Here is a 123,503-nt window from a genome sequence, read left to right as displayed (position 1 = left end):
AATGGGACATAGTTTTCCCCTAGAGCTGTTGCGAGGCTAAGAGGAGCTAACAGTGCCTGGTCTCCAAAGGGCATTGGGGCGTTGGCTACTGCTAAGAATTTATTGTGTACCCACTATGTGCTCGATACTGAGCGCTTTCTGTATTTTGCCAAATGTAACCCCTGTCCCTATTCTGCACAATGAAGGGCATCCCCATTCTGTAAGTCAGCCTGATAAAGGTCATGTGCACAGCAGGTGGTTGTGGTACAGAGTCTCAGTGGCTGCTACCTCTGGTACCAGTTCATTTAATGAGGCGTCCCATGCATGACTAGGCTACCATGTTGCACCATGACCCAACCCTGACAGGCCAGCAAGAGGGAGCACTAGGTAGCGCCTGGTGACCTGGCGGCATTCCTAGCTGTTTTGGGGTGGGTGTGACCCTCACTGCTCCTGCTCCAAGGCCAAGGCCGTCCCTCTGGGCTTTGGGGGTGTATGTGAGTAGTGGTGGCTGGCAGAGGGCCAATCTTCATGCACACGTAAGAGCTTTAAAAATACCAGCAGTTGTATGCATCTTTCCTGTCTGCTGCAATACTTTATGTCTTAATTTCTGAAGTCTTCACAACTCGGTATGCCAACAGGGGGTATGCATTCATGTATGTTTATAACCTTGGATGTAGGTGAGAGCTGATGCTCATAGCCTCTCTGAGAGAGGTTTGTGCGTAAAGCCTGGCTCTGAGAGCCTTTAGGGTCCCATCTCTGCAAACATTCCTTCATCCCACGTCTTTAAACCCTTCAACAGACACACAGAAAAGAGACGTTCTGACCAACTAGGACCCAGCCCAGTCCTGTCTCAGGAAACCAGGAGCCCCACGGATTGTTAAGACCATGGCTCCCTATCATTTTATATGGTTTTCAAAGGTCATTACCCTTGCCCTGGCTGGTGTGGCACAGTGGATTGGCGCATCATCCCATACACGAAAATGTTGCAGGTTGGATCCCCAGTCAGGGCACATACCCAGGCTGTGGGTTCGATCCCCAGTTGGGGTGTGTCCAGGAGGCAAACTGATTCATGTTTCTCTCACATTGATGGTTCTCTCCCTCTCTCTCCCCATCCCTTCCCCTTTCTCTAATATCAATGAGCATGTCCTCGGGTGAAGATTAAAAATAAGTAAATAATAAGTAAATGAGACCACTGCCCTCAGTTCTGCAGCACCTGGGGCAGGAATCGATGTGGAAGGCAAGCATTAGTCTGCAGATGGGCCTGGCCCTCATCGCGGGCGTGTCTGTGGCCCTCAGCCCCTCTGCACCCGGAGTGTGTCCCCTGTACAATAGGAGGAGGGCGATTGCAGGCCCTTCCCAGTTGTGTTGACCAATGACCACAGAGAAAAACTGCAAAGTACCACCGATGCTTTTAAGATGCTTAAAACAAACTTAAACCGCAGTGGCTGAAAGAGGAAACTGCTGATTACTTTCATGGCCGTCTGCCTGCACTCCTGAAAGTTCTGGACACAGGCTTACAATTCCAAATGTTTTCTGTCTTCCACTGCAAGTTCTCTAAATTCAGTCAGTGGGAAATGGCCTATGTTTTCATGCACTGTCCTCGCCCCCCACAAGGTGGCGCTGCTTCCCAACGAGCAATTCCTTTCCGCTAGAACCTTTCCATAAGAATCTTTCCCAGCGGCTCAAATTGGAGCTGCCAGAGGGAAGAAAACAATGAAGAATCACCCCACCCTACGCGCCCCCCCGCCCGCCCCCCGGATCTCAAGCTGCAAAACCGGATCCTGGGATTAAGAGGGCCAGTGTCAGAAACCTGCAGTCACTGCGGAAGAGTTGTGGCTACAGGGAGGGTCTTTGATGTCCCTGCTGTGATATGCCCCTTTCCAGATCGGGAAAGAGGAAGCCTAAAGCCCCCGTGCTTGCAAGGGGGAGAGATACTCGCAGGGTTCCGGTGACGCGTCTGCAGGGCTCACGATTTTCAAGTGGGCTGATGTGAGGTCGACCGACCGTAAGAATCCGATGTGCTGGGGCCTCTCCTTGCTGCCCTCCGGCCACGGTCCTGTGAAGGGTCTATGGCGCTGCCGGTTAAAAAAAAACAAAAAACAAAAAAACAAAAACAAAAAAAACCAAAAAAGCAAGATGCAAAAGACAAAAAAAACCCCAAACACGCCCTCTGCCTGAGCTCACACCTGCCTCTCCACCCTCGACCCCACAGCCCTTCATTCTCATAATAGCTCCCGCGCAAAGAAGGAAGGAGCAAAGATGCAGTTTGCATGTTTGAAGTCAGGGCACCCTCTGACTTCACCCCTCCCCCCCACCTCAGCCCCTTCCTCTTGAAAAGAAACGGCCGTTTTGGTGGGGTGGGCACAGCGGAGGAGGTCAGCGCTGTTTCTTATTTGAGATGAAACATGGGAGGGTTCTGGGGCTGAACCCCTCTCCCCTGGCCTCCATCTGGTGTCACCGCCTCGGCCTCAGGAAGCTTTTGTGATCAGTGTGGAGAATTGCAAAGAGGTGTCTTCCAAGTTCAAATGGATGGTGCTCATTAGGTACTAGATGCTACCTGTTTTAAAAAAAATTATTTTACAGGGTGCTTTCATGCTTTTGGAAGGAGCTCAGAAAAATTTAATTGTTAACACTGACGTAACAAATAAATAAATAAATGTATTCGAGTCTGCCTTGTAATGAACTTACTCTATTTTGGTTCTAAAAATTCAGGACTGTGGGACTGAGCTCATGTATTGAGAGCCCATCGCTGCCGTTCATTGGGAACCTCTCCAGCTAGACAGTTTTTGAGGACCAGGGATGTCTGATGTCTTGTTAGTGGAGAGAGCTGAAGTAATGACACGAGACATAGTGGAGAACTGCTTGCTGCCTTCACCCAGACCCAATCCTCTTCCACGCACTCCTGTCTTAAACCAGAACCACCATCTGTTCGCCAAAATTGAATTCCGCTGACATTTGAGTGCCTTCCTGGGGTTTTTTCAGGCATTATGTCGGACCTTTCCCATTCATTATTTCATTCACTCTCCACAGCCATGATTTCAAACCAGCCACCGGTTTTTATGCCCATGGAAAACGAGGCTCAGAGGGCCAAGTTGCCTTCCACTTGCCTCTCCCACCCCCTTGCCTTCCCCACTGCCTCACCCTAACCTGCCTCTGCACCTCCAGGCGTCAAGCTCAGCCACTCAACGGTTTCCTCAAAAACCACGATCAACACACTTGGCTTCTGTTTAAAACTTGGTAACTTCCAATTTTTCATTCATTCAACCCCCAAATCTCCAGTCCAAGTCCGTTCTGTTGAATCACAAAATCTTGTAACTCTTTCAAAATGGCTCCCTTGACTACAGCTGCCCTTGTCTCCTGCTCCTCCCTCCTGTCACTTGGTCTGTGCCTCTGACACCCTTCCTCCCCAGCATGCAGTCCCCTTCCCAAAAGAGGTCGCCCGAAACCCACCCAGACCGGAAGGCTCTGCACACTCACCTCCTCCGCGGAGCCACACACAAACACATCCAGGCCACACTGTGCTCCCCTTGCCAACCTTCCACGGTGCTGTTGCTGCGCCATTTCAGGAGGCTGTCAGGAGATGGACTGAGGGACTAGTGTGCAGCTGGTGGGAGCGCAAGACTCTTGGCAAGGGGTAGGGCCAATCTCGCTATATTTACATTTATATGCCCGCCCCCCATGCAATGGAATATTGTCAAGTTAGTAAAAATGGCTGAACTGCGGGAAAGTAATGCCAGATGTATCTTTTTGACCCTGATAGAAAGCATATTTCTTATGGCTTATTTTCATCTTGGTGGTGGCGAATATTAAAATGTATTTGAGAGAATGGTATTTTTAACTTATTGCAAATTAAATTCCTGCTAGTTAACTCAGGATGGCATAAATAAATAGTAAGATAACCTGACTTGCACAGAAGGCCAGGTCCCGGATATTTCTCCTATAAAGCTGAAGCGTATCTGAGGGAGAAAGATGTAAAATGTGCAAAGAATAAAATTTAGAGTAGCTCTTGGTGTGGTGGGGAAGCAGGATAAAGGGAGGGGCGAGGACCCAGGTGATGACCCCGGAGACCGGCGCGCCAGCTCAGAGGGGCCCACACGCAGGCCGTGCTCAGGGGCACACTTGCTGGCTAAAGCGGAAAGCCCGTGCGCTGGAAGCCACCGACCCCACTGCCCGCTGGGTGCAAAGGGGTTTCCGTTAGACGGCTCCAGACAGGCACCCAGTGCCCCGGGAGCTGGGGGACACCCCGAGGGTCCGGGCTGAGTGACAAGACATTAGTCATTGCCAGAGGACGTGACTGATGTATGGATACCTGGGAAGTGCCACCCCATCATCTCTTAGAAATTAATGACTGTATAAAAACTGCCTTGAGAAGGGATAGAAGACATGGCCAATGAAATAAAGATACTCAGTACTGTGCTGGGAGAGCTGCTGGGAAAACAAAATCGTATTACTAAATTGGAGAAAGCAAGTTAAGTCCTGCACACTTTCAGGGAGAAAGGCCTAAACCGGTGACACAGCTCCAGTGTGACAAGGACTCTGTCCTGGCTACCACGGCAGCACACAGTCGGCTATAGAGTCAAGCTGCTTGGGGGAAACTGAGGAACATCCAGAGGGGAAATAATGTTGGGATTCAGCGCCTACATTGCAGGGACATAGTGGGTTGGTACTCTAAAAAGAAAAAATATATATATGATGTATAATATCATCCTATCTTTCACTTTTATAAAATTTGTAATAAAGCACAATTCTTAGGTTTTTTATTTTTTTATTGCTGTTAATTCAAGGAAAAAATGTTGCATAAAATCCAATCTTTTCTAGAAATATAAGTGGCCTTTCCAGTACATAACATTTCAAATATCAAAGTATATGGTAAACATACAAATAAGGAGAAGGTAGCACACCTCCTATGTACAGTACAGTATTTTAAATCATAAAATAAGCTCCATAAAGTACAACTGGCAAGTGATTCACAATGCGGTCCATACGTGGCTTTATCAAAACTCTCACTTGAACAACTCAACTGCAGCTTAACAATTCATTTAATAATGTGGTCCAAAAATACCCAGATCAAATAAAATATAATTAATCAAAATAATTTTTTACTCAAATTTTTTTTCTTTTTAAATTAAAGCTTTCCTCTACCCCTTCCTACCCACCCTTTCCCCGTCAACTCCCACCCCTGAAAGAAAGTTTCAGAATGTACATTGGTGCTATAAATAGAAATGCTACCTAGGAAGCATTACACGAAGCTTCTTTTTTCTTCAAGTTTTTCCTTTTGTCTCGCCACCTGTTGGGCTTCTGAACCAAGACCAAACGTCGAGGCGCCTCGGCTGCGCACCAAGCTTGCTGCGCGCGAAGAAACCTTTCGCTGACGCCCTGGCCCTGCAGCGTGGGAACAGAGCCCACCCAACCCCCACCGCTGCGCCCACAACGGCACGGCGGGCTGCGGAGGGGGCGCCGGCAGGGGTGCCCGGTGCTGGTGACCGCAGCAGCCCGAAGAACATGCCCAGCCTCCCCGATAACCTCAGTGCACTTTAGGAAATCAAAAATTACCCGGAAGCAATTTAGTACATAGATTGGCTTTAAAAAAAACTTTTTTTTTTTTTTTTTAAACAGCAGCATTAAACTTAGTGACATGACACGGACATGATTAATACCATCTTACACTCGGCACTCAGTCTTTCACATTATCATCAAGCAGAGTGGTACACGGTTAAAAAAGTGACTTCGCTACGAGAGACAGGTTAGGGAACAGATACCTGACTTCTGTAGAAAAGCAGAGCTCCTGTGCAGGTTGCAACAGACCACACACATCTTCACCACAACATAACACTGTAACAGGCGGTACGGGACAGGAGGCGGCCTGGCGCGGGCAGCGTCCCTGCGCGCCACGCGATGGTGGACTGCGAGTAAAAATGGCGACTGACCGCCGTGACCCATACAGACACACAGAACAACACTCACGCTGCTTTGTTCACTTTATGTCTCTCGGGAGCAACAGGCTAGAAAAGTATGATGAATTAAAAAAGTTCTTTGTACGAAAAAGCTCTCGGTCCACTGCAGACATCATGTTTTTTCAGTTTTATATGGTTTTACTTCTTCCACTTACTTAAATTTTTATTTGGACAACAAGCGCTGCATATATGTATGTACGTGATGCTGTTTATTACATATATACACACTATCTGGGGACTCTTGACTTCTCCCTTGCGACGAAGGTGGAACGATTTACTCTCAGTGTATGTGCAGAGCAGTCTACGGCAGTGGGGACCAACGCACGGGCCGCCCTCGCTGCGATGGACCGCTGGGACATGGGAGGGTGGCAGGGAGGAAGTGCACTTTAGGGTGAAGTGAGAAAAGCTGGGGAAGAAGCAAAGTATCTTTTTTTTTTTTTTTCAAAACCATACGACTGTCACCAGTGTAGTAAAAAACAAAAAGGTCAAATACACAGTTTTAAAGATTCAGTAAACATTGCACACAGCAAGTATTCAGTGTAAAAAAAAAAAAAACAAAAACCACCACACATCCATTTTCCTTTTGATAGTTTGGATGTTTAAATTACACATATCATACAGACAAGCCTGTTGTTGAACCAGGAGACCAGAGGCTCAAAAGCAATGCATTCTTTTTTGTTTTGGACATCAGTACAGGACAAATGAAAAACCCCAACTGCATAGAAGTCTCAGAAATTTGTAGACAAAGAAACATGAACAAAATACCTTTCCTTTCCTCCCCTCCACGCCCCACCATGACTCCCCACACTTCAGTGTATTAGGTAGGCAAGCTTTACTCGCTTCAGTCTGCAGAGTCCAACGTATCACTAGAAGGGGGGAGGGGAGGTGCGTATCTCAGTCTGTAAGTGCCTAAAATGGGAAAGATAGAACTGCTAAGTCACTGCTTACAACGAAACGCATCACAAACCCCTACAAGATACCAAATGGGCATGCTCGTCAGGGGGCATCTCTTTCCACACTACCACAATTCCAAGGTGGTTAACAGAATTTTTTAAAAGTAATCTGAAGTTTGTGCCCTAAGTTCAACCTAAAGCTATCAAACTCCAGCTTTTAAAAAAAATGCCAAGTTGCCCTGACTGGTGTGGCTCAGTGGACTGAGCACCCCCCCTGTGAACTGAAAGGCTGCCAGTTCGATTCCCGGTCAAGGCACATGCCTGAGTTGCAGGCCAGGTCCCCAGGTGAGAGTGTGCGATAGGCAACCAAATGTTTCCCTCCCTCTTTATCTCCCTCCCTTCCCCTCTCTCTTTAAATAAAATAAATAAATAAATAAATAAAACTTTTAAAATGCCAGGTAAATACTCCCCGATTTAAGACTATTTTTGGGTGCTATTTGGCAAAAATGACAAGAGCCAAATACAAGTGAAAGATAACAGTGTGAGGCATATGCGGATTTTGTATCTTACTCATACTTATTTAAGAACATTTTCTGGTTTTTTGGTGGTAGTAATAACCAACTTAGTTCAAATTCCCTTACTACCAAACCAGTGCTTAAAATATTTTGTTCCTTAAAATGCAACAGCATTTAATTTAAAACCCCTGCTGGGCAGGAAAAGCGCGTGGGGGGCACACTGGGCCCCCGGCAATGCACAGATATTTTAAGTAACTAAAATCTTACATGTCAGATGACTGCCTTAACTTCCTAGTTTTTCAATATCTAAAAAATTTGCTTACTTTATGAAAGAGGATTGTAGCTTTCTAAAAAAGTGCTGCAAGCCAGAGATTTGACATTCTCTAATGCCAATTCCCATTCTATTCCTTAAAAAGTGCCCTTCTGGTTTCCTCCTTGCTCGGAGACCGAGCCCCTCGGACTGCCTGGCGCCGGGGCCCGGGTCTACACTAGGCTCTGCTGTCCGGAAGAACCACATCCTTAAACGCACACACCACGACCTCCTGCTACGACTGAGTCCTCGCCACCACCACGGCAAGGGACACGGCCCACTAAAAGCAAGGCCTCTGCGAGCCCTCGTGATTACCTTGTGCACCGGCCTCCCCGGAGGACTGCTTACACTCCTGCGCAAAGTGCCCGCTGACACCGCAGTTGTAACACGAAACGCTCCCGTTCTTCTTGGGCCCGGAGCCGCTCGTGTTGGCAACTACACTGGGAGCGGCATAGACGGCATAGTATCTCCCAAATCCGGTCACCTGCTGCAGGCCGTAGCTGGCTTGGCTGCCCATGACTGGGTCGTGCACCAGTCCGTTTGCATACGGAGTCGGAGGCAGAAAGAAAGGAAGCTGGTTTCCGTTGCTCTGATGTGCCTGGTTGAGGTAGCTGCCATTGCAGATGGACGGCAGAGGGAAGAGTGGCGGGACTCGGTACATGGGCACAGGGTTAGGGTAATAGTAACTACTTAGCTGGAGGTTTCCGTTGGTCCCACAGCCGCACCTCCGCCCACAAGAACCGCACGGCCCCGAGCCCATCTGCTGCGGCGGCAGCACCGCCCCGCTGGCACTCGTGTTTCCCACAGCACTGATGTAAGACGTGCTGTCGCTCTGCGCCGTGCTGTGCGTCAGCGCGGGGCTCGGGCTGGGGGCGGGGCCTGGCGTGTGGGTGGGGACCGCGGGGGCGCCCGAGGACTGCACGGGGGTGAGGCAGGCGGCGCCCACGGACGCAGCCGACGTGGCCGCCGTGCTGAGCGCGCCGGAGCTGGGGCTGGGCAACACGCCGGCCGCAAGGGGAGAGCCTGGCAAGGTGTAGGGAGCTGGTGGCTGTGCGGCTGAGAGGCCAGCTGCTGAGAGAACTACGTTCACATTGGTAGGCTGAGGGACTGTCCCTGGGTTTCCCTCCATTTGAGGCACCATTTGATTGAGTCCGACCACTTGGGAAGCAGGTTTGGTGATGGGGTCCGTGGCAGCACCAGGAGAGCCCGGAAAGCCACCTGGGTTGTGGACAGGAATAAAGGCAGTGTTTGGTGATCCGACGCCCAGACTGCCGGCCGGCTGCGGGGGGACGGGCGGCGAGCAGCTCTCGGAGGGCCCCTGCGGCGGCGGCAACTTCAGCCTCGGGATGTGTGGAAGGAACGTTGACGGAAGAGGTAAAGGGGCAGCCAGCAGTTCCAGCGGCTTTTCTGACTCTCCAGTCGCGGCCGCCGGCCCTAGGATCCCGACAGGGGCCGCGCCGGACTCCCTCAGCGCAGACAGAGCGACAGGGCTGGGAACGAGCATGCCTATTGCTTTGCCGTCTCCCGGTTTGGGGGGAGGAACGACAACTTCCGACTTCTGCGCGTTGTGCATGACACAGTGTAAAGTCGGCATAAAAGAAATATGCTGATACTTGGGCGCGTCTGAGGGGTCTTCCAAAAGGCTCCCGCCGTCGTTTCCTAAGGAAGCGATTTCTACCGGAGGCGGGACAGCAACAGTCTGCGTCACAGAACCGTAGCTTGTAAACCTCGTTGCTGACGGAGTCCCCGAATCTTCAGAGTTGCTGTCTGTGTCTGAGGGAAACAAACGGAAATGGATGTGAACACCAGTGTGACCTCCCGTCTCTCTCGCTCTAAGTAAATAAAGTTTATCTAAAATAAACCCTGAAGTCTGGGACCGGAGGAAATGCGTCCTCTCAGCTTCCTAACTGCCAAGCTGACCTCCTTGGAATTTTTGGCGCGCTACAGATTTTATTTTAAAAATATAGAAATTCTGGAAAAGGCAAAATCATGAAGGAAAAAAAAAAAAAAAAGGTGGCCAGGAGCAGGAGGTGGGGGAGCACGGGGACTGTCAGGCAGTGAAAGCCGTCTGTGTGACGTTACAATGAAAGATCACGTCGTGACACATTTGTCCGAAGCCACTGAAAGTCGGCCGCCAGGAGGGAACCCTCAGGTAAGCCACAGACTTGGGGCGCTAACCGCGTATCCATGCAGGCTCATCCTTGATTAAAAAAAAAAAAGTGCCATTCTAGTGAATTACGTTGAAAATGGGAGATGTCGTACCTGTGTGGAAAATCCCTATACTTTTCTTAACTTTATTGTAAACCTAAAACTGCTAAAAAAAAAAAAAAAGTCTTTAATTTAAAAAATCAATGGCAAGAAAAGCAACAAAACGTTAATTGGAGACAATGAAACACAATACAAAATACAGAGATTTATTTAATATCTTATTCCTGCGAAAAGGATCAGATATTTTTAACTTTAATCGATTTCAGGCAATTCACTTATTTTCTGCACTGCCAAACCCGAGGTCTCTTTGTTGCATATAAATGATACAATTTAAAGGAGCTCAACTCAGGGTGTATTTAACTGAAGTATCTAGAGGTGGGAAATGGAAGAGGGCTTTTCCAGAATAACGTAAGTATTCTTACACCCCAGTATTTGGGGGCAAGAGGGGAGAACGTAAAGCGTCCAACACAGTCAGCAAGCAGGCGGCCACGCTCTTGCGCCCTCCAGCGGCAGCGGGAGGAGGCAGGCGGCCCCCGTTTGGTTTTATTACTGCAACCTCCTTACACGCGCGGGCATGAGGAAACAGCCTCAACTCAGACTTCCCTTGCATTTCCTGACTTTTGGTATAAAAGAGACAAAAGAAAAACCTAACTCACAACATTTGAATATCAAGAACTCAGATACTGCGGTAATATGTACAGAGAGCATGCAGTTAGCCATAGTGCCTATTTTACCATCTCTGCTCTTAACTATAAGCAGAACTGCAAAATATACTTAAATGTTTATATTTATTAGGGTAATAACTAGTTATATTCAGCTAAGATGTAAAAAAAAATTTTTAAAAAGAACACTGAAAACAAATCATACAAGTCTTTCTGGACAAAGGTTAAACAGAACCTACTCAGCAATAGACTGTCAACAGTATTATTAATTCAACTATTGTAATTTATATTTGAGAGAAGAGATTCAATTTATGAGTAAATGATTCTAGCATAAACTCCCCTTAATGAGGTTTTTATTGCTAAACTTTACAAAACAAAAAGTATCCAAAAACTAATAACTTATTTACAGTATTATATCTGTATCTGTACCATAATTATGAGCACAGAGTTAAAGATAAACATTTGGTCAATTAAATTTCTATATGAGCTGTGCACAATCTCCTTTTTTTTTCCCCCAAATTATAAAAGAATATTTGAAAAGTTACAGATAGTAGGAGTTGCCGTGTTGGGCTATGTGGACTCAGGAAACAAGCTACAGAAGCAGAAGGGCCCTTGGAGCTCAGGAGAAAGAAGGGCAAAGGCAAGGCACAGGGGTGGAGGAAGGGAAGAGGACAGCACAACCCTGTGTTCTTCTAAGGGGGAGCGCACCTAAATAAATTTTCCTAAGCTGGCAAATGGCCCCATGATTTTCAACAGTCCCGAATGGTTTTCTGGGCATTGTAAGGACTCATCTAGCTACTCAAAGACAGGTTTTGTCCTCTTTTTTTGATGTTGACTTTGAGAAGTGTAAAGCCTCAAAAAAAAACACACCCCATTACGACCAGTAAGAACAATAACAACAGCGACATGCTTTTCAAAGCAACCTCTTCATGCACTCAAAATCAAAGCTTTTTTTTTCTTTTTTCTTTTTGGAATCACAGTGGATATTTACCCCTTGTTGGTTTTAGACAGTCCCAAAGGAGTCTTCATTCAGAGAAGGCTCATTTAGCTACTGATAACTGCGCATATCTGAAAAATGACGCATTCCTCCATATGCCCACCTTAGCCTACCAACGACATGAAAGGACGCTATGAACTAACAGAAGTGTACAGATGTACTATGCAGATCAGAAAGGCAGCGTTGCCACAGACTGGTCGAATCAGGGGTGGAGTCACTGCATGCAACATTCGATATGACTTGAAAATAACTGCAAAAGTAAAGAGTGGCTTTACCTGTATATGACACAGCAGCACAACTGCCGCTGTTCCTAAGACATGACCTGACACCGGGATACAGGAGCTAAGATCGCAGAGAGCTGTGGATTGCCCAGGAAGAAGCCACGTGTGGCTGACATGCTGTGGTCTGAGGATCTCTCTAGCTCCTCAGGCAAGCCCAGAGAAGTCATCTAACACTGCCCACAGCATGGGACACCTTATAACCAAAAGGTTACCAGCCAGTTGTTGTTGTCAGGCATAAAAAATGACATCCCCATTCAACTTACGTATTTTTGGGATCACACTTCTGGAATAGAAGAGTAAGGACTTCTGACACTCCACTCTTTAAAAGCAGTAAGAATCCTGGGAAAAACTATCAAAATCAAAATTCTCATACCTGCGGAAATTAACTAAAGACTCGCAGCAGTCTGAGGAGTGTTTATTCAAGAAAAATACCTGAATCTCTTAAGAACTGCAGGTACCTTTGCCTGCATTTTACCTTGCCTAATTCTATTTCATTTTCTCCAGCTCTGAAGTAGCCTTGTAAACTTCCAGTCTTACAGCCACAATAGCTAAGAAAGACAGCAGCCTAAACAGCCATTAGAAGAAGCATAGGTTTGGAGCTCTACAGAACCCATCCCCAAAGAACTGTCACTATTTGACTGGCAACTGAGTTCACTCTTTCAGGGCCCTTTACCCACAGGGCATTGCTCCCAATCAATCAGCAGCAACTATTTAACAACTTGGTGGCCTGGGGCAGCATTACCAGTTAGGACCAACCAGAGGAAAAAACTTAAAGGAAAAACTGGAGAATGAGATGTTCACTAGGAGTTTTGAAAAGCTTCAACACATTCCTGGGAATCTAGAAGGCCACACTCACATCTTGGCCTGTTTGCATACCCAGGAAAGACCTGAGAAGATCCTAAACTCTTGCTTCTGGCCGACTCAGAGCCTCTGTTTACAGAGGAATTGGAGATGTAATACATACAAAAAACAAAAAGGCAGATGTAAATTCTAACATCAACAATCACAGCAAATTTAAGTAGATTAAACACTCCAGTCAGGTGACAGAGATTGACAGAATGACTAAAAAACCATAATCCAACTATATGCTCTCTGTTAAGAGACACACCTTAGATTCAAAGACACAAACAGGTTTAAAGTAAAAGGATGGAAAAAGAGGTGCCCTGGCAAACTCTTCCCCAAAAGAGAACTAGAGTGGCTATGTTACTATCAGATAAAAATTAGAATAAAAGTTGTTACAAGACATGAAGGATATATTATAATGATAAAAGGGTCAATCCATAAGGAAGACATAAAAAATTATAAATATATGTGCATCTAAATGTTCAGTCTTTCTACACTAACTCCATTTTGTTACGACTGTCTCCTATTTAATTTCATAAGCAGTGACTTTTTTTTTTTTAAATCAACACTGCTAGGACCTGCTAAGTCAATGGTCTATACATTCTTTATACCAATTAAATTAAAAATCAGTAACAATGTTCATAAGAACATAAAATGACTTATGTTTGACTGATTTTAAGAGACAACACATATTTTCCTCCACTACCCCCATGTTCCCTCCAAAGAGCAAACCTCTGTCTTTTTCTTCTTCGCTTTCAAAACTCTCTCTTCCATCATGTCGTGGACTAGAGGGAGAACTGTAACTCTCTGAAGATGTTTCTCCACATGTGTCATGTCCAGATCCAATGTCCAAATTCGCATCTAAAAATAATAATTCTATTTTTAAAAATAACGTTGAGTAGTTAAAGTGAAATCTGACTTAAATCATTAGAAATTAGTTACAGCTGTAATTTTTTTTTCAGTTTTCCTGCAATCACCTAAAAAGCTGGTCCCACAGCTTTTTAATAATGAAAAATTCATTATTAAATCACTTTTAATTGAAAATAATTTATAAATACATTCTTAAAAGAACAAAGGCAGAAGGAAAAAAATCAACCTTACTGACTTGAAAAAATCAGAGTTAAAGTTCTTCGTAGGGTCTGTCCAATAACAGCATATTGGGCCACTTTCAAAGTCTAAATATTTTAACTTCTCAGAACCTGTTGGAATTCATTCTTTAAAAGTCCTGAAGAGTAGAACTCAACTGCCAAAAAGTTCCTCTTCAGTTAAAATTACGATACCTGAGTATTCAAAAAGAGTCAAGTCCTGCCTAGTGGACTGAGTAGCTCTTTGAGTTCTGCCCAGAAGCCAAGGTGATATAGAGGTGGGGATTAATTAGCTATATCTGTTCTGAGCACAAGCAAGATTATTGGTGTAACTAGCACTGGACATTCCTGTACTGGTCCTAATTTAGGGTACTGTCTGTCCTATTCATTTCTGTAAATCCAGTGGCCTGCAGAGTGTCTACCTTGCAGCAAGCATTCAGCCTGCTTAGTGTATACTTTGGTGTATAAAACCCCATACAAGGGAGTCCAGAGGGATCTTCAGAACTACAGATGAGTGAGTTGTTTCTATTGCCAGTTGGCAAACCAAACAGAGGTTTTAATTATTAATCACTCGGACAAAATATGTGTTAGAGAAAAGGTGCGGTTTGTGATGGCCAAGTTCGCTGACTAATCTGTGTCTTTCGAAGAGGGTAAATTTGTAACTGGTAAGATTGTTAAGATGACGTAGCCTAGCCCAGCAACTCAAATGGTGGGTGAATGCTAAATAACAATAAAGTCATGAACTGTTGCTAATTAATTTTGAGTAACAAAATGCAAAACCAGCAAGGGAAAATTGTGTAAAATGTCATAAGGCTGTAAGTGGCTGAGAAGTTATTTGGGCAAATAATAATTTTACAGGAAAGTAACCTGGTGTATACTTGTACACCATGATAGGATTTGAAGTTTTCAGTCACAATGACCCAGGGATGCGCATCAACATGAATGGCTATCTGGAGACAATCTAATGTGCCACAGTGGCCCAACCCTGGTATTCAACTGCCAAAAAGTTCTTCTTTAGTTAAAATTACGATACCTGAGTATTCAAAAAGAGTCAACTGCGCTAATGAGAATGAAATCTAAATATAAGACTGTGGCACATATGGATATTCTGCATATAAATATTTCAACAGGCATATAACAAAGCAAACCATTTAAGGATAAAGAGAAGCGAAGATTCAGTATGATAGTTCTCAAACCAGAAAGGATAGACTAGGAGGGGCTTGTGGGGTCAGATAAGCTGAGAGCTCCTCACCAAAATTCAGACAGAGAAACTACCGTGGAGTCTTTGAAACTTCAAAGGTTAAGTTACAGAATATGTTCTTTTTTAAAGCAGCTATTTCTCAAAATGACACAATTCAAAAAATTATTTTCTTTAGATTATATACTAGTAAGCATCCAAATCACCAAATTATCATATATTAATTTGCAGCTTTCAAAGAATTAAATACAGAAATCTAAATCTATACTAAATATAATGCTCTCTTTTTGATCATCCAGAGGGTGCTTTGGAATTGTGTAGAGTCCTTGGAATTGTTATGAGAAATGATATAATATCCCAAAGTGATGGTGTGAAGGTGAGGATATGCCAAAGGATATTCCACAAATTGCCCATTTAAATAAACATGAACTTTATTATTTGTTATTGTGTCTCACAGGGTAAAAGGTCATGCAAGAAGACAAAAAGCAAAAACTTACAGTAGTCACTATTCTAACAATAAAAATCCTGGTTATTAGCATTTATGAACAAACAGAAATTAGTTAAGACTTCACTGGTTAGGTACATCAGAACCACAATTAAAGAAAAGCAGGAGACCTTTAAATCACTACAATCTTCTAAAAGAGACTGAGAGGTCAACCACCGCACTCCCCCAAACTTCCTGGGGCCGCAACCAGCAACAGAAGAGCAGGGTGGAGGAAACACGGGTGATGCACTGCAACAGACTTCTGAACAATGCCACCATGGGAAACCCTACACCGCCTTGGTAGAGAGAGTTAAGGCTTGAGGTTTTAAAGCAAGTACACTGCAAAGAATAGACCATGAACAGCACTGAGAACTTTTGGGGAGGCAGCAACATGGAGGGAGACAGTAAGTGATTATTTTATCCCTTTTTGTACCTTTAGAATTTTGAACTACATGAATGTATTATTACTCAAAATGAAAGTTAAATTTTTACATTAAAAATAAGTAATACTTATCTTAAACCAGACTGAGCTATTTAAAGATCTGAACAAACAAATCAGGAGGACCCAATATTTTCAGTTTAAATATGATTTCTACATTTTATAGTAAGTGTGACTGTTCCATAAAAAAAGAAATCTTAAATTGATCTTGAGTTTACTAAATGCTAAAGGTAATTCCTTGATGCCTTAATATATTTAAAGAGAAATTAATAAATGAGTTTTTCGTAAGATGCAGTCAACAAACATCTGAGCTACGTTTGACATCGAGACAAGTTATACAAAGTATATTTCATTTATAGTCATACTCTGTAAGTATAAATATATATCAGTCAGAGATATATATACAAGATAAAATAGACAAAATAAGGTGTATCTTTTTCTTTTTAATCCTCACCCAAGAACAGTGTCTTCAGAGAGAGAAAGAAGAGAGAGAAACACATTCATTAGTTGCCTTCTTGTACGTGCTGGACTGGGGATCGTATACATCCAGGATTGAGGACTGAGCACTAAGCCTGCAACCTAGGTATGTGCCCTGACTGGGAATTGAACCCGCAACCTTTCAGTTACGGGGCAATGCTCCAAACAACTAAGCCACACTGGCCAGAGCCAGAATAAGGTTTATCTTAATCAAGCATCCTCAGCTCATATTATACTTCCATAATATTTGAAAATAAAGAGGAATTGAAGCTTGCCATATTACTAATAAGTTCTTAATAAACTTTACGGCATGTTTTCTTCTAACTTAGAATGGTGAAAAGGAACTAAATAATTGAGCAACTATGTGCTCAGTACTAGCTAACTAGCTAAATGCTTTTCATATGCTGTCACATTTCAATTTTTATAACCTGGTGAGGTAGGTATTATTCCTATTTTACAAATGAGAAAACTAACGCTTCAGAGAGGCCACACCCTTAAGAAACTGGTGGAGTGCAAGATTCAAACCCGTATCTGTCTGAGACCAAAGTCCATGCATTTCTCCTCTGAAAATAGGAAGCTGAAAAGGGAAGAAGTGTTACAAACTTATCTGGTGAGCAGCGGTTCCCAAATCATGTGAGGGACAAGAGACAGAGTGATTATGTGAGGACTGGCAATGCAAGGGTGGGCAAAAGTAGGTTTACAACTGTGAGTACGCCAAACACAAAGAGCTTATTCTTGTAAAATTATTTATTAATTATTTCCATACAAACTCTGGAAGCCTCCTTTTGACCACCCCTGTATCTGACAGGAATTTCGGCTGGAGAATGCCCTGATTTATTTAGCATGTGCTTTAGGAGACAATATGGTGGCAGTGTAGAAAACGAACTTGGAGGAGGAAAGAACAGAGACAAGAGACCCCGCAGAAGCTATTTCTAATCACACACTGGCAGAAACCTTTAGTCTTATTTTAGTTCTTTCCTCCTCTAGCTGCCATCACCACAGAAAACATCGAAGTGTTACAATATACTCATAAACAACATGTTTTTTTCCCCTATGTCATTCCCCCCCAAAGACAGCTCAGTTAATTCATTCAATGGGTTGGCCAGTGATCTTAAGAGTCAAAATTAACCACATTTCCTTTATTGATATTCAATCTTTCTAAACAAATGTCAATTAAAAAACATTCCATTAAAAAATATTCTGGTTATGTCACATCACAATTTAATGTAGTAACATTTGAATAAAATCTAAATTTTAAATCCTCATTTGCAGGATCAGTCAACAAATGTGTTAGGTACACAAGTGAACAAAACATCCTCCTTAAGGTCTGTGGGGGCCTGTAACCATTTTTATCTTTACTATTAACAGCAAAGGTTGACGTAACACAGGAAAGTTATCAATGAACCAGCAGAAGGGACATTCCTCAGCCAAATGAACTCAAAACCTTTCACCTAAAAATAAAGGGGCCTTAAAATAATGGCGGGTAAACAGAAACCACACAAACCTAGCACAAGAACCTGAGGGTCTGGATTCCCCTAAAGTCCCATAAAACTCCAGAGGACAGCCATTAAATACCAAAGAGTCAACAAGATTCTATCTATACGAATGGGTCCCAGGTTCCACGAGGGTGGGGAAGACCTTCCGGGTCCCCTGGAGCGGGGGACCGGCTTGCGAAGGACGCAAGTGAGGAGACAGCCGGCACCAGAGGGAAGGAGAGCTGGGTCAGCACAACTGTGGCAAAGGAATGCGCCTCCATGGCTGCACTGCATTTCCTAAATGGACTCCATCACTACTTCAGAATGGTTTAATTCTGAAATCGCTGTTCATACCAATGCAGGATAAAAATATATCAGGATTTGACAAAACAGCTCAACACCTTCTATAAAAGCCATCATATGAAACACATTTAGGTGATGGGTATTTGGAACAAAAGCAAACATTCTTACCTTTCACAGAGCCACCCTGGGCATGCTGAGGAGTGGAGAGTCTAATACCATTTATTCTACTATTCAATCTGTTGTCAGTTTTCTTAACTTTCTCCCTAAACCAAAAGCATACACATTACCAACATTTTTTATAAGGTTCTCTGGAGAATACATTATGTACAATAGTATTACTGAAATTCCCCTCAAAACTTTTTATAATTAAAAAAAGGTTTTTAAGAAGGTGTAATCTAAAAGCAAGATTTAGTGTACAGTTCTGAGACTTTTGCCCCTCCAAACTGAACACAGTATTTGACAGTAGCTTTATTTTTATCATTTTGCACATGTTGATTATTTTGAACTACAAAGTAAAGCCTGGAAGTAAAAATATAAAGAAAACTGATGGGGAAATACTATTTACTATTTATAAAACATGAACTAAACATGCCCATAATCAAATGCTATATGTTGTCCTTTCTTCCCAACTTCTATTACAGGGGACGTTAAATTGAACCTACTTTTCTACATGTGGCTTTCCTTTCTTCTTATTTATTGAAGATAAACTTCGTTTATCAGGTGAATGCTAGTGGAAAGAATAAAAAGATATCAAACAGACTAAAGCTAAACTTCACTCCTGTAGGTACCCTCTTATTCTGATATCAACATTGAAACAAGATACATCCTCAGTTATTATAAATCCTAATAAATTTTGATTCCCAACCTATTTTTGAAGTTACCTGACTGAACCACTGAAATTTTTATATTCCTTGATAAATACTTAATATATAACAATCATGAGAAAAACATCTATTTAGTATTTGCTTTTAAAATGGACCTGTATTCTTTTTTTTTTTTTTTTTTTTTACCACAAAATAAAACACAATCAAGTAACTGGCATTTGTTATAGGTGCACTAGTATTTTCTTGAAGTTCAGGTTGATAAAATTGCAATGTACAATTTTTTCAGCTCTAACTAGAAAAACTGCACAGGCACTGAACTGGAAGTAGAAAAAGTATAAACAATGTATTTTAAAAATAGGTCATTAAATATGTATGGCTAAGATAACAAATAATTTCTCAAAATATTCTTTAATGCCTTAGGCCATAAAAACACATTCCTGTAAAGGTTAACATTTGGATCTGAGTGTTGTTGAGAACTAGAATCAGGCTAACACATCTCTCTTCTGGAGAGAACAGGGCTCCCTCCACAGCTGCAACAGCAGGCACTACCTCTTGTGCCTGGGGTGCCAAATGACTGACACGCACGCATGGGCACTGGACTCCCGCATCATGCCAACCCCTGAAGAAGCACATCTGTCCTAGTTAACCCCTGGGAGGCCCAGGAAGCTGGCCCAGCGACTTGTGCAGGAAGATCAGTTTCAATATTCACAACACTAGTATCAATATAGGGATACAAATGTGAATAATTCTTTCAAAAATAAAAATATTGGCATAATAATTAAATGCATCCCTAGTTAGAATCAACATTTTAACCATCATATTAAAGTGTACTACCTTTTTTGAGCAATAAAAGTAATCTAAATAAACTTTTTCAGGTCTCAGAAGAGCTGAGATCCCGTAAACCAATTAAATTTAGAGTCTAACACGTAAACATCCCTTCAGTTCTTCTTACCAGATGTACCATCTGACATAATGCTGCTCACAGAACACGACTCCTACTGAGGCCCAGCGCTTTACCAGCCTGGCATGCAGACAGAATGAAGCCCCCAGATACCTGGTCAGCTAAGGCCACACAGTGCTCCGGGGGCGGGATGGCGGCGCAGCTCTGCTTCCTCCAGTCCACGACGCCATTCTGCTCGGAATACTGCACGGAGAGTCCGTCCAGTGGAGAACAACTTGTACCGATAGTGCTACCAAAAGGAAGGTTTACACAGGTATGAACACCTGTCCTTGGTACTCTAACCTACTATGTCAAACAATGAGGAGCTGTAGCAACCCTTGCTTTAGTATATTATTTTACAGAATACACCAAAGGAAAGGAGGAAAAGAATAGACTATGAGAATGAACTGGTATACAGCTATCTTATTAACTTAATAACTAACCCCTACCTCTAGGGAGGTGCACATTCTGTCTTTAGACTGTGCAATGGTCACCCTGCAGCACTTAGAGCTAGGGTTGCCCCCATCTTGAAGGAACCACTAAGGCATGGGAAGGGACAGGATAACGTGATTGAAAAACAGACAACAGACTTGGAAAGAAACTAGAGAATAAAGTTACTGTGCATGGATTTTGAAATAATAGTGCTTCGCATGATCAATGACTACAAGGTTGAGAATTTTGGAAGAATACTGGAAAACATAAAACAACCAAATTTAAGTCCTAGAACTGCAGAATGAAATGAGATTAAGAACTCAGTGGACAGAAACAGATGAAAACAATCAGTGAAGAGGAAACACGGTCAGAAGAAAACAGACTAGAGCACTGAGAGAAAAAATATATGGGAAATGCAGAATAAAGAAAAAGTTTAAGAGACGTGAGACATGGTGGAAAGTCTAACACAAGCACTCTGGGCCTTGGAAGAGGAGGCAAGAGAACAGGGCAGAAGTAATGTCTGCAGAGATCATGGCTTGGACTTTTTTTAACACCAAAAGGTGTCAAGCTTCAGACTCAAGAAGCAGAATTCATTCAAAGAAAGCTACAAACATACTGTAGGAAAACTACTGGAAACTAGATAATGAGAAAATGTTAAATAGAACTAAGAATCTGAAAAAGCACATTAACTTCCAAAGAGTGACCAAAAGACTGAACCAACGGATGCTGGCTGTCTTAAGTTTGAGCTCCCTCTACAAGCAGAATCTGGAATGTCACAACAGATTTGGGAGGTAATCCCAGGAAGCAGGGGCAAGGAATGGGGTGAATGAAATAGGACATGAGGAAAACCAACATGAGGGTCCATCACTGAGGGTGCCACTACAAGCAACAGAGGCCCAGACTGGCTGCAGCCTCCCCAAGCTTCCTACCCAAAGGGCAGGGAGTGGGAATTCCCTATCAGTTGAGGGCTGACCTCCAGGCAGACTCACTTGCACTTTCCAACTGTGCTTGGTGAGGGCCAGGCAGGCCCGACAGAATCAGCAGAGGCCCTGGGGCACAGAGTGGAAATTCTTGGGACAGTAGTAATGTGAAGGAGACAGAAATTACATAAGTGACTTTATGTGGTTTGTAACAGAAATCAGAGCTAGGCTGACAGGAAATGATGCAAGGGACCAAAGGCTTATATTGGAAGACAGTGAAACTAAAGGTGTACCTTGAGGATCCTGTGGGTTAGGATCCAGATCACAGCCATAAGGCAATTATCACAATAAAGCAGGTCACACAAATTGTTTGGTTTCCCAGTGCATATAAAAAGTATGTTCACACTATACTGTAATCTATTAAGTGTGCAATAGCATTATATCTAAAAACACAATGTACATACCTTAATTAAAACATACTTTATTGCTAAAAAATACTAACCACCATCTGAGCCTTAAGCAAGTTGCAATATTTTTGCTGGAAGGGGGTCCTACCTTCAATTTGTAAAATACACCGTACCTGTGAAATGTAATGAACTGAGGTAGGCCTGCATAGTTTCAAAGCACTAAGAGAAAGTAACTGCCAACCCAGAATCTTATACCAAGCAAAAATGTCAAAAAAAATAAATGTCCTCCAAAAAATGAGGGCAAAGTAAGTTTTTTTACAGATAAAAACAAAGTAAGCTCATCAATGGCAGATATGATTACAGGAAATAGTCAAGGGTTCTTCAGAGAGATGGAAAACAGTCATAGATACATACCCAGACACACATGAAGGAATAAAGAACAATGGAATGGTCAATGCTAAATTAATGAAAAAAGGTCTCATGAGATTTAAAATATAGATAAAACACATGACAGCTATAGTTTGTAAGCTGGGTGGTGATACATTAGTGACCAAAGATCCTCACTTGGTAAATGGTACAAGCACAATTAATATCACACCTTATTAAGTCACAGATGTACAATGTCATATCCAGGGTAACCACTGGAATAACTGAAAGACACTATGTAACTATCAAAATTATATAAAAGACAGAATAAAAACCACCCAAAAGCAGGAAAGAGAAAAGAAAGCACAGGAAACCTACAACAAATGGCAAGCAAATGGTAAAATGGTAGAATAACAACCAACTATTTATCAGCAATGAAAGTAAATGAGACACTGAATTAAAATGCACTGGCATCTCTCCTTTCAGGAATGAAATACCTACTTCACAGTAGGACTTTTCCCGGTGTGTTTCTTATGGATTACAGTGTGCTGTAACACATCTAGAGCAGAGAAAAAACAATTTATTATACCAAATGCTTCTGCAAAAATCCAAAAGGATCATGCAATTAATTTATGTGACCATAACAGTGTTTTTCACACAAAATTCCTTAAAGCATCAATTTTTCAAAAGAGACAATGATTGAATTTCCTTAAATATCCTCTCAAATGTGTTCACCTAATAGTTAATCAATTTTGTCCAAAACTTTAACAGTTAACTATGAGCATGCCACTGCAAAACTACACCATCCAATTTCAGGCTTTAAAAAAAAATTTTTTTTAAATGAAGTGTCTCAAATATTAAAAATACACATCGATCAGTACAACAAACACCCATGCGTACCCACCTCCCCGATATCTCTATATGTCTCTTTTTATTAAGAAACAAAATAGCACAAAAGCAGCCAAGGGCCCTCTACCAGCCCGTTTAACTCCCTCTCTCTCCTGAGGTTAACTCATTGAAGTATTCTAGTGCCCATTTTTACTTTAACTACACACATATGTATTCACAAACACATACAGTGGTGTTGTCTATTTGAACATATTATAATTATTTTGAATGACACCTAGAGTGCCTACGAATAAGCCACAATTTACTTATTTAACAGTCAAAGCATTTGGGTTGACGTCCATGTATTGGCTGTTACACCAAAGGGGCCTTGAGAACCTCAGCCCCTGATCCCTGACACAGGGACAATTTTCCTAGAAGCAGAACTTTTGGCAGTAGCATAAAATTAATTACCTCCAACTTCACCACAGTGTCAAATTTCTGTCCAAAATACTTGTGCCAATTTAAATCCCTGTCAGCAATAGATGAGAATTCCCATTACTTCATATCTTTGATGTCGGACAGAAAATGTTTTGCCAAACTGAAGAGTGTAAAATGATACCTTTTTGCATGTATATATGTAGGTATGTATGTGTTTTACTTATTTTTCTATTGACTTTATTGGCTGACCTTTATTAATAAAACTATATAGATTTCAGGGGTATAATTCTATAGTATATCTGTATATTGCAGTGTGTAGTCACCATACCTAACTCTTTTTAATTTGCATTTTTCCAGACTACTCATGAGATTGAACACTGTGTAATGGCTTTTCAAGTTTCTTCTTCTATGAATTGTCTATCTTTTGCAAATATTGCCAATCAGGCTGATTTTCTCCTTGACCTTTAGAAGAATCTTTCTATAGCCTGGATGTCATCTTTATCTGTAAATACCTTGCCATTATCTTCTAATCCTATGATTTCTTGTCACATGTTACGTTCTAATTTAGAGTAGAAAGAGCTCCACTATGGTCATGCTTTGCCTTGTCAAGAAAGCCTTCTTGTCCCAGATTAACATTTAAAAATTTAAGTTTTGTATTTTACATATTGCATTAAGTTATGTTACATATAATTTGTCATTCACATGAAATTTCTGTGCATGATGTAAGTAGGGATCTAATTATGTATTTTTCAGTTGGAAAGCCAGCCAACACCATTCACTGAATAGTCTCTTCTTTCCCCTCTTGCTTGTGATGCCACCTGTCACATTCCCAGTTGCCATATGTCTGTTTCTTGGCTCCTTAATCTGCTGATGGTCTGTTTGCCTATCCCTGTTGCAACATCAGGCAGAATGACCTATTCCAATGAATCAACATTTACCTTCTTCTTGACTTGAAGCTTCTGAGCTGTCTTCTTTCAAGTGTTCTAATATCTTGGAAGTCTTCAGAGAGGACTGTAAGTTATCTGTGGAAAGTATTCAGTTCCGTTAATTTTTTGGAAAATTATTATAGAAAGATGCAAAAAACAAATACAATGATTATTTTCCTCCTAGGGAAGATGAGAGCAGAGAGTCAGTAGCACAGGACATTTCTATTAGATAGAACCTTTAAGAAAGCAAGATGACATAGGACAAAACCCTGTGCTGGGAGAGGGGTCCTGATTTGTGAAGCCAGGTCTCCCCATTAAAACCACAGGACTGGAGCAAGTTACTTCACATCTGTCAGCTCGCCCTACCCACTCTGTGCTTCTCAAACACTGCAGTGTGGTAAGGCTTTTTAAAATTGCTAATCTGTTGCGGGCCATTACTTTTATGAAAAACACAACAATAATGTTGTGGCAATGTCAAATCGCTACCAAAGACTCGGGGTCTACTCTCAGCCTCCCTTTTTCTACTCCAGACCCGTGACAAGCACTCCGTGGACCAGCACAACCCACAGAACACACCGTGACAGCAGTGGATCACTTCTCCATTTAAATACGAGCCGGCGGGATGCCAGCGTTTCACATTTTAAGTCATTTAGGAGTTTAACATTCGTTTTCTCAGTTGTCAGGATGTGGAATGTTGCTCTCTATCCCACAGGAGAAAAAGGTGGAGCTGTTACTTTTCAAAAGAGCAAATGCAAATGAACTTGGACAACATGTTCTCTGGTAAAACCACTCAGACACCCTGACCAGATTTTCCATGATTTCAAAACATGTACTTTTTTTAATACATTATTTTCACAACAATTTGAGACAAAATCTACCAGCTTACTTAGCATTCATTGCTCACGTAATTTAAATACTGCCAAGCTCTCAAGGTGCATTTTCTGTTGTTTGTGTACATACTACTCACTTGGGTGAGGTTTCCCGGGCAGCCTATTGAAATCTGAGTCAAAAGTCTGACTTTGTGCTCTAGTGCCTTTTTAGAACTAAACAGCCATGATTTATAGGGAGTCAATAAAAAGTACTTAAACTTGGTTTAAGCAGAAAGCGCTGATTGTTAAATCTATATACAGCTCTAGAATGACCAAGATTCTTTTAAAAAAGCTATAGCCACTATTCAGACATAAATTGAACCATGTAGTTGTTCATCTTGTTTTAGTCTACTAGTCATGAAGAGTCATTAATTCTAATTGCTACTTAGCTGTTTAAAATACTTAAGTCATATAGATACACACACACACAAATGATTCAAAAACTGTAAAAGTTAACCCATATGTTATAATATCTAATCATATATTTTTACCTCCTTCTCTCCCATCTAAAATTGAGAAAATATATATTTTCTTTCTCCATTAAATACAGGAAAACAGGACTTTCTTGAAAGCAGAAGGAAAGATTTTTAAAAAAACAAAAAACAAAAAACTTAGCCACTTGCCATAATGGCTGTGCTTAAAACTAGCAGAAATCACCCTAAAGCGAACATCAATGTTACTGGCAAAATACTTGTTTAAAAAGGCAGCTGATATAAATGTGTATAAAACTAAACACAATGCAGACTGATGAATGCTGAAACATAAGGGCAAAATCAAACTACAGGATCATAAGAAAAAACTAGAAAATCTTCATGAGGTGAAATTTCAGTTGGGTCTTAAAACAGGTGTGATTTTAACAGGCTGTGACAAGAGGAAGGACTTTAATTTCGGGTGCAAAATGAGCCAAGACACGGGGACAGGACAAGGCAGGGTGTACAGAGTGCCCATCCCACCTTCCGGCAGCCAGAGCACGGGAGACGAGCCTGTCACGGGAGACGAGCAGGTCAAGGAGGCTCCAGGCAGGGCTTGAATTTCACACCAAACCGTGTTTAAATAGGTGATCAACAAATTGACCCCTGGCATAATCCCGGGATACAATAAAGCACAGTGAGAATTAGACCATGAGAGAAGCCAGGCTTTGCATAGCCTCTACGTGAAAAAAAATAAAGGCCTCACTGCCAACAATGGGACTGGTCAGGAAGGGGTGAAACAGAAGGCGTCTTTTGTCTGGCGTGGCTTGGCCTTTAAATGATTGCATAGGAGGAGGAAAAATGAATAAGGCCAAGGTTTGCAGCCTGGGCATTCACTATGGGAACAGAGGACCCAGGAGGAAAGGCAGGTCATGGAGTGTGTCATACGCCATGCAGCCAGCACTGCTGCACTTTTGCCACCTGTCCACGAGGTCTGTCACGGAACCTGGCCATCCTGCATGCCCATGAGTTTGAGAGGCTTAGCCCTTGCCCTGGAATCGTCCTGTTTTGTGACATTAGCTTTTATACATTATTTTCTGTAGAAATGCAGTGTAAAATTCACTTAAAACTACAAATGTTTCTTAATGGCATGCCTCTATTCCTTGACTTCAACGACCACCCCACACAAGATGGCATGGTAAAGCAAGAAACGCGGGCAGGAGAAGCAGCAGGGACAGAGGGGCAGGAGGCTTACTCAGGCTGTGTCGGGGGTCCGAGGACAGGGACTGAAAAAAGGTGTGCACTTTCTGACTCTGCAGGAAAGCCTGTGATGAAGTTGAAAATAGCTGCCTGCACATAAAAAGAAAAGAGGCTTGTTAATTCAAGTAACATAAATACACAAGAGTCTCAGTTTAGACTGTAAAGCAAACTTAAGTGGCAGTTTAATTCAGGTATAGAAAAATAAATTGTTTTCCTAAGGAAAAGAATATTATTTTCTAATTTATTTCCCATAGGAGGAACTGAAAAAAAGTTAACAAAACATTTGCAAGAATCTAATAAACAAGCTTATTTTTAATTTTACATAATCTAATGGTAAGGTTTTAATTCTGGCAAAAAATGTATGCTATTTCAGCCTTTGTCCAAGTGGCCCAGCCTCTCTGCTCAGAAAAGGAAGTGCAACCTCTGTACTCTTCTTTGTAGTAGTGACTTTTCATCATTTGGTAGTATGGAGAAACTCTGAACATAGGAGGTTGGGAAGTTTGAGATGCTGAAGAGTCCTGGAAGGTATAGAGTGTAATGGTCAGGTTAGTTACAAGTATTACTACATCCTAAAGCAGGACTAAGTGGCGATTCACTTCAATGCGCATTATACCATGATTCTAAGCTCTTATCTTTGAAAACAAACTTTCCTATAATTAAAAGATTCCAACTGGAGGCCTTCCCTACAAAAACGGGCATACTTACTGTACAGTCTGACGGAAAGCTTACTCATGGATCTAAACACCAGCTCACCACTTAGCTGAACCACCCTACACAAGCCTTTCAGCTTCAATTTCCTCATAGGGATACTGCTAGTTCTTCAAGGTTAAGACACTCAAAAAGTATAGGTACATTAAACTGTCATTCTGCTGCTCGACATACAAATCCCTTCCATTACTTCTGAATACTTTAAATGCTCACTTAAAATTTTAATTCTTAATTTCTCCCCAAACTTTTGACCTATCATTCAGATTAATCATAAAATCATTAAATCCTATACCAAGATATTACCCTCTGGGCCAAAGCTACCTTATACATAAAGCAAAACTGCTTCTTGGTACTCAAATATGGAGATAAATGTTCAATAGGAAGACAAAAAAAGGAAATGAACAAATGGAAGAAAAATTGAGATATTAAGTAAGGAGCTAATCTGAATTTCCAGGTCTGAATACACTATCTAAAACTGGGGATTAGAATCCAAAGGCAGTAATGGAACCTATTATCCAGTTACATTTACAAACCAGTCGGTCACAAGGACAAGCAGGCACACCTTCAATTCAAGGCCCAAGAAACAGCCCAGATCCCACCTACAACTCCACATGCCCACTGCCAATCCACTACAGGAACCACGCCTGAGACATGGCCTCGGGCTTGCAGTCAGTTACAGACTGAAGTCCAGTTCATTAACTCACGGCCAAAACATAGCAATTATACCCACATTAAAAAGTCAAAGTGGCCACAAACTACTTAATAAATTAAATAAGGAAAACAGTATCACATTTTGACATGACTGATCATCTAACCCCTAATGCATGTTCCAGTGCCACGTTCTCCTTTTCCCAATTACAGAGTATTTGGAACTGAATGCAACGTGTCCTTCCTGTCCCAACTCATCTCTACTCCACTTACAGACTCATTTCCTATTTCCCACTCGCACTGTCCCCCCTGCTTTACAATTGCTATTTTTTCTTAAGTGATAAATGATAATACAAATCTAAAATTCACAAACTGAGAAGGAAGTGTCCTCACAACCTATCAATGGTGTTGTGAGCACAGGCTAGACAGACAAATGAATTAAAAAAATGATTCTAAAGATTTTTTGAAAATGGCCATATTTTTTAAAAAATTTTAATATAATTTCAGGGAATAAGAGCTTTCCCAAGCAGAACAGAAAACCCCGAAATCATAAAAGACTGAAAAGAAAATCCCACTGTAATACATACATAAAATTTTAAACTGTCTGCATGTTCAAGAAATGACAAGCAGGGCTCTTTTCTTTAACATAACAAATAACTCTTACAAATCACTAAGACCAATAAAAAAAGTGGAAAGGACTGAAAAAGGCATTCACAGCAGATTTTTGTAAACAGCCTCTCAAATAGATTACAGTAAGACAGTCTTCCTTTTTCAGACTGGCAAAGAGGATAAATGGAGAGTATTTTATGTTTGCTGAGGTGTGGACACACAAATACAAGGCTTACTGGGGTATAAAGTGTTGCTACCACCTTAGAAGTAATTTGGAAATACTGTAAATTAAAAAATGCATAATTTTGACTGAACAATTCTAGATATATTTCTTATAGATATATGTATCAAATGTGTTATGAAACATTAATGCAGACATTCACTGTAATAGTATTTGCAATAGTTTTAAAGTATTTAGAAACAACCAAAAGGCTGTAAAATAGACTAATTCAGTAGCTACTAAAAATGGAATACTAGGTAGCAAATAAAAACCAAGGCAGCAATCTTATACGCTTACCGACCTGTTACCATGTCCAATATGTACATTTAATGAAAGGAGTAAATGTCAGAAAAGTGTATGGGATAATTCAGTTTGCACAGTAAATACAAATACACAATTTCAAGGGTGCATACATGCACAGAAAAATTTCTGAACAGTTACATGAGATTTTTAATGAAAGCTACTTCCAGTGACTAGATCTGGAAACAGGGACATTGGACTTTTCACACTACGCCTCCCTGTGCATTCTTCACAAACAGCTTAAACAACACCTTTACAGTGGAAAGTCTAGCTTAACGTACACCCGCACCATGATGATCACTGTGGAGACCCCTAAAAGCCGCAACAGGGATCAGCAGACCTCTTAACTGCAGTCTTGGCCAAGAGCCTAATTTCTGAAAGCGGCTCCTTGTGGAAATATTTTCTCCTTTTGAAAACTTCAAACTTACAGAAAAGCTACAAATACAGTAAAAAGGATTTCCCCACCCGAACCATATAGCTAATCTCTGATGCCCCAACACCTGGTAAGACATCAGTATCTCCAACAAAGACACTGTCTTACAATCAGTATCAGGACATGAACATGGAAAAATGACGACCTCCTCACCCTTGGACCCCAAGTAAGATCTGCAAGTCCCTGAAGTCTCCTTGTCCCACACACACCCAGTTCAGATCCTGTATCTTCAATTCCGATCAGATACTCCAGGGTTCATGCTGGAGGAGGAGGTTTTCTCCTTCTCCGTACTGTGGCTCCCTTCTCCAACAAAAAGAAAACTGGTTCTCACTATTAAGCCACTTACTAATTAGGCCGATCCCCCTGCAGCAATGTCCCTCCCACTGTCACTGCTGCTCCCTCCCAACCTCTGTGCAGAGCCCTCCTGGTCCCACCCAGGCTCCCATGCCCTGCTGGGGCCACCTCCATGGCTCTGCCCTTGGAGCCGCTTGAGCAAGACCTCCCACCTGCACCCCTGTGAGCTCCTCAGGCTCCTGTCTGTAGTCCCTCAGGGCGCACCCCCGGGCCTACACGGCAGCCTACTGCGCCCTGTCCCGCTGAATGGCTTTAGGACTCAACTCCTCAGGAGGGACAAGGAAAAGAGGACAGGGGTTGATGGTGGCTCTGTTAGTCCTTATATCAAAATTAACTCTAGAGGGCTCAGAGATTTAAATGCAAGGAAGAAAACATGAAACTTCTCATCTGCGTATGAGAAAACTTTGCAAGCACCACATAATACCTAGACACCATTAAAAACTGAAACTGAGTGCTCAAAAATCAAATTTCTGTGTGATGTAAAAAAGAAAATACACTATAATCAAAGTGAAGGCAAATCTCAAATTCAGAAAAATGAGTCACACAAAGAACCCGGGCACTGGCATTACAGGGCTGGACCAACGCAGGTGAGTGTATTTCCTAAAGCACATGTGCAACAACTTTTAAAATAACTGCTTAAGCTGAAGAACAAACACCGGAGAACATGGAAGAGTATTTTAAACAGTACCAGGAGTAGGAAAAGCCAGATCCACCAGCTATTAATAAACTATAAAGCTCTAATAATTAAAACGTGACAATGGAACAAGAATGACAGACCAACGGAATGATAAGCCCAGGCATGTTATATGCCTAAGAATGTGGGATGAAGAATCATACAGGAAATCAACAATTTAGGAAGGAATCAATCCATCATTTGGAATGAGAAATAAACGGAGATCCATATGCTTTCTTAATACCTGCACCTGAACTGCTCGAATGATTTTAAACAATCACACAACGGACTGACAGCACTGTGATTTATGCATCTCCGGTCTCAACTGGACGCCAAACCCTGTTTAGCCACCTGGTTTCCTGGAACAAGGTTGCTCTCCACAGCCCCACACTAATATTCCAAATCCCTTCAACACTCCAACATTCGATCCCCATCCTCAATCCACCCCTTCTTTTCTTTCTTTTTTTTTTTCAACCCACCCCTTCTTAAGCATCTCTCTTACTTTAGGAAAAAAAAATACAAGCCATTAGGCAAGAGATTCCCTCAACTTTCCATCAGGGAACAAGCATATTTACCTATGTCCACACCCATCCTGCCTGTGGAGGGACCCTGTACCCCCCCACCCCCCGCCAACTGCATCTCTTCCTGCCTCTCCAGGCACCTGGGATGCTTTGGGAGCTAACCCTACACAGGGTTTGTGCCTCCCCCACCCCGCCCTGCTGACAGCACATGCAACACTCATCTCACCTGCACCGTCTTTTCCAATAACCCTTCACCTTCACAAGGGCAAAGCCCTGACCTTAACCGCCTGGGAACCTCAACCACCACCTCTGTGCCCGCACTCCCACTGTGTGGACCCATGGGTGCCCAGGGGAGCAGGCGATCAGGAACTGTTATTTCCTTTCTCCTTCCCGCCCATGGGCCTAATCTTACTTGATAACTGAAAACAAAACAAAGCAACACAAACACATCTCCAAAGTTGAGCTCTTGGACAAGGGTCTCTTTCAATAAATGTTTCACTGGCTGGTACGTGGGTATGTTTCACTGAATATCTGCACACTTTAGAAGCAATCATTTCTGATTTGAGAGAGGTGAAGCATACAATGAGAAAAGAGTTAGTTTGGTCATACTGTGAGAGCCCACGCCTAAGTAACACAAAGATAAAAAGTCCACCAGAGAGAATGTCTCTGGGCTCGGCCTCGCAAGGCCTCCGGACAGCCAGCGGTCAGTCTGGGGCAGCGCCAGGGCAGTGTCCGGTGACGAGTACCTTAGGATGGGCTCAAGATCAGGGTGTCGCCGCTCCTCCCGCTTCAGCGAACCCTGATTCAGGGCTCTCAGGATGGTCTTGTCAAAAGTCTCTGAAGACAACTCCTTGGGAAGCTGGGGAAGGAAGAGCATAGGGTCAGTGTTAGGGTCTCACTGGCCAGTAAGTGGGTATGACACAAACCACAGGCCTCAGAGGCAGACAGACGCCTCCTGCTCAGTCACTGGCCTCCCCAAATCCGGCCCCGGCAGCTCCGTTTCTCATCTGCACACGCAGGGCCCCGCAGGGACGCGGCACAGGCAGGCCCGCGGGGGAAACACCGTCGCCGCCCACCCCGGACCCCTGGGGCGTCCCAGGGAGCCGGGCCACCTGGCAGCACAGCACACTTCTGGGACGGCCTGCGTGGCCCTCGCCCTCGAGCTCCCACACGCCAGCCGAAGTGACGCCCACACCAAGGTTCTTCAGTTCGGGGGAGCACTCTGCGCAGCGCAGTGTCATTTTTACCCTCAAACAGCATTCTGAAAAGTGTGACCTCTGCCTGGACAGCTATGGCTTTTACGCATCCTTTCCCACTGCATCAGGCAACCTCAGATTACCAGCGCCAGACATGACACAAAGAGCTGGGTGTGAAAACGGAGTGAAAACTCTTACTCTAACCTACATTTTAAAATAAAATAATCTAAATGAAGGTTTAGTAACATTTTCCTCAATGTGATGGAGGCACCCTCAGAGAGATGTACAAGAGACCACCAAAAAACCATCATTTGGCCAAGAAAATTTTAAAATTAAAAACAAAATTTTAAGTCATCCTATTTAGTAACCAGTTACTTTTTAAAATTCTTAATATAATAATTCTATATAAAACTAACTTTCCAAGTCTTTCAAGAATTCAGGGTTTTACATTTGACTCTTAATTACTAGTCTTTGCAACTAACTCCTAAATTACTGCCAATTTCACTAAAATTAAGAGAAGAACCATTAACACAGTATCTAAGGAGCCCCAGGAATATAACCACCTATACAAATGGCTGAAGCAAATGGCTGATGTACATATTGATCTTTAATTGGAGAGTCAGAATTTTGAGTCAGCAATTCAGAAATGGAAAATTCACCCAAAGTAGCAGAAAGCAGTACTGATTTTAGGCACAGTGAGACTGTGGAATCAAGGTGTTCCGAGGGAATGAAACTCCTGGTCCTCTCATCAGCCTGTTGAGGTGGAAGGCTCTGCTGGCACCGCACACCCCTGGGGTCCTCCGATCACTAACAGGAAGAATCACCTTCCAAATCTACACATTTTCCATAGAAATGACTACTCATTTCAGTGTTTACATTCTGATATTACTGTTTTGGTAGACTTAGGACACCAGACAGAGAATGCCCACATTAAGCACGATATCTCCTGAACATCTGCACCCAGCCCAAGGAAACCAGCCTGGTGGGGGAGTCTGTTCCCACTACCCAGTTGCTGAAGGCTCTTCTAAACCCAGGAGGGCGGGAGGACCTCAATTCCCACCTGCCCGATGACTGTTCCGGTGACTGGGCAGAGTGTGGATGTGTCGTCAGATATTTGACTTATTTTCGAGTGCGTTTTATCTTTAATTTCCAGAGACCCTTTCCAGTACTAAGGGAAGGCATATTTGCTGAAGAGAGAGCTTTCCATCATGTCTCTTCTATCCCAGTCACTGTTTCGGATTTCCTTGCCTCTAGGTCGTGGTCCCAGCACCCCCAGCCTCCCGTCCCTGGCGCCCCAGCTCAGCCGCAGCACAGGCTCAGGCCTGGCCACCGCAGGCTTGTCTCCAAAAGACATGGAGGTTTGCTAGGTAACTCCCTCCAAGACCTCATCACAATTTAGTTTCTGTTAACTCCTCGTTCACTCATGCAGCCAACAAGTCTTCCAACGCCCCCCGTCCCAGGTGCTGGTGCGGGCACTGCGGGTGCAGTAGTGAAGGAAGACACCAAGTCCTGCCTCCACAGAGCTTCTGCGTGGCTGCAAGGACACCGGACAGGCTGTCAGGCCGTTGCTAAGGAGCAGCGGGTGAAGGGGGCTGGAAGACGCGGGGAACAGAAGCTGCCAGCTATGAGAAAAGAGAATTTGAAAGCACTGACCTCAAACTCACTCATCTATATTACAGCAAACTAGAAATTTGGTTCAAGAGCAACTACAAAAGTTAGAATGCACAGCTTGTCAAAAGAACAGTTTTTGCTCTTCACGTGTGTAGGTGACTTTAAAAGGAGAGTAAAAAATAGACAGATAGAGTAAACTTGAAAGTGTACCTGAAGCCAGCAATACAGTTCTAGAAGTAGACAATGTCGCCCATTATTTCATATAACCTGGTAAGACATTTGTCCTATTTTAGAAAAATACCATATTTAAATGTTGGCTAAGCTGGGGAATAATTAATCACCATGACTCCGAAAAGTGAATTATTTGAAGCTGTATTTTTTTTCAAGTACCTAAGCTTTTAGAAAAATTGTGTGACGAAAATGAAATGTGTTAAGACAAACAGCAGCCGAAGTTTAGTGAAACCCAGAGGGAGAGCCTCTGCCCAGGCGCCAGGTGGGGTGTCGGTCACGTGCTGTCTCAGCACAGGGGACAGGCAAGCAGCTGCCCTCTCAAACAGGCTGAGGAGCCAGCGGGTGAGGGTGGGCAGAGGAGCCACGCCCGCCTCTACACTGTGTGTGTGTGTGTGTGCGTGCGCTCACGTTCTGGTACTTGGTCCAGCCTCGGCTCTCCATCCCCTGCGACCCGCCCTCCGGCACCAGAGCTCGGTCACAGGAAGGGCAACAGAAGGTGGGAACACGAAGCACGCGGCTAACCCACAGGAGCCTGTTCCTGAGTATGCCTGCCCTTAAACTTTGATAAATTTACCCTATCAAGAGAGAAAAGTCACCAAGACCGAGGAGAGAATTTGAAAGCGCGTGTGTGGGGTGGGGTGGGGCCGCCTTGCCTTACTCCTCAGTAGGCAGAACATCGGCCAGGAGCGCCTCTCCTGCCCATGGCCTCAGCCCTGGATGTCAGTGCTTGCCCACTGCTCCTCCCCCGCTCCCTGCCTCTCTCCTTAGAGCTGGCGGTCTAAGGCTGACATGTCGCATGCCTAGGACCTTCTGCAACTGGAAATGAATAACCCCCCATCTTTACATGTGGTTAGGCTGCCAACTTGAAGTGGGTGAAGGAGCCCACAGCCCTCGCCGGAGAGTCCGGCTAAAACAGCCACAGGAAATGGCAATACTCAAGCTGTCCCTGGGAGCCCTCGCCCAGTGGGGCCAGCACTGTGCTCCGCGGAGCCCACGCCCACCGTGCTGCACACAGCCGAGCAAACCGGCCACAGCCAGCCTCTCAGCTTCACGGGCCAACAGAGACCCGTGTGACCTGAGCAAGCAGACATCTGGTAACAGCAGACAACGGGAATACCAGGACTGTCCTGAGCATTTCATGTTATTGGTTCAATAATTATGTCGCACCTTTACCCGAAAGTTACTAATTGAGTTGGGAATGTTTCCTGCTTCTGGACTCTGTCTTATCTCCGTATTAACAATAAATTTTAAAACATTTGCTTATTGAGAAATAGTAATTTATTGGTTAACCATTTAAACCTACTCTCTTATTTTAATATTTATCTCTTCCCACGTTTTTCTAAAAAATAAAATTAGTATAAAAGAAATAGATGTGAGTTTGCACAAAATGTTCTATGATACCATCCACCTCTGCAAGTCTGTAAGATGTTTTCATTATCCCTGATCTCAGTACTTTGGGGATTCTATCCTGGTGGGGAGCGGAGGGAGACCTGAACTCAAAGGAACAAATGGAGATATATTTCAGGAAGTCCACAGAGTGAGCTGCAGAGATGTTAGGTTGGAGAACCACTACCAAACGCAAACATGCCCCCATCTCGTTTTGCAGACACGCTCTTTCATAGGATGTATCCTGCAAGTAGCCACCGACAATGCACGTCTTGGCAAGGTAATAGAGGTAAGGTTTCATTTTTAAAAAAAAATGTTTAAAATCCTTCATCATTTCCTTATATTGGTAATGCAAGGTTAAGAAAACTTATGTTCAGAATAACATGACATTTTCTAACAGCCAATGTTCACGGAAAGTTCTCCAACATGTATTTTTTTTATTTGTATTTATTGATTTGAGAGAGACGGGGGGGGGGGGCGAGAGGGAGAGAAAAAAAGAGAGAGAGAGAGAGAGAGAGAGAGAGAGAAATTAATTTGTCATTCCGCTTATTGGTGCATTCACTGGTTGTATGTGTGCCCTAATTGGAACGGAACCTACGACCTTGGGATACTGGGACAATGCTCTAACCTGCTGAGCTGCCTGGCCAAGGCTGTATATATGTATTTTAATATTCCTGGTATTTATTTTGATATAAAGGTTTTTAGATTCTGTGTTATATGTAAAAGTAATTTTAACAAAAAAAATCTATACTTTTACCTTCAGTAGAAATTCCTGTAGTTCTTGGTAGGTTTTTGTTACTGTTGTCACCGACAGATCAGACCAATTTACCTGATTTAAAAAAAAAAACAAACACACACATATTATATGATTATTTCTTAGGCGGGGAAAAGACTGAAAAAAAAAAAAGCCACATGTAAAACCAAGAGCCTTACTTAAATTTCATTAAGATTAACAACTAGAAATATAAAGTTATCTGGCATTGTCATAATTTCCTCAAAATTTTAAAATTAACTGTATACTGACATATTCTACTCAAAAAAATTTTAGTAATGCCTTTCAAATCACATGGTCTTTTTAAAAAGCTGTTTTTAAAAAATATGTTAGTATATTTTAGTGATTTTCAGAAGGGGACATGCCTAGCACCCCTTCTGTAAGCTGCGGAACTCCATGCGGACGGCCTGACAGCACAGCCCCACGCCCCAGGAGAGGCAGAAATCCCACCTCCTGGCACTTAGGGAGTATGCATTCTTGTGAGAATAACTAGGGCTTACTGCCCCTCTTTGGCAAAACCATATTGTATTTTTATAGGGATTTCTGAAGAGATGTCATCTTTATCTCAATTCTTTAAAATCCTATCAAGGTAGATAGGGCAAGTAAGACCCATTTAAAGATGGAGAAACTAAAACTCAAAAAGGTTCTTACTTAGATTTGACTCTAAGTAACTACAAGTAGCCAGAACGAAAATCTAGAAAAAAAGTATCTCTTGGATACTTTTAATTCAGTGGACCTGATGGTGACCCAGTAATAATTCCTACTTCATACTTGTTTGAGCTAAGTGAATGCTTGAACTATGCTAATACCTAAGGCTTATCAACTAATTGTATCGCATTAATAATTAATCACTCAAAAATATATTAAGTCTTTACTTAGCGTCCTCAATAGGTTCTGTGACTTCAATAAAACGTTATGATATGACCTCTTTTCCCATAGGCTAACTAATACAAACAAGAGCTAGGTTCCTGGGGCACCTTAATTTCAGTGAGACAACGTGAAATGAAAAGCTGTTATGCAAGGACCTACTGGACATAGAAAATTTCACCTAGCAACCCTCACAGCAAATACCCATTAACTGACACATCTTTTAGATGATGTTTAGTTACTCAGTTATTTGCTGAGCAGCTCCTTGTGTCTGACACTGTTCTCAGTGAAAGGGAAACAGGAGGGGACAGACAACCGCCAGTGCTGCAGGCTGAGGTCAGAGAGTGCCGGGGACACGGGAAACAAATGGACACGTGAGGATTCCCGGCAGTGGCTGCGCACCGGAGAACACAAGTAGGGCCCGGCTGGAAGCACGTCGGCTGGGCACCGAGGAAGACCTCCAAGGAGGGAGTCTGTGAGCTGGTCTGACAGGGGAGGGTGGGTGGCGGCTGTGCCAGGGCCTGAGAGTGGATCGCTCCAGAGCAAGGGGACCCAGATCCTAAGGAAGGGACAGTCCCAGAGCTTCAGCACCAAGAGGAGAGCTGGTGAAACTGAACGCAGAGAGCAGAGCCTGGCTTACACCACAATGTTACAAAACGGTCAAGTGAAGAGTGGGGATAAATACCTAAAGTTTGCAAATGGAGGCCATTTCTCCCACAAAGCGGAAGCCAGAGTTCTGAAAGCTGTTCGACAGAAGCACTAAGTGAGCCAGACAGGGCGGGATGACAGAGGACGGTGGCCCGCTCGGCCAGGAGACACCCATCCGCCTGGAGACCAGGCAGGCAGCCCGAAGGCGAGACCCCGCACAGGCGGTGACAGTACTGGGCCCTAAATGGAAGAAGAGCCGTTCTGCTGGGGAGCAGACATGGCGTCATGAGAAAGGTGCAGCTAACATGTGGCCAGCAGCACCTCTGGGGAGGCTCTGAAGGGAGGACGCATAGCGTCGTGGCACCTTTCCCTTTGGTTCAAGGCAGGTAGGACCTCAGGAGAGAGGGACAGATGGGGAGGGCCGGGCAGGGAGGAGTAAGGAAGCCGTGACGAGGAATCCTCGTGACAATGAGCAGGCAGAAAGGAGACTGGGGCCTAACAGAGTTGGGCTCTAAGGTCACCTAGAGCTGCTTGAAGGGCAGGACGACAGGAGAGCAATTAGAGAGAAGAAGACAAGACCACAACAGCTGGGGAATAAAACCATGGAGAAAGAAAAAGAGGAGAAAAATAGGGAAAATAATGCAGGAAAAGACAATGCCTGGGATCCTTATTAAAAACACTGGTGAAAATGCTCGCTTTTACTTTTTAAAGATGTATCTTACACCTTACAACTAAGGCTCTGCCTTCTTTCTAATAAAATTGTCAGAGTCATTTTCATGTGATGGTACAATTTTAAAAACTTGGCCAACCACGCAGTATACACTGAAAGCAGTATATTCCCTTAATTTAGACAAACGTATACATATGAATAGCTTTTCTAAGTTAGCAAACCTGCCAGAAGTTTTTCCAAAGATCAATTTTCATTCTTTCCGAAAGATTATTTAACATGACAAATGAGGTATCTTTTGTGGGTGAGAGTAGCTTACTTCGAAGGTGTACTCCCAATATTTGTCAGCCCTTTTTCTCTGGACTCCTTTCAACATTATCTTCTCAATGTGTACAGCTGAAAGAAAGAAAACATGCTGACGTGTTCTACAGAGACTAGATACACATTTCAGTTACCCATGTGACAAACGCTAAACGATTAAGCTATTTATCTTCGTCTTTACTATTGCCCTTAAATCATGAAATAAAGCAAACAAACAAACAAACAAACCCCGAAGCATAGCTATGTGCCATCCATCCATGAATTATTTTTTCTCTATATCCATTTAGCATGCTGAGTGCCTACGTAGCTTCAAGCACTCTGCTAAGCACCAAAGATAAAAAAGATAAATAATGAAAAGGTGCTTGCAGTGAAGATTATTTTTCAAGATGATAATTCTGAACTGTTTGTTATTCATACTACTATAAATACAGCACTTTAGAGTCATTCAAAAGAAACAGTAGTTGAATAATAATGAGGCTGGTAGTAATGAAGATGATAAAGGTCTCAGGGAAGAAATTAGCAAAGTGACTCAACAGACAACCATCACTGTTGGATTCAGGGGCAGGATATGGACAAGAGGAGGAAAGGATTCACTTTGCCTTAGAGGAAGAAGTTAAAATAGATGAAGTAGAATATACAAAGTAACAAAAGTATCAGGAAGAGTTAAGATTGTTATAGATCACGGAAGGTGGGCAATGAGAAAGCAAGAAACACTTCGGATACAGAAATTTGCTGGTAAACAGACATCCATAATAAGCTATGGAGATCTCATTACCAGTATTTTGTGACACGTTTCCAAATATACAGTGTTTGGGGGCCTGCTTCTGGGCCAATTCCCCCTTAGTGGGTGAGATATGTTGAGAAGGGAGACAAAAGGAAACCTCCAAAGCCAGGTGAGAAGACTGTAACTCCTCCGCGCTCCCGCAGCATCAGAAAGGCCGAAGTGGGAGGGGAGAGTCTGCTGATTTTGAAAGCTTTTCTATTCAATTACATAAAGGATGATGCAATTAAATAACGGCCATCTGAACTAGTCTACGTTCAGAACCATCAAGCAGCTCTACTTCTGCACATCGGTGGGCTGTGGGCAGGGACACTGGGGCACTGTGGAGCACGGCTGTGTCTGCGGCCTTGATTTCAAGTCATCCTGCCGTGATCTATCAGCATCCGGACAAGGGGACAAAAGAGTGTGCGGTGCGGGATGGCTGACAATGTGAGAGCACCCTCCGACCTCCACAAACCACAACTAAAAAGCATGGACCACATACATGTGTTTAAAAACTAAGAATACAGAAAAAGTATACCACCTGAACTGTTAGCATTTTGATATGGTCGTTTTAAGAATATTTTTACTTCTTTTAAAAAAGGAACTTCATTGTAAAACCAAACTCTGCCTTAGGAGACTCACCTGTTCAGTGAGCTTGGCTGAAGTGATTCAAGTAGCTGAATAGTTTCTAATAGAACTGTAAGCTTTTTAAAACATTAGACATTCATGCCTGTTTTTCCTCTGTGAGGAAAAATGTATTACACCAAAAGGATTATTATTATTATTGGGACTAAAGAGAGACAAAATAATGTCAATTCAGAGCTGTGATAAGATGCTTTTCTCTTTCTCTCTTCCAAGGCAGACCAGGTGGCGGTCTACGTTTTCCATTTCAATTATTCCCTCAACACAGGTAATGGGCTCCCCAAATGCTAACAAAGTGTCTAGACTCGTTTCTTTTCCTATAGCAATATCTGCTCATTCTCTCGTCCCAGCCGTCTTGAAAATTGCACTACCACAGGGGGCATGGGCTTGCAAGAAATTTCTCTCTCTCAGAGCAAGCTGCTGTAAATTGAAATTGTTTCAGTAGACCCTGAGCAACATCCTGTAGATAAAGCCCTACACTAAATACTTTGGAAAGATGTTAAGGTCTTTGACCTCCAGAGATATGGAACCACCTTAAGAGAAGTGACAAGGCAGAGCCAAGAAAGCACCTGCCAGGACGGGCCACGTGCTGGGGCGGCAGAACCCAGGCACAGACTCAAGAAGGGGGAGGACTGACATTCGGTCTCAACCTGGGACCTGCAGGGCTTCTCTACTCCACGAAGCTGAGAGGAGAGCTGGCGCTAACCAATGTGCACAGCGCTCTGCAATCCTTCCATCCACAGATACTTTAAGTTCAAAAAGACAGCATACCTTCTCGCTGGGTTCTATGAGGCGCCACAGTAAGTCCATCATGAGGTATTGGGGCTTGCTCTATTAAACTGGCCTCGTTATTTTGCACGTAATCACCATGAGCGGAGTCATTCTAGATCAGAAAAGGGGGCACGTGTCAGTTGACTAGGAATAGAACATCGCATAAAAACAAACCAGATTCAAGTCTTATACTTTTAATAGCAACTGTTAGAGATCAAGTAGGTGATTACAAAGTAAGGGCCAAAAGATGCAAAGTTTCACAGCTGTAAGGAAAAGAAGTATCAACATGTATCTTCATTTAACGGTTATATTGTATCAATTATTCACTGTCCCAGTTTCTAAGGACATACTGCCTGCTACTACTCAGAATTGCCAATGCATGTCAATTCTAAACGAAAGTGAACAAGAATTGAAGAAACATAGTGAGAGATGGCAACCCTTTATGTTAATCCACCATACATAAGAGCAATGGTATCTTTTCCATTAATTATGATATAATTTTTATTCAATACTTGGTTTTAGGATCAATCTGACAAGACAGTTGGTTAGGGAAAAGTTCTACAGAAGGTACCATCAATACATGCCAAATCTTTCTAAACAAGAATGTGTGTGGACAATGAGTTTTTTACTTATGATAGACCACCTCACAGTAGCTGGGTGCGCGAAATCCAATTGAGTTTGCTCGGCCAATCACTAGTGAACTGGGGTGAGTTTTACTCCTGGGAGAACTGCCGCTTGAAGTACTAGACAGCATGCTAATCTACGCACAGCCCTCCAGAATCCAAGCAGTGTTGTGTGTATACTGCCACTATAGCACACTGCTTAAGACAAAAAATAAAACGGTTCTTTGTCAAAACTCATACCACGGTCCCCTTCGATCTTAAAACACTATCTCAAACTCAAAACCACCTCAATTTCAATTTCAATTACAATTGTACAAATTTGCAATAAATAATAAAATTCATGTTTTAAAATTGTGTAAAGAAATGAAGCAAACAGAACAGCCTAAACTTCCCGAGAATCCTCATTGAAAATATCTGGCTCTGCTGTCTGCCTGTGTGTCCCAGCCTGACAATGAGTCTGAGCTGCCGGCTGACAGGGCTATTTCTGGGAATGAAACAGCACATTAGATACTCTGGGGAGCCAGGCTGCAACCTCATACAGTAGCTTGTCTTCCTCCAGGAACCCGAGGAAACAAAGATTGTCTACACAGAACCACTTAATGAGAAGGAGAGCACAGGCCTCGTAAGTCAACACCCAACTTCTGAAACGTTTGGCATCATGGCTTTCACCACTTTCCATCATTGCTGATTTTTAAAAGCTGAATATAGGATCTCTTCCAACAGCAACACAGCTGACATATATCCTAACCAAGGCCATATCATCTGTACCACAAAGTAATAAAACCACACTGGCCTGATACTGCTGTAAGTACTTTAAAAATCAATGTAAATAAAGTACTACAATCCTCTCAAATACTTGTGTTAATTGGAAGAAGTTTAGTCGACGAGGTCAACCATTTCCTATACAGTATTTTTCTACCATGCTTATATGTGGTTCATAAATTAAAATATTACACACACCCTTCAAATATAAATAAATGCAAGATATGCAAAAACCAATAGTTTTCAATAAGGAAATGAAAGAGTTGAAACCACAATGATACGACTTCACAGTTACTGGGATGGTTATTATCCAAAAAACAAAAAACAAGTATTGGCGAGAACGTTGGGAAAATCAGAACCCTTGTGCACTGCTGGTGGGAATGGAAAACAGCGTGGCCGCCTTGGAGGACAGCACAGCAGCTCTGGAAAAAGTGAAACACGGAATCGCCATACGACCCAGCAATTCCCTCTCCAGCTGGGCACCCCGGAGAAATGAGACTGGCGCGGGGCACCTGTACTGCCATGTTCACAGCAGCAGTATTCACGGTAATAGCTAAAGGGAACAGCAGCACGGGGTGTGCATGTGTATACAACTTAGAAAGGAATGAAATTCTGACACATGCTACAACAGGGATGAACCTTGAGGACACTATGCTAAGTGAAGTAAGCCAGACACCAGAGGACAAATATCGTGTGACTCCACTTCTGTGACGCACCTAGGACAGTCAAGTTCACAGAGAAAGAAAGTAGAGTGGGCCAGAGGGAGGGGAAGGAGGAGCGCTTGCTCTACGGCGGCAGAGTTCCCACTGGGGGTAAAGGACCTGGTCTCGGGATGAGGGGTCGGGGCGGGGGTGGCGGGGGGCGATGCGAACACACTTCCCGCCACTAAATTACATACCATCAGAGAGGATAAAATGGGAAACGTTATTTATATACATTTTGCCAAATAAAATATATAGAAAAATTTTATCATGCTGCCTCCACAAATATTATAGTGAACCTACCATGAGAAAGTAGTTTGCTTTATAATCAGAATTACATTTTTAAAGTCTGAAGTGACTTTAAGAACACAATTCAGCAACCAAGGGGACAAAACCTCCTGTTTAATAAACTAGGGAGAAAAATGGAGTTTGAGTCTATTCAAGGACCTAAGCTCATCAACACGTGAAATACCTACTAATTAAATTTTCTTTTCCACCCCAAGTCTCAGCATATATCAGTGCTATAAAATCATTTACACTAAGTTTAGAAACCATCTATAAAATTTAAAATTTTATTAATTTTAACAAGAATTTAATCTTGTTAAAATCTAAGGCCTCATGAGCTGCAGAGATGAGAACCACAGAATGTATTGGTCCCAACAGCAAACGGTCAGTTCTGCGGCCTCCTCTCTCCACGCACCATGTGCGCTCTCCTCTCCTCTGAGGAGGGGAAAGGGCACCAAAGGCTCTGAGAATTACTGGTTTAATGGAATATCACAGGAAGGAATTAGACCTACTTTCTCTATTAAGTTCAGATTTCCATGAAAATGCAATACAGATGACATGTGAGAACTGGCATTTTACAAAGACCAGTTAGATGAAAGTGTTAGGACCAGACGAAAAGTGGGGAGGTTTGCTTAGATTAAGACAACAAAGTTTAAAAATTCCAAGCCTCACCCTGGCTGGCAAGGCTCAGTGGACTGAGCGCTGGCCTGCAAACCAAAGGGTTGCTGGTTCGATTCCCAGTCAGGGCACATGCCTGGGCTGCAGGCCAGGTCCCCAGTGGGGGGCAGGTGAGAGGCACACTGATGTTTCCCTCTCTTTCTCCCTCCCTTCCCCCTCTCTAAAAATAAATAAATAAAATCTTTAAAAAAAAATTCCAAGCCTGCAAAAATATGCACAAGAACACAAAGAACATCAGTGTTTGCTTCTCTCCGTGACTCACTTGAGCAAAGCTCTCCCAGTCCTACGGCAAGCCTTCTCTAAGCGCTCCTGATTAATGAGCTCAAATCCGTGTGTCCTGTAACACAGGTGAGCAGGACATCTTGTTCACTCCAGAGATGACTCAGGTTTAATTTTTACACTTGGAGATCCATCATGACAACATACTTGGGGAACACTGCAGGAGGGTTTGTGCTCGATGCCACCTGTTTGAAGAGGCACCTTCCTGACACTAACAAAACCACTCACCACCACCCTCTCACGCGGCAAACTCTTTGTAAGTGTGATGACCTCGTTCTCAAAGAAGTGCTCTCCAAACGCTGCAGCGTTTTCATTCTGCAGTGCACACGTGACTATCTTGCCCCTTCTAAAGCCACTAAACTAGTGAATTTCAATCATTTGAGATCCAAAGCAAGATCAACTATACTACAAGAAAGTGATGTTTCTTTACTACCCCAATTGAGACACTTCTAATAAGAAACACAGAAACTCCACCAACTCTTAGATTACAGATTGCTCACTCAGTGATGAAAGTTAAGTTTTTAACATTCTGATCACAAGCAAGGTACAATCTCAACTCTGCCATCTGACTGACTCTCATCGCCTCCACACAGATCATAGGTTGGAAATCAACACCGGACAACTACAAATAACTACCCGAACATTAAGAAAAGTTTGTAATTTATGACCTTTTCCATCCTACCAAAACATCAGCCATAGGTTTGTTGCAATTTATGTGCCCCCCGCAAGCTTAAGTACTTTAGGGAGCATAAACAGTCTGATTTTGGAAGAGTAATCAATAAGCACAAGTATTCAGCATTCACCTATTGGAGATTCAGTTCAAATCTATACTGTTCCATGCTGTTTACCTCAAGAAACAATTCCTTTTATTATTTACAAAATAATTGTGCTTCTGCTATACAGCCACAAGTACTTTTACAAAATAGTGGATAAGTATAATTCAATACTAGACCAAAAAAAAAAAATCACTCCCAATGCATTTTGTCCTAATGTAGTTTATCATATTGGTATTCTTCAGAGCTAACAGTGAAAAGCCTAAGCACAGAAAATTTTGACTTAGCATTTACGATACATGCAACGTTGACAAAAAGTAAGATGTGATGCCTAGGCCTTTGGGGAACTTAAAATCTATGAGAGAAGGTCAATTTTATATGTTAAAAATAATTCAGAGAACTACAGGAGAAGTACCAAAATTATAACACAGAATACACACGCTCCTGGGACTCAGGGGCGGCACAGCATCTAAGAGAGGAGCAGCATTGAGATCACTCCAGAGAATGTCGTGTGTGAGCCAGCAGCCTGGGATGGCAGGTAGGACGTATGAAGAAGCTGTGGGAGGAAGAGATTCTGAGGCCAAAGACTTCTCCGTGGCCAGGCTCCAGCTGTCACTGCAAGGAAATGCGATCCTCGTGCTGCTTTAGGAAGAGGCAGCTGGCAGCAGTACCCAGCAGGTAAGAGACGGGAAGGCTGGAAACAGGGGAACTTAGGAGATGTCTATGCGAGCAAGTCGAGGCATCAAGTGCCTGGAAGGGATGGTGCAGGCAGGGATGAGGAAAGGGAGGATGCAAGCTATGGCGGGAGGCCAGGATCCAGGTTCTCAAGCAAATCAGAGGGTGACTAGAAGTGTAATGGCAGTACTGAGACGACTGGATGACTCCGGAAGATTTCTTTTTTTTAATCAAGGGTTCATTCTTTTCATACTTATTAAGTTTAAAGTTACAGTGGCCATTTCAGGCCACAGGCAAATGCGCGCGCGCGCGCACACACACACACACACTTGTCTCGGCTCCCACTGCAACCTGTTGGCAACTTACCCTCTCCCCTGACCTTCAAGGCCTTCTAGAACCCAATCCCTATTATTCTCTTCAAACTTCTGTATTTCTGTTTACCCACTGTAACCAGATTGTGCTGTGGTCATTCTTTGAACAGTCAACAGACTTATATTTTATATGTATATAAATAGTCTTGTTTACCAAGCATTTTCATGTACGTTCATCTTCACAGCAGTTATATATACAATAAATGGCGATGATATCCATATTTTAAACTGAGCAGTCTGAAACTTGGAAAAGACTAAACTTGCCAAAGTGACTTTCAAAACCTAACCTAACCTCAAATAAATTATTTCTTGAACAAACATAAAACCCTTCTCACGCACCACGACGTTTAGAAGGGACTTAAAAGCCAGCTGTCCCCTGGAGCACAGGACACACAGAAGGAAATGGACTAGTGCGTGCCCAGTGGCCCTGCCACCTGGGACAAAAACACCCGACGGGGCACTTCCCTTCTAGAGTGCCTGCTGACAGGGCCTGGGTGGCGGAGGCTTTCGTGACAACCCGTTCTCTGAGACAAAGGGGGCGCTGTTACACACAGTCCTCCGCACCGGGAAGCAGTCCTCGAAAGTGAAGCCTGTCTGCTCTGCGGGGCGTGCTGGCCTTTTGCTTCGCCTTAAAAAAATACCAGCTTAGTAGTTCTCCACGAAGGACAAAAATATTATATAAGCTTAACAATCAGCCAATGTAATGGCATCTATAAAAAAAGATATTAAAAATGTTCCTTAATTATCCACGTATCCTAGTCTGTGCTATAAACTAACAAATTATGTAACAACAAAAGCTTTAAATTTTAGAACTATTTTCTAGCTAAATGTGAAAACTAGATAAAGATCTACGTAGATTAGGGTCGCAGAGTAGTCACAGGTAATCCAAATGGAAACGTATTTCCTCCGCTCATTCCCAAATCCAGTATGGGGAGAATATATATTCTAATGAATTGAGACTCAGAGAAATGCTGGGCTTTTTTTTTTTTCCTATGAGTTTCTTTCATCTGTAGCATACCAGATCTTTACAATGTAACTGTAACAAAAGTAACTGCCCCCAAATAAACCTGTCTCAAATACTGCCTTTTCAATTACCCATCCTTCCTCAACACCAATCAATTCAGAGGTACGGCAAAAGACAATCCAGAAAATACTACACCATATGGACTTATATTAAGTGGGGGAAAAACCATTCCCAGAAACAACTGAAAATACAATCTTGATAATTGCCTCTTAGTGGAAAGGAAAAATGCATTGAGCATCAGTCTCAACTGAGAACTTGTACTCAAGCTGCAAGAGGGGGACCCCCCCCCCACCAAAAACCCAGAAGTATCTTCTAGAGGCCGGGCCCTTTGTGGTACAGGCTTCTTCCATTAGGTGAATGTTCTAGGAAGCCACCTGTATCACTCTACCTGCTAGCATTGTTGTGAGAGGCTGCGTTCGGCTTCAGTGAAATTTTTTTGAAGACGCTTTTACCGTATTTGCCTGTTTTATGATGGGTGGTTTACGAGTGCACCTGCCCACACCATGCTGAGTGTTCAGCAGTTTTTTACCAAAAAAGGCATGACCCCATGCCCCACACTCCCTATTCACCAGATATCAACACCCCAAGTGTCTTCCTCTGTTTCCCTGGATGAAAAAAGTCCCCAAAGGGATATGTTTTGCTGATGTGGAAGAGGTGAAACAAAAAAAATGGAAGAAGCACTAAAAGGCATCAAAATCAACAAGTTCAAAAACTGTTTTGAGCAATGGAAAAAAAAGTCTCGATTGGTGTCCAAGGTTTTTTTTTTGGGGGGGGGGGCGGGGGCCCTCTCGTAGTATGTGAATTATTTTGTACTTTATCTTATTATTTCAATCATGACTACCCCCATTTTACAGATAAGACTTCGACACAGGGCTTTAAGTGGCCTGGTTAAAATCAGAGCTTGTGGCAGAGTTGGAGTTTAAGCCTTCACGCCTAGTGACTCACTACACAAGGCTATCACTCAGGGCCTTTGATGGTCTCTACAACACGGTTTCTCTCCCCTCCCCCCATAAAATATCACCAAAGGTGGTTTTTAAAAAGTGTATATATTATATGGGTTAATTTCAGGAAAAAATATTAGCTTCCTGTCCATCTCCACTACCCTCGTCTCCTGGGGTATAATTGTGACTTTCCCAAGTTCTCCTCACCTGAGAAGACCACTGCACAGAATTGCACAGAAAACCTTAAGTAACTGGGGGAGGATACCCAATAGCTCTCATTTGTTACTAAAATAATCACCACTTAACTTTGATATTCTAAAAGCCTTTTCCAAAAGGCACATATAACTGAAGTGCTTTTATTCTTTGCCGCAGCCAAAGCGACCTAAAACTTCCCATAAAAGACATGGCTTGCTCTGAACCCACTCTCAATTTGTGAGATGCTGTACCCACTTTTCTACCACCTTCCAAACAAGGCTTAACTCTCACCTATAACTGCTAACATTTATTGAAGATCCTGAGCCAGGCGTTATTCTACAAGTATTGACTCATTTAATCCCAGCCATCCTAACAGAAGCAATGTCATTACCCCTTCTGTAGACGGGAAGAAAGCCTTCTCAGATGGGGATAGCACCCAGGGAGACTCTTCACTGTAAAATTCCCCAGCGGCCTAGCTGGTGTGATTAAATGTCGGCCTACCATCTGAAAGGCCGTTGGTTCAATTCCCAGTCAGGGCACACGCTTGGGTTGGGGGCCAGGTCCCCAGCAGGGGGCGTGTGAGAGGCAACTAGTCGGTGTTTCTCTCCCCTCTTTCTCGTTCCCTCCTCTCTCTAAAAAATAAATAAAATTTACAAAAAATAAAAACAAAAAACCCAGCAGTGGCCATCAAAGGTATTTATTACCTGTGAGCTTTAGAATTGTTTTCAAAAATCATTTTTAAGAAGCATCTTTTCCGTGCCTAATACAATAACAACTGAAATCCTAACCATTAAGCTCTCCCCTCTCATTGTAAATCAGTAGTCTCACTAGGGTTCTGGTTGTCAACACACACTCAAGCTATCTTAGAGTTGGGCATCTATGATAAAAGTCTTTGAAAATCTTCTTTTTCAGGCCCCAACATTACCAAAACATGATCTATATTATTAAAATGAGTTGACGTACTTGTTCTGTCAAGTACAAATAGGCAATTAACCTATGCTATGAGAAAGTAACAATTTTGCAGTTTTCTTTTTTACTAAGTCCATTGATTTCTCAGAGTAAAGGATCTATGGCCTCTTAATTTTTGTGAGTTCAAACATGTTTTGGAAATTCAAAAAACACTAAGACACAGGATGCTCATGTGTCATACTACAGATTCTATTTTTAATTCAAACATTAGTTCTATTTGCCAAGCAACTATGTTTTGAGGGTGGTGAAAAGAGTCTCCAAACAGAGCCACACCTACGATATTAAACACTAACCACTATGATTTTTTCGCTTTTGTGTTGCTAACTGGGAGTTAAGGCTCTACAATTCTGATATTCATTTTCACTAAAAGTTAACGAGTATCTTCAGACATTCAAAGAGAGAAAGCTTGGCGCTCTTTTCTCTTTTCCATGAAAAAAACAACAAAACTATTACTTTTAAAAATGTTTATGCAGGGTTTTATTGTTTTGGTTTGGTTTGGCTTTTTTGGGGTTGCTATTGCTAACACATCATTCACAGTCTGGGTTCCTAACCCAAAAGGACCCATTTTAAAAACCAGGTCTTCAGCTATGCTATGTCCAGTCTCTTTCTTCACTTTCTTAAAGCCTAACTACATCAGTCACTCAAATTTCCTAGTACACTGTTAATGAGTATTTTCACTACTGCCCACTGGCCTGTTGGTTGAATTTTATGCAAGTGACTGGCAATCAACTACAATTTTGAAGAACACAAGTTCTCAGAAAGCAATGCCAGCACTTAGTTACAACCCAGTGTAACACTCCAAAACCATCCAAATCACATAGGAGAGCTCTAGAAATATTACTGTTAGAAACAAACTTGTTCAATCCTCCTCCATGTTGCTAACTGACCTGATTTAATTATATTCCAGCGATTAAGTTTGTGAATTTACCACCTCGGCTATGAACATTGTAATCAGGGTATGTCACGAACCAGTTGTTAAGCCCGGTCAACTGGAAAGCATGTCATTAATATAAAATTTGCGTTACAGCACATGTTCTACCTGTAAACGTTTTTAAAAAAAATTTTTTAAGAGAAGCTGCTGTATATGCGGCACGAAACACAAGTCTTGAACTAGCCAGGATCACTATCCTGGGTTGGCGCACTCTTACTCTAATACAAAAACAGCTGAACGATTAGTTCTACTTTATCCTTTCAACATGGATGACGCTGGCATGGTAGTGATAGACTCGTTCCTAAGCGAAATGCTCCCCGTGTCTAAAAGGTTACTTCCGGGGCAACACGAGTCCCCACTCGGCTTTCCAGGGGCCTACCCCGCGGAGGGGACACCCCGGAAGAGTCCCACCCTCGGCCCGCCCCGGGAGGCGGGGCCGGAGTGCCAGTCACCAGTCACGTGGGCTGTGCGCCGCGGCCATCTTGCAGGACGGGGGAGGGGAGGAGCCCCTCGAGACAGGCCCCCAGTGGCGCGCGGCGGGCAGCGCGTGACCGCCGCCCGCAGCGCCCCCAGCCCGCAGCGCCCCGAGCCCGCTGGTGTGCTGACGCACGAAGGACGCACGAGAGGCGGGCACCTCCCCGCAGATGCCAAGGTGAGCGCTCCCTCCCCGGGGGCAGCGGCGGGAGGTCAAGAACAGCTGGGTTGGACTCCTGCGAACAGGGATGGGAAGCAATCCACCCCCTCCGCGGCTTCTGGAGCGACAGCCTGGGATCAAAAGCGGAAATGTCGTCCAGACCAGGCCTTGCACACGCTGGGGGGCCCAGCGTCCACGCTAACTCGCGGAAAACGCGGGGTCGTCACAGCTTAGTGAGACACAAATGACTGGTCATCGCAACTGCAAACAACTACTGGAGAAAAACACGGAACACATCACCAGGGTCTCGAAGTGGCCTTCGGCGTCACCTGTAGTACGGGTACCCCCAGGATCTGCTCCCCACGTCACCTCGTGGCCACAGCACTGCCGACAAGTAACGAGGTGCTGACATGGGCGGCAGCACGCCCCACCTCGCTTTCTCCACTCCTCGCAGCGCGCACTGGACGCCAGGAGAGGCCACACACTGCAGTCAGGAGAGAAATCTCACTCGTCTGCTTTGCACGCATCCCCCCCTTATCCAGTCGCCTTCCAGCACTTGCAATAAGGGGCAAAATTTCAAAAGCGGGGAAGGAAAAAAAGACTCCTAGCTGTTGAATCAGAAATGGGTTACCCTTGTTTTAATGACATGAACGGAATCATATAAACGGTTCCATTGTAGCGTTTTCATTATATTTGTAATCTAAGGTTATCTTTACAATATAAGCTATACCAAGAAATTAAAAAAGAAAAAAAAAAAGATAGAAGCCTTGCTCCTGAGTGCAGGCTTTCTTTTCTAAACTTAATGGCAGTGGCATATAGAACTTTTCTGAATTATTTTAGTGAGGAGGCTGAAGAATTGAAAGGGTTTTTACCATCAGTATACACAGTTGCATGCAACTAGTAAATAAACATTGTAAGGTAAAATTTCAGGCTCACCAAGAAAATTAGGCAGTACTACATTTGAGTTTGCTATTATATCCCAAAATTGAGTTAGTTACTTCACAGAAGCCTCATTTTAAAAAAACAGGGACTCAGCCTACACTACCAGTAAATACCTTCCAGCCCCCCCCCCCCCCATTCCTGGATTCTATGGGTAGAGTCCACACAGTCACTAGATTAACACAATGCCCAGTTTTACTTCCAGGGTACTGAGTGAGAGCAGATACAGGTTAGATTAACTTTTGGGGGGGGGGGGCGGGAAGAGGGAGGGGAACTCTTTCACAATATACCAGCCCAGACACCACCTAAACTGAAAAGGCATCCAAATTAATGCCTTTTCAATAATTGTGAACTACGAAAATAAATCCTTACTGCACGCAGTTTTTTTCTCCGAAACCTCTTCCCTTCTCCTCCATTCAACTGTCACACTCAAGGTCTTCATATGGTGCCTATATCATTATAAAGCTGCTTTCATGGCTGTATAAAAATTTCACCTTCCTTAATGTTTGCGACAAGTGACTCACCTGGACTCTCACCTCCTACACTTTGGTGCTTAATAACTTTTTAGAAAACAACACATGCCTATATGGTAAAGGTCCAACAACTATTCTCAGACCCAAATCCGGAGGCACTGCTCAAGGCTGTTAGAAAGCAGCTTACGCCAGAGGTAAAGGTATAACCAGCCCGCTTTAGGAGAGGTTCCTTACCCAGGCAAGCAGCGCTACTACTTAACTAATTTGAGTCAATTCGCAGGTCTCCACTTTAGATTTCTTCTGGAACGCAAATTCTTTTAAGCAGGAGCTAAAAGACCCATAACGACCCCTTATAATTCAGGCACACACAGAGCACAAAAAAGCCCCTTGCGCCAAAGACAGGACAGCACGCGGGGAGCGCACCTTAGGGCACTTGGCCGAGTGTAAGGCGACGCGTTAAAACGTGCGAGCAGAGCGTCAGACCGCGAGAAAGGCAAGGTTCTGCCAGCTGCCAGACTGCGGCTCACACGCCGGTTCCTCTAGCTCTTCGTCTCTCCCAGCACCTAGGGCCCGAGATGCTCACAGCCAAAAATGTTCCGAGACCCTTCATCCGAGGGGGGTGGGGGCCGGTCTGGGAGCACCACGTTTTCCCTGACAACTCCTTTACGGAAGAGACTTCTAGAGCATTCTGTTATGGCGGGTGCCTCTGTGTGCGGGGGGTGGGGGGTGGGGGGTGGGGGTGAGTAGAACTGAGGCGGCTCAGCAAAATAAAGATTAGTACTACGGGGCCCGGGTAGGGATTCGGAGCCACCTGCGCCGGTCAGGCTCAGCCAAGGGGTATCCCAAAGCCAGGCCGAGGAGGCTGCCGGGGCGGTGACTGCCCCGCGAGGACTGGGAGGCTCGAGCGCCCTACCTGGGCCCTGGCGCCGGCAAAGTTGCACGGCTCCACCTCCGCATCCTCGGGGCCCCGGCGGAGCGCGCTGCGGAGCCTCTCCAGGTGCTCCCTCAGGGTGACCCGCTGATGGAAGGAGAACGCCGGGTGCAGTGAAGCCATGGTGAAGAGCAGCAGCAGTTCCTCCTGGGCCCTGAAGCCCAGCCCATCGCCGGCCCGGGACTCGGCGCTGCTGCCTTCCGGGCCGGAGCCGTCCTTCTCGGCGTTCTCCTCGCCCACCCCGTCCTCTCCGCGCTCGCCGGGCTCGTCCTCCGCGCCGCCCCGCGAGCCCTCGCCCCGGGCCGCGCGCAGGCTCTTGAGCACCGAGTCCACCTGGGGCAGGAGGCGGTGCAGGCGGCCGGCGGCCTCACGGTTCTCCGAGCCCAGGAGCGCCAGGTAGACGATGAGCCGCGAACGTACGGCGGGCTCTCGGAAGTCGGTCAGGGGCCCCGGGTCCGAAAGGCCGTTGGCCTTGGCCTCCGAGTCTCGCAGGTAGTGATAGTCCTTGCGCGCCAGGTCCTCTAGGCACGAGCCGAGGAAACGCAGCTCCAGCGGGTTGCACAGGTCCAGCAGCCCGCACATGAACTCCAAGCGCTGCGCCGAGCCCAGCACCAGCCCGAACCACTCGTACACCCGCTCCTGCTCGCGCAGCGCCGCCGCGGGCCCGCCGCCGCTGCCCGGCATGCCCATCCCCGCCGCCGCTCCGCCAGCAACAGGCGGCCCGAGCCCCCGGGGTGACGGCGGCGGCGGGGGGGCGGCCCGCGACTGGCCCGCAGGAGGCGGCGGCGGCGGCGGCGGAGGGCGGCAGTCGCGACGGCGGACCCGCGGCGGCGCCTTAGCCCCTGGCCGCGCACCCGCCTCGGGCTCCTCCACCTCGGGCGGCGGCTCCACGGGGTGCGTCGGCTTCGGCGGGAGCTTCATCCTCAGCATCCTCGGCTAAGGCGGCGCGGACATGCGAGCGGAGGCGGGCGGGAGGGGCCGGGCGGAGGGGCGGAGGCCGAGGCGCAGCGCGGCCGTCAGGAGCTGGGCTCCTCCATGCCGCCGGGGGAGGATCAGGGGCGGGTCTCCGCCGGCAGAGGGGGCGGTGGCCGGCCGGCGGGGTCGCGGGAGTCGTCTTCCCGGGCCGGGGGCGGGGCGTGCCCGCGGCGGCTCCTCCCCCTGGCCTCGGCTCAGGCCCTGGTAGCCCCGGTGCGGGTGGGAGCGAGCGAGCGGGTCCTCCTTCCACCTTCCTCGGTCCCGTCGTCCTCGCTGTGCTGGGTGCGGTGGCGCTGGAGCGGTTCCCTCTCGAGCCGGAGCGGACGGAGCAGCTGGCAGACTAGGACGGGAGGCTGTGCCGGGTGGAGACGCTTGCGGGCTCCGCGCAGGCACCTCAGCCAATCAGCGGCCCGAGCCGACGGTTGCGTGAGCCTCCCCGCCCCCAGGGGCCGCCTCTCTCTAAGAAGCCACGCCCAACTGCTACCCGGCCGCCTCCCTTTCGGCAGTTTCCGCGTGGTCTTAATGTCTGGGTGGTGGCAGCCGGTGGGAGGACGCGGCTGGGACTGTGGGGCGGTGGCTAGGTGAGCCGGCGCGCGGCGAAGAACGTGCGAGGCGCACGTGATTGGGGGGGAGTGAGGAATTTAACCTTTTCGACGAGCCCTAACCCCACTTTCGACTGCTGATGCTGTGCTCTGCCTCCTGGCTTGTGCCACCGCCCAACCTCCGTCTACGCCTAGCGGCCGCGTAGACCGCGTCCCCGGGAGCGGGGGTCCTTCCTAAGTGAGAGCGCTAACCCCAGCGGGATCTCCTTCTGGCCTCTGCTGCCTGGCTGGCCTTCTGAAAGTCAGCAATGGGTTAATTCCCACCACAACTTTACAAGGATCGGTTGTTTTGACTCTGTGTTGAGGATCGCGGAGCCGGGGCGGGAGGCAGAATTGTGGCCTGGTTGCGGGGAACCCGGCCCAGACACCTGGATCCTGGGCGAGCGTCCGCACCGAGGGCGCGCTGCACAGTGCGGAGGTGGGGACGCGCGACCACCGGGGCGCGGAAGCGACCCGACCCAAGGGAGTCCACGGCTTCTGCGCCGAGTAGGGACGCGCTAGTGTGGCCGTCCTTGGCCTAACGGTTGCCCCTGGTCTGTAACGCTCTTTGGAAATTACTCCTACGACATTTTAGCAAAAGACCCCCGCCCCGACCCTCCATTTTTGGGAAATCATTTTATTTGTCAAGTAACGCTTTCGTGCCTAACGCTGGCATTTTGAAATCTGTGCCGGTGTGAATTCCCTGTGACTTGTGGAACTTAAGAAGCTACCACCTTGACATGCTTTTACCTTTTCTTTAAAGGTTGTGTTACATTTTTAAAGTTTGAAGACCTCCAAAATAGATCACCGGCACCGCTTGCCTTTATTTTTATTAAAGATCCAGCCGGATCTTTTGAGGATTAATTTTAAAAGCTGATTTTTAAAAAATCCGTAATGTTTTAAGTTGAAAAGCCCTACTACAGCTACATAGTAGGAGTATGTAAAAAAATAAGAATCACATTGTTGCTCTTTTCTAAAATATCGGACGTCTGTTGGGAGACTAATTTAAAAATTAGTAAAAGGCTGGACTGAAGCCTCAATCAGTTTCACTGATAAAATGGGGAAACAATTATTTTCAACACATTTGAGACTGGCAAAATACAGGGAGGGGCAAAAGGAGGTTTACAGTTGTTCCTACGGAAAATACAATAATAATACAAGAACAAACTTCCATTACAACTGTAAACCTTTTGCCCCTCCGTGTATATGAAAGCCATTCTTTCACGTAATTTGCCATTTCCTTGCATTCTCTGAGTGTAATGTAGAAATCCTAAAAATCAGGAGAAAATTTTATGAAGACTTCTGACAATTATTTTTTCCTATTCACCTCGACTGTCCTGTAATCTTCTACACTCTCTCATCTCCTGTTCCCACACTTCTAAAGCACACGGTGAAATACTTAAGGCAACAAGTAATATTACCCTTACTAGATCTTCACAAGTCCACAGTGAGTCACCTACCCAGATGGAGATATTTTGTGTAGTAAGCTAGTATTTTATCTCTGACATGATTTTTTGTATGTGACCCAGGCAAAAGGTCTTTACATTTCTCATGGCAGTCAGAAGCCATTGGTGTGTATGGACTCTCCACAAACTTAATCCATACATTTTATGTCAGAATTCAGATTTGTAATCAATAATGACTTCCCCACTTACATCTTTGGCCAATGTTAGGAAATGCAATGATCAAAGCTCCTGCACATACATGACATACAAGGTCTGTCCAGAAAAAGTCCAACCATTGTTAATGTAATGAGAGTGGTTTGCACAACACCGATGTGACCTGGCAGCCAAGGAGAGTGGACTGGAATGTGTATGCGTGAAAATGATGACTTCACTGTACTCGTCAGTGACGACTATAGATGCTGTTGAGTGAGCACGTGTACTGTGTGTCCGCCCCATTCAAAATGACTGAGCGAGGAGAGCATTGAACCTGCGTCATATTTTGCGTTCAGCTTGAACATTCCTCTGTGGAAACTATTCAGATGATTCAGAAGGCCACCGTTATAGGCAACTGGTGATTGGCAGCTTCACTACAACAATGCGCCTGCTCGTGCCTCATGTCTCATGCAGTTTTTTGGCTGAACAGTAAATCACCCAGGTGACCCAGCCCTCCCCCCGACTTACAGCCCAGATTTGGCACCCTATGACTTCTGGCTTCTTCCAAAACTAAAATCACCTTTGAAAGGGAAGTGATTTCAGACTATTGATGAGATTCAGGAAAATACAAAGGGGCAGCTGATGGAGATTCCACCAAAGATTTTGCAGTGTTTTGAACAGTGGAAGAGACTCTGGGAGAACTGTGTGAGGTCCCAAGTTGCCTACTTTGAAGGGGACTGAGACGTCATGGTCCTATGTACAATATTTCCTGTATCTTCTTCAATAAATATCTCTATTTTTCATAGCACATGGATGGATACTTTCTGGACAGATCTTTGCATATACATGATTTTATGATTCTGGTTATCAAACATGGGCTGGACAATTTTGTTCTTTATCTTCCAGTGCTTTGTTTCAGAGCCCTCTCTCCATACTGCAACTCACTAGACTGGGCCTCAGTGAATTTCGCACCATAAGGTAAGGGAGAGAGAACACCTTCAGTGGATGTGATATACTATTGCAGTGCTTTTCGGGGAAGGATGCACATGGAGATTCCAGGGTGAGGTGTAGGTGTGTTTAGCTGGGAAAAACTACCCAGCAGATTCTAATAAATTGCCCGAGGAGGATATTCTTCCCACTGGGTCCACCTATATATTACCTGTCTCATCATTCAGATGGGCCAGCTAGTTTTACTGTGGTAATGGTGGGTGTACTATTTCTCTTGTCCCTTGATGATATTCAATGCATATTCAATATACTTTGTCTTATTTTCCACTTTAATAATGAAGATGTTGTTATTGACATTACTGTCTAAATATTTACTTGTAGCCAGAAGACTGTTTTCAAGTTAAGGTTGTACCTTGAATTAAGATAATAGCCAGTTACGGAGGATGGAGGAGACCTTCCCTTTTGCAACTGGGTTACTGCAAGAAATTTCACTAAAGCCACAGCTAATTGGATGGCTCAGAACAGACTAATAATGGTATCAACCCCATAAAAAGGATACCCGCATACAGCCACTTCTACAATCTGATTCGTACCAAGAACTTGTCTCTTGTGAATATTGACCTATTTGCTCCCTTTCCCATTACACCTCCCTGCCTTTCTTCTCCATTAGAATATAAATATCTTCCCAGCAGTGACCAAGGCTTACTCAATTTTATATTTTGATATCTGGAACACAGTAGATGTTTATTGAATAAACAAACGATTGAATAACACTCCAGGAACCAAAACTGACTTCCAAAAGTTCCTGGGATCACCAGAATCCTTGTTCATATCTAGCAGGGAAGAGAAAACATCTGTGTCCCAGCCCAGACTAGTCCTGAGAATCATTCTAACTGAATGGCTTAGGTTACATGCTCCCATTCCTGGTAATTCACTGGAGCCAGAGAAGTGGAGTCAGCTTCTTCAGACTCCTGTGGGTCCCCCCACCCCAAATCCAGAGCTGTTGGAAAGGAAGAAGGGAAACATGATGATGAGGAAGCAACCAGCATGTGTCTGATGTCACTGTACTTGCCATCCGCAGTTTTGATCACTTAAATTGTCATGGGTTTAAGGTGCCTCAAAAATAAATTTTTGTTCAGTGGGATTACATTTTTGTTTAGTTAGATCTTACATTTAAGAGAGATATTAAATATTGAATTGTTTTTTTAATTTTTATTTTTCAGAGAATTTTTATGAGCTTATTTGAGCCAAAACTGCCAACTGCCAGGAAGCAAGTTGCTTCTTTAAATTGTTTTTAAAGATTACAATTAAATAGTTGGCCTAAAGTTCTTATAAAAATGCAGGGACATTATTCATTAATATACAATGTTAGAAAAAATTAACTGCATATTTAAAAAATTTTTTTAAAGTTTTTATACAGTTACACAACACCCCACGAGACAGATTTGAGAGTGAAATCATTAGCTTGGATGCTGTGACAATATTCCTATTGATAAAGTGGGAATCCAAGTTCAGCTGTGGTGTATGGTGCATTTCTGGAAGACTAGTGCTGGGCTAAATTCGGAGTTTCCCTGGAGTTGTGGTTCCCTTTGTCAGGAGCATTCTTAGGGATTTACATTGACCAGGTGCCCAAGTTCTACCTCTTGTATGTTGGAGAAACCCTGAAATCCAGCACATCTTGGAGGCTTGTCCAGGGGAAAAACAAAAAACAAAAAAAAAACTTGATTCTAAAGTGTGTAGGTTTGGAAAGTCCTCAGTCTTCTGGTTTGGGTTAGAAATTGAGAAACTGGATGGATGACATTAGGCACTTGCCTGGGTCTATGGGATGTCTGCAAATAGACCTTTTGCCCAGCTGTTCAAAAACAGAGGGGCTCTCTCCCCCGAAAGACAACATGGCCTTCTAGGGACCCATGGTGAGGTGGGATTGAAGTCTTGGTTACCAATCAGTGCTAAGGTTGGCTTGCTAGATAGAGAAATAATCACTTCTCCAGCAGTGTTCTCTAGGATGGAATTTGCTGGGTTCCCATTCTTCTTTAAGTACATGGATACATCAAATTCTTGGTGAGCTGTTGATTATTAACCCAGCTTAAACCCATTATCTCGTACCCTTTTGCCTTCATAAAAGAAGACTGATTTTTTTTTTTTTTAAGGTATCCAGCCTTCTCTCAAAGACCCTCTGTGGTCTGGGAGTACCTTCACTAGTTCTGTGCATAGACCTTGATCAGTAACCCAGTAACGAGGGCCCATACTTCTTGCCAATTGGTTCAGAACTCCTGAAAAATTGGGATATGCCAAGAGGACACGTCAGCCAATAAGATCTACAGGAAGGGGCTCCTCCCACTGGCCAAACTGGGCAGAATTTGAGTATCAAAAAGAATAAGATGGTACCACTGAATGAAAAAGGAATAGAAATCCGTAGGGATTCTCAAAGAAAAAGGGAGGGAAGAGGGCTCAGGGAAAGCTGTTCTTTACAGAAGAATGCCAACTACAAATTTAGAAGAGAAGTGTAGTTTCGCAACTACCAAATGTAATAATTGATTGAGGCATTTTCACCACTGGCTGCAGAGATGTTGGAAGGGAAACATTCCCATGTTTTCAAAATACACCCTAATTTAAAGAGGTGAAAAGTACTTTTACATGGCTAAACCTGCCAGGCCCCAATTCGCATTAGGAGCAGGGCAATCTAATACTCTTCCTCCTGTCATGGGCGTCATTGAAAGTACTTGCAATATTTTTGGCCAGATATTTACACTGAATCAAATCATGAGGAACTAAGACAAAACTGGACTGTGGGATGTTATAGGAGACAATGTTTAAAAATATCAATGTCATGAAAGCAAACACAGGCAGGGGACTATTCTAGACTAAAGAAAACTAGAGACGTGACAGCCAAATGCAACTCATAACCTATGACCGGATCCTGAGTTAAACAAACAAATAAAAAAGTCTAAAAGACATTTTGGGGATAAGTAGGTATATTTGGATAGGGACTTCCTTTTAGGCCTGGTTATTACATCAGTGCTAACTTTCATGGATGACGTAATGACATTGTAGGTATATAGGGAAATCCTCTTGCTTTTAATTTGTACATGCTGAAGCACCAAAGGTTGAACTGTCATGATATTTCTAACTTACTTTTTAATTTAAAAATTATATATAAATAAAGCAAATGTGGCAAAATATTAATAGGCTAAACTAGGCAAGGGTCTTATGGGTGAACATTGTTCCACTTCACCTTTCTGTAGATGCATTTTTTTTTCAAAGTAAAGTGGAAAAATGGAGATAACAAATACACATCCATAGGATGAATAAAATTCTTAAAGAAAACAGAATTATTAAATTTATGAATGCAGTTTAACACATTTAAAGTTGTTTAACTGGTTTTGCAAATGGGTCAAAAGATTAATCAAAGTCACCTTAGAACTAAAGATGAAATAGAATGGTAAGATATGTCAAAGGAACATAGAAGTTTAATGAGAACTGGTTTTCTGAATTTGTTACCTCAATATATTGGCCTTTTAAAAAATTAGAAACCGAAGGTGGTTAGAATCACCTGGCAATGGTTTGCAGAGTCAGAAGGTGTCCCAAGAGTCAGTCTGTCACTGTGTCCTGAAGGAAACCTGGGACATAGCCAAATGCAAGCAAGGTCATCCTCAGACAGAAACATTCCTAAGGAATGGAACAAAGCGATCACGCTGGAAGCAAACTTCACAAAGTCACGGGGAAGTACTAGGAGGGCGATGTTCCATGTGGAGTAGCTTATAATTAAATTATCTTAATTAAATTTTTAAATCTCTTTCTTTCAAAAGTGAGTTAAGGAGACTACTTGTCATCTAAAATAGGGAAAATGGACAATCCTTGCATTTAAGTCTGATGCAAACTTCTCACTGTAAACAGCCACCACCCCTGGTGGACATGACTTTTCCATCGTAAGAAGACGTACTTCCTGGACAAGACGTGGTTCTTCTGGCTTCTCCCTCGCCCTTATGAAAAATCTCTGAGATTGCGCGGTCTCCACACTGTGATTCGGATTCAGAATTCAACGATCTTTTGAATAGCAATTCAGCTTCCCACGACTTAATGCTGGGAGACCAGATACCCTGGAGAATGGAGATATATAATCCATTCCCAAGAAAGGGATATCCCACGTTGTAAATAAATACACTGACATTCTGGTTTACCAGTCCCCTGTAAGTTTAATTAGAGGGGTCACTCACCCTGAATCTTATCCATTCGGGTAAACAAGTATCAGTTTCTTGGATCCTGGCCTGTATATGGTGACTTGAGCAGCTAGCTGTCTTGTTCTTTGATGACATTTTAATTTACACACCGTGTAAATGTAAATCATCATTTAGATCTAAACAATACCATTTCAAGAATACTAATCCTTCTTGGGAAAAAAATCTGTTTGGAAGAATTTTTTTTAAAATAAGATGTAAAATTTTAAGTGTTTCTTATCGACTTTAGAGGGCTGGTTACAAACCTTTATGTAAAGAGAAAAATACATAACACTCTTATTTAAATCCTGTAAACAACTGATGCTCTGTAGTATTTAATTTTTAAAAATTGACTTTCAAAACAAAAAGTATGTTTAAATTATGTTAAATGAGGAATTTCTTTAATTCATTTAAAGCTATCCAATTTGTTTGTAATGTAGAAAAATGTTTTATTTTTCACTTTTCAACCAGTTATGATGAAACTATGTGGATAAGCAAATCTAACCTAAGTTAAGCAAATCTAACCTAAATTAAACAATACTTTTGCTATGCTTATCTCAGAGCATATCTATACATTGAACACTGTTTTTATAGTCTGATTGTACTTGAAATTCACAAAGATATTTATTTTGCCATTAAACCTCAAGTCAAAGTTTATTTTTCTTGCATGTAATGTTTGCATTTAAAATGTTTCATCACCGCTTATAACTTCAAAGGTTTTCATCATAAATCTCAGCTGGTGACACAGGCAATCAGCCATAAGGAAGAGATGATGAGGTGGCGCTAAATTAAGACTCACACACACATTATCAGTTCTCCAAATCCTTCCCCCAGCACCCTGTCTGCTTCTGCGAGGCCTTACAAGACAGCAAAGAGGCAAAGAGGGCAAGCCCAGTGGGGGGCTGTCCTACCTCCTGTTCCCCTCTGGGACAGCTCTGGCAACAGCTGCACTGCAACTCGCCTCTGCAGCAGCCCTGCCTGGGAAGCTGAACAGCGACCTTAAGAGTTGGGTTACGCAGCCACTGACGGCTCAAAAGCAGAGCTGCGCTAATAATGCAAAGAGCGGTGGTCATTGTTTCCAACTCCACCTAATCCTTATTGTCCAGTATGTTCCCTACTCTGATAACTTGGAGAAGTCAGACCGAGCAAAGAATAACAGCCAGGAGAAAAGGATCATTTCTCCACAGCAAAGCATAGCCTCTCTGAACAGAGCAACAGCAAAGGTATCAGGTAAGACCCCTTACTGAGTGCTAACTTGTGTTCTGTTGTTCTAACCACTTTATGCACAGCTTCTAATCTTCATAATGTTCTTTAGATGTACGGCATTTTACAGATGAGGAGACTGAGGCTGAGAGGTTAAGCTGTTTTCCTCGAGGTCTCAGGCAAGAAAGCGATTAAGACATGATTCGCACCCTAGTTGGTTACCCCACAAATGTGTTTGCCACCATCATACCATCTAGGTAATGTGAGTTGCTTCCAATTCAAGGGCCCAAAGAGATTAAAAGAAAGTTCACCCTTTGTTTCTGACTCTAAAAAACCACACATGTTCATGATTAAGATTTTTATTAAAAAAGATAAATCTCAAATAGACCATAATTCTACTACCTACAGGTAAATGCCACACAATTCTTTTCCAGTGTTTTCCTGAGATTGTGTACGTGTGGGTGTGCACCCATGTGTGTGGGTGTGCAGAGTGCACGTATCATGCGCTGTACTTTTGGGGGCGCTTCTCTCTCAGTCATTCCAGTAATCCTGCCCCTGCTTCCCCTCTTGCACCACCCCAGATTTTTATGGGGAGACAATATACATCCTTAACTTTTCAGTCTACATTAGTTGATGTCATTTCCACTTCTTGCAAAATGTAGGAACCTTATTATGTATAGGTTCATTTACCACTGCTTAGGTTCATATATAGATTTATTTACCTTGTAATATACGGGTTCGTTGACCGTTTATAGAGTGTGTAACATGCCCCCCACCTTCCTGTCTTTTACACTGTGTTATCCTATATCTACTACCTGTGTCTGCAAACAACTTTTAGGGTTTCAATTCAATAACTGTCAAGCTTCTTCATTCAAAAAAACAAATGCTTTTAGGGGAGAAAGAAAATGGCAACAAAAAGGCTTTACATGTGTTTTGCATCTGTCAATAGCACATGTCTATCTTGTGGCTTAATATTCTTGAAAGAGGAAAGAAAGGCTTTATATTTTAGGGATTAGTGCCTATAATAAGAACTCTAATTCTTCCACTGTATAAAAGGTGCAGAGGAGTATCTGGGGCAAAGGTACTGTGTGCAGAGCGAGTGGTTGGTGTGTGCTTGCAACACCTTTGCCCCCTTGCAGAACTGAACTCACATACCTTTCACACCAGGAGAGGAATAGCACCCCCAGCCTTTTTTCTTCTCTCTTTTTTATTTTTTTTGACCATGTGATCACTGATCATTAATCTCTCTTATATGTTTCAGAAAATGGTATATTTTCCATTCCTGACTGTTCTAATTTACAGCAATGTCATTGGGGAAAGTTTTTAGGGTTTGGTTCTTGTTTAGTTGTGTTTATTTTTTGGAGAACAAAGATTTTATTTACTTTTCAAACCTCTTTCAGAATATATCTTCTTCTCTTGCCCTGAAGTTACCTCTTGGAGAGGTGGACTATTAAGTTTATGCTATGTATACATTCACATGCCTGGTTATACCACATTTATCTGTTTTGCAAAGTTAATTTTTAGTGACCAGAGAATGTGTTTATCTAATTTGCCAAGAAGAGGTACATTGGGCTTCTGTTTTATTCCTTGTATGGAATGTTTTCTTATCTCCTCCTCTTCCAAATCTTAACCATCCTCAAGGGTCAAGCTTAAATCTCCGTTCTTCCATGGCTCTCCCACCCAGAGATAGTCTTTTTCTCTTTCATTCATTCATTTAGCAAATATGTATTGGGTGCCCACTCTTTGTAAGACACTGATCAGGTAACAGAAGTTATGTAACAGTTGTCTGTATCAAATATTTTTTCACTTGTAGATATCCTTCTATATTTTTTATTCCCTCAGCTTAATTGTGAGTTGCTTGAGGTCTTTTACCGTGCATTCTCTACAAAATTTAACAGGTGACTTCTGTTAGTGAGGGTTCAAGAAAAAGTTTAATTAATCTTATGATTATGCTTGTAGATTTTCTTTACATATACCTATGTATGCAAGACACAAATAGTCCCAATAGTCAGTTACCATTAAGCACTGCACACAAAATATCTTAATACAGGTAGGAAACCAAACTTCGAAGCTGTTCAAAACTCCGTTGCCTCCTTCTATCTACAGAATCATTCTCACCTGCATTTCCCTTCCCTTCTAGTCTCTGGCTCTGTAAGAACTCTGTGTATGCGTGTAAACATATAAATATAAAGCATTAAAGAATCCTGGTCTCTGTCAGGTTCCCAGGTGGACCACCTAAGTGTAGGACCCAGTAGGAAGAGTCCTAGGAATTAGGATATGAAGCTTCTAATCCCTCACTAATGTCAATTTCCTCCTTTGCAAAATGTAGGGTGTGAGAGGTATTGGGCAGAGCTTCATCCTTTCTAGTCCTAAAACTATGCGAGTCAATGCGGACTCACTTCTTTGAATACATATCAGGAAGTGGGACATCAGAATTTAGGGTACAAATGTAGTCTGCAGTCCTTGCAAATGTTAGCCTGCTGTCTCCTCGTCGTCTAATATTTACGATGAACTGCCTGTGTAAATCCTGTTTGCCCAGTCTGGAAAGCCCTATTCGCCTCCTGCGTATTTACCTAAATCTTACTGTGTAACTGCCCTGCCTTCCCCAGCCATTGCGTTCCCCTGAGTCTTGCCTCCGGTGAGCGAGCATAGCACCAAACCGCCCGGTTCCGCAACCCCATTTTTCATTTCGGGTATAATTTTTGCCTGTCCTGTTGGTTGCAGACCACATTTTATACTCCTCTTTATGCCTCTGTGTCAAATAAACCGATAAAGCTTGATTTTTCAATCAAAATACAGTCACATTAGTGAACGCCTAAAATCTTTCAGAGGCATAGGTAAAATAAAGGACATTTTTGAATAAATTAGATGCGTGTCAAATTGCTCTTAATGGAATATTTGCTTCGGACAACTTTAAGAAGCTGATTTTACCAGGAGAATTTACACTCCATAGGCTACTTTATTTTTGAAATTTTATTTATTGATTCCTTTTTAACGGAGACTGCGAGAGAGAGAGACATTGACTTGTTGTTCCAGTTATTTATGCATTCATTGGTTGATTCTTGTATGTGCCCTGAAGGGGATCGAACCCCCAACCTTGGCGTATGGGGACAACACTCTGAACAACTGAGCTACCCAGCCAGGACAAGAGGAGTTTTAATGGCAGCATTACAATTGCACTTTTTAATGGCAGCATTACAATTGCACTTTTTCTTTATCTTTCTATATTGTTTCTGTTTTCCTAATTGTCAAAATGGAGCCTATATTAATTTTGGAATAGAAAGCAATGTAATTTCAAATTTGAGAACATTCAAAATTTAAGTTGTAAGCAGAATATTTTTGGAGTTTAAAGATCTGAGTGACTTAGCATCTGCAGTATGTGTAGCTGTCTCAATAGAAGTTCAATCTTTGTCCTCGCTTTCACTCTAAGTGTTGTCAAATCTCAAGAATGATCTAACCACTGGTCACTATTTTGAGTCCTTCCCTCAAACTTTCCAGTCCATGGTGCCCCATGAAATTGGGGGCTGTTTGGCTTTTGGCGACGCCAAGAAGAAGCAGTGAATGAAGAGCCTCCCCAGCTCCTTCCCTCTACCTTCGGGCAGAACACCAGCGAGTTCAGGAAGTTCCCCACCAGCTCCGTTTCCAGTAAAGGCAGAGATACTGGATATGGTTCATTCACTCAGGCTGCTTAGCGGGTCAGAGATTTTTGGTGGTCTTTTCACATCAAGAAATGTATAGGCAGGGTAAGTTAAGCCATGGATTCCTAGATACTGGGGCAGCTATCAGGATACCAATAAAGTACATGCACTCTGCTTAATGCTAGACTAAGTTTGCATGGCACTTAGCTTTAAATCTGTTTAAACTTCCTCTTCAGAAATATCTGCCTTAAAATAACTGGTGTCATTTTAATCAGGTTTAAGGGCACAAAGGAACAATGATAGCAAACACGATCAGATAATAGCACTGAAAAGGGAAAACAAATATCCTGAGAAACACAACAGAAACTTAAGTGATAGAAAATGAAACGAAACTGAAACTTAGCCAGCAAAGCTATTTAAAAAAAAAAAAAAAAGCCCTGATTTTAACAGGGTCCTAGCAGGTAACTATTTATGAGCCAGTAGTACCAAAAGTGAAGGAAAACAAATGTCTTAACTTTTCCTACGTTACAGTTGTATTCAAAGTAAAAAAAAAAAAAAAAAAATGTAACCAGCTGTGTGACCTCGCTGAAGTCATTTAACCCCTTGCATCTCAGTTCACTCATCTGTGAAAATAGGGGACTCATACATGTCAGCCTATATTAAACATACAATCTCAGGGCTTAAAGGGAAGCTCATCAGCCCCAACTTACTCCACTGGGAGGAAGCATGACAGGAATTTGTCCTCTCTTTCACTCTAAGTGTTGTCAAATCTTAAGAATGATCTAACCACTGGTCACTATTTTGAGTCCTTCTCTCAAACTTTCCAGTCCATGGTGCCCCATGGAATTGGGGGCTGTTTAGCTCATTCCTGCCATGCTTCCTCCCTCCCAGTCCCCCCGCCCCGGCCCCCCATTCAGGGCCACCTCTCTCCTGTCCACATCATGAGCTCTCGCGGCAGCCTGAGTTTCTGCAAGGCCCATGGATGGCTCAGGTGAACTGAGTCCCCAGCAACATGAGCAAGGGGGCAAGAGGGGAAAAGCTGAGAGACATTAAACTGATCTGGCTTCTGAAGGCGGCTCTGTGGGGACAGCCAAACAGTCCAAGACTCCTCACATAGGACACAAGCATTCATCATTGTCACAGAAGGAGCCTATGGTGATAGAGAGTGACAACAAAGCCAGGAACCAGAGACAGGGATGAGTGCCACCAGGTCTGTGACCCACGGAGACAGGATGCCACGCTCAAAAGAGAAGAGTACTGTGCTTGTTTAAATGCAATCGCTATCTTGAAATTCTCAATAATCTGTTAACAGAGGGCCCCACACAATGTCCCTCCGCACCAGGCTCCACAAATTATGTAGCCAGTCCAGGGATGACGCTGAGACTCTCTTAGCAGCGGGCACATGAGGAGGGCGCATGGAAGACGAGGAGCTCCCCAAGCCCCAGTGGATGCTGGGGCAGCAGCAATGAGAGCTGGTGGGGCCGGGGCTCCGTCCCACAGGGCCAGCTCCACAGAGGTATCGGGAGAGGGGTGAGGGCCTGGCTGTTGTCATTTTTGCCCTGTATTTTGTTGACTTAAAATGCATATACCATAAAAATAACCATTTAAAAGTACTGGATAGAGTTCAGTGGCAATCAATAAACCTACAATGCTGTGCAACCATCGCCTCTGCCCAGTTCCAAAGCCTTTCCAGCAAACCCAAAGGCAACCCCATACCCATTGCATAGCTACTCCCCCTTCCCTCCTCCCCTCGACCTCTGGCAACTGCTCTGTGGATTTACCTACTCTGGATATTTCAGATAAATGGAAGCATACAATAAGTGACCTATTTGTCTGGCTTTTTTCTCTTAGCATAATGTTTTTGAAGTTCCTCCGCGTTGTAGAATGTAGCATTTAGCATTGTAGCATTATGGCTGAATTATATTCCATTTCATGGATATACCGCATTTTGTTCATCCATTCATCCTTTGACGGATATGTGGTTATTTTTCTACCTTTTGGCTATAGTAAATAGTGCTGTAATGAACATGTATGTATACCTGTTTGTTTGAGTCCTGTTTTTAGTTCTCTCGGGTATATAACCTAGGATTCTAGATCAGATGGTAATTCTGTGTTTAACTTTTTGAGGAACCACCAAACTGTTCTCCACAGTGGCTGCACCATTTTACATTCCCACCAGCAATGTACAAGGGCTCCAGTTTCTCCATGTCTTAACCAACACTTGTCAATTTCCTTTTTTTTTTTTCCTAATTGTGGGTATGAAGTGTATCTCATTGTGCTTTTGACCTGCATTTCCTTAATGGCTAATGATCGGAGCATCTTTTCATGTGCTTGTTGGTCATTTATATGTCTTCTTTGGAGAAATGGCTATTCAAGTTTTTTGCGCATTTCAAAATATAGTGAATTGTCTTTTTGTTTTCGAGTACTTTATATGTTCTGAATACAAGCCCCTTATCAGACATGTTTTGCAAATACAGGTCTTCTATTGTGTAGGTTGTCTTTTCACTTCCTTAATAGTCTTTCGGTGCACAAAAGTTTTTAATTTTTATGAAGCCTAATTTTTTTTGGTTGCTTATACTTTTACGTCAGTTCTAAGAATCCATTGCCAAATCTGCAGTCAAGAAGATTTACCCCAATATTTTCTTCCAAGAGTTTTATGGCTTCTAAATTAGGTCTTTGATCCATTTTGAGTTAATTTTTCTATATGCTGTAAAATAGAGCTCCAACTTCATTCTTTTGCTTGTAGATATCCAGTTGTCCCAGTACCATTTTTTGAAAAGCTATTCGTTCCCCATTTTATTGTCTTGGCACCTTTGTCAACTAGCTATAGATATATGGGTTTACATCTGGACTCTCAATTCTATTCCATTGATCCCATATGTCATATTAATTGGATAGAATGTGTCAGATTGGGCTGCAGCTTGCCTTGCACAGAGTCATGGTAACATATCAATATGTTCTGGCCAAAGGTCAGACACCTAAGTGCTTGGTATATTTGACAAAATAGTAGAGCTGTTCACAGTAAGCATAAATACTAACACATATGCTGAGACAACAATTTAGGGACCTGTCCAAGAACTTGAAGTAAGTGTATAGAAAACCCGAGCAGACATACTGGCAGGCCGTCCTGGGAGCACGTGGCTTATCTTGGTGGGTGAACCAACTGCCCTACAAATGAGCTTGGAGGGCAGACCCCTTGAGGACACGGCAAACAATTCCAGACGTGGAGCCCAGATGTGCAGCTGGGAAGAAATTATGATGCATTTGCCTGAAGCCATTTTATTTTTTTATTTAATCTTTATCATATTTTTTCCATTACCATTTAGTCTCCGTGTACCTCCCACCCCCCAGCAATGGCCACACTGTTGTCCATGTCCATGAGTTCTCTCCCCCTCCCGGCCCCCCCCCCCCAATACTGCTAGCACACTCCCTCCTTCTGCTGCCAGACTCTCGGCTGGCCTTCCCGGAGCGATCAGACCTCTTCTGGGAGCCGACAGGCTGCTCTCCTTAGGTTTCAGGATCTTCGGGCTCTCTCTCCGGGTAACTCATTTAGGAATAACGCCCCTATCAGCCCACCCCGACCTCCGCAGGGGGTGTGGGCAGCGGTGAAAGTGGAGGCCTGAACGCCACGCGTCTGTAAATTGAGTTATAAATCAAGCTAACAGACGGTTAAATGACAGTTACATCCTTCTTCCTTGACAAATATAATTCCTAATGACATGGGAAGCAGGTCGCAACCTACAATTTCCTGCTCCTGCCCGTAGCCTGCCCGTAGGCTGCCCAGCCAACATGTCCAAGTCCTGTGTTATTTCTTATAACTGCTTGGGAATAAACAATTATCTCAATAAAAATTCAAATTAAAAAAAAAAGAGGAAGGAGGAGCAAGGAAGGGTGAGGTTAAGTCTGTGTGTGTGTCTGCGCTTATGCGGCGTGGCCGGCCCCAGACCTGCCGTCAGGTGCCCCTCCTCACAGGACAAGGAGCCCACCGGCTAAGGGGCCTCCTCTGGAACTTGCTCGGTGATTCCCCTTCCAGAACAGGGCCTCGGAATGCCCTGCGGACACAGCCTGCAGCCCGTCTAGTGGGCACTCCCGGGGCCTGTCCAGGCCTTCCCTTTGCCCCGGTCCTACGTGGAGCTCGCTGCGCCGCCCTGTGCGCACCTCTCGGCCCCGGGCTGCGCCAAGCGGCTGCTGTCTGCGGAGAGGACGAACGCAACTCGATTTAGAGAATGAAGACGTAGCTCGTTGGTAACCCCTCCTGGAGTGACCCGGCGGGGAAGGGGAACAGATACGCTGTTTCTCTCCCTGTAGCCGTAACACTCTGGAAAGCAAGGTGAGCAGAAGGCAGAGCCAGCCCACATACACTCCCTGAACTTCACCGAGGGGGCCCTGGTTCCTAACACGCGGAAGTGGAAGATCAATCGTTTCTGCTCCAATCAACTGCCGATGGTTGTGACATCCAGCCAAATACCAGGCGCCGACCCAGTGATGAACACATATAAATCTGAGATAGGACCGGGCTTGCCTTGTTATTTCATGCTGCAAATCATGAGCTGATTGTACTTCTCTGCAAAGAACGGCCATTGATTTTGGCTTCCAACGCCCAACAGTTCAAAGTACTGGAACCTTTTCCAGGCCCTCTGGCCCTGCCAGGACATCGGACCAGGAGGCCCACCGAGGAGAGAGGCTGTTTCTTGTGTCTGGTTCTTCAGACGCGAGGGTTTCCTGGCGCATGAAACAGCCCCACTCTCTGAGGAGGAAGTGAACTACGACCTGGCTGCTATGACCCACGAGGAAATAGCACATCGGGTGAGCCGATCTCAGAGTGCAGTTTAGAAGAAATTTCTGGGTGTTTAATATTAGTAACAGAATCATCTGTAAACCACCAAGTGCTGCATGTTTTAGAGTTTGGAGCATTTCTTTTTCTATTCCAGCCTAATTTATATTTCACAGTGGACTTCTAGAATTACCATCTTAGGTATTTATGCACTGCCTGGTTTCCCTCCCAAAAGGATTTAAAAGCAGCTTATCTCCCTTTAAGGTTAATGTGCTTGAATCCTAAAATTCTTCAAAATGCATTTGGTTTTATATTAGCCAGCCCAAATTTCTCTTGGGACATTGTCAGGGAAAACACATCATCGAGGAGTGAGAGGCATAGTTAAGCCAGGGGATGCTTGGGTCCAAGTGTAGTGCAAACATGTTTCCGCTCCTGACCATACTGGGGGAAAGGGTGCAATGCCTCAAAAAGTAATTTCTGGAGGGTTGTTCCAGAGAAGGGGCTCAATAAGTATTTGGTGAGGAGAGCAGAAGCTGCCATCGGCGTGCTATGGGCTGAGAAGGCACAGGGCGGCGGCCGCCCTGGTCACAACCATCGCCATTTCCAACATGAGCCGCAGTGCTGGAAGCCACCAGATCCAGCCCCGTCGTAGCCCTTCGCTCCGGAGCGCGGCGTGGGCACCTGCAGGGCTCCAAAGAGGGCTCCTTTGTATTTGTGTCCTAAGAACAAGGCGTCATGCCTGGCCTCTGGCAGGCACTAAAATGGTGAGCAGGTTCTGCAAGCAGGCTTTTTCCAGCTTCCTCCAAGTCATCTATTAGAATGTTGAACAGCGAAAGATCAAGGACAGAACTATTGATCCTCCAGGTGCCAGGCTAACAATAATTTATTAGTCCATCCTGGAGGGATGTTCTATCTCAAAAAGGAGGAGACTTTGTTGGGACATGACGGTTTTGTTCAAACACTAGAAAGGTTGTCCCAGGGCCAAGCTGAGAACCAATGAGTAAAAAGCAGAGAAAAGGTCAAGTCCTCCCCCACAGAATATCATGGGTGTGGGCAGGGGTAGACGATTCTCATTACTGCTGGAATAAGGGCACGGTTTTTTTTTTTTTCTAGGACAAAGTTGGTACTATGTATGAAAGGTCTTAAATACGTGCAGAACCTTTGACCTGGAATTTCACTCCTAGATTTTGGTCACTGAAACTAAATCACTGAGATACATGTACAAGGATGTTCAACACAGTATTGGCTATAATAATGAAATATTTAGAGTAACATAAACTTTTCACAGCCAGGGCTTAAAGACACCATCATATTAATTAAAGGCAATATTATACAGCTATTAAAATGGTGACATAAAGTTATACTTATTTGAATGAAACTATACGTTTATTCAAGTTATATGTTAGTACTATATAGCTAAGTAGAAAAGGCAAGATATAAATGGTCCCACTTTAACTTAATAGAAATATATATATGTATGTAGATGGAGCGGGAGACACAGAGAAAGAGACAGAAATCCTTGAAGTATAAATATGAAAATGCTAATGATGGTTATCTCTCTGCTTAGCAAGAATACAACTAATTGAACGTTTTTATTTTTATCTCTTATAGCCAAACTTTTAACTACGGATTTGTGATACTGTATCACAGTGATAACAATAGCGTAATAATAATCATGATAATCAGGAGAATGTGCTCCTGCTCTTTCTTCAGCGGGCAGCCTCCTCTGAGCCCCGTGCTCAGCGGGAGCCTCTGCCACCTCCAGCGGGAGAGACTGATTCTGCCAAGGAAGAGGGTGACGTTGGAAACTGTGCCTAAGTTCTTGGCGCACTTTGCCTGGCAAATACAGTTTTTTAGAAATGGTATTTTAAAATTCTTTGCAGGGCTCTTTAGTTTCTGATGATGAGAATCTCTCTTAAAATCAGAAGTTATAGTCTTACTAGTTGCCTCTTTCTATAACTTGTTAATGAACAACAACACAAAAGTTGGAATATTCTCATTTCATTCTTTGCCTTGGCACTGAATAGCTTTATATCTGGCCCAGGAAGCAGAAATATTTGCTCTGTATCCCACTGTTTACAGAGTAAGCTTCATGAGGCCAGGGATTTTATTTGTTTGGTTCCAGGGCCCCATAGAGTTCCTGGCACACAGAAGTCATTCAGTAAATATTTTTTGAATAAAAAATGAATGTTGGCAGAGTAAAATATGCAACTTGGAAGAACACTGTTTTGCAAATACATGCTTTTGCTATATTCATTTTAACTACTTTAAAAACATGGATTTGTCACCAGAATCCCAAAACAAAAACGCAGTTTTTTAAAAAATGTAATAAAATTTTCAAATGACTAACATTCTTTAAGAATCAGGCATGACCTTTATACAGCCATATATTAAAAAATGAAAACCACTACCCTAGCTGATGTGGCTCAGTTGGTTAAAGCATCATCCCATAAACTGAAAGGTCATGGGTTGGGTTCCCCCAAGTCAGGGCACGTGCCTAGGTTTTGGGTTTGGTCCCCAGTCGGAGTGTGTACAAGGGACAACTGACAGATGTTTCTCTCTTCTATCGATGCTCCTCTCCCTCTCTCTCTCTCCCTTCCCCCTCTCTAAAATCCATAAGCACGTCCCTGGGTGAAGATTTTTTAAAATATGAAAACTACCGATTATGTTCTAGATAACCATTGTTCAATAGTACTTTTCGTCACTAGAGAAATAGCCTCTAGCTGCCGTCCCCAATGCAGCAGCTCCGAGCCCTGTGAGCTTCTGAGCACTTGCAACAGGGCTAGTGGAGAATGAGGAGCTGAATTTTAAATTTTGTTTAATTCTAATTAATTTAAATTTAAATAGCCACTTGTGGTTGGTGACTACTACCTTGGACAGTGCAGTTCAAGATCAAGCTTCTTGCCTTAGTGCATGACAAGGCAAGCACTGTGTGTTTACAAAGACACCGTACACAAGCACAAAACCACTCCTGCGCGCCAGGCTGAAGTTTGTACTGAGAGGAGGCAGAAATAAACCCAGGAAGACAGCATGCATGGCAGTAGAGTATCTTTCGCAGACTTAAAAAATGTCTTTACCACACAGCCTTGCTAACTTCCAGTAGCCCCGCTACACTCTGGATATTCCACAAATGTATTTGTGTGCAAAATAAGGTTTATAAAAGCTACAACATCCAAAGCAGTGATCTGTGCAGTGCATGCTGTCAACATTAGAATAAAAAGAGCAATCTGTGTGAAAGGTATCACTTTTGTTCTGGAGTGTCCTTCTTATTAGTTGACTATTGTACAGTACTTGGGCAAGTCACATGCCCCCTGGCTCTGCTTTGGTAATATTAGTTATAAATAAAGGGTTTTTGTTTGTTTGTTTTGGCTTAATGATCCCATGATGGTACCTAGAAAGCAGAGAACAGCATTGAGGAATTAACTGAATGCAGAGCCAAGACAGCGTGTTCAGGAGAAGTACATTCATGCTGTGCTCTCCTTTAAATCAGCTGAGTGCTGATTGTAATTCATCTTGTTGATGTGTCACTGTCGTATGGCCATTCTTAGTGATATAGATATCACTGTAGGTCAAAGAACAGAAAGCAATTGAGGAGAAAAGCAAAAATAAAGGGAGAATGCAAAACTACAGGGGCCAGCACAGATAACGTCCCTTTTTTATTACGAAATCTTTTATTACAAAACCATAAGCATGGTAGCATAACAATATCACACCTGAGCACATATGACATTTTAGGTGAAATGTTCAAATTAAGACTATAAATTATTACACCCATATTATTACCCTTCCAACCACCCTCAAGCAGGCCCTATTTCTGCCAGACCCTCTCTATATTTTTTCAAAATTAAACCAAAACAATTAGGTTTATAAAGAATACTAAATAATAAGACCCAGTTATTAAATGAGGTGCAATCAGAAGCAGGTTAGCTGCTTTCCCATGACTACCTTCAAACATGTGTCTTGTCCCCTCCCCCTTCCCAGAGTCTGGAAGCCCTGGAGGCCATCTTTGAGTGCTCCAGGTGCTTTCGCTCTCAGTTTCCAAGTTGTCACTGATTCCTGTGTTCCAGATTTGACATTTCCTCTCCAATCCCACTGCTACCACCAGAGTAGAGGACTTCAACCCTGGATTGCAGAGAGTCTATCAGTCTAACCCTAGTGCCTTAGACTGAAAGTTTGTGTGTCCCCCACCGCCACCAAATTTGTATGTTGAAATCCTAACCCCATGGTGATGATATTTGAAGGCGGGGCCTTGGGGAGGCGAGTATGTCATGAAGGTGGAGCCCTTATGAACGGGTTTAGTGCCCTTCTAATAGACACCTCACAGAGCTCCCTCACTCACCTTCCACCATGTGAGGACACAATGAAGTGACCTCCCTGGATGAACCAGGCTGTCACCAGACACCGAGTCTGCCAGTACTTTGATCTTGGACTTCCAGCCTCCAGAACTGTGAAAAATAAATCCCCGTTGTTGATAGATCTCCCAGTGTATGGGACTTGGTTATGGCACTGCAAACGGACTAAGACACCTGGCTCAAAAGTCTTTCTGCCTCCCTGTTCCAGGAAAATATCCCTGAAACAATGATTTTCTCATTCCTCCAACCATAAAAGGATGTGGAATGACTGTCCCTCTTCTGACCCAGGGACCCTCATGGCTGTGGGTCTTCATCACAATCAGTCCCATCTGATCTTGGAGGCATGATATAAGGACACACAAAAGGGACCTTTCCTGGGAATCAAGTCCTGTGTACTGGGAATCGGCTGTGTCCTTGCACAAGTCCCTTGACTCCTGGGCTTGAGTCACGGTCTCTACAAGTCACGAGTTTCTACATCTCTACACGAGACTGGATAGTATCAAGTTGTCTTCCAGCTCAATTTTTTTAAAAATATTTTTTGTTTAATCACTTAATTTTTAAGGTCTTTCATAGTTTCATCCTATTCTCTCTACTCAAAAGTATCTTCTACTTCTCACTATGTAGGTTTTGGGCCTCTCTCTGCTTCTTTTTCTCATCCTAGCTCAAAGCTCAGCTCCTTGATTGCTTGAGCACATGTGATACAGCCTTTCTTAATACTAGGTTATTCTCTCTGTGTGTAATCATCTCTGCTCCCAACTTACAGTTAAATTAACCTTGATAACAGTGATCATACTTTATGATTCTAGTCTATTGCCTTGGTCCACTTGGGCTGGTCTCATAAAAACACATAGACCGGGTGGCTTTTAAACAACAGAAATGTGTTTCTTACAGTTTTGGAGGCTAGGACGTCCAAGATCAGGGCCCTTGCAGGTTCTGTGTCCGCTGAGGGCCTGGTCCACAGGCAGCAGCCCCTATGTGTCTGCACATGGTGGAGCAGGTGAGGGAGCTCTTTGGGGTCTTCTTAATATGGACAGTGATCCCACTCTTCCGGGCAGGAGCACCTACCCAATCACTTCCCAAAGGCCCCACCTCCAAACACAATTTGGGGAGTATGTTTCAACATATATATTTGGGGGGCACACATTCAGTCTATAGCGTAGATGTTTTACAGTTTCTAGCACAGTTTTGAACACATCCTAGTTGCCTAATAAATACTTAATAGTTGACTGATTGTTAATTGTATTGTATAAAAGTTAGCATACCATTTCTTCATCTGTGCCTTCAATGACCGTTTACCGAGAACCCACTGTAAGACGGACATTGTCCCAGGCAAGAAGTGGCATCAGTCAACAAGGCACATCTGGTCTCCCGCCCTCTCGGGGCACAGGTTCAAGATCTCTTACTCTCATCCGTTTATGTAATATAGAGTATTCTGAGGTCATGTAACACATTCTGTCCAGTCTACGTAGCGAGGCTGTGGTTTTAAAACTGTGCAAACACATCTGAACAGGTGCGCGCCTCAAGGGTCACACTTGCTGGGGCCCATGTCTGTGGGCAGCTGTGTCCAGCGGCCGCCTGCTCGATGCCTGTGCTCAATTAAATAAGGATCTTCTAACTTCAGCTCACCTCCTGCCCCTGCTCCCACACTCCACAGGGCACCTTGGTGGTGGCAACTGTACCTTACAGCCATGGCTCTGAAACATTTTGGCCTTAAGGTCTCTTTATACACTTAAAAATTATCGGAACTCCAAAGGGTTTTGGTTTATGTGAGTTATGGCACTATAGTTATTTACTCTAGTATGAATTTTTTACAAAGTCATTAAATCATTTAAAAGCCACAATAAATCCACGATTTGTTAACATACATTGCATATTTTTATGAAGAATAGCTGTATTTTCCAAAACCAAAAGCACTTAGTGAGAAATGTGGCACTGTTTTGCATTTTTGCAAATCTCTTTAATATAGGGCTTAATATCTCTTTAATATTAAACAGCTGGATTCTCCCATCTGCTTCTGCAGTCAGTCGCTCTGTTGTAATATGTTGTTTTGGTTTAAGTATGTGAAAAAAAAAATCTGGCCTCATACAGATAGATAAGTGTTTGGAAAAGAGAACATTTTTCATAAAATTGTAGATCTTTGAAACCTCAGGCAGACGAGTAGCAAGTCCTTAAGTTTAGTGCAGTATGGAATCTGAAACTGTATCAGCACAATGCCCACTCATCTGCATTAATCTATTGCCCTCCCTTGCACTGTGAGTGGAACTTCCATCTGTGCCCAGGCAGAACCTTATAACATCAGGCGGTGACTATTTGGAAAATGTTGGTTTACTGAATCGGGAGATCTTCCAAATGTTGACCCGTTTCATTACACAATATCAAAAAAACACATTCATTCATATCAGCACCCATCTCATCTGAAAAGCCTTTACATCTTGGGAAGCTGCCAGGCTGATGATGTCGCATGCAAGATTTTTTAACATCTAATTTTTGCTTAAAAGCTCAAAAGAAACAAATACTCTCGATTGCTTTTCCCTGGTGCTGCACGAGCACTTGATTCCTTTTCAAGAAAATGGCTGCCAAGCTGTCAAGTCTGAACCACTGTCACTGCCACCTGCTCTTCTGAGTAAAAGGAGTTCCGTAAAGAAAGCAGTTAGTTTGGTTCACAACTTAAACAACCACACGCGTGCTTTTCCTGCAGGTGGCCACGACGGCCGCCAAGGTGTGTTACATGTCCCTTCTGACTCATCTCATAGACCTTCCCCAAGGTCAAGACTTAACACCAGCGATAAATCAGGCCAGGTAAAGCCCTGTGCGTGCAGGACGCTAGCACAGACCGCCTTCTGACCCGTCCTCAGGAGCCCTGCTAACACGCCGCGTGGCCTATCCATGAACGCGCTGCCCGATGCTTGGCTGGAAGTCATTAGCTCGAGGGGAATGTATCTGCCCCGCTGTTTCCACTGCTCGGAAGCCCCTGGTGCTTGCTGCTCTCCCCGCTGCCAACCCCAGCCGCACTGCGTGTGGGCTGACACGGCGGCATCCGCACTGCGTGTGGGCTGACACGGCGGCATCCGTTCCCAGCCCTACCTGTCTTGTTTTAGTCACAGAGAAAGGCGTCTCCAAGTCCCCTGGCTCTTGTGCCCTCCTGTCCCACAGGGCCTCACCCTGCGGGCACCCCTGGAGGTGTGCGTGGGAGACTGCAGAGACCTCAGGCTGGGCTGGGCCACAGCCAGGCCCACGAGCCCCCGGTGACATAGGCAAAGGACCTTTGCCCGTTCCAGTGCTGAGAGGGCATTCCCAGCCTGCTGCTCAGGCCTGGCTCGTGGGAACACGCTTCAGGCACTGACTGGAGGAGCACTCGGGCCGATGGCCCCGCGGGACTGTCGGCTTGTTGTGTTCAGACTCACCAGGCAGTGCGAAGAGTCCCTCTCAAGCCAGCGCCCCCTCGGGCACCACAGGGCACCCAGAATCCTGTATTTCACCCCGCTGGCAGATCACGTTGTTCAGTTGAGGCCTTAAAAGCTTTCCAGAAGATTCATACTAAAATTCCCTTCATTCTGTTTCCCTCGCAGGAAGCTGTTAACTAGTCCTCTTATGCAAGAACATGATTACGTTTTCAAGGTAAACAAAGATTTTATGTTCTCTTATCTTTCTCTTGTAATGTACTTCTCTATTCTCTCAGCCCCCGGACAACCACTTAAAATTTTTTTGTTTACTTTTAGTTCCAAGAAGCTGGTTTTATCCTCCCCGTGGGTTGAGGGTCTCAGCAGGCAGGAACGCTGTACTGAGCAGATCTCAACTGCTTTTAGTTTTAGTTCTTAAAACGGCTTCACCTTGACAGTGAGGCTGCCGGCGAGCTGTCATTCTCTTGAAAGACACAGGAGTGGCAGCTTTCTAGCCCTCCAAGCTTTCTCGTTCTCTTTCCTCGTTGAGGCAGAGGGGAGGTTTCCTCCCCTCACGCCTCTGACTCCCTTTGCCGCCCGTTCCCCTTAAGAGACAGACATACGGACCAGGGTGGAGGACACAGACTGCATATCCGGTCTGAGCTCTCCACGACGCCTGCAAGACTTTTTGCCAGCAAGGTGCGCATTACCGCTCACTTCATGTCCTTCTCTGTACGTGATTTCTAGGTCCCAAATAAAATCCACGTGGTCCCATAAAAGGTGGCATTTACCTGCGAGACCCATAGAAGGGAGAGAGTTTTAATAAAAGAAGATGAAAAACATAAGTCTTGAGAACACAGAGATTTCAAAGACACATGAAATATTAAAATAAAAATAAATTCACCATCAAATACTAGGAGATCATACATGGTAGGAGGAAAAAAAATAAGATTTTTGAGTTTATGAATCATTCCTCCTCCACGCCGCTCAACTCGTACCTTGTAAAGCTCTCACTGTGGTGTAGGTATTTATGTACATATTTATTTACGAGGCTTGTTCTGTGTTTGATTTCGGTCACTTGGGGATAAATACCAGGTTTTGTTTATCTCAGATCTGCAGTGCCCAGCATGGGGCTTAGAAAACCATGGATGCTCAATAAAGGCTTTTTAGTGGGAAGAAGACAGAAATGGGTTTCTGAGAGAAAAATGGAGAAAGCCTACTGAGAGAGAAAATTGGAGTCTAGTGCATGAACTAAGAGGAACTCAGTCACCCTCGGCAACACAGAAAAGGCTTTTCGGCAGCTGTTAGGTCCCATTTCCCACAGCTGACTGGGAAGGTGCGAAGGATTACCTTCCAAACTGAGAGGGGAAGGCTAACAGTGGGGACAAGGGGACAAGCCTCACTGACATAGTGGATTTTAGAGTAGTTCTCACTCCTGCAATATCTTATAGGCTCTAAGAATAAAGGCAAATTAAATTGGTCACCAAGTGTGAAATGCCTTTGAATCCAACAGGAACAGTAAGGGGGTATTTGGAGAGCTCAAGATCAACAGAAGAAGAGCCCAAGGTCATTTCATGGCCTCTAATAAGAACTAGAGGAAAGAGAGCTTTTTGTCATGATCACCGTCACCCTCAACGCCACCATTGAACGAGCAGAAATTCGAATGTGAGTGTCCGCCCACAGGCAGATGCCCACATTAAGAGATGCATTTTAGAGAAAGTGCCCCTTTCCTCACTAGATTCAAGAGGCAAATGAGGGAGACGGGTAACGTGGTGTCTGCTGGTTCTTCTTTTACACTGTGATTTTAGTATAGTCACTACTGAGCATGTCTATTAACATAAGACTCTCCAAAGGGTTAGCATGCTGTTGATGTGGAAGAAGATGGAGTTCAGGCTTTTTATATCTTCTGAAGCAGATGGTTATAATTTAAACTTCATGAAATACAGGAAAGAAGAAACGCAATCCAATACCTTGAAGTCCCAGTTTCGTATTTTCTAGGCTCAAGCCTGCAGTGTGGCTCACGTAAATAGTTCTGAGACTCTCCCCTGTTTTTCTTCCTCCCTGGAGATAACCCGCAACGTGTCTGTCTGGACACATTGCATGGCTCTCCAGATGGAATTCCAGGAATCGCTTTCCTAAACATGTGAGATCTCCTAACACTCACTGGAATGACCCCGAGCTGGAGGAGGGAGCAGAGTTCGGTATAGACACTGCGGCGGGAGGGAAGGGGCCAGCACCAAAGAATGCCACGGAGCAGTGGTTACTTTAAAAGGCAGAAGGGACATTAACAGGGGGCTGAGAAAAACCTTATATGTATGAAATCTGTCACGATCCTGGTGACGCAGTGTTGCTCCGAGCTAGTCTCAACATCATCCACATATCTTAGCAGAAGTGTAAATGCTATATTCGGGCTTATACATACTTCACAGTCAGGCTTGTTTACTGCAAAGCTTTCTTAACAGAAGTCAAATAGGTTTGAAAGCAAATCATGCCGGTGTTAAGCAAAGCCGATGAGCCTTCCCTTCCGGGATGGCCGGGTGCTATTTTAGAAGACACTGACCCTCACGTCAGACTCATGGTTGATGCTGGAGATGGACCCAGAGCTTCGGGACTTCGGTTTAAGGCTCTGCTCTCTGTCAAAACGGACCCTCCCTCTCTCCACCACAGTCTCATTCACAGTCTCCCAGAGATAACAGGGCGACAAAAGCTGTAGACGGATCACTTGGAGGTTCGTGAATGAGCTTCAGTGTCAGTCCTCTGTATAAGCTTCTTGAGTGTACAACTCCACATTTTTAGTATGTTCACAGACTTGTGCAACCACCACTGGTTTTTATGGCTGAATATATTCCCGTGCATAGACACACCACATTTTGTTCATCCATTTGAGTTCTTTCTGCCTATTGTGAATAGTGCTAGGAACATCAACTATGAACAGTCATTCGAATACTTTTTTTCAATTCTTCTGAGCATGTACCTAGGAGTGGAATTTCTGGGTCGCTCGGCAGTTCTGTTTGCCTGAGGGAGGGGCTGCCCCACCTGCCTCCGCAGTGGCTGCGCTGCCATGCTTGGCTGACGTAGGAGGCTGCCGATTTCTCGCTGTGCCTGCCAACGCTTGTTCTTTTGTGATTTTTTGTTTTGTTTTGATTGTTTAGATAATAGCCATCCTGGTTGGTATGAAGTGGGAGCTCCTTGTGGTTTCGACTTACATTTTCGCATTGACTCATGATGTCGAGCATCTTTTCATGTGCCTCTTGGCCATTTATGTGTCTTCTCTGGAGAAATGTCTATCCACGTCAGAGAGAGGTTGAATACTTACGCAAAGAAGAACTGCGACAATGAAAATATGAAAATGACACGTTGCCACTCTCAGCAACACTGACATATCTCCAAGCACAACACTGAGCAAAAGACCCAGGTCCCAGAGAGGATATAAGGTATCATCTCGTTTAATTTATGTATCACGTCTATATAAGGTACGAAAACACACAGGCAAAACAAATCCATTTCTTATGAGCAGGGCAGTGGCCGTCTCCAGAAGGGGCATTCCTGGGAGAAGGGAGGGGAAGGGTGGGAAGAATGCACTGTTTCCTGTTCCGGGTAGTGGTTCCACCAGCATGTTTACTTTGTCGAAACTCATCAGTGTGCATTTATGATTTGTGTACTTTTCCACCGGCTATGCTTCCATTAACAATATTTAAAAACAAAAAAGACTTCACTTTAGCCCTCTGTACATTGGCTCCCAGGGCTTGAGTTCGACAACCTCACTGTTGTTTAACTTGAGTCTCTCCTCATCTGTTTGCACTTTATTTTCCTTTGGCCCTGCGCAGATTATAGACAAAGAATCGAGCCCTTGCCCCAGAGCACATTGAAGCTTCCCGTTCTCTGGGTTTGTCCCTCTTTCTTCTCTCTTCTCCCAACTCCTGACGGACTTCTGATTCTCCTCCGTTGCCCCCGCTATGTCATGGTCTTTAGCTCACGCCCTACTCTTTCCCTCTCTCCGACCCTGCTGCCTTCCCCTCTCTGCTCTCCTGTCATTGCTCCCCACGTCCCCTCTCCTCCTCGCTGTTCATGGGTGAACCACGTGCGGGGCAGGGTGTGTGCTGTTGCATTTGTTGCACACAAAATCTTATATCCTCTATTATTCTGTTTAAAAGCAGATGGGCCGAAAATACTACTCATTTTCCCTAAGAAACATTGGTGCACTTGGGTCGTTTCCATGTTGACTTCCTTCCAAGTCGAATGCTGCTAAAATACAAATTGTAAGAAAAGGCCCATATATTAACAACGATCACCTTGGGATGCAAGATTATAGGTATTTTCAAAGTTTCAACGTTCCCTGTAAATACCATTTTCATTAAAGTGTTAGCAATAAATTGCCACATTACTTGCTTAGGCTTTACATTTTTTGTGTTTGGGAAATGAAATGTTTTAGAAAAAATGAAAATTTTGAACAGTCTTCTTTTTTCTCCCTTGTCTTATGGAACATAATCATGAGGTTCTTTTTTATTTTTTCTTGAGTTGTTGATGAGGGTTGTCAGAGAAATCTACAGGCGTAGTACTTAAATTTGAAGCGGATAAACCATGAATTGGGGACACAAGTGAAAAAATTGTTCAATGTTTATCTGACTTTCACATTTAAACAGGCACCTTGTGTTTTTATTTGTGAAACCTGGCAACCGTAAGGCCGACGGACCTCCGTCGGTGGGTCCCCACCTTCACTGCGACGAGAGGCTCACTGCCCCTGCTAAGCTGGAAAGTCAGTCCTTAGGCAGAATTGTTGTACAGGCATTTCTAACAATTCTTTCTCTTGTCATTCTTTGTGCCCGCTGGAACTTACTGTAAGTACTGAGCAGTGGTGAGAACTTCCCCAGAGAAGACTGCAGCCTTTGGAATCGTGTGTACCGGGGTTCAAATCCTAGCATCATCTTTTATTTGCTTGATGGCGTCAGGCAGATAACTCAATGTTATTTGCAAAATAGTAGTACTCTTATCACAAGCCTTCCATGTTGTCATAAACACGAAATAAACATGGAAAATACTTACTACAGCATCTACCATAGATTAAAGTTCTCCACAAACAACCATTCTTGTTATTGTTACTAAAGAGATAGAGTCCCTTTCCTTCATACCATCAAGGAAAGGGCATAAGATCAATGCACAAATGACCCTGATATAAGAAACACAATGATGTGGATGGAAAGAGAGAAGGTACCATATTATGAAAGTCCAAGGAGGAAGGGGCACCAGGTGTTCACGCAATACTGGGACAGAAACAGCAGACATCGTGGGCTACCTCTGAAGGGGACCCAGGGCAGGGGATTCGGAGTAAGGACATTCTGGATGGAGAAACGAGCTTGAACCAAAGCATAGGGGAGGTTATAGAGACACAACTTAGTTTGAAAAGGAAAATAAAGAGAGTGCTGGGACATCACGCAGCTGTAAACCCAGTCCTAGGAGCCTGGCCCTATTTCACGCCCCGGAGGGCAGCAGTTAGGGTACCTTAGCAGAGCCATGACAAGGTGAGGACCCCCGAAAGCTCATTCTGCAACTGCGTGTGGAGAGGATGGTCAGGGCGCTTCCCAGCGGCCACCAGTGCGGGCCGCGTTCAGGATCCCCTGAGACAGGGCTGACCTCATGAGTCCCCTGCCTAAAACGCTTGGAGTCGCTTCCGGCTGCCCACAGGATCAAGTCCCAAATGCTGCCGGTGGTGTGAAAGCCTTGCCCTCGCCTCTCCCTGGTCGCGTGGTAGCTCTGTGCTCTGACCACCGGGGCCTCCCTCCAGGCCCTCAGCGGCGGGGCGGCCCCCCACCCGCCCCCCACCGCTGCAGCCTTCCTGTCTGCTGTCTTTCTCCCTGAAACGCCCTTCCCAGCACGTGGGCCAGGGACCCCCGCCTCCCGCCCCCGCCCTGCAATGTCCAGATTGCAGCTTCATCAACCACCCTCCCCGCTAGTCTACCACGGAAGCTGCCCGTGAGCCTCCCATCGGGTTAGGCCCCCCGACCCAGGCTCCCAGAGCAGCCTACAGCTCCCCCAGGGCACGCTGGCCATTGCGCGCCTATTTGCGATGACTCTCCTCCTGCCAGCCCCCCTGAGAGGGCAGGGATGCCGTGGGCTCACCGCCCCCCGCCCCGCCCCCTCCGCCGCTCTCCAGGTTCCAACGCACAGCAGCAGGCTTTCCGTAAATACTTGTTGGCCAATGAACCGGGTGAACCATAATGACATCCTTCCAGCGGGATGACGACAGTGAGAACGCCAAGGAGGGGAGGGGAAATGCCAGTGCCGAAGCCCGTGCTTGCCCCTCTCCACGTGGAGGGCTTCAGAAGAGGGGGCAGCACACGGCGGATGGGCCCGAACCAGGCTCGCCGCCTGTTTCAGTAAATGCGGTTTTGCAGGAGCAAAGCCAAGCTCGCCCATCGAGGCGCTGTGCACGGCTGCTTTCTCGCTGTGCCGGGCGGGGAGGTGCAACCGGCAAAGCCTGCAGAGGCTGAACCATTTACTGTCTGGCCCCGTGCCGGAAAGGCTTGCCAAGCCCTGCTCTGGAAGACTGCATCGAGGTTCCCCATAACAGTAACAGGGGTTACCTTTGTGGGGCAGGGTGGCAGGTGAGCTTTATACTCTGCTTAATTTTCTGCATTATCCATGCTTTCTGCAAAGAACATGTTTTTAGTCAGTAAAACAATAAACATTATTTAAAAGCCAGGTGGAGTGTCCCCTTAATTCTGTTCAGGTTTTGATTTCTACATGTTTTATACCTTTTTCAGGAAAAAGCTTGTTAATCGGAGCAATGTTCTTTGCGGGCTTTGGAGACACCGGCAAGCACACGGGCCTCGGTGCTTCAGAGGAAACCCCGGTCCCCTATTTCTGGCACCCTTGGGACTGTGCTTTTCTACTCTTTATGAGTCTGGCCTTTGATCCTGAGCTCAAGGAATCAGGCTGAACATTTCTATAAAATGTGGATTCCAGAAAATGTGTATCTGTCGCATAGTGTGCATGCCCACAGCCATCATCCTAAAAAAGTTATTTGTTTGTTTGTTTTTAGAGAGAATGGAAGGGAGGGAGACAGAGAGGGAGAGAAGCATCGATTGGTTTCTTCTCATATGTGCCCCTAACTGAGGGCCAAACCTGCAACCCAGGCATGTGTCCTGACCAGGTACTGAACCTGCGACCTTTCGGTTTGCAAAATGACACCCAACCCACTGAGTCACACTGATCAGCGCCATGGCCACCATCTTTAGGAAAGTACTAGTCTCTACTGAGACTTTTTTTTCTATATTTTAACAACAATTATTAACTAAAACTTCAAAACACAGACACAGCTCTAACACTGATAACAGATTTTTTAAGTGTTAGCAAATTAATTAAAACAAAATAAAAATCACCCAGATCTTGAAACATTTGATTAAAAAAGCAAGGTTACATTTCCCATCAAAATACTGCTGTCCTCTCTTTTCTCCCAAAAATTTTCAAAATAATTTAAGTAACTGATTATCATGGAGATTTTTCTCCTTATAAATTTCTACTAGAATAGAATATATGCTCTATGAGAAGAGGAATATCATTGTCTATATTGTTTATGATGGGGTCCTGGCAGGTAGAAACACAGGAGGCACATAGTAGGTGCTCAATAATAAATACTTGTTGAATGAATAAGAGAAATAAATATGAAAAAAAAAACTGGTCCCCAGGGACAGTTGTCTTTTGCAAAACATTTTTGTTAATTATAAGAATGATGCACACTCTTAAAAACACCTAGAAAAATAAGAAAATAGAACAAAATCAGCTTTGTTCTCTCAAATTTAAAGCTATTGTTATTTTGTAGCATTTTTCACTTTTTTCCAAACGTATAATTTTTTAATGGAATGTATACCATCTATACATATAATTGTCTTCCTTTTAAAATTAACCATACAGCCCTGGCTGGTATGGCTCAGTAGGCTGAGCACCTGCCTGCAAACCAAAAGGTTGCCAGTTCAATTCCTAGTCAGGGCACATGCCTGGGTTACAGGCCAGGTCGCCAGTTGGGGGTGTGTGAGGCAGCTGATCGCACATCAATGTTTCCCTCTTTCCCCTCTCTCTAAAAATGAATAAATAAAATCTTAAAAAAATAAAATAAAGTAAAATTAACCATACAGTATGAGAATTTTCCATTTAATTTCAAGGTCTTTGTAAACATTAATTTTAATGATTGCATAGTAACTTGAGCAGAATTGCATTTACTTAATAATTCCCAGTTTCTTTCCTTTTGCAATTATAAATAACACTGCAATGAATGCCTTTGTGCATTTAGCCATTTTTCAGAAGAAGTACTTGGCAGGTAGTATCTCAGCACAGAGAGTATAGGTTATGCTGCAATAACAAGCAAGACCCAAGTCTCTGTGCTTACAACAGTGTGCTATATGCCCACTGCAAAAATGAAGTCTTAAAAAATTCAGTGCCCTTTCACTTAATTCCACAAATATTTCTTAAGTGCCTGTTATTACAAGGCCCACAGATGGCCCAGGGTGTTTTTGAAAAGATTTTCTGATGAGTCACAAAATAGTGAAAACTGGGAACTCCATTTTCATAACATGCTGTACAACAGCAGGAAAAAAAAAAATCAACGAAGGCGAAAGATCATTTTTCTCGTCTAGCCATTTGTATGCCACATCTGTATCGTTTGCGATGTGAGTCTCCTTTTCTGTCGGCTTCTTACAATCCCTCCTTGTGGTAAAGGCCATCAGCCCGGGGTGTCCCCATACCAGGGGCACCGCCCGGGTGGACGCAGTGCCTGGCCGAGGGAGCACCAGCTCTGGTTTTGTAACCCATCCATGCTCCCATGACCTCGGACACTGTTGTGAAATTTTCCAAACACATTTCAATCTACCAAAAACAATGGAATAAAGTAAAAATGCCATTTAGACAAGCCATCCTCATCCTAGGAATTTTCCTAAGGAAAACTTCCGTCAAAGGAATAAAACAATCAGCACATGAAGAGCTTTGGTACAGTCACCTGTGACGGCAAACAGTGGTGGGTGACCTGTGGTGCACTTGCTTAGGTAACTTCTTTGAAGGTCATGATATTGGTGAATACCTTCAATCACTACACATCAGTAAGTATGAAAATTTTATAGATGCTTATGATTTAAAGTAAAAAATGGGGAATGTGTTTATGATTTATGTTAAAAATGGGGGAATAGGACAAGAAGCTCCCATTTATGTTGTACAGTTATGTGTAAAATATGAATACATTAAAAAAAGACTAGTAGCTAATATGGCAAATGAAATGGTTGGTTTGTTAGGGCATGAGAATTTTCCATTCATTTTAAAGATTTAGTACTACTCTTTTTAATTTTTGTTTCAATATTTCAAACAATAAAACAGTTTTTAAAAATACAGTAAAATCCATTCCTGGGAGGAACTCTGTCCAATGAGGATTTTAAAAGTTGGAAATAAACATTGTGTTGGAATGTTCGTTTGCTAGTTCTTCTGGAAGCATCTTATCAATTGTCCCTTTGCCTGATGTGCCCTTATTCCTCATTACTCAGGAACTGAAGCATTTGGCTTAAAATTTTGCCGTAGAGCTCTTTGGACAAAGAGCACCCATTGCTATCTGTCTTGCTGTCACTGTCCCCGCCTGACTAGGTTTGAGGAGTCCTAAGGCATGCGTCTCTACGAAATATGCAGGTCTAGGAGCCATAAGCCATTTTTCACACCTGGCTCAAGTCATTCACTGTGTTTTGGATGGGGCATATGGCAGACACCCAAGAAATTGCTGATGGGTAGCAGAGAAGGAATTGACTTATACTGCACAGCTGACACCTGTGGAAGGGACGGACCGTGTCCTCCAGAGCAGCAGGCATCCCAAGGTGGGAGGTGGGAAGGACCGCGGGCTGAGGCCCTGGGGCCTGCGAGGGCACAGTCCCTCGAGGCCACCTCCACCGAGTCGTAAGTGACCCCAGAGCTGACGGAGCTGGAGCGCGCTGCTCTGGGGCCGTCCCCCAATGTTCACAGCCTTGTCAACAGAAGGTGGCAGGAGGAGGTTAATGAAAACCACCGAAGAGCCTCTGGTTTTGTGTCACCATGTCTGTTTGCCACATTCCTTACGGGAGGCTCTCTCAGTCGGGTCGCTGAAGGGCCTCATTCTTGGAACCACTATCTATCCTTGAATCAAAAACTCCTTGGAAACATTCCTGTGCTTTGCCATTTGAATCCATAATACACTAAGATGGCCAGAGACTTTTTCTTTTTTTTAGTAGCTTTAACAACTCCCCTTGGTCGTGGTAGTTTGTTAGTTTTTGGTGTTTTAGGTTTGCCTGGAAGAGAACCAATTTCTTTGCTTGGTGAGCTTGGCGACTTGCACCTCATAGCAGCAGGAGCCTTCTAAATAATACCGGTGGCATCAGTCTCAGCAGCCAGTGGCCACATGCCACAATGTCACCTTGATTGTGTACTCCTGCAGACAGTGTGGTGGCTGTTGACATCGCCATATGTTTGGCTGTCTCCCTGGGCTGAGCCAGAGCAGTGAGGGGACCCGTGTGGGTTTGTCAGAGACAGGAGTATCTGCTGTGCTTGCGCTAAGCACCTGCTGTGTGGTTGCTGGGCCCGCCCGGGTGGGGGAGGGGCTGGAGCCGCAGGCCGGCCAATCTGGGTGGCCCAGCTGGCTCCCCCAGCCCTGTCTCCAAAAGGATGTTCTTTTACCCTACACTTTGTTGCAAATTTAGCTGAAATATGTCTATTCCTTGGGGGCACTGTGAGGTTTCAATTCCCTCTGCAAACATTTCGAGGTCCACAGCAGAGGGGAGAGAGTGATTGTTAAGTATGAGTCATGAATGAGACTCGGGTCTTCTCTTCTGGATGGCTCGCTGGTCATTTATTCTCTTTCCGTGCGGCAGAGAAACCCCAGAGCGCTGACAGCTGAGAAAGCCAGCCTCCCCTGCATTCCCAGTTTTCAGGTTGCTTCTTGGGTCCTTCTTTAAGGCAGAAGCTTTAAGAAAAAAATAGATGCAAAGATTTCAGAAAACCATGAAAAGCGGACCTGCTGCTGCCAAGTTTCAGGAAGAACATTCTTTCTGAGTGGCTTTCAATCGTGTGCTGTAGTAATTGATTAATTTTCCTAGTGGATTACATTAAAGGGATTAAAAATGATGCTGCGCTCTTTTTATATCCAGTTTTATGAGTCACTTGTATGATGGTGTGTCATCAGCAATAACAATGGACCAGTTAAATAAATGTCCCCAGCAGAAAGTCCCCATCTGACAGGAGATTCTGTTAACACTCCCTGTCCTCTAGGGGGTGGGTTCCCCACCTTGAGTGGATGAGAATCCCAAAATCACCTGGAAGGTTGACAGGGTGACACCCTCCCTCCTCCCCCCACCCCCAGCCACCACCACTCGCACCGATCCTGACATGCGGGCCCAGGAGGTGAGGGGACCTGAGCCCTCCAACGTGTTGGAGGGGGACATGCATTGAGGTTCTGCTGGGGGGCTCGGAACACTTGATACATGTAGCTCCTCCTCCACCCCCACCCCTCAGGAAGGGATATTGAATGTGGTTATTGATATCATTGGATTACTATCTACCATATTTGTTACTATTTTTTATTTGCTGCCCTTGAGCTTTGTTCTTTTTGTCTTCTACTCTTTTCCTCTTGTGGTTTTAATGAAACATTTTATATGATTTCATTTTCTCTCCTTTCTTAGCATCTCAGTTATACTTTTTAAGTTTTTTTAATGGCTTCCCTAGAATTTGTAATATAATTTACAACTAGTCCATGTTCACTTTCAGATAACACTGTATCATTTCACAAGTAGTGTACACACTTTATAACAACACAACGGTCCTAATTTCTTCCTCCCTTCCCTTGAGTCATTGCTGTCATTCTCTTATACATGTAAATACATACGTAAGATATATCTATGAGCACACATAACTGAATACATTGTTACTATTGCTATTTTGAACATAATATTAGAGCAATTAAAAGTTTAAAAATAAAAAATTCATTTTTTCTTCACTTATTCCTTCCTTCCTTATTCTTCCTTTGTTTACGTAGATCCAAATTTCTGGCAGAACTTCTAGGAAAAGTTCCATACTTTTTCTTTGCCTGAGAAAGCCTATTTCTCTTTTTCTTTTGAAGGATATTTTCAGATTACAGAATTCTGTTTTGGTTGTTTTTCTCTCACCACTTAAAATATTTCAATTCCCTGTCTTGCTTGTGTGGTTTCTGAGAAGTCAGATGGAATCTTTATTTTTGTACCTCTATAGGTAAGGTGTTTTTTTCCTCTGCTTTCTGTTGGGATTTTTCCCTTAATTTTTGACTACCACTAATTTGAAATGGCATGCCTAGGTATAGGTGGGTTTTTTTTTTTCCTTTTTTTTTTTTCTTTGATCCTGCTCTCCTACCTTCCTGGATCTGTGATGTGGTGTCTCATATTAATTTGGGGGAAAATTCTCAGTTATTATTGTTTCAAATATTTCTTCTATTCCTTCCTGGCTTTCTTTTCTTCTGATAGTCCCATTATGCATGTGTTATACCTTTTGTAGTTGTCCCATAGTCCTTCAATATTCTCTTCTGTTGTCTTTTTCAGTTTTTGTTTTCTTTACTTTTAAGTTCCAGAAGAGTCCACGGATATGTCCTGTGGCTCAGAGCTTTCTTTCCTCCGCCCTGTCTGGTCTCCTAAGAAGACCGCCACAGGGACTCTTCGTGTCTGTTACCGGGTCTTTGATCGTCAGCATTTCTTTTTGTTTTGCTCCTTATCCATCTTCCTATTTACGCTGCCCATCTGCTCTCGCATGCCCTCTCTTGTAACCACCAGAGCCCTTAATTTATTTATCATAGTTGTTTAAAATTCCTAGCCTGATATCTCTGCCATGTCTGGTTGTATACTTGTTCTGTCTCTTCAAATTATGTTATTTGCCTTTTGGTATGCTTTGTAATTTTTTTCTTGATAGCCAGACATGATGTGCTGCGTTGAAATAAGTGATGTTAACACGCCTTTAAAAGACTCATGTGCCACTTAACACCAGGGCGAGGTGCTGGGAAACGCATCATTAGGCGATGTCGTCACTGTGTGGACACCATAAACAAGAGTTTAACAGCATGTACACCCCTGGGTTATGTGGGAGAGACCCAAGAAAACTGAGTAACTCACCAAAATAACTGAAGCCACCACCTTAAATACCATCTTCAGGTGAAGACAAATGAGCATGTGGGGGGTAGGGGAGTCAGTTATGGGAGGCCACCAGGAAAAGCACAGTAAACAAGGGTAAGGTTGTTGCGCAGATTTAAGCCTCTGTCTTCTGCATCAGTAAGAATGTCTAGAGATAAGGTCACCAGCGCTCCTCCCCCATCTGCTTTTTGGCACAGAGAGGGAGACACCCTTACAAACACAAACGTCTTTGACAAAGGGGAACTTCTACTTGGTATTCAGAGCTGCTCCAATATCTGCTGTTTCTTAAAATTAGCCAGCCTAAAATAACCCTCGTGCCAAAGAGACCTATTTTGGCGTCACACAGTATCTTCCCCTACAGCTGTACAGCTACAAACCCGTATAGCACGTTCACTGTATTGAACACTGTAGACAGCTGTAATATGGTGGTAAATGTTTGTACAACGCTTTGCTCTAAGATGTCACTAGGCAACAGGGATTTCTCAGTTGTAACACAATGGCAACTGTTTGCATGACGCATTGCTTTATGACGTCACTAGGCAACAGGGATTTCTCGGCTCCACTCTAATGTTAAGGGACTGCCATTGTACATGCGGCTGGGCTGTCGTTGGCCCACCGTTACTCCGTGCACGGCTGTAGGGTGGCAAGCTGCAGGCGGGGCAGGGGGTGGGGGAGGAAGCATTCTCTAATCCTGTGATCGGTCTTGGGCTTTCAGCCAGCCTGTGCCTCTGGACTGCGAGCCTCCTAGGTGTTCCTCCATTTCCATCTCCCTCTTCAGGGGCGGAGGGGGGGTGGGCAGGATGGCTGGAGCAGGCTGAACCGCGTTTCTACCTTCCTCCAGGTTAGTTAGGGGAGGCTCTGGGCAGCTCGGTCCCCTGATGGCAGATGGATGGCAGTTACAGAGGTAACTTGGGTGAGCTCCTGGAGGAAATGTCTCAGGGTCCCCCTGGAGTGTCTACCCCTCAGACTTGTACACACTGAGCCACAAGCAATTGGTCAATTACTGTGCAAGGAAGAGACGGTGTCTCTGCTTATAGCCAGGGACAAGGAGGCCCAGAGGAGAATTGTGGAAGAACGTTCTCTAACCCACTTAGTACACCTGTTTCTCAATCCAAATGTGCTTTTATTTTCATAGCTTTTACCCTAAGTTTTAAAAGTAATAGATAGCCATATAAAGCTTTGAGAAAATCAGGAAATATATTTTTAAAATTATGTAATCCTCCTTTTCAACCCAGATTTCACTCCTGCTGATGTTCCCATATATTTTGTTTCTGATTTCCTCCTTTGTATCTGAATAGGTAGGTAGATGGTAGAAAAATGTAGAGAACAGAGCTAATATCGTAGATTCCAGTTTCATATCCCGCTTGTTCTAATTAAAATGCTATTATGGATATTTCTTCATGTCACTTAAAGCCCTTATACACAACATACTCAATGGCAGCATGACCATATGTTGTTTAAATTTTCTATAATTTTATTAACTGTTCCCTTGTTTGGGAACTTTAGGTTTGTTTTATAATTTGGGGGCAGACATGTGAGATAACATTTGATGATTTCCTTTGGTGGGTGTCCTAAAAGTGGAGTTGCTTGGTTAAAGGGCATGGGCATTTGAAAGGATCTTGATAAATATGACGAATTTATTCCCAGAAGTCTCTGCCTGTGTCCCTTCTACATCTTTGTGTTGACTGACATTTGAGTTGCAGCTGCCCAGGCTACGGGTAGACAGTTCTCTGAGGAGGAAGAGGACAACAATCTGTGTCCTGGTGCACAGGGGGTATGGAACTGACCTTCTCATCATTTTCATTATGGTACGACGCTGTCACTGAGCCCGCGATGATGCCGCCCTCCTCTTTCACACAAAGGCTTTGATAATTTTTTCTGCTGCTGGGGAGACTAGTGAACACAAGACCAAGGTCTCAGAGAGGGGAAAGCATTGCCAGAAATCAGTTACCCATTTCTTCCCTAAATAAACCCGATCCACAACAGGAAGGAAATGGGAAAGGAAGAGATGGAACAAACCCAATTAATTGTTAGCTGCTCTCATTTCCTCCCAACAAACCACAAAATATAAGCGGTAGGAGGCAGCTATTGAATATCAACAGAAGCATTATTTTACAAACTACGAAACTGGACGATGTTGGTGGAAATATTGACCAGAAAGCGCCTAGATTGATTCCTGAGGCCGCTTCTGGAAAAATCGGCATTTTCAGGACTCATATATGCCACCTGGGAAAAACTCTCTGGTTGCCCCTTCTTTCCTAAGCCCTTTGTTTCATTAAGTTTTTACTACAATATTTTACTATATTTTAGAGTTGGGAAAAGGCGTACCCACAACCCAGCTTATTAAATAAAACCTTGTATTCATGCTTAACAGGTAGCTCAAGTTCAATCATTTTTGCTACTGTTTAGTATTTGTGGGTTTATAGCATCCAAATTTGCAATGATAAATATTTAGGCGGCTTCTGGTTTTTCATTATTGGAAAAATGATGCTACATAGATTCTGGTATATAATCTGGTGCAAATTCCTTTGGGTTTCTATACCGCTGGGGACAAAAGTCTGCAGCGCACCGACCTCTCTAGGTGTTGGCCAGCGCTCTGCGTGAGCGCTGCGTCTTCGAGCCCCTATTGCCCCCACGGCCTCCTAGCTCAGTAGCGCCAGACTTCAAGTCTTGCTCCTCTGCTGCGTTTTAGTTTGCATGCCCCTTATTACAAGAGAGCTCCAGCAGTTATCGGCCATTGGTGCTGCTTCTGTGAACCCGTTCATGTTCATATTGTTTGCCCCATTTTTGAATGAACAAATCTGGACAGCTCATGCATTGTAGTCAGCCCCCAAAGGGGGAAAGTCATCCCAAACGGGCAGTGCTGGGAGGAAAGGATGATTTATCTAGATGGTGGTAACTGGTCATTGCTTAACCCTCAGCAGATGAACCGCAACACTCCCCCCTCCCACCCCTGGTGGCGCAGAGCTCGGGGAAATCTCCCAATTGTTGTGTTTTAGGGATGCCTTTTCAGAACCATGTCAGTCTAGCTCCCTCCATCAATCAGTTCGGGGCTCTTTACTAAAAGCATCAGAGACCGGCTCCAGCCAGTGTAAACCAAACCAGAATTTATTGAAAGGGTGCCACCAGCACGGAGAGGGGTGAAGAACCAGACTTGGACCAGGGGTTCTGAAACAGGAAGGGTGTCCCCAAAGCATTTCACAGAACTGGCCTGATAGAGACGCATCCTCCGCTGAGACACTGGACACCGCCACGGACTTTGGCCTTGGGGGCACACGGGGGTGGCTTTGACAAGAGTGGTTTCACTGGAGCAGTGGGAACCAAGGCTGATCGGAGGGAGTTCGGGGGAGATCAGGAGAAAGGGAGGTGGGAGCGGCCCCTACTCAAGACATCCCTCTAAAGGGAAGCAGAGAAATGAGATCGTGGCCAGGGCGGGGGCGGGGTGAAGGGAATGTGGGGTCAAGAGGGTTGCTCAAGATGGGAAATATGACAGCATGTTTGTATGCTCAAGGGAAGGCTCTGGAGCCAGAAAGAGGACGGTTAGTCATAGGAGCGGCTTTTGAGTAGGTGGGACAGGAAGGGAGGACAGATCCCTGGAGTGACGGAGCAGAGCGGATGGGACCGGCCGCAGGGGGCTCGTCGACTGGGAAGGTGGGACACGGAAGTCCTCTTCCCGCGCCTTCCATTTTCTCGGTGAAATAAGATCAATGGCCAACAATCAAAAAAGGGAATAGGATGAAGGCATGAGAACGGGAGAGAAGCAGATATAACCTAAATCAAAATTCAAAAGGTCTTTAATATTCCTGATTTTTTTTTTTTTTTGGTATCCTATGATAAAAACCAAGTGGGAAAAAAATCTTAGAAAAGTTCACTAATGATCACCCGTGGGAGGGTTTATTGTAGATTGTTCTCTCTTTGGACCCACCGGCTGGTCCACAAGAACAGCCTCTTTATCAGAGAACACCACCGAGTTCTGGAGGCCCCAATCGATTTCCCTTTCTCCAGAAATGAAAGTGACAGAGTAGGCGACATCAGCTTGTCCTAAGCTTGAAGTCCAAATGGTAATATTTATTCTGACTAACCGTCAGGGAAAGAGAAAGGAATCTTTTAGCGCGAAGGGAACATCTCAGCCAGCGGTGAGCGCCGCTGGTCAGAGCGAAAAAACGAGACGAACCCAGGAGCAGCCGGCGAGGCTGCGCCAGCGCCCGGCCCCCGCGGGCACCCCAGCGGCCCCCTGCGGCCCTGCGAACAGCCGGGGCGGCTCTGCCCGCCGCAGAACCTGGGGTGCCAAGCACAGTGGGTGTTTCAAAACCAGTGTTTTGAAACTTGCCGCCTACACTCGCCCCCTCCCTGCTCGCGCTGAGTTTCCACACCGGCCCGTCTGGTGGCGCAACGTCCCTACGCCCCGCAGCGGCCCCTTCCCAAGGCCGCGGCCGCGGCCGGGCTTCCCGGCACCGCGACTCCGGAGTGTGCGACTCCTGACTAAATTAATTTGATTTGGATGTTTATTTTCGGCACAAAAACTCGCCAGGCCGTGGGTTTTCTCTTTGGCCCTGTCCCCACCGCCCTGCCTCTCCTACGCGGCTGCCAGCGCCAGGGAAAGCGTGGCTTGGACCAGCCAGGATTTGTTCAATTTCATTTAAAATGAGCCCCGCCCCGCCCCCACCTTGCCCCGCCCCGCCCCGCCCCCGCCCCGCCCCCACCCCGTTCCGAGGTGACCGCACTCCTCCGGTGCCGGTGCCCCTAGATGCAGGCGAATGCGCTCACTGAGTTAACAGCGCTGTCAGGACGCCGGGAGGTCTCCGTCTGACTCCAACCTGCCTCTCGGGGTGAAGGGCGGGCTGTGATGTAATTATATTCGTTGAAAAAAGTGAGAGCTGGTGAACTGGAGCCAGAAAGTGACACTGTCACAGTCGGTGGGTCCAGCACGTGGGCGCCAGCGCTGCAGGACTCAGTCGGCAGGCCTGGCGGCAGGAAGATGGGCGACTTCTAAACAGTGGCTTCTCCGGGAAGCCTTATTTTTTTTTAATTTTTATAATTAATATTTTTTCAATTCTGACCGAGGATATTTATTGATTTTAGAGAGAAGGGACAGGAGAGAGGAGAGAGAGAGAAGCATTGACCTGAGAGATATTGATCCTCTTTCTCTCTATGCACCCCAACCAGGGATTGAATGACCCTGTAACCTTTTTGTATACGGGGCGATGCTCCAGCCAACTGAGCCCCCCGGCCAGGACTACATTTATTTTTTTTCAGTTGAGATGTCGCTGGCGTGTCACCTCGTGTATGTTTCAGGTGCGTGATGACTTGGTGATAGCACAGGGCAGCGAACGCTGGGCTGAGCGGCGCCCTCCAGTTCCCAGGACTGCCGTTTCAGCGCCATCGATTCTCTGTGACTCAGCTGTCGCTACCTCTTTGGGCTTGTTCCAGTCAGTGCCTGTTTTGTGGGCTCCCAACCCAGATGCAAACGCCTTATCAGCCAAGCAGAAGGCTGGAGCAGGCGGCCCCTGGCCTGCGAAATGGGAGTTCCTCCTCCCCAGCGGGGAAGAGTTTCCTGTGGGGACACCACGTGTGAAGTGTTTGGGAGGCAAGACAATCCGAGGGTGTGAGGGATCGTGGCAAGGCTCCCCGCGCTGCTGCGGTGGGCTATAAATAACTCCAAGCTGGCAGCCGCTGGGAGGACAGCCAAGGAGGCATGAACGGTAGGACAAACAAGCAGGCCTCCGGAAGGCCAGCCCAGCCCCGCCAAGCCACAGCTGGCCACAGGCGGGGAGGCGGCAGTGGGCGACTGGACCGAGGACATGGCGTTAATCCCTGTGAGTGGCGGGAGGAAGCCCTCGAGAACAATGCACGCTCCAGTACTTAGACAAGGCCACACCACAGGCGGCCAGAGCACCAACGTGAAGGGGCACACCTAGGAAGCACGTGGATTTGCTGGGTTTGATGTGTAAATATTAAGCAACAAGTCAGGAGTTCTATATTGGACACTTCCTATTTATGAGCACGATGCTTGAGGGATAAGCAGCAGCCACAGCAGAGTTCCAGCACCCTGCCCCCACCCCCGCCCCCCGCCCCCCGCAGCTAACCACTGCAGGAAAACGCATGGAAGCCAGAGGAAAACCTGGGTGTAGTCTAGCAGCATTGTATACTATCCCATAACTAACCCTGTATAAAATAGACTCCTTTATTGCATTGTTGGGCTCATGTGAAATAAGGAGAGAAGAACAAGTGAGATGAACTCCGAGTGGGAGGACTGGGGAACAAAGAAACCCAGAAGGAGCATCGCCTGGAGCTTGGCCACCGGGCCAGCATTGTGAGGGTTTGTCTAAGCCACCAGCCGGCCGCAGCCCAATGGGTGGGGACCAGAAAGCAGGATTCCTGCATTAGGCCCCCGGCCCTCAGTAAAGCAAACTCAAGTCCTCTCTGGGGAAAAGCTTCCCTGTCTTAGGCCCTCAGGGTTCTCAGGGGTTGAGATCAACCAATGACTTCAGAATCAGGGCATAAAAATCCAAGCCAATACACCACCAGGTGTAAGAATCAGCAGAAACTATGAACCACAGAATGCAACCCTCATCCTCCAGGTAATGAAATTACCAGACTCAAAACTATATAGAATAACAATGTGTCAAATGTTTAAAGACTTAAAAAAAAAAAGGAATCACAAAAATAAGCAAGCCATGAGAGACTATAAAAAATGACCTGGGAGACTTTGGAAAAATAAAAAAGTAAATTTGAAAAAGGAAAAATAGAATTGTAAAAGTTCAAAAAAATACACCTTCCTGAGTGGGTAGAACAGCAAATTAGATGTAGTTGATAAGATCATTTCATTTATTCCTTGAACAAATACTTACGGACTATTGAGCACAAGTTAACTAAGCCTTGGCCAGCGGAACATAGTGGTGAACACCACGGACAGGAGTCCCTGCGGACACACAGGTTACAAAAGAGATCCTAGCAAGTAGTGGAGGACACAGCATCCTGTTTTGAAAACCCTAGATCAGGAAAGGGGTGTGCACAGAGCTGTATTTTAAGTAGACAGAGCAGAAAATGCCTTGCTGAGAAGCTGACATTTGGGGAAAGATCTGAAGGAGATAAGAAGCCACCCATGAAAATATTGGGAGAAAAGCACTTTGGGCCAAGGGAACAGCAAGTCCAGTGGCCCAGAGGAGGAGATACACTGGATGAATTGGAGCACCTGGCGAAGAAGCCATGTGGGTGGAAAGGTGAGGGTCTAAAAGGTGACGGAGGCAGGTCTTGCAGAATAATAAGGGATACTGCCAGGCAGCAATAACATTTTAAAGGCCCATCTGAAGTCAGTGATTATAAATTGAAACTTAAGTGTGTCCTAAGCTGTCTTTCTGGCAGTCTCTACAGCTCCTTCCATCCTGGCTTGCCTGGCTTTTCTTCTCTCGTGCATGGAGCCCTCTCCTCCCTAGTCCTTCATCTTCGATGCTTTTCCCACCCCTTCTGTCAAATTTATTTGCATTCCCACCCCTGTCCCTGTCTTACTCTGTACGTATAGAACTGACATTGCACTGTGGTTCCTGTTTTATGTCTTCACCCAAGAGCTCCTGAAGGACAGCAACGAGCCACAGTCGCGGAACACAATGCACGATAAATTGAGCCGAGCTCTGTAAATCCCACCAGATTATTGCAGGAAAAAGCTAAATGGTGACTGCTTGCAATAAGATTCTTTTGGCACTGTGGCCAGATTTGGTTTGTCTTTAATTTAAGCACACTGCTGAATGTGCAATCAATATTTTAGTAATTACGTACAAATAGTTCTCAGTATAAATCAAAGTTGTTAGCGCTGCCTTAAGCTTTGGCAGCGCATCCTTTCTTGGAGACTGGGCTGTTTTCCTGGCGTCGGTGGCCCCAGCCGGCTCCCAGAACCCTCCTCCCACAAAGCTGCCTGGTGGGGTGAGCTGGGTGGCAAGGGCAGACACCGCCCTCGGCTCGGGTGAATCTCCAGCACCTCGCTCACCAGTGGGAGAGTCAGGCCTCCATGCCTAACTGCGGGGTTCTGGCCAGAAGGCTGTGCTGTGCTGCTCAGGCCACCACACCCTCTTCCACTAAACTCTCTGGAGAATCATCAGGACCTAAGGCCACGCAACTTGAAGAAAGCTCTGGAACGGGAACTGCAAGGCAGAGGTGTCCCATCTTGATGTGAGGGAACCAGCCTTTTGTACCCCTGCCCTTATGCCCTGATGGCTGGCCAATCACAGGCCAGCTCTCCAGGGAATCGGCTCTGAGCAACTGGGGAACAGGCGGGCTGGCCCAGTAAAGGCACCTGGGTGGGCACGCGCAGCAACCAAGGAATGCTCCCAGGAGACTCAAGCTAGAACGAGGTGGCTTAGCCAACAGAGATGAAGCAAACACAGAGTCTCTATGTATTTTTTCTTCTTTTTTCCATGAGGAACTAGGCTTAGTAGCAAACCAACGCAAAAGGGTTCATCAGGAAAGGGTGCCCAATGGTGAGGAAATCCTCATGTTGCCAAAACTTCTCACAAAAGCTCTACCAGACGGCTCAGCCTTATCTAAACTTGCCCAGAGCATGGCAATTCATGTATTTTCCATATTCGCCAAGGGACCCCGCACCTGAGTCTTCCACAGCCTCCCACCGCATTAGGGCAGAGCTCTCCTCCTCAGCCCCAAGTCCCCATCTTCACCGCCCCCTTCTACCCATGGCGATTTCAACTCTCTAAACCTGTACCGAGTGAACAAGAAAATCTAGGCGCAGTCCTGACCGAGAGAGACTCCGGAGGAGAGAACCTGAGCTCGGAGGCCAAGCTCCCCAGAAGATGACCCATTTCTTCATTTTTTAAAACTCCTCACAAGAAGATATGTTTTATAAATACACACACACACACACACACACACATTTGAGAGAAGGAGGAAGTGGGGGAGAAAGAGAGAAACATCGATCAGTTGCCTCCAATGTGTCCCTTGCCCAGGGATCGAACCCACAAGCTCGGTGTGTGTCTTGACCAGGAATTGAACCCGCGGCCTTTTGGTGTGTGGATGGAATGACATTCCAACCAACGGAGCCACCCAGCCAGGGTCATTTCTTCATTTTTAGATTATGGAGTCCCGTCGTCTGATTACAGACACGGGTTTTGATTTGACTTGTAAGGAGAAGGGAAAATATTGCTCACCTCTCCATTTTATCTCGGTGTTGCATTTGTTATTGTTGTTCTTCGCATCGAGTTCAGCACAGACATTAGAAAAGAGGACTCACCGATGACTCTTATAAAGACAAATCAATGTGCCCAAAGCTCTGCTGTCTGCCTCCCTTCTTGTTCTAAACAATATTAAACAATATCCGTGGACCTCCTGGCTCCTTGGGAAATGGGCCAGGGGAGCCCCCACTGGCCTCGCGTCCCTTCTATAACGTACACCCAGCCCTCACAGAGCTCCCGACCAGAAACCTGCATGGTCCCCTCCGTTCTCGCCTTGGGTTCCAAGTAAATTAAGAACCAAAAACTGAAGGATCTAATAAGAGATGAAATCCAAAACCTAATTCACCAAAAGAACTAGTCATTTGCCCCCTGGAGGTATGAATATCTCAGGCCTTGCTCTGAATTAGGGCACCGAATTCAACAACACGTGTGTTAAATATATATTGCAGCCTTGCCCCAGACAGATGACTAATGGGTGTTACGCTGTCTTTTGTTTCTTTTGTTAAACCCGCAGAGATAATTATTTATTCAATAAAATTTAAACAGTTATCACAGCATAATTGGAAGCGGAGGGTAGCGCTTTTCTCTCCCTGCCCCTTCCCAGCTGCAGTTGGCACAGGCCTGTAGCTTCTGGTTTTGTGACAATTTAGGGAGAGGCGAACCGCAGGCCCCTTCTCCTTAACAGCCCTCCTGGAGGTGCCCCTGGTAAGTCCTTTCCTGACCCAAACTGTCACCCCCTTATCTCTCACTGAGGCATTTTCTCCACCCCTCAGGAAAGGGTTTTTTTTTCCAAGTTTGCTATTTTGGAAGGGGCGTCGGCCCGCTTCAAGCCCTCTGCCCTCCCCCGTATGAGCTACTCAGGGCTGGGGAAAGATCTCGAACCACCCCAGAGAGCCGGTGGGCATCTGTCCAGAGGTCTGAGCATAACCTGGCGCTCAGCGGGTTTCAAACCCGGAGACACGGGGAAGAGGTGGGACCTGTGAGGCACAGAGGACAGCGTGCCCGCCCTGCAGGCGAGCTAATTAGAGACCGAGGGAAGGACATTTCCACGCATGGGAGCCACGTGCACTTGAAGCCGGTCAGTGGAAGAGCTGCAGAGACGCAGAGCGGGCTGTGGCCACTGCCCCCGGGGGCTCCTGAGCCCTGTCCCCGCCCTGGATTATGGCAGTTTCCCAGGCAGCTTCATAGGTCGCTTCTGAGTTTTGGAAGGTGTCTCCCTTCCAGAGTGACTGAATTTCTGCACAGTGTCCTGGGACATGGGATGCCAGGCAGATAGTGGGAGTTAAACTCTATGCGGAGTACATCCTATACATCACTCTGGTTTATCAAAACATGGTTCAGGAATCGTGCAAAAAAAGCGTATGTTTGGTGCACATCGTAAGAATAGAGTAGTCCTCCCAAATCTACAGGGGCACCTTCCAAGGCCCTCGGTGGAGGCCTAAAACTGCAGTTGGTACCGAACCCTTTCTATAGAAACTATGCACACATACCTGTGATCAAGTGTAAGTTATAAATTAGTGACAGTAAGAGAGTAACAACAATAGCCAATAATAAAAAAGAACAATTAAAACAATATACTATGAATTATGTGAGTGTGATCTCTCTCAAATTTCCTTATTGTTCTGTACTCACCCTTGTGCTTCTTGTGACATGCGAGATGATAAAATGACAAAGCTAGTCCAGCATTTGCACAGCCATCCCTCACTTGCCGTAAATGGCTGGGTGTCACTCGTTTCTGGGGATCCCTTGCTGAGGCCTTTATGTAGGCTTAGCTTCTGGTGCAACTGTTGCCATCAATTGGAACAAGGTTTTTGTTCACTCCTCCACCTACAAATGTAATGCCTTTTCCATCCTAAACCATGCCCGGGGGGGGGGGTGTAATTTTTGCCGTTTGAGGTAAGATAGCAAAGCTAGCAGAACATCTCTTTCCTTCTTCACAAGTTCACGGATGGAAGGTTTGTTCTGACCGTAGATCTCAGCAGCCTCAGCATCCTATTTTTGTTTCCTTGTTAAGTTGAGCACTTTCCCCTTTCCACCTCAAGGAAGCGCTCTACGTCCTCCCTGTGGAGAGTCGGAGCTGCCGCCCTCACGACTCCTGGGCTCTGGGGCCGCCGTTAAGTGATCAGGGCGATTTGAAGTGACTTGGATACAGGCACCATGACACCAAGACAGTGGACCTACCTGATCACTGAGAGGGTGACTAAGTGGAAACACCGGACAGACGGACGGGTCGTGTCCGGTCAGGGCAGAGCCGACCATGACTGATCTCACCCCGCTGCTCAGGAGAGCCTGCAGTTTAAAACCTATGAACTGCTTATTTCCGGAATTCTCCATTTAATATTTTCAGGCCGCAGTTGGCCCTGGGTCACTGACAGGGCCGGGAGTGCCCCGGTGGGCAAGGGGCTGGGGGCTCCTGGGCACGACGGCTGCTGGGCGCCACAGCCCCGCCCCGCCCGGGCCTCCGGGCAGCTCCGGGCAGCAGTCGGTGGGGTGGGGTGGGCAGGGGGGCCTGCCAGGAGGGACGTGTCCCAAGGTGTCATCCCACCAGCATCGCCGACCCTCCGGGAGGCGACACAAACGGCTGACGTTCTTGAGAGCTTGTGGCCAGGGGCCTCCCTGCCGTTTGTCTCCCTCACACAGCGCCCCTGAGTCACCAGGGGCGCCAAGGAGGACGAGCAGGACGTGGGGGGCTTCGTCCAGAGGAAGAGGGCAGGGAAAACGCAACACACCGAGGGACAGAGGGACAGAGGGACACTGCGGCCAGATGTCCTGTCTGTCCTCCTTCCCCTGGGCCGCTGCCCAGCCCTCTGCTCCTGGTGGTTCAGACACCCGCCCCGGGCCTGCTGGGAACAGAGGGGCCCAGACGACTGTTGTGTCTAGAAACTACCAGGGCTCTGCAAATGGGCCCTCCCCCGCCCACCGAAGGGAAATAGCAGCGCCGTGGGGATTTACAGCATCATTAATGAGGACACTTTTTAACTGGATAAGGCAGTTTTCTTTTGCACGGGGATAAACGGCTATTGGCTGGCTGGTTCTTTAAGTTTATGAAAACATACTGCACAGGTGGCTCATGCTTTTCTATTATTTTCACAGCAACCGTTGTAAATTAAAGAAAAGATAAGACTTGAGGCTCTTACTCCAGGAACTCTCAAAACACGGTGAGAAGTAGCCTTTCTCGCTCCCTGGCCGGAGGGGCAGCTGCCCTCGGTGGCGGGGCTGCGGCCGCTCCTAAGGCAGGAAGACGGTGGCAGCAAAGAAGACGGAAAAGTCGCTGGAGTCGACCAACTCTAGGCCCCAACTTGTTACAAAGAGTGGAAAGCACGTGCTGGGCGGCAAGCAGACGCTGAGGAGGACCGGACGAGGCACAGCGGACGGGTCACCCTGGCCAGCCGCCGTCCCTCCGCCTCGAGGAGCCTGAAATCGAGCCCTGCGCCGCGCGGGCCAGCGCGCGCCCATCGCTCCCGCGGCGATGACGCCGACGGCGGGGAATCGGGCATCGGGCAGAGCGCGCGGCAGACCCCCCGGCGCGCGCACCGGCCGTCCCGACCCGGGGGACTCTGGTGTCACTAGAGCACGTCCGAACAGACCGGTGAAAGGAAATCGTGCAGAACTGTCCTTTCGTGAAACTGGCCAGAGCTTGTTTTAAACACCAGAAGGAAGAAAAAAAAAAAAAAAAAGAGGAAGAAATAGCACCTTGAAAAGTACATCAGACAAGAGAAAGAAGTCCCGTGGCGCTGTCTTCTGAGCTCCCCTTTGGGAAGGCGGTTTTCCCGGGCAAAGCCCCTGGTGACCTGAACCCTCGCGCGCGCGCGCGCGGGACCATGCGAGTGAGCGCGCCTGGTGAGGAGCCCGCGAGAGCTGTTTAGCCCGGGTGACGAGGAAGAGACGGGCCCCCGTCCCTCGCGCCCCCGTCCCTCGCGCCCCCGTGGCCCTCCTGACCGTACCCACTGCTCACAAAAAGGATCCCGTGTTCTTACGACCCTGCTCCTGAAACGGAGGCTTCTCCACCCGCAGGTATTACCAGTGAGGATGTTTATACCTTCTCGCTCTTGGTTCGGATTCGCTCGCTCCGCAGAGCGGGGCCTGCGTTAAAGGCCCGGGAGCACGTGTTCTCGTTAGAAAGCGGGTTCGTGCCCCGGGGCTGCTGTGAGCCGCGTGACTGACTTACACAAGCGTAGTTTCCCTCGGGTTTTGAGGCCCGCAGCCCCACGCCAAGGCTGAAGGGGGAAATCCTTCCTGGCCTCTCCCGGGCTCCTGGCAGCGGCCCACACGTCTGGGGCGCTCTGGTTACAACTGCATCGCTCCGACCTCCACTTCTGCGTCACGTGTCGCCTTCTGTGGGCTTCTGTGTGTCCTCTTCGGTCCCTTTTTTTCCTTTAATCCTCACCTGAGCATATGCTTGTTCATTTGAGAGAGGGAAATAGAAGGGGAGAGAGAGAGAGAGAAATGTTGATGTGAAAGAGAGACCTTGATCGATTGCCTCCCACACAGATCCTGACTGGAGGTCGAACCCACAGACTTTTGGTGCAGAAGAGGACGTGCCAATTAACTGGGCCACCCGGCCAGGGCCTCTTTTGTCTCTTATAAGGACACTCTCATTGGATTTCAGGCTCAGCTGAATCTCATCTCGATCCTTATCTTAATCCATTTTGAGGTTTTGGGTGGACGTGAAATTTGGGGAGAATATTATTCAACCCAGCACAAGGCTCAGGGCTCTGTTCACATCTTTAATTCCGGAGTTACCTAACGCTGGCAGGGGGACCAACCTGAACGGGCAGGCGGAGTGGGTGTCATGGCAGCGGATAGAGCACAGCCCGGCTCGAGAACCCCTTCACCCTCACCGCTCCGCCTGAGATCTCCCATGAACCATGTCTAAGCAATTTGACCCCATCTTCAAGACACGATCCTCTGAGAAAAGGCAGGTGTCTCTGAGAGATCTTTCCTCAGCTGTGATTCTCAAGGGAGCGAAGCGCTGAGAATCACCCAGGTGTGCGGTCTTTACAAAGAGCACCTGCCTTGTGAAGGGATCATTTCAATAGTCAATTGCTGTCACTCCCGCAAATGTTTACACCCCTCGGGTGTGGGACTCCTGTTTCAAACTGTGATTAGCCCACGTCCTGGCTCTTGCTTAGGGGCTGGGAGTCATTGTGGGTGCAGAAGAGAGAAGGCTACTGAAAGGGAAAACGCCCAAATTTTGCTCCTGTCACATGTCCTAACATAGTCAGCCCAGAAATTGGTAGCAGGGATGGCAAATCCAGCTTGGGCCGCTCGTGGAAGTCTTGTGTGAACCCTGCAGCAGCGCAGGGCGCTGCGTTTGGAAGGACTCTGAGGTGCATCTGTGCTGAGTGGGAAGAGAACCGTGAGGAAGTCCCCATCTGCTGCGGATGTCGCCGGGGCCATCAGGGCATGTGCTGCAAATCCGTCATCCCTTGCACATAGCTTTTGGGGGACTGTTTCCTAAATATGCAGTTACCAGACCTGAGTAACAGATGTTTATGTCCTGATATAAAAATATACAGAGATCTAGAGACAAGTTCTGTCTGTGATTACTTTTTCATATTCTGAAGACCCCTTGAGACTCAGTGTACAATTCCTGTGATCGTTGGGTCATAGATTCCTAGAGGCGGGTAGTAGGAGTGCATGAGTTAATAAGGCCCTGGGGATGGGAGGGTTCTGGTCCCAGTTCTGCCCCTCAGGGCGGCTGCCGGCGCCACCTTGGGTGGCGTATTTCAGCCTCCAGCTTCTCAGTTTTCCCGTCTCTAAAATGGGAACGGCCCCGCCCTGCCCTTCCACCACAGGTTGCAGGGAGGTGCGCCCAGAGCAGCTCTGTGGGCCCGGACCCAGCGGGGCTGCCTTTTGGAAATCATTCCCGGGCTTTCCGAGGGCAGTGCCATGACAAACAAGGACGTTGGCAAGAGGCAGGCGCCGCCCAGGAAATCCGGCTGATTAAAAAGAGGCATCGGGAAGTCTCCAGGGCCCAGCCATTCTGGAGATGCCAAACAAGGAAACACGAGAGTCTGAAAAGGCAGCGGTGCCCCTGGACCGGCTACAAGGAAAAGTCTGAGCGGTGCCGTGCCAGGAGCTGACTTTTCACAGTGCAGATGCCATTTGCAGGAGCCCAGGCTGGCGGCCAAGGTCACTTGACCTCATCGCCAGCCCACACCCCCCTCCCACCCCTGGGATGTCAGAGGGGTTCTTAGGAATTACTCAGGAGGTAGGAGGAAAAGTCATTTTCCCCAGGACCCCAAAGCTAACTAGCAGCTGAAAGGGGACGAGAGCCCCATTTTCAGGAGGCCGGGCAAAGAGAGTGCCCAGGGAGGGAAGGCCAGGCACAAGCCCTGGACCCTGGTCCTTGAGACTGGAGGGGCGGAGCTCGACTCCGATATCCACACGTCCCTTCCCAGGTAAAGGGGTTGTAGCCTGAGTGGGAGAAGATCACTGGTGGGATTTCAGTTTTTAAATTTTTAAATCCTGTAAAATGAGACCAGCTGGACAGTAGGAAGTTACGGGGATCGTGAGAGCAGAAGGGGGCCTTCCTGGGAGCGGACACCCAGCGCTGAGGCCAGTGGATTTTCTGGTTAAGGCTCATGGGTTAAAGTGGGCCGTGGGGGCAGCAGCCTGAGTCGCGCAGGAATAAGGAGAAGGGGGTGTTGTCTGCAGAGGCTTAAAGTCGCTAGTAAAACCATCCAGGGGTTGGGCTGCCTTTTATTTTCCCACACACGGCAATTCTAAAGAAGTCAGTGGTACAATATTCCTCCCTGAATAATATAGTTGGTCTAAGTTTGAACCAGCCATGGTTACTGTTGAGTTTAATCTTATATACGTAAGGCTAAACTAGCACATTCTTACTGTTTATCCTTTAATAAATATTGTAGTCCATGTGGAAGTTAATTTGGCTGTCAGCTCGGAAGACCCAGATGCATGCTTTTTGTTTCCAAACAGTACCTGAGAGGTAAGCAGAGGGAGCAACTGGAGACAGAGGCCCAAACTTGAGTGACTGCAAGTCCACTGTTGTATGGAGCTAGACAGATGTATTCGCGAACGGTCAGAATTCACCTTGAACAAGGTACTGATCTTTTCCCTGAAGATCAGTACAAAGAAATTAGGGAGAGGGCTGTTACTTCTGAGGAAAAAAAGAAAAAAGAAAAAGAGAAAGGGGGTGAGGAAATAGTTCCATGGAAAGGAGGATCTAATTCAGAGAAGAAATGTTGACCAAAGGTGCTGGCCCTGCATTGGCAGGTGAAATTAAAGGGGCTGTGTCTGAAGCAGGCGTCACCTTCAGCAGGAGCTGCACAAGGATGCTCAGGCTCAAATAGGTCCCTGTTTGCTGTCATTTAGCCACATTCTCTGATTTTTGCAGAGAACTCAAATGCAGTAGAAATTTGTGATGTTTCCTAGTGGGGTATGTGTGTGTGTGAGAGAGAGAGAGAGAAAGAGAAAATTTCAACTGTGGGGACATTTGAAAACTGCTAGAATTGATCCTGTAGAAACAAAGATGTGAACTGTATTGCTGTTTCTGGAATTTGCTGAAACCGGATTGATAGGGGCCTCTGCCAAGTTTAGCTTTATGCTTACGATTCTCCTTAACTATTTATGTGTCTTGTTGCAGGTGAAAGAAAATTTCAGAAATTAAAGTGGATGAAAAATATTCCTCAACTATGAGATAGATCACTAAATCTGGCTATGCTGTCTATTGCATGTGACTATTCCAGGAAGATCAATCTTGATGAAATCAACAAATTTGCAGACGTTTCAAAAGCAAAACTGTCATGTTTTGTTAGCAACATGTAGGCAAAAGGGTTTCCCATTTTCTTTTAAAGACTAAAACATATTTACTTTTCCCCTTGTTTGGCAATGATTTTATTTACTTATTTGTTCATTTACTTAACTGCCATGATTATATAGTTGAAGTTTAATAAAAGAAACATTTTCATTGTTTGCATTCTTTTACTGTAACAGCGCCAACATTAATACTTACATTTCTGTGGTTACCTTTTATCACACAGCAGATACTAGGCTCTCCGCTTCTCCTCTTAGCTGAACAAAGAGTTTGTTGAATCCTGATGACTGCGCCTTGACTCTGGGCAAATGTCAGCTTCCACTCTTAGGTTTTCTTATTTCTGCAGCCGTCCTTCTCCTTCAGCAATATAATCCCATTGCCTCCCACGCGCTATCCCGGGCCTCACCCACTGAAGTCTGTGCGCTACGAGGGTCTGGGCGGGGTGGGGGGGGGGGGGGGGGGGAGCTGACCTATTTTTGATAATTTTGGCTCTGCCACCTACTGGATGTGTGACCTTGGGCAATTCATCCTCTGAGCCTCATTTTTTTAGTCTGTAAAATGGGGATAATAGCAGGTTATGAAGATTCCTTGAGTAAACAGGTATAGAGGACTTACTATCGGGTCTGAGCATAGGCGCCACGGCTCTGCGCCCCAGGGATGGACATTTGAATGACAGGATTTTAGGCATTAGCTAAGAGTGGAGCTAGGAGGCGTTTTGTGGGTTGGTTTTTTTGTTTTGTTTTGTTTTGTTTTGTTTTCGATTTTATTTACTTATCCTTAGAGAGGGGGAAGGGAGGGAGAACGACAGGGAGAGAAATATCCAGTAGGTTGCCTCTCGCGCGCCCCCAGCTGGGGACTTGGCACGCAAACTGGGAGGAGTTTGAGAAGGGTGATCTGTTGTTTCTTCTGAAAGACCTACTCTTGTGCCTTACAGAACTTAACAGTCGGCAGAGGGCCTTGGCCCTCCCACCAGGGGCCTACGTTGAGGTCTCAGCAGTTCCATCTCCGCACCCACCACGCTCAAACAGCTGCGGTGACAGGGACTGCAAGGCTTCGTCCCTGCTCCTGCTCGCGGAGATCGGAGGCGGACACGGATTCGCGATCCCAGCATAAACGTACCTTCAGCTTGCTTGAATCCAGGGTCATACTCTGAGAGGTGGGGCCAGGCCAAGCCTTAAAGAGCTGCTTGGCAACCCTCGCAGCTGGCAAAGAGGAAAGAAATTGGTAAACAACGTTTTAAAAATATGTTAAACGCCAAACATTCTTTATTTCGTTCCCAGCATTTTTCAGGAATCCCAGTAGCAAGTACCCAACTATTCCAAATCTCCACCCGTGGCTGAGAAGAGGCTCCTGAAATGCGTTCATGCTTCCAACACCTTAGATGGGGTGAAGACCAGAGGCGTCTTTTGGGGTGATCTCAGCGATACGAGAAGACCCCTGCCTTTCAAAACACCCCCGCCACCTTCTTCGTGGTGAATAAACGAGGGAAAATCCTGTCTAGAGATAGAGCAGTGCACAGATGTCTGTTAACTTAGTGTTACTAATAGTCATTTTCCCCCCCAGAGATCAAGTTTTGTTAGAGGGAAAAAGGGAAGCAGTTGAGAGCCTGCATCTTTGACGAGAGAGGAAAGAAAGGTGTATGGAAGGAGAAATTGAAGGGGCCCAACATCAGATCCGCCTGCCTCCCAATGCGCAGGAGACAGCACAGAACCTGCTACCCGCCATGGAGCCTCTGGTGCCCAGGTTATTTGGGGGAAATCAGCGCACTTGGCTTTGTCTTGTTGGGTCCTTCCTCATAGCCGTTCAGCTGGCAAACTGAACGGCAGCAGGGACCCTCATGCCCCCTTCCCTTGCCATCCATGAACCAATAACCAACATTGACCCTGGGGAAGGTGGAGATGGTGGGTTTCTTCCAGCTGTACCGATGGCAAAAATCTGCACCAAAGTGTTTAGCAGCTCTGCTTTGCTGATTCATGGGTAATAATTACGCCAATCTTTTGCGTTTATAAGCCCCTTTCCTCCAAAGTTCTCAGGACAGCAGCAGGAAGGGAAGAAATTATTTGTTGAGGACCTGCTGTGTGTCAAGCCCTTTGCTAGGAAGTTTCATGTTTTTTTTTTCCCAAGCCTCATCCTAACACCACAAGGAAAGAACTATTTTTCCCAATTCTTAGTTGAGGAAATTGAGGATTGGGAGATGCCATGAAGCTGGTGTTGAATAGGTTCTTTGTCACTTAGAAAAAAATTAACGTCTTTGCCCTGGCTGGGTAGCTCAGTTGGTTAGAGCATTGTCCCGCTACGCGAAGGCTGTGGGTTCAATTCCCAGTCAAGGCAAAAATAAGAACCAACCAATGAATGTATATATAAGTGTAAATGAAATCTCTCTCTCGCTCTCTCTCTCTCTCTCTCTCTCTCTCTCTCTCTCTCTCTCTCAACCAATCAGTAAAAGGAATTTCTTAAAAAGTAAAAGCAAACTCTTATAACCGACACAGAGGGGAAGCTTCTCTCAAGGTACACAGTGTGGCGGCCAGAGAGCTCTTCTCAGAGTTTCATTGCTCTTCAGTCCCTTTTGTTTTCAGCCTGATGTCCGTCTGCCCCCCCAAGTTCAAATACTGGCAGCGATCCTCATGGGAGAAGTTGGCTTGGGTCCTTCTCCAATTGGAAAGGCACTTAACCCTGCGGTGTCGGACCGTCTCATCCTTCCAGAACGTCTTAACGGGCACGAAGTGGTCATTTTCGTGGTCCTTCGCGCAGTCTAGCCAGCACCAGATGGCATCCGCCCATGAGATGCGCGGAGTCTTTGCTGCCCCCTCCGCACCACGCCCGCCCCCCCCCGCCCCGCCCTCGCCGCCTCCATGCTGGGCGCCTGCCTCACTACAGGCTCCCCCTGGGTAAGCCCCACAGCCCTGAGCGCCTCCTTCCATTTGCCTTCATCTGACTCTACGGTTGGTTGTATGTTGATCCCAAGCCCTTCAAGGGAGGCGGGGAGGAGGAACTTGATCCTGGAGGAGGCTGTTAATGAGGCGAGCAATCAGAGATTCCGTCTAACCGGGAGATTAAGTCAAACCGTGAAGGACTAGTACTGCCGAAGCACTTAGGTCGGCCTTCTGGAGTTCCTCATTCATTCCCTGTTTGCTTCCCTTTACTGCGCGAGCTCAGAGGGAAGTGCAAGGACCGGGGCAACCCTTCTGTGGGGCGCCACCTAGCGGAATTGTCTTCAAATACAAGCACTGTGCTGCCAAGCTTGTCCCTCTGTGCAAGGGGACTGGCATCTGCTTCTTATTTTAGGCGCTGTGTCAACAGAATGATGGGGCATTTCCTAAATCCAAATAAGCCAAGGTAACCTATCATGGATTTAAACAGGGCTGACGTTCATTGAGAGAGGCTATCTCCAAGCCTCATAGCTGGGATTCCATTTACTTTTTTTTATTTTTATCACCAGAGTGATAAAAATAAACAGAATTCCACTTACTTTTTTTTTATTTCTATCCATCTTAAGTGCTGCCCTTATAGGAAATACTCTGCCCCTCTCTTCAAACAAACATAATAATGGTACCTGTCACTGACTACTGCCTAGGTGCCAGACATGGTGCTAATTCGCTCATATGCATTATTTTCTTAATTACTAAATAAACATGCTGTAAGTACTACTGCTCCCATTTTACAGGTGATGAAGCTGAGACATGGATCACTACCTTGTCCAAAGTCACATAGCTCTTTACTGGGGTAGCAAGAATTTAGATGTGAGTTTATGATTCTGAAGCTCATACTGGAGTATTTTTATAAAACTTTCCACCCTGGCTGGTGTGACTCAGTAGACTGAGTGCTGGCCTGCAAACCACAGGGTCGCCGGTTGGATTCCCAGTCTAGGGCACGTGCCTGGGTTGTGGGCCAGGCCCCCAGTAGGGAGCACGCAAGATGCAACCACACATTGATGTTTCTCTCCTTCCCCTTCTCCCTCCCTTCCGCTCTCTAAAAATAAATAAACAAAGTCTTGAAACAAAACCTTCCACAGTAACCTTGGCCAATCTAGTTTTTTTTTTGTCTCCCCAACCTTTGACTCACAAGAAGGGGACCAGATTTAAGAGCATAGACCAATACCTAATGGTCCAAACCCATTTCAACATTGCCATGTTATGCTTTTGACCACTAGGTGGAGACATGCCTATTTTCTCTCCTCCAAAAGATCTTGAACTCTTAACTGCATGCAGAGCGAACACGTCTCCACAATTTGGGCCCCTGAAATCCAAATGTATAGAGAGCCAGATTAGTAATGAGTCAAAAACACACAAAACTGAGCCTGTGGGCTCCCTTGTTCATCCAGTGTTTCTCTAGCCTTTATTAAAAGCAAAAGAATCCACGGTGATTGTAGATGATGGTTGAATCAACAATCCAATTATATGCACACTATAGGCCCTGTAGGCTTAGAAACTACACGAGCAGGTTTTGATCTACAAAGAATGACACCAATGTAATAATCCTAATAATACAATTATTTATCTAATGAAGGTGAAGATGTGATGAGCAACTTTAAAATGGCTGTGGCAGCTTTTATAAAATTCCATCTAATCTACGAATCTTGCATCTGGAGTAGATGGCAGATGGAGTGTAGTCTCTCCATGATTGGCCTTATTGGACAAGGTGCCAGGCCTTGTGCAAGGGATGGGGAACACACTGGTAGGAGCTACACAGACAGATGAGATCTGCCCTGGGAGCCATACATGTACGTGTGTGTACCTGTGGATGTGGGTGTGCACATACTTATGTATAGAGCTGACCCTCATTATTCATGGAGTTTGTATTTGTGAATTCGCCAGCTCACTAAAATTTGCCTGTAACCCTGCAATCAATACTTGTGGTGTATTTGTGGTCATTTGCTGAGATGCACAGGGTAGTTAAAAATTGGCCTCCCTTGACATGACATGTTCCCAGCTGAGGGCAAACAAGGCGGCGCTCTGCCTTCTCGCTTCAGCTGTCACATTGTCAGCAAGTGTCCTTTTCATCACCTATGCAGTGTCACGTTTTTCGCATAGTCGCGCTTTCACTGTTTGAAATGGCCCCCCAGCGCAGGGCTGACGCGCTCCCTCGAGTTCCTAAGCTCAGGAAGCCCGCAGGCGCCTCCCAAGAACACGTTGTGAGATTGGCTCGGTTCAGACGTGAGTTATGGCGCGGCTCTTGTGGGTTCAATGCAGCTAATTAACGACGGATATTAAATACGGCGTCTTTAAACAGGAACACATACAGCAAGGATAGGTCTCGACCAGTTGATGGAAGAAAATGTGACCAAAAACGTAAAGGACCTAAGCCTGCATTTTCCCTAGGAGCACTGTTTCAGGATTCACTGATTCAGAGCTCATGGTGCCAGGGGGAACCATTCCTGCTGTGAAGAACGAGAACTGACCACACACAGTTAGGTGGAGTGTTCATAGAATCCCACTTGACCCCGATGAGGACTGGCACCTACACAGTCAGTGCAGCTGCTCAGCAAGCTCTCAGATGCGCTGCGTGCACTGGGCGGAGGGATGCACGGGCTGAGGGGGCTCCACTGGGCAAAACTGAAGTTGTGGGCTTTCAAGAGGGCTTGGCATTTGTGGACCAGATAGCCTGGTCTTTGTAGCTTTCATTTAAGGTGGGAAGGCACAGAGGAGGAGGAGGAGAGGGCAGGCAGGAAAACATAGGCGTGCCTGCCATTGGCGGGGGACAGGGGAGACCTGGCTTGTGATCCCATGAGGTCCTTGAGAAAGAGCAGATCAAGATTTGATCCTGCCGCGATAGGCCCCAGGGATGACCATTATGGACGTGAAAGATTTCTTACAGTTTTCCAGTTGTTTTTAATCCTCTCCTCAGACTGTTTTCCTGCCCTTCCCAGCATTAAATTGCCTTGGATGACTTTAAAGGAATTTCTAACCTTGTTCAGAGTTGACGGGGAGCAAGGAGGCTGTACAGCTGCGTAAAGCGGGAGGAAGTAGCCTGGGGAAGAGCAGACGGTGGCGGCCAGCCAACGTCAGGGACCTGCTGGGAAGAGAAACCGGGGTGTCCCTACCACACACAGAGTGTCCTAACACAGCGCCCACAGGCACATGCTCCTGAGTGACTTCCCTGTGGCCAACCATCCTAGAGGAGCCTGGACCTTTAAGGACCGTGTCAGGAAGTTCTGATGTGGGCTTGTGAAAAAGGCCCCGGCCGACCCAGAGGGCTTTGTTGGTCTGTCCCAGCCAGGGAACAAGGAAGCCATCTCACAGGCCCGGGGGAGAGTGGGGTGTAAACACGAGCCGGAAGGACTCCAGAACGACTCAATAAATGCTTTTGTTTCTCTATCACGGAAAATGATCTTTCTACTGGGAAGTGTAAAATAAAAATGAGCTTAGAGATGTGAAAGCCAGAGTGGGAGGAGCCATACGGCCGAGCACAGGAGATGGGACGGCAGATGTCAGTGCCGCGGCTGGGAGCCGTGGTGGGGCTGGGGTCTGAAGGACCGGAGCAAGGAGGGGAAAATGACAAACCCCATGACAAACCCGGTGTCTTTAAGAACAAGGGAGAGGTGGGGTCTGGGGTGTCAACTCCTGGCTGAAGGTTAGAATCTGTCATTACGCGGTCATTTTTCAGCCTTAGGCATGAACACTAAGAACACACGTAGTGCCGCACCAACCGCATTTCCCCATACTAGAGGGTCACCATTAGATAAGCAACTCAGGGGGCGTCCCGAGAGCTTGTGGGGGTGGACCTTGGCAAAGGACCCACGGCAGCACGTAAGGAGGTAGAGAAATGGGCATTGGACAAAGTCCCATCACCACTAGAGCTGGAGGGATGACCCCTGACTGTGAGCACAGCCGGCTGGCAGCACAGGCCCCGCCCAGTCCCAAACACGGCAAAATGCAAGGGGCGCCGATTTTGAGGAGGACGTTGGATAACTTACTTCATTGCTACTATTCCATTTGGCCCTGAGAACTCAAAGATGCATTTCTTCCTTAAATCCAGCAATTCCACTCAGTGTCCACTCAAACACTTGCACATGAACATTCATAACAACATTATACTCAGCCCCAAAGTGGGAAAAAGCCCAAATGTTCATCCACGGAGACATGGATAACAAAATGCTGTACAATCATGCTTAAGATTTGTACATTTCATTATATACAAATATCATCTCATTAAAAGAACAGTAAACACCACCAACAGAAAAGAATGGTATATCCACACAATGGGATAGTATTTGCCAAAAAATGGATGAGAAGGAGGTACTGATACGTACTCCCACATTAATGAACCTGACAAATTATGCTACATGAAGGAAGACAGTCGCAGAAGATTACATATTGTATCACTCCACTTCCACTCCCTTGTACGAACTGTCCAGAACAGGCAAATCTGCAGAGACAGAAAGATTAGTGGTTGCCTGGGACAGGAGAGTGTTGGCAGAAAATGAAGGGCGACGTGTTAACGGGTCTTGGGTCTCTTTTTTGGGAGCGGGGGATGTCCTAAAGTTGTGGTGATGGTTGCACAACTCTTTGAAAGTACAAAAAAAATTGAAGTGTACACTTCTATCATCTCAGAAAGTTCTGTGGGACAGCTCTAATTTAGAAGGTTGCACGTCCAACTTTGATAGCATTGCTGATTTTTCAAAGGTGCCCTAGAGATCGGTCCTACTTCTTGATCCTTTAGAATTGAAATCCTGTTGACGTCACACAAACCATCTCTGTATCTGGACTTGTCAGAGGTTGAACCTATTGTTAACATTGTCAACCCCATACGGAATATCAAGCTTCATTTTTTAAAAATCCTTGCCTGAGGATATGTTTACTGATTTGAGAGAGGGGGTGGGGGGTGGGAGAGACATCGACATGAGAGAGAAATATTCATCAATTGCCTCCCATATGTGCCCCGACCAGCAATCAAACCCACAACTCACATATGTGCCCTGACTGGGAATCGAACCCACAACCTTTCAGTGTACAGGACGATGCTCTGATCACCTGCTTTCTTACATTTTTGCCAGTTTTACCTTTTATGCACCGTAGTTCCTTTTCTCACTCATAGTGACGAATGAAAAATTGTCAGAGTTTGCAGAAAATGTAGGGAAACTAAAGAGAGCTGTAAGAGAGGGGCGTTAGCTGGAGGCGGGGGTGCTGCTGCAGCCTGGCAGCCAGACAGACTCGGGGGTGAGTCTGGTTATGAGTGAGGTGCCATCTGTGATAGAGACATCGTGGCAGCCAGGGTTACAAGCCGCCACGACACGCCAGAGTTGACTAGACACACATCAACCACTATGACCAACATAACTGATTTCAATGTCTTCGTAGCTTGGTATTCAAATAAATTGGTAGCCGATGAAGCCATGCCCGTTTAAGATTTGGGTCTAGAGTGGAAAATCTGTAGCCCTAACAGAAGGGGCTCATGGTGCGGCCTTTATTTTCCCTCCTTTGTCCACCTATGCCGGAGGATCCCTCCTAAAGCCCCGACTCTAGAAATTGCCTTCCCCTGGTGACTTTTGGCAGGGGGACCAACCTGCCTCTCCTAAGACACAACTTTGGCCTCTTCAATGAGTTCCTTTTTGAAATGCCTTGTGGCTGGTGAACTAGAGGCGTTTTTCCTGCCCAGGCAGCTCCTGGAGGGACCCCATGGAGGATATTTCTGGGAGTTTTTTTCCTTGAAGATGGAACTCTTTCAACATTTTGCTCAGACACCTAGAATTTCCTAAAAGACGACAGCTGAGTATTCCTGGCGCGAGGCAGACGTGACAGCACGTGCTCGCCCGGCTTAAACTGAGATATTACCCGTCATCTTACGCAGGACGGTGCCAGCGCGCCTTCCAGCTTTAAATGGGCATTCAGACATAGGAGCAGGGTGGCAACGCAGAGATTCAGGCAGAGGCTACGGTGGAGTCCGCCGTCGCAGTTGAGAAAATACACGGAGATGTTCGGAACGTCAATTATGATACAGCCTTCCAGCTTGCCATACGGGGAATTTCATATTCCCGCGTTCCAAAAGGGCAGACAGATGGCTATAGGAGTCCAGTGTCTCTCAGTGCATTGAGGGACCAAGGTTGGGGCAAAAGGTGCACATGCTGGACACATGTGAGAGAGGCAAGCAGACGTCCAGGTGCCGGTTGGCCTCTGCCGTACAGGCAAATTCTGGGCCAAAGTGTCCTGGTGCTAATCCCGGACACGTAAATATATTGCCTCACACAGCACAGAGGACTTTGCAGATGCGATTAAGGATCTAAAGATGGCAGATCATCCTGGACCATCCCGGTGGGCGCAATGTAACCACAAAAGTCCTGAGGAGTAAAAGAGAAAGTGGGCCAGCCAGAGAAGGCGATGCGACCTCAGGCGCGGAGGTGGGGATCGTGAGATTGCTGGCTTTGGAGGACAGAGGGCCAAGAGCCCAGGAATGTGGCGGCGTCTAGGATCTGGGAAAGGCACAGACGTCCTCCCAGAGCCTCCCGGCGCAGCGGCCCCAGGGAGACCTGTTTCAGATTCCTCACCCCCTGAACTGGGAGAGAATCCATTTGCTCTGTAAGCTGCTAAGTTTGTGCTCGTTTGTTACATCAGCAATGGGGAACTGATACACTTGCCTTTAGCCACATGACTGCCTGCAGTTTTTATCAGAAAAGAGGATATTTTTCATATCCCTAAGAAATATAAAATATTACTCTTAAAAAAAAACCAACTAAAACAAAGCCTGATTTGCATAAAAGGTGTAGGGCATACATTTCCCCGTGCCACGTGGAATGCTCACCCGTGACGGTCCTGTCTCTGCAGCCTGCCACTATGGCGGGGGCGGGGGGGCCCCGCCTGGCTCCGGCGGAAGCAGTGCCCCGCGTGGACAGATCGGCCCTCGCCCCTCCCTTCACGGATTGTGTCCTGCTTGAGCAGTTAGTCAAATCAGCTGGCAGTAACGATACCATTTCTCTGCCCACCTCCTTTACCATGGTGTAAACATTTAAGCAGACTGAGAATATTGTGAACAATCGAGTACTTATATAACATCTGCTATGAGACAAAAATCCACTGAATTACGAACTGCTGAGGTACACTTCCTCCACGCCTGAGACTTCTGGAACTCTCAGGCCCCGTCAGCGCCGTGACTTATTTGGGAAGGAGGGTTGCCGTGGTTACTGACAGACCTTGGGAGCAGAGGTGAATTCACGGTCGCTTGGGTTAAGTCCAGGATCAGCGAGGATCCGGAAGGAACAGTGGGGAGGGCCATTAGGGAGACGGATCTGTTTGCTCCCGTGCCGGCTCCTCGGTTCTGCAGGCAGGGACAGTCCACAGTGGGAAGATGAGACCTTCAAATGAGACGCCATTTATAGGTGCCAGGGCACAGGGCTTCAGCATGGTTTGGGGGGAACAACTCGCCCCGCAACACCTTCCACAGGCCACATTGGGGAAAGGAGTGCTTGTGTGAGAGACTTGGAGCCCCAGCTAAGGTGCGGTCCTGACATCCTTCAGATCCTGGGGGAGAAAAGTGACCTCCAGATTCCAAAGCTTCAGTGGTTCTCCACCGTGCCAGCTTCTAGGTGGAGGCTCTATGTCCCCTTCGGGAGCAGACGCTTCTTTTGCTTTGGAGGAAATATACTATTTGTTGTTTGTTTGTGCAAAGGAAAGCAAATATCCTGTTCTGAAATAAGGCGGCTCCAGATACAGGGACTTCTCTAATAACACACGATTCTGTCTTTATTAATCTGCAGCATGTTTCTGGGGGAAGCAGCTGGGGCTGGATTCTGGGTAGGACAGAAGTGGTTTCAAGTGCATTCCTGTGTTTGGGTGGAGATAGGAGAAGGGGCAGGGGCGGGGAGTTGCAGGTAGTAGCATCTGGATCCAGGCTGAAGTAGGAAGAGAAGGAACCCCGAAGCTGTGTGTAGGAGCTAGCTGTGTGGACCTGCAACGGATGGTTGTGAACATTTTGCAAGCTGGTTGATAAACACAGCTATCGTTAAAAATTAAATTATGCAGACTTACAATTAAATACATTATATTAAACACAAAGTTAAATACTAAAGCTTGTCATTTCATACTTATATTGCTACATGATTTATCTATATCCTCGAAGTCTATGTGGAAGCTGGGGGAATTTTTGTGGGGCATGTGCTGCTGGCCCCTCTGCCCAATTCCCGTTCAATGACACCGCGGTTGGCAGCTTGAAATCGGCCACGGTGTGGGCATTTACACGTGGGAAGTGCCAACACACAGGATCAGCTCCCGCTAGCCAGTTGTGAGACATCTACCAGCAGGCCACTGACGGGGGCAGGGAAGGTGACACTGCCTCTTCTGTCCTGGACGAGGGGAACTAAGGAGCAGGCTAGTGTCTGTGTGCGGACAAACCAATAAGGGAGAGCCTAGCAGGCTAGGCAAGCTGACGACAAAGTGGCAAGAGGGGACATGGAGATGAAGTACAGTCCAGCGCAGGGAGCTGACTCCTCTAAGAATTTATAGGCCCTGTAAGTTCGGTGCTAGCGACTGACTGACGTTTCAACTCCATTCTGAGGCTCCCCAAATAAAAAAAAACAAACATGTAAACAGGGATGGAGGGTCCTAGGAAGAGTTTCAGAAGGGAACCTGAGAGAGGGCTAGGTTCCCAGTCATTCCACAGGCCGGGGCGCCAATGCACTTCTTCAGAGAGAGCGGCCAAGCCTTTGTTCCAGAAAGTGCACGGCAGTCTTTCCTCTAGTCTTCCTCAAGACCTTCCATGATCTGTGTGCCATCTGTAGCATTTCCCAGAGTTGCCTGTCCATGAAACAGCTCAGGGGCAAGGGCTCCACAATAACAGGCTCTGGAAAGCTCGAAACTAGACATGCGGGCCTCCTGGACACCGACCGGGCTGGCTTGGAGTTTTCCAGCCGCGCTCACAGTCCAGGGATCCTGAAGGGAAATGTCTGTGATTTTCCTGCACATATTGGACTCACATGGAACTTTCCCCAGAGCCTTTCCTCCTCGCCGCACCACCCAAAACACTTGGCGAGAAGACATCTCTTCTCAATGATCTAACAAGGAAGAACAACCAGCAAGACGCTGCCACCTGCATCGTGTGGCCAGACAGCATCCGTGAGGGCCTGCGTGGCTAGGTTTAGCAAATAAAAATATAGGGTGTCCAGTTAAATTTGCGCTGCAGATAAACAAGGAATACTTTTTAGTATCTGCATATCCCATGCAGTATTCGGGACATACAAATGCTACAAGTGCATTTGTTGTTTGCAGTTCAGTGTCAGGACCTCGCTGGCCATTGGCCCATAGACCTCGTGAGACACTCCGAGAAGTGATTCTAGAGAAACTGAACCAGCACCCTTGTCTACCTGGTAATGCGAACATTCGACGATTCTTTCAGGGACTATTAGCTTGGATCTCCCCAGGGGCCTCTATGTTCTATTTGTAAAGGGCTGAGTTTACAAGTAACATTCACCCGGCTCGTGAACAGCTGCGGGAACACGGGCCAGGGCGGGAGGGCGCGTCCTGCCCAGGTGTTTCTGGTCTGTGTCTTGCCCTGTCACCCCGGGGCCGGCACATGCGCACTTTATTCTCAATGTCCCAGGCTCATGAGGAAGACCTACTGATCCCACGCTCCAAACGTGGTGGCTACTTCAAGCTGTATTTGTCTTGATGCTGGTTTATACAGTTGTTTTGATGAGAGTTCTCTATTTATGTTCCATTTGGATGAATGCTTATTAGTTCACATTAGTTTGTAGCATGCCTGGATTGACGGGAGAGAAAAACCGGTTAATTGGAGCAATGAAGTGAATTAGAGGCAAGTGGGAGCAACTCAGTGTTCTGAACTGGTTGTGCATAATTCTGGAAGTAGATAATCTGTGTGTATCTACAGATGGCTAACTTTAAAAAAAAAAGAAAAAAGAAAAAGAAAGCCATTTCCTGCAAGAGAAATGAGAACAGCCCGAGGTTGCCATTGTTCTAATTACAGTTTCAGTTTCCCCAGAATGCAGGGATCTTCACATTCTTTGCAAAAGAGCAAGAAGGAAGCCGAAAGCTTCCTTTTAAAGAAAATATAACCTCATTTCAATGTTTAAAAATACCCCCTGGGCATAGGACCAATTGCTATCCTACTAACAGTTTGGGTTTCAAGGATGTTGGTTGTAAAAGTTTTAATTAAATAATAAGAGGGGGAAAGCCATAATTTAAGAGTGCACTTACCCAGAAGAATACGTTATTTCATCAGTAACTTCTCTGGATAGAGCTAAAGCTTATGGAAGCCTTGCTTTTAGAAAACAAAACAAACTCTGTGCAACCTTAGCAACTATTTTCAACTGTTTTTAGAGTCCATTTGTGGACAGTACCAACTGCTGGCAAGGAGGGAGTGGCTGGTTCTTTCACACTGTCATTGTGTAAACACACACTGATCACACTGTCCAGCATAAAGCCGCATCCATACAAAAACCAGTATGAGAAGGTGTACAGTGGTTTTACTTATAATTACTTTGCAACTTCCCAAACTGGAAGTATCCCAAATGCTGCTCACCTGGTGATACGCAAACTACAGTACATCCAGGCGAAAGACTGCTCTGCAGCAATGTAAAGCAACAGAAGACTGATTCACCCCACAACAAGCACCGTGCTAAGTGAAAGAGGCCAGACTCGCAAGGCTGCTCACTGGGTAAGCCCCTGAACTGTGGAAAAGGCAAAGCTGTAGGGATGGAGAACAGGATCCGTGGTTGCCGGGGGGTGGGGCTGAGGAGAGGAGACTGGCTGGGAAGGGACAGGAGGAACCTCCTGCACTGATGGAAATGCGCTATGTCCTGACTGTAGCGGTGGTTACCTGACTACGTGCATTAGAGTCCATAGAACGGCAGGCTTAGAAAAGGTGCCTGTAATGATACTGACTCAGTGAAACTGATTTAAAAACCCATCATTTTGTGACGTCCTAAGTATCATACTGATGTTGAGCAAGCTTTTATGAACACTCTTGGTGCAAACAAGTGCAGGGAAGGTGAGGCGGTTCTTTGTTCTTCCCATAACTAGCCTGGAGGCTATGCTACATGTCCCTTTCTGTCTGAGCAGGAGACAGGTGCACTCAGCTGACAGGGCCAAGGACTAACTGCAGGGTCTTGAAGAACAGGGGCCACCATTGTCCCTCCTGGAAAACGTCCTCCATCTCGTGTCTGCTGTTCATCACCCATGCCACCCATGCATGCCCGGGCATGATGCGTCCAGAGACTGCTGGGTTTGTGTCTGGTTGCTTGACTTTAAAGAGCTCTCAACCACGTCATGATGGCTGTTTTTTATTTATAACAAATACAGTCAGTGCCACGGAGCCTGAAGCAGCCAGCCAGCAGGCTGCAACACCGGACGAACGCCCATCAGCTGCCCTGAGGGGGTTGCTCCTCCGCCCGACACTGCACAGGTGCCCCAGGTGCTACAAGTGATAGCCGGTATCATCTCACCGAACAGCAGTTTCTGGGGGGCCTAGGACCAATAGGCTGTATGCTAAGGACAGAAAGTGTCCAATGCAAAGTTTTAGGGTTCACTACTGAATTTGG

The 123,503-nt window shown here is 45.4% G+C and overlaps 1 protein-coding gene across 1 annotated transcript; it reads right to left on the bottom strand.

Moving 5' to 3' along the window:
* Positions 1–4,733: 4,733 nt before the first annotated feature.
* Positions 4,734–54,178, bottom strand: ZCCHC2 (zinc finger CCHC-type containing 2). The gene is made up of 14 exons (XM_054583761.1): positions 53,231–54,178; positions 41,065–41,176; positions 38,887–38,963; positions 36,371–36,442; positions 31,936–32,048; positions 26,719–26,813; positions 24,197–24,280; positions 22,494–22,551; positions 19,982–20,117; positions 18,766–18,830; positions 18,272–18,366; positions 13,375–13,503; positions 7,967–9,424; positions 4,734–6,842 (listed from the first exon to the last, which is right to left on the bottom strand). The coding sequence occupies exons 1-14, from the start codon at positions 54,176–54,178 to the stop codon at positions 6,775–6,777; spliced, it is 3,510 nt and encodes a 1,169-aa protein (XP_054439736.1). The 3' UTR covers positions 4,734–6,774.
* Between the last annotated feature and the right edge of the window lie 69,325 nt (positions 54,179–123,503).

The sequence above is a fragment of the Pteronotus mesoamericanus genome, unplaced genomic scaffold, assembly GCF_021234165.1.
Source record: "Pteronotus mesoamericanus isolate MK-2021 breed Mesoamerican mustached bat unplaced genomic scaffold, CSHL_Meso_final contig_74, whole genome shotgun sequence".
Taxonomy (NCBI): Eukaryota; Metazoa; Chordata; class Mammalia; order Chiroptera; family Mormoopidae; genus Pteronotus; species Pteronotus mesoamericanus.
Note: the sequence above shows the minus strand (reverse complement) of the source record. Positions and strands in the feature narration are given on the sequence as shown.

Bases quoted from the DNA above. Each gene is read 5' to 3' on its own strand.
- ZCCHC2 (XM_054583761.1), bottom strand. From the start codon at position 54,178: ATGCTGAGGATGAAGCTCCCGCCGAAGCCGACGCACCCCGTGGAGCCG. The intron at 18,367-18,765 runs GTAGGTTCAATT...CTTTTGGTTTAG, and splicing joins GGAAAGCCACATGTAGAAAA to GGAGAAAGTTAAGAAAACTG. The intron at 13,504-18,271 runs GTAAGAATGTTT...TATTATTTTTAG, and splicing joins CCAGGGTGGCTCTGTGAAAG to ATGCGAATTTGGACATTGGA.